The 144,179-nt window shown below is 38.3% G+C and overlaps 1 protein-coding gene across 1 annotated transcript; it reads left to right on the top strand.

The window, feature by feature from the left end:
* Window positions 1-33,564: 33,564 nt before the first annotated feature.
* Window positions 33,565-140,284, top strand: ADAMTS20 (ADAM metallopeptidase with thrombospondin type 1 motif 20). The gene is made up of 39 exons (XM_075148138.1): window positions 33,565-33,655; window positions 34,011-34,357; window positions 49,852-50,014; window positions 53,873-54,132; window positions 70,241-70,324; window positions 71,038-71,162; window positions 72,092-72,132; window positions 72,446-72,551; window positions 73,659-73,805; window positions 74,215-74,356; window positions 75,717-75,821; window positions 86,880-87,025; window positions 88,409-88,590; window positions 88,687-88,823; window positions 89,980-90,097; window positions 92,871-92,966; window positions 94,245-94,411; window positions 94,522-94,651; window positions 95,766-95,892; window positions 96,547-96,757; window positions 97,270-97,434; window positions 98,144-98,308; window positions 100,008-100,130; window positions 101,448-101,555; window positions 102,736-102,900; window positions 103,121-103,411; window positions 103,726-103,887; window positions 105,359-105,535; window positions 128,927-129,094; window positions 130,375-130,548; window positions 133,415-133,585; window positions 134,250-134,450; window positions 134,585-134,714; window positions 134,872-134,966; window positions 135,065-135,159; window positions 135,562-135,695; window positions 136,434-136,525; window positions 139,422-139,526; window positions 140,195-140,284. The coding sequence occupies exons 1-39, from the start codon at window positions 33,565-33,567 to the stop codon at window positions 140,282-140,284; spliced, it is 5,736 nt and encodes a 1,911-aa protein (XP_075004239.1).
* Window positions 140,285-144,179: the final 3,895 nt, after the last annotated feature.

Below are 144,179 nucleotides of genomic sequence, written 5' to 3'. Positions count from 1 at the left end.
TAGCTTTTACTAAAATATAAAAATCTTTAAAATGTTTTTCATGTTGACTGTGCAACCAGTTACTGCTTCTGAGTGAAAAGGTCAAGCAAAACATCAAGTTAGTGGGATAAATAGGACTATTCCTTATAGGAAAGGGTCTTGCACTTTTGCTATAAGACGATACTAAACAGTGGAATCAGAGGTTGTTATAAATGCTGAATTTCAGAGTGATCCTTCAGAACAACTAAGATGCAATGACACAGGTTAAAGATGTAGATTCAACCCTTGATCCACTAGGAATTACAAAGGCTATTGGTTTCATGCTAGAAAACAGTAAATACTGAGGCTAAATAATAACAGGAGTGTGCATTCTTTTAAATTATATTAGATGGAGTTCAGAACAGATTCTGAGTCACTGAATCTGCAAAGGCAGAAACTACTAAGGGGAAGATTTAAAAACCAGCCATCCTCAGAGCACCAACGACTACCTGTAGTACAGGTGAAAGGCAGACGAAGGGTCTCAGCATCACAGATCTAGGGGTAATTTTAATGCTAATATTTGAACTCTGTTAATTGCATCTTCAGAAGATGAAGGTTGGAGGCCCATTAAAAGTGAAAGGTATTGGTGTAAGAATTGATATGGTCATGTATTGCTCCACATACATTATAGATATTTTTCAAAACACAAAATAGAAATTTTTAAAAGAGAAATGAAACCAATTATGTTTTCCAAATGAATTAAATAAAACTTGAAAATCTTTAGCTTTCAAGAGTAAAGTAAAAAAGTTCTAAGTTAGAAAAACGAAGTAAAAAATGCCAAGACCAGGTTTCTTTCTAAATCAGCAAACCCCAAAAATTGTTACTCAAGAGTCTGTATTCTTTGCTTCTCAGAAGTTGTATATGTTTTGCACCACAGTGTGTCTGTATAAACAACTTCGTCCTTAGAAGAGAAGCCATAAGTCTACTAATGGAATGAGTAATTTTACAGGATTTATTACATGAAATGTAGCCCTTCAGTGTAAAAAGAGCTAAGTATTGCAATTTGACTTTATAATAACTGTTAAGAAACATAATACAGGTCACTGTAGAAATACTAATGAAAAGAATAATTCAGTGAGTTTTGGATTTTCACTAAGTCATATTTGTTTGTTATTTAAATGCACTGGCAGGATAAGACACCAAGAAAAAACACTTAGTTTTCAGAAAAAAATTTATTCTATCAATGCACAACTATAAAGGGATCTACAGAGCAAGGATTTCTAGATATCTAGATAGTAAATCTGCTGAGATTTAAATAAATAAATTAAATATCAGAGCTGAAAGGCTCATGCAAAGCATGTGTTGTAAAAACTTCCAATAAATTTAAAGAATTTATCTTAAAAAAGTTTGGTTTGCCTTGATAAAAAGTTAAACATAGAGAACTGCATTATAAAAGTCAGGAAAAAGACAATAAATGATAGAATTTGTTGCTCCGTGAACTGTGCTGTAACAGATAAATAGGTGATGTCATGATGTCAGTGCCTATCTGAGTGTCTATCAAAACCCTTCAAAGACCCCAGAATAAAGACCCAGCCTATACAATTTCCGGAAATTGAAATTCCCTTGTATAATGATCTGACTTGCCATCAGACTCTACAGAAGCTCAGCCAAAACAAAAGTAGATTCTGATGTTTATATTGTATGGTATCTCTTTGACTTCACTATGAATTAGTTCTCATTTTTTACTTTCAGAGCAAGCTCAGCTATGCTCAGACAGTAATGTGAAACATATTGAGGGCAAAACCTGCATGAATTTAACAAGCATAGGAGCTATCTAGGCAGCTTGGAGCCCTGAATTAAAACCAAGTTCTGTACATCATATATCATTTCCTTGATTTATTTGAACTCTATTATCGTTATTGTTAGTATTGCTCCTTTGAAAGGTTAACTGCTTGCCTGCTAATGCAGAAAATGTAAATTGAATATTAGTGAGAGATGTGACACTAATAACGCACTTCCTAATTATTTCCCTATGTGGTGTTGTTTCAGTATTTGAAATATTCACTATTTATATGTCTTTGAAAAGGGCATGCCTTAGCAATACTACAGTTATTGAAGTAACGTTGTGTTTTGCTGGCAGTAACCACCAAAAGTTTCCAAGGATGCTCGCTGGTAATTGCAACATCGCTTATTCTGCCATCTCATTCACCAAGCTGCTGTTTTTAAAATGCTATCTGCTGAATTACAGCAATGTGGAGGCAAAAGCTCCACTAGTCACCCATTTATAGAAACATTAACAGAGAATTAATTGGAAACAGGGATTTTCTGAACCTGAATGGTGGAAGGAAGAGTCTAGAGTCTCATGTGCTGGAGTACAGGAGATTGGGAACAACCTGTGGGAGACAGAAACAGCAGCTGAGGATAAAATGAAGGAGATGGAGGAGAGACAGAAGGACTGGAGAAGGAATTTCTCAGAGCAAAGCCAGAAGGAAGGTGCTCAGGATAGTAGGAAATGACTGGGAAACTCTGCATCGTTCTTCAGTCAGCCCTTCTACAACAAGATGGTCCCAATAAAACCCCTCCTGAAGGTCACCAAGAGGTAGGCCCAGGAGATTTCCAGCCAAACCAAATCTCCCTCAAATTGTTGACCTGGAAGGTGGCTGGTAGGTCACAGGTGTCTTCCACGGTGAAGGATCTTTCTGGTTCATTTTTTGTTAAAATCCAGCCTGGTCCCTTTGAAATCACTGGGACATTTCTGCCTTTGGGCTTTGAGAACAGCAATTGCTTCAGGTTTGTTTCCTTTCCTCAGACACTGTTGGGCACAGAGCTATGCAAAAGGAGATGTTTCTGGTTTGTGGTCTTGTCAGAGCTGCTTCCTCGGGTCCGTCTCACCCTTCCCCACACAGTTAGCCCCGATCGCCCTTCTAGGAAGGGAGAACTCGTGGATTATGGCGACCAAATGCACATAGAGCACAACATATGCAAAGCCACATCATTCCTCAGTGTAGCCTCCCTGACCAAACAGGATCATCTGTGTACCAGTAGACATTTTAGGTCAAATCCTAGTTTTGCTGTAATGACAAAATCCCTGGTGAATTCATGGAGCCAGAATTTTTCATCCTCATGTTCTCTTATGGGAGCATTATATAAGGAGAATTAATTTACTGCCACAGAGATCAGAGTAAGTCTTAGTGTGATACAAGTTAAAATTAATAAATAAAAGAGATAGGAAATCTTCCTCTTTTTTTTCCTTACGTTTTTTAACTGATCTGGCAATTCAATACAACAGCTCATTTTGATTTAAGAAAATAATCTGTCCTAAATAACAGCTCATCTCCTATTTTAGTAATAAATGGGGTAATCTGCTGTCAGAAGACGCTAAAAATACACTGCAAACACTGTCAAATAGAATGACCCAAGCCTCCAGAAGTCTGGAAACTGTTGTTAGCATACAAAGCTGTGTTCATTAAAGTATTTTTTATACTTGCCTGGAGTACTAGTATATATAATACTCATCCATGGAACAATAAAGAATTTAGTTAACAACTTTTGTTAAATTGAAACAATGTGCATATAAAAAATTGCTCACTCAGTCAAAGAAACACAACTATCCACTTCCAGAAACTGGCATTTCAGTCATACTTGGAGTTTAAAGCTTGGAAACTGTTCCAGGCATCTTTATCTGCAATGCTATTCTTTGCTAATAGTTCAGCTCTGGTTTACTTTAGCAGATCTGCTCAGGGTGAAGAACCGATCGCCACGGATTTTCATTACCTACAGTATACGTGAAGAAAAGGAGTACTGAATGTGAACAGCATCAGCAGAATCAGATCAGTATTTGAAAACAGACTACAGTGAAAAGCATGGAAACTTTTGTTACTGCATGCAGCATATTTTGCCATTTCATTGTAGGCAGCTGTATATCATTTTTTTCACTTTTCTTTGAAAAATTTGATAAAAATGCAAATCAAGAATATGGAAAAATCCTTTCTTGTCTATCTCCCATTAAAATAACAAGCCCTTGGAAAAGAATAATTAAAATAAACCTGAGAGTGTAAAAAAGTTAAAAGGGAAGTTTTGTCAGGGTGGATCAAACATGGTTGCATCTTGCTTCATGTAAAAGATCTGTAGGCTGTTCAGTGAGAGCTGCTGTCTTTCAGGTTACAGCCCTGTTATCCTATCCCTCACGCAGGCTTTGGTTCATAACCAAACTCTTAGGACACTGTTTGGCAAACATTAATACTATGTAATCTCTTGCGATTAATAGCATTTGCTAGCTTGCTATCTCATTGATTCTAGCCTATAATGATTCTTACATATATTTCTTCACAATATGTAAATGAATGTCGAATCACTGAAAAGAGCGAACACCTCCAGAAGAGCTGCACGTCCGACTTGCAAGAGACAACCGATCACTTCTGACAAGCCATCGCCTCCCATGCTTTTAACTCCATTCCAGAAGGGTTATTTCTTCTACAAAAATGCAATGGTAACATTGGTAGCTGACAACAAGAAACAGAAATTCTAGTGATATCCTCTCGGCTCGCCTATTCTGTGTCTTCTGAAGGCAATTAACGCTTGCAGGAGAAGCATAAACAGCATATTCAGTGTTCTCTGAATACGCTGTTAGAGCTTAACAATTTCAGACAAGAACAGAAGAGAATTTTAATCTGTCAGAGGGATGAAAGATTGAGCTGGCAAAACTGAATGGCACAAAAGTTGCGAAGTTCAGCAATGCCCATGAAATAAACAGCTCTCAGGAGGTACTAAGTGCTGTTTCCAGAAATTAGTACTGTTAGCCTACACCAACAAAACAGCAATCTAAGCTCTTTTAGGTCAGCAACCTAAACAGAGACCAGACTCTAGAATAAATCAAAATAATGCTAGCAGAACAGAAACTGATGTCAGAAGCAGAGCTGCATGCATTTCTTTGAAACTGCAGAGATCTGTGAGGCCTGGGGATAAGAAAGACAATTTCTTGCAAATGGCAACAATAAAGAGACCTACAACCAAGAGCGGGTAGATTTTGTAACCTATCAGAAACGGGACTCTGCTCTGTCCCCTGAATTTCTTTGCAAACTGCATTACAGTGTAATGGATCAAAGTCTCTGCTGCACTGTAGCTTCACTCACCCAGAAATATGAGGGTCACTTCTATGCCAGTACAAGTCCCAACTACTGCAGAGCCAAGAGCTGCTCTAAAGCCTGACAACCTCCAAAAGCTTTTCAGGAGCAAGGGTGGCTGCAGCAAAGCATGCCTCCTCCTCTGTGGAACAACGTGAGTCCAACTATGTGATCGAGCTCCGTTTGAAATTCAGTAACCTAAATACAGTTTGGAACGGGCATCGGTCTTTCTGAGCAGACTGCTCAAAAAGATGCGTCTCTGCTACGCTAAAACATTCCATCAGTGAATGAGTGATCCAAGAGGAAAAAGGGAAGGAAACAACGCTGCCTTCTGCACACACATGCCTCTCCCATCAAAAAAGACAAACCCATTTTTATTCACTTCTGTAGAGCCTAAGTTTCCGCACTTTTTTCGCTCCGCCTTCAAATATTTATTACCTTTTAAACACTTTCAGCTAAAGAGTTAAAAAAAATGTTTTCATTCTTCTGCTGTAACTTAATTAGCGTATAACTGTTGCCTTGACAACCCTGAAGAATGAAGTCTGCTCATCCCCAGAACAGGTACAACACAGTCAGAAACGCTGCATTTTTTTCCACATTGCCATACCCATAAATCTCAGCTGCTGCTCACAGAGTACTTCTAGGAGTGAAAGGACAGTTTAATCTCCATGTCCATTCAATTTTTGGCCTCTGTAAAGAGACTGCCAAAAAAGTTGCCAATTAGTGCTAATTGTAGAGAAGGTTTTTGTGATGTGCACCCTTGTCCGCTGAAAATTGGATTAGAACCATCAAACTCATTTCCTAGGCTGCTGATATATTTTATTCAGGTCACCAGCACTTCTGCCATTAGCCCTTTTTAAAATAGTGTCTGATTATACACGAAGAGAACAGAGGCTGAAGACTCATCGTGATATTTCACTCTCTTTTCTCTCAATGTGTTAGATTTATTTGGGGAGTTATATTAGTTGAATTTTCTCAACCACAATACACAAAAACAAAATAAGACTTCAAGAGTCTTTCGGTTCTCATGTGGTTATGTAATAATACATTAATATAAAGGATTTCCATTTTTAGACATCAAACCCCTGACAGATGTTTTTGGATCTAGTTGCATTTAGCTAGTCTCCATTATTATGGCACACTTTGATCTGGAGAATTCCTTGTCTGTGATCAAATGTAAAATGAATTCAGATTCATTCCCTTTCATCTCATGCGAGGAAGACGTGTGAACCATTTACTTAGCCCTGTGACTCTGTATGATGAGTATTGTCTTTCTCACTGGTTCCTGGTGGGTTTTTTTCTTTTTCTGGTAGATGAACCAGCTCCTTTATATGATCTTACAAAAGACACCGGCTGAATGTCACTTCACATTTGTCAAGAGCAAGCCCCACAATCTCTTTAACAAGTGATGTTTTGCAGGAGATTTTTGCAAACAGATGTTAATTAGCCCAGAAAAAAAAGATAGCAATTAAGGCATCAAAACTGTCTTCGGAAAATCTGAAAGGTTTTACTCAACCCCGGAGAGGTAGATATTATGAAGGCTAACACTACAAAAGACTCCTTAACTCATCTCCTTATAACTAAGCATTGTAGTAATCAGACAAGAAAGATTACCCTTGTTTAGGAGTCTTTGCTGCCACTATTAAGGCTCAACAGAGTGTGCTGAAAGAGATTTTCAGTAATACTAGTTTCTTTGTTTTCACAGGTTTACACAATATCATTATCACAGCTGTATGCATTTCCAATACCTATATGTTGTTACTACAAGGAATATGGAAAAGGCAAATAGGTAAAACAAAAATACTCTTCCCCTCACACTTTTACCATCAGTAGTTTAAAATAAAGCATTACTATATGTATTGAACATCATATGTCAACCATTTAAATTCTGAACTCTCAATTTGCCCATAATCTTTTCTTTAACCTATGAGAACAACTAATGCTCATAGAAGCTTTGAAGAACAGGTTTTTATGTACTTATTTTGTTCATATGTTTTTCTTTACCCGTTTATTTCCAAACTATTTTATATCTGACTCTTATGTCTTATGCCAACATATTTAAAGGTGAGATACTATCATGGACTACAACCCCACAAGCATATAAGTGTGCATGTAACTTCAGCAATTTAGATAGACCCTTTCACAACAAAAGGGATGTCTGCACAGCACTCGAAGGAAAGACATCTTTAGACAGAACAGGATAGTTTTAAATTTGTGGTCCTAGGTGCTGCTAGCAGTTCAGCTTCAGCCGAGATTCATCTCAATGGCCAAAACTGAGCCTTGCACTGGGCAACATCTCTGTCATTGTGGACTTCCCTGGGGGGGTTTGGTTACGTCCTTTCTGGATTTCATAGAATCATAGAATCATTAAGGTTGGAAAATTCCTCTAAGATCATCGAATCCAACCATCAACCCAACACCACCATGCCCACTACACCATGTCCCTAAGCGCCTCATCTATACATCTTTTAAATACTTCCAGGGATGGTGACTCCACCACTTCCCTGGGCAGCCTGTTCCAAGGCCTGACCACTCTTTCAGTAAAGAAATTTCTCCTAATGTCCAATCTAAACCTCCCCTGGCGCAACTTGAGGCCGTTTCCTCTCGTCCTATCGCTAGTTACTTGGGAGAAGAGACCAACACCCACCTCGCTACAACCTCCCTTCAGGTAGTTGTAGAGCGCAATAAGGTCTCCCCTCAGCCTCCTCTTCTCCAGACTAAACAACTCCAGTTCCCTCAGCCGCTCCTCACAAGACTTGTGCTCCAGGCCCTTCACCAGCTTCGTTGCCCTCCTCTGGACACGCTCCAGCACCTCCATGTCCTTCTTGTAGTGAGGGGCCCAAAACTGAACACAGCATTCGAGGTGCGGCCTCACCAGTGCCGAGTACAGGGGCACGATCACCTCCCTGCTCCTGCTGGCCACACTATTTCTGATACAGGCCAGGATGCCGTTGGCCTTCTTGGCCACCTGGGCACACTGCCGGCTCATGTTCAGCCGGCTGTCAACCAGCACCCCCAGGTCCTTTTCCTCTGGGCAGCTTTCCAGCCACTCTTCCCCAGCCACAAGACCACTTCTTGTCTCACTTACAAGGTTTTCAGCCTCCTCCGGCATGGGGTGTCAGTCCAGTCCCCAATTCCTCAGTGCCTTGAAATGGGTGTGCTCTGCCAAACCTGTCGAGCATCGATGGCATGGGTGAAGGCCCCCACACCTACCCCTCCCCAGGCACCCTAATGCCGCCGGTTCATGCTCACAGGGTGGATGACTCCCCATTTGAGCTGGAACAATTAAACTGAGGTTTAGATGACCCTAAGCTGTTGGATTTTTATTTTGCACTTCTAGGATTGCGATATGGCAATATGGCAAATATCAGTACCAAAATGGAGTCTAATTTCAACTTTAAGATACATTTTTTGTCCAAATTATTAACCTGTAACTTAGAATGATCAAATAAAAATGCTGACCTTCTTGCTTACAGCAGCAGTTATTTACTTGAACTTCTGTGCAATGTTTTAGCTTTAATTTAACTCCCAAACCATGTTTATGATATTGTTGGTTGTTTTTATTGTCAGTTGAGTGCATTTGAACCACTTCTTCAGAGGAAGCTACTTTAATGCCATATTATATTGTAGGTTAGGAAGGAGAAGCAAAGTTTATGAAATTCTGCGGAAATGTCAGTGAAATCAATAATTGCTGAACTGACCCAGTACAAAAAGCCTGTATAAGGCTAACTTCACCTTTTCAGTCTCACTTATGTGTGTGTGGAGGCTGCTTCTGGAAGGATGGAGAAATTTCTGGTCAGTCTTTTAGAGTGAAAAGATTTAAAAAGCAAGTGTAGCAGCTGTCTGGACCGCACAAGCAGAGGCCAGGGCTGGGAAAGGGGGTGCACTGTGAGGGTAAAGAAGCAAATAGGTTACTGAATAGCAAATGGTGTGTTCAGTTTCGCAAGCAGAAACATAAAAATATTATAAGCTATCTACTGCTGCCCTTTTGGTTGCTTGGAAATATGGATGCTTGGAAAGTGTGAATGAATTAAACTTCCAATGTAGGTGAGAAGAGACAATAAGTACAGAAAATTAAGTATGTTTTTGAAAATTTGCTGGTTTTCAAAATAGATGGTTAAAAATACAGTGTCAAAGAGCTGATAAATCACCTTTTTATATCTATGGTCTAAGAAAGCACCCACAGTGCATCACTGTTGCTCAACTGATGTGGAAAGTCATCAAGCAGTGGCAGCCACGTCCCTTGCAAACGCCTGGGCTTCTAGTATATGTCCAAGGCAAAACTGTCTTTTCGCTGTCTTACTACTTTGTAAAACTTTCTTCTGTTTTGGCAAAAATTCCACTCAGTGGATTTTTCTCCCCAAGCTAAGCTTTTGGAAGGGACACTGAACAACACACATTATATTATAGGGTAATGTGCAGATATTACTGATGGCAATATTTAAAGGTAAAGGAATAAAATGATCCATGTGGTATGACCTGAAGCTCTTATTGGCACATGATTGAAATACCTTTCATAATCCCTTTTTTGCTTCAGTCGTGTGAGCTGGAATAAATCCCAAAATCATGCTGGTAAAATTTTAATGTCACACAACCTTTAATCTTATTTCAAACTTATCATTGCCTTTTAGCCATCTACTATTGGAGTGCAAATTCTATATGTGCAACACCTTCCATCATCTCTGCTTTCTGATCGGCTGAAAGTCCTTGGCTGATTTGATTCTTCAAACTTTTTCTGTCTCCAGGGTGGTGTTTACAAGTAATTATTATTAATATTAGTTCTATACTGCCTCCGGATGGCAGTAAAGAGGCTGATGTTAGAGAGATTTTTTCACACGGGATATTTGTATGCCACATTGTGTTGTACACTACGTCAGGCACTTTGAATTCCCAAATGTTACAGTTCTGGGTTAATAGGAAGGCAGGGAATCTCAGTCTCAAACTGAAGTATTCCAGTCTTCAAGAAACATTTGTGACCTCAATTTTCTCTCAATAAATCACAACTTCTCTGGCTTGCACACAATTCTGCAGGTTGGCCAAATAATTTCATGCCATTTGAAATAATTTAAATGACATGCATGCTTTCTACAGCAGCGCATGTACAGAATAAATTGAAACAATCTGAAAATTAGCCCCTGAAAAGGTGCATACGCCTGCTACATCTTATTGCTTAGGTAACCGATGGGCTGTTTCAACAGTCAAATTAATGGTCCAAAAGATACAATCATTTAAATTAAAAATGAATTCTGCATTTTGAATAGCATTACATCCTGGAGAAATGAATACACAAAGACTACTTTGCAGCTGTGGAAAAGATTGCAAATAGTTTTGTTCTGCCAACAACTGCCAGCCAGAAAGGGCACGCAACGTTACGGTTAGCTGTTCTGTACGGCCATAGTTATATTTTCTGTACATAACAGTAAAGCGTTATGCCCTTGTAGACAAATTTCATTCAAAATAGTACTGCCCACAGAGGGCCCATAGTTTCATCACATAAAGGGTGATAACAAGAACTGTGGGTCAGTGGACAAGGGGCCTTTTGGTGCTCATGAGCATATCGGAATTAGTTTGCTATTTTCTTTCAGTTGCAGGATGTTGGGATTTCCCCTTCCTTGCGTTTAGGGGGAAGAAAGAAGTTCAGTGATTGTAGAACGTTACCAGCGCAACCAAAGGGACCCCCAAAGACTGGCAGGGCTGTTGTGTTGAGCCTATAAACAGAGATGTGCGCAGCTTCTTCGGAGATGCCCTCAAGAGAGTGCCAAAAGGCCTCCCCAAGGGCCCTCTCGGGGATCCCCCTAAGCTTGTTGTGCACTTGAAGAGATCGCTGTAGTGGACAAGCATCTTAAAATCGTAGAATGGTTTGGGTTAGAAGGGACCTTAAAGATCATCTAGTTCCAACCCACCTGCCGTGGGCAGGGACACCTTCCACAACACTTGTAGATAACACTTGTAAGATTTTCAGAACAGTTTGAGATTTGTTTAAAGGATATATATCTTCAGATTTAAACCAAACCACTACTGAAGTGGTCAGGAAGAATATCATTGTGGGTAGGTATCTTCCACAATTGTGTACAGTGGGGTTTCTCAAACTTCTAGACAGTGGCTGTTCCCAGGCAATATGCTGCATTCCACAAGCCCATGGTTTAGAATAGTTTGGATTGTCCCTGCCGTTGGCAGGGACATCTTCAAGTAGATCAGGTTGCTCAGAGCCCCCTCTGACCTGACCTTGAATGTTTCCAGGGATGGGGCATCTACCACCTCTCTGGGCAACCTGTTCCAGTGTTTCACCATCCTCATTGTAAAAAGTTTCTTCCTTATATCCAGTCTAACTCGACCCTCTTTTAGTTTAAAACCGTTCCCCCTCATCCTGTCGCAACAGACCTTGCTAAAAAGTTTGTCCCCATCTTTCTTAGAAGTCCCCTTTAGGTACTGAACGGCTGCAACAAGGTCTCCCCGCGGAGCCTTCTCTTCTCCAGGCTGAACAACCCCAACTCTCAGCCTTTCTTCATGGGAGAGGTGTTCCATCCCCCTGATCATTTTTGTGGCCCTCCTCTGGACCCGCTCCAACAATCTTATATGTCTATGTTATAAATCTCTAACAGCAAACCTCTGTTCCCAAAGGGGTGATGCCTCAGTTACTGCCAGTCCAGTGGCATCAGCCATCAACGCATCCACTGCACTGCGCAGTGCAGTGATCCCAAAGGCAGTTTGGGATCTTGCTCAGTGTCGGTGTTGAAGTCACTTCTACCCAGGACCATTTGTCACCTTCCTGGAGAGCTAGAATTCGTCCAAGAGGACATCTAAGAGAAACCGCACATTTGGTACAAATAGTATCCAGAAATAGACTTGTCGTCTTCTTAGAATTACTACTAGATGACTCTTCATTTCTTCCATCTGTTGACTTTGTGAAAGCTTGCCTTTTGGAAGAAACTCAAATCTGCAATGACCAGACTAGGGAGAAATACATGTAAACTAAAGAAATTCTCTGACACTCTGTGTTTCTGTGTAATCCCCAGCAGCCATTCTTCAGAATCTTGGTAAGGAAGTCCTATGGAAGCAGGATATTGTCCCCATCTTCTTTAGGTTTGGACTGGTTTCACCTAAAAACTTTTCTTCTGTGGATGGTAGCGTTATCATAACTGCCTGTTAGTGTGCCATGTCCATCAACAAATTTGGAGTCCTTCCTTTTGAGTTGCAGTGGAATTAAATATTCATCTTTTGACTGTGGCATTCATACACAAAACTGGTTTTCCAGTTGGGATATTTTTAATGGGTTATGGTAAGCACATTTTCTGTAGTCACCTCTGACAATTTGTTCATTAGTTGTCAGTGCCTACCTGTAGGAAAAACTTAGGAAATGTTTTTGTCTGTCTACTCAATGATGTGCAAGGCTATCAATAACAGCTTCTGACACAATTTCCAGAATTCCTTTTTTACATCAAGTTTGAGAGAGGAAAGTTGTTAGACTACCAAGAGGTACCATCTTAAATCATGATAGTTTGTGTAGTCACCGCATATAATGCCATGCAGTGAATCAAACACATGCAAATGTTATCAGTTATTCAACTTTTTGAGTCTATTTGCTGTTACTGTTTCCTGCTGCAAACCTTACCGTGCTAAAAAGGTGGATGTTCTACCAGAGTTCCACTTGTTTGTCTATTTTTCCAATGTTTTAGTCTCCTGCATTTAAGTCATCAGCATTTCAGAATCTTTTAAGGTTTTCCCTTTCCTTATGAAAGCAGTTACTCTGATAACAGAATTCAGACAATGTGCTTCTGGGACTAGAAAATCAAATTTGTTCTGAAAGTCACTAAATAAAACACAACATCTCTGGGTCTGATAACTCAAGAACATTTCTATTACACATGCCTATTTCTAGGCAAACAGAAGTGCACTGGTACTCAGGAAGGAAAAAAAGCAGCACACTATGATTCCTCCTTGTGTCTAGCAAGTGTGACAATTGGGTATTTTTCAACAGAAGAATCTTGGATATCTTAATCTTAAACTTAATCTTGGGTATTTTTCAACAGAAACACTTCAGGATTAAAAGAGCTGTCTTGCTACAGTTTTTATCTTCCACATTTGGAAGGGAAGTGGAAGACATAGCTAACTGTGTACCTGTCATACTGGAGCACAGAATTACAAGCATTAAAATAATGGTTTTGGATCTTGCTGAAACACATTCTTCCTCGTAGCACATGCCTCACATAACCTCTGGCACATTCAAAGAGGGGTGTGAAAGTGGTCTCGCTCAGATTGGAAGTACAAACTAATATAGCTCTCTGAAGAATGTAAAGCCACATACTTCACTCTCTCTGCACTTTAACACCATTTCTGAGATCCATGCATACTGTGGTAAGTGATATAATAACAAGGTGTTGATGATTTAGCTAAAGACATTTGTGGGAAGGGTATGTTCATCTTATGTTCAGACAAAGTCTCCAACTATGTTAGCGGTGTTTTCTTGTGAGCCACATAGCATACAAATGGTAAGACTTTAAACTGAGAGTCTAAATTAAGTTTGGGGTTCTGGACAAAGATCAAATACAAAAGCACAAAAATTGCATTTAAAGTGTAAGTGTCATGGTTTAACCCCAGCCAGCAACTAAGCCCCACCCAGCCGCTCGCTCACTCCCCCCTGGGGGGATGGGGGAGAGAATCAGAAGGGTAAAAGTGAGAAAACTCGTGGGTTGAGATAAAGACAGTTTAATAGGTAAAGCAAAAGCTGTGCACACAAGCAAAGCAAACCAAGGAATTCATTCACTACTTCCCATCGGCAGGCAGGTGTTCAGCCATCTCCAGGGAAGCAGGACTCTATCACGCTTAACGGTCACTTGGGAAGACAAACGCCATCACTCCGAACGTCCCCCCTTCCTTCTTCTTCCCCCAGATTTATGTGCTGAACATGATGTCATATGGTATGGAATATGCCTTTGGTCAGCCAGGGTCAGCTGTCCCAGCTGTGTCCCCTCCCAACTCCTTGTGCACCCCCAGCCTACTCGCTGGTGGGATGGGGTGAGAAGCAGAAAAGGCCTTGACTCTGTGTAAGCACTGCTCAGCAATAACTAAACCATCCCTGTGTTATTAACACTGTTTTCAGCACAAATCCAAACCATAGCCCCATACTAGCTACTATGAAGAAAATTAACTCTATCCCAGCCAAAACCAGCACAGTAAGACTGACAGTTTAAGATGCGAAGTCCTCATATCTGGGCATGTTTCATGGCTCTGCCATGGATTTCTTGAGCGAAGCTAGCAAGTAATTTAAATCATGACATGTTACAGTGTTTTAATCTCTGGAATGAGGATAATGACAACTGTTCATCAGGAAGGTTGTAATGATTAATATTTCATTGAAGCATTTTGAAATCTCTGGATGGAACTTGCTATATAAATATGCAGTATTATTACTGTTGTAACTGGATAATTCGTTTACTCTCTGGGGATGCTACGATTATAGTTTAGATACCGCTTTATATCTTAAGTCTTTGTTTACGGTGGCTTTTCTTGATTATTTTGGGCTGCAAACTTACATATCTACCTTAACGCAGAAGTTTGAAGGAAAGCCATTCAGCTGTTATCAGAATATTTTAAAAAAATATTTCTTTCAGCTGTTAGAGAAATTGAGCAGAAGTATTTGGCGCTTGGCTTCTAGTATGCATGTGCAGTAATCGCCACCATGAACTGCTGCTTTGTTAAAAATAGTTTAAGATCCAAATTCAGTTATCTATTTCATAAAGAAGAAGTATATTCTCCTTACCTAAGGGGATGGAAAATATAACACACACATACACACACATTTGGATAACTAAAAATACATGGGCACCTGCTATGGGAATATATTAAAAACTTAAGGGTAACTGTGAAATAAATAAGGTACAAATAAGACATGCTAAATCTTTTATACAGTGGATTCCAAACTACAGCTGTTGTGAGAGCCAGCCGTTCTAAATCTTGATCCCCTGGCTGCTTTGCCCCAGCCCATCCATAGGGTGTGCTTCCCTTAGGATTTTCCTTAGAGGGTGAGTATCTCTCAGTCTATGGATGTCTTGGCACTATGCTATTTTTGCTTTAACTTTCTGGAAGTGGAAAGGAAGCATGGTTAGAGCAGCGCTGTGATTTGGCATCCTTAAATGATGCCTTTGCAGGCACTGACAACTTTGCCCAACGCACAACAGTTCTGAGTCTTTTCCAGGTTGTATTCGGGACCAAGCGTTCCCCGACTGAGCCTCAGTCCTGTGGAGCTCAAAGAGGAGCATCTAATTATTTTGGCTCTCATCCGCTTGTCTTTTCTACAGAGTAGCTTCGCTGCACCAGAGAGTCTTGTTTCCACAAACCTTTGTCTAGAACTGTAGTAAGGATAACATTCTCTGTGGATCCAGGCCTAAATTATGGAGAACTGGATCTGTATGCCACTGACACAGATGACCCATAGTTTTTGCCCACTTAAGTCAGTAAGATTATACCGGTTTATCGAGCAAGTGAGTTGAGAAGTATTCTTCACCCCTATTGCTGATCTTACGTATTCAATTTCTTTCTAGTAATCAAAGACATCCAGACTAACCTTTGTGTAAATGAAATCAGAATGTGATTATAGATCATAATTTTTGTCTTAAAAAGTTACTACAGAGAAAGTCAGTATGTTTACTGCCCGAGTATTGCTGAATGTGGCTGCTGTAAACCAGATGAGGTTTACATACTGACAGGTGAAATTTGGGCTGCAAATTCTAAAAATGAATTTGGCCAGAAGTCTAATTCCCAGTTGTAGAGACAAGGATAAATGTGCTCCCGCAGCTTGCTGGTTTTAAGGGCTGAATATTTTCAAATAAGGGTATTTTTATCATGAAAACAATATTTTTTTTTTGGCTTGTATTCACAAGTTGTTTCCACATCACATGCTATAACAATGGAAGTTCGCTCACTAGCATGGTCTTTTGTTCAGACATCCTACATCTACTCTGCTGCTTTGGTAAGGTCTTAGCAGAGGACGGTCAATCTCAGCAGTCAGACTGAGTACTGACACTGATGTACGCAGCTTTTCAGTGTCTTGACCTTGACAGATCATGCCAGTCTTTCGGTTTCTGGAGATAAAAAAGGGACAGGTCTGGCTTTTATGTCCTCTAGAAAGAAGTGCAAAAGAACCAGCTAGCACACATCTAAGAAAATAATAGAGACAGCCATATCTTTTTTTTTTTTTCCTAAAGCATCTGCTAGTATAAAGTTCCAAAGTATCAAGTACTTATTTTCCAGTAATGTAAGTAGCTATGGAAGGTAGGACTTCTATGATTGCTTAGAATTGAGATCGTACAAGGCAAACTTTGCAGGATCCTGTTGTCATTGTTCATAACTTTACTAGACTTTGGGTTGATCATATTTGAAAAATTTCAGATATAACATTGTAGCCATCTCTCATAATTAGATTATACAAAAAGTAAGTTGTTTCGTACTTGTTGAAAATATGCTGTTCATCTAAAAGAAAGTTTCTTGGAGCAAAGACATGGTATATATGATAGTGGATTGGCCTTTGCATTCTCCCAAATTTTGGCAAATTATAAGCCTCTGAAAATTCAGACTGCACTAGAGACTTCCACAATTTACGAGCTAGATCCTCTATAAGTTTTCTCCAAATGGAATTTACTTTATTCCCTTGCAGCTTCTGTCCTGATCAGATTGCGTATACACTATCCTCACTTTTCCTAAAAGGATACCAGATGACTCCTTCTTGGTTTATTGCAGTGCAAAATAATAAGTAAGTTGGAAAAAGCTAACTTTTTTTTAAACAGAAAAAAAATCAGATCTGTTAGGAGTTATCAATTTAAACTGGAATGTCTGTAAGGAATTCTCTCCTCACCATGGGGAGATTTTTTCCCAGTCCTGGTTTCTGCTCCCCTCATCTGTGCAGCTGGTGTGGGGTGATGTTGTTTGGGTCTGCTCCTTGGAGCAAGCAGCGGCTGGCTCAGTATTTCTCCAGCAAAGTGGATTCAATCAAGTTAAATAGTTATATCCTCTGTCACAGAGATCAGCAGCCTCTCTCCCTCTAGCATATAGGCCTCTTGCATGAGGACATGGATGGGGAATGCGGGTTGATCCCCGTTTCCACCATCTCTCCCTTATGATTCAAAGGCCTTACAAGTCAACAGCAGTCTTTCACAGCCATTCATAAACCCCAGCATCCCGTGTAGACCTCCTACAGGCTTCCTTGAAGATACGGACAAAGGTGCCTAAGGCCACGCACTGCCAGGGATGACAAAAGCAACCATATACACCCTGCCTGCATTAGGGAGTCTGAAACCAGGCCTCGGAGCATAGGAGACAGCAGCTACGAGGCGGCAGCGGAGCAGTCCCCCGTGGCGGTGTGGTTCCCCGTTCGCCACTGGCAGCGCCTGGTGCGGGAACCCCGCCGCTCTGGAGCTCTTCCGCTGGCTCTCCTCTGAAATCCTTCCTCCTTCCCCTTCCCTCCTTTGCCCTTCCCTGAGACACAAGTGGGCTTTCTCCCCACTTCATTTTGCAGGCAGCAAAATTCAGTTTTTTGCTGAATCGCAATTCACGCAATTCAGCTTCGCAATGTTAAGAAGCTTTGAGCTGTCTTTGACTTCACTCCAGGAGAACCAGGAAAATAAATAAATAAAGCAAGCAGATCAGAATAAAGCACATTCCACTAATTCAATATTTAGCCACACTTAAAAAAGCAGAATACTTGTAATGGATGCTGTTGTGCATTTATCTTAATATATTTTAACACTACTAGATTTCACAAAAACTAGCTTGAGTATATTCGGGGGTCATAAGTAAAAAAAATAGGTTGTATAATTTCATCTTTCCTGTAGCGCTGCAAGTAATTTTGTGTCTTACATAAGCTTTTATTGTCAATCAAAATGACAACAAATAGCTCTTTTTAAAGAAGAGATGTACTTTATTAATCAACTCATAGCAGCTTTGGAAGCACATTTTAAGCAAGTGTAAAGTTATGTTCTGGCATTTCTTCAGGACACTTTATTTCTTCTTGACAGCGTTTCATTTTACAGAAGTGTAAAAGAAGTGACAGGTTATTGTCTATGTAATCATGGCTAATTTTTAACTTCAAAAACTCCTCTGTGATCTTAAAAGCTTTTAATTTGTTCATAGGTACAGGTTTGTACAAGCCCTGTGCAACATCTGTATGCTGTTTTAACAAATAGCTGTAGTGGTAGCTCTCCCTCCCAAAAAGTTTAATTAGATTTGAAAAGTGGCTTAAGCTCTTATATGACTTTGACGTGTATGGAGACCATCACAAATGTTCACACTTTGAACCTGGTACTGCAAGGTACTATGACTTTCATGGAAAAATGTTGCATCCCCTGAGATTGGTGGTTTTCAAGGTGTGCAGCACCACGGAAGACATGGTTAGTGCTTTGCTGAACTGGGAATATCTGGGAACTTGGGATTCTGTGGCAAATCTCTCATGCGCTTTGGTGCACTAGGAATTTTGGGTCACAGTGCTCAAATACTTAGCTGATACTTCAATGATATTAGAGATCAAGAAAATAGAAAAACATAATTGTGTAGGCCCTTGTTCACAAACTCACACTCTCCATTACCCCAGCATGCACTATATCACAGATACTCCTCTTCAGGAGGTATTTTTAACTAAAAAGACCTAAACTCTGTTACTGAGAACATCATACACATCATCGGAGTTGAAATATATTGTAATGTTTATATATTGTCAAGTGTACCAAGTAATTTACATTTCATTCAAGACAGATAACTAAATAAAACTAAAATTAATCATATTCATCAGTAATATTTTTAACTTCGTAGTCAGTTTAATGACATCTATTTCAAAGTAGTTTAAAATTTACTAAAATATATTGTTTTTTAAACACCAGTTTTTTGAAATTGGTATCAATTTCTATTCCTTCAGAAAATCTCCAAGTAATAAAATTTGTCCTCTGTATTTAATATTTAAGCAGTAGAATGTCTTTTGATAGTTCTCATGTACACTTTTTAAGAATACCCAATGTAACAACTTTGTAAGAGCCTGAAACACTTCTATTTTTAAAATTTACAGTAGAAGTAAATGTAAGGTGGTTAGCAAGGACAGAGTTAATTTTTGGACAATGATCGAAATTTACTGCTTCGGTGAAACTATACCTTCTTATGTTAACCGGTAAATTTGATACTATTTGTGTTCAAGCAAAAATTCATTATTACTCTGAAAAACATGTGAATGCTTTTAGGATTCTTTCACACTTAATTCAATCCCTTTGTCACTGATGTTAGTTGCAGAACTGCCGCCAGGAGCAGCGCTGAGCCCATTAAGTTTCTTCTTGTGCGGCTGGATCCATCCCACTACCCGAAGCCCAGAGCAAGGGGTGAGGCTGCCAGTAGCACCTATGTGTAGTTCCTGCTTGCTCTGGGAAGCACAAGCGGAGAGTGAAACGGGATATATCTGTCCAGTTAGGTGATCAGGAACCCTTAGAGGAGACAAAAAGCCAGCACCGCCTGGGCTCTGGAGGGAGGGATGCAGTATTGCCTGGGCCTCTAGCAGGCCACCCAAAAAGAGGTGTGGGCTCCTTGCAGTCCCCCCCCACTGCCCACTCTCATAGGAGTCACTTGCAGTTTCACATTTAATCATTCTTTCTTTTGGATTGTTTAGTGCATGGCAGTTTTTGTTGAAAAGTTTAATTCCTAACATTCATCATTCATCTCCTCTTATTAAAGTGCTTTCTGGCATATCCTACCAGGAGAAGACTTGACCTGCAGGTCAGATTTTGATACAGCCAAGCCACTACCAAAGCTACAGCAATCAGGATAATCTCCCTCCCTGCACTAAAAAGGCTAGATAAAAGCAGATATTAATAAAGCAGCTGTTTAGTGTCAACATTCAGAAAGAATGAGCTGTTTGCGCTGCATTTCTGTTTTATATGATGTAGCTCTCTTCAGTGATTGAGAGTTTACAGTTTAAAAAAACATGCAGTGATATAGGAAAATCTATTTATTCACATCCATAGTGCCGTACCCTCCGCTGAGAGGAATATGCCATACCGCATTCGTTCTGGTTGCTGCTCTCTTTGGTGATACCAGCCTGCAGGTCCCCCAGCATGACTGCTTGCCCTCTCCGCTTCTGGGCCTGCAGAGTATATGAGAGTAGAAGAGAGACCTTGGGTTTGGCGTGACAATTGACAGGGAATCAGCTGCTCCCAGTACAAACAGTTGCACTCCTCTATCTTGATCTCTAAGGACAGCAAACTTTCAAAATGCCAACAGGAGTTTTTCAGGGCAAAAATACTTCTGAATATTTTCTTACATGAGTGCTCCTGGCTCCTTTACTTTGCACAAAGGATTTCACTGGGAGAAGCTTACCTTTCTGCTTATTTGCCAGCAGCAAATCAAGAAGGATCCAAATATAAGAAGAAAGAGCATGCATCGGTTTCAAGTACCTGAGAATTTGGAAATAAATGTTTGCTGCATTTAGCCCACACTACTTTCTAATAAGGGCCAGGGAAGCATCCTGTGGTCCTGCCTGGCCTCCTGCCCTCTTGTCTCTGAGGTGGACGGCCAGTGGCTCTGTGCCTGTTTTTCAGCTCCACCCTGATGTCAATCCACCTTACTGGGCTTCTGTCAGGTCACTGGGGAAACCGCTGCAAGAAGGTGATCTTCCCTCTAAATCTCCTGCCAGGCTACTTTCTTGGCAAGAACCTGCGTTGGATATATGACATTTGGTCTACTTTTACTTTTAAACTTCTTGTAAGAGGACACCATTTTCTAATTCTCTAACTTTAGGACCTTTCTGTTTCATTTAAATTTGAAGCCTTCTGCTGCTGCTTCCATTTTTATGACATCCACTTATATGACAAGTATACAAACAGAAGTCCAGAGTATTTAATACAATAATACTACCTAGCAGATATTCTGGTTTTAAAAAGTTTTTCTTTAAAAAGAAATCCAACATAATTGAATTTTTTCATAGAAATTTTGTGTTTATTTTATATTGTGATGCATTACATGAATCTAAAAACATTATGATACAAAAATGGATATCTGTGGTGAATGTAACTTGCAAGTGTACAGGCAGAAGCATTTTTAGAAACTGGAAGATTTTATAACAGAAAATAGAAAACTAGAGGGAATATGTTGAGCAAAGCTGAAGCAACATGGTCCATAATGCTATACTGATAGGACTGTCTTCTATACATGTGATGAACAGTTCTTATTGTTAATTACTATACCATAAGAGGTCTTCCTAATACATTCAGATTTAGTACGTTACGCAAGGAACATATCTGTTGCCCTGTAGGCTTTTTCCTGTGGTTATAGAGATCAAGTTCTAGCTATTTTATCTCTTATTTGAAGGAATGACCTGAGTAAGGTAGATTTCTGGTTGTCTAATGGTCCGCCACAGTCAGTCTTTGCAACTAAGAGTTTTCATCTTTAAGACACTGTAGTAAAGTAACAGATAATTATATTTAAGTGTCCCTCTGCAAGGAGTTAGGTGTCTGCCTGTAAATGACAACGAACAGATAGCAGACAAAGCTGGCTGAATTCACTAGGCACATATGGTGCATTTCACAGAAAAGTTTGGTCCTGGGTGTTCTCTAATGTGGAAGCCGGTAATTATTTTCCAAAGAAGAATAAGATACAGTAATAACAGTAGTATGTAAGCAACACGGGTTACTTTCTGTTTCCAGATGGATAATATGCTTGTCATATTTCTGAGTGAGTCTTTTACTATGCCTCACGTATTATATAATACATTACTGAGTGCAGACAAGAGCATATTGTTAGGGCATTCACTAATGCAAACTATGTGTGTCCAAGCAGACTGCTAAAATCTGGAGGAAAAGTTGCCATGTATTATCAAAAATTATCTTTTAGCAACTAGAGAACATAATTGTCCCTAGCATGCTTTTGAGGAAATTGGATGCAAAATGTTTCAAAATCAGAAAGAAGATTTTGAAATCTTTCAAAATCTAACGGCCATAATTTATGAGTATAAAAAAACATCTAGTACTAAACATAGTATACAGCCTTGAGTCAGCTATGAGAACAATGTGTGTGTGTATATTTGTTAAAAAAAAAGAGTACATTTATCAGCAAAACCCTTTAGAAACAGAAGTTTAAAGGAACTTCATTACTGAAAACAAAGTTATATTTTTTAGAAAATGCATTATACATAAAGAACTCTTACAGGTATATCTACTGCATTTAAAAAATCTGTTCTTTGTAGGAATATGTCCTGAATATGTGTCTTAGCAAATGAACTGCAAGAGAGGAGAAAAAATCATAAACTCTATAAATGAAAATATTGTTCAGAAAAGGGGAATAACAGAGCACATGACATTACTTAATCAAAGAAATATGATTGCATATTTTAAAGTAACAATTTCTTATTGCAATGCATGGAAAGCAATGCATGCAGGAAGAGGAGACTAACCAGCATGGTCATTCATGGCAATCTGAGAGCAGATGAATTTGTAGGCACAGACAGTGTGCACACACAGATCCACTAAGTCTAATGACAGAAGGATCACAGAGTAACGGACATTTTACATTCACTTTAAAGAGCAAATTATAGATTGAGTATTAAAAAAAAAACCCTAAGGAAAGTAAGCAATCAACACTGATATGTATAGAAACTTAACCTTACGAATTAAGGCTCCTTCACTTATACATTTTTAAGTCACCATAACTAGTTAAATTATTTGTGAAATGACTCACTAAAATGCATGTTAAGGAACAATGGTGGTTTTCTCTGTTTAGTGTTAATTTTTCTGATGAGGCTGATTTGCTTTTTCTGAAAAGCCTGACTGCTGTCACCACCTGCTAACTCGGGATCGTTGTATCAGATAAGGAACTATTTCCTTCTACCACCTGCTGTACGGAATAGAGCTGGAATTCAGCTGATGTTTTTACATACTGGTGACAAGATTGTAACTGATTCTGTAACCTGTATTTTAATCTACAGGTTTTTGCTAATTTTAGCAGGAACATTCTGCTAATTTTAGCTAGTTCAAAATGTTACAATTATGAATTTAAAAAATCAGAATATGATGACTCAGGTTTTAAGAATTGTGCTTTCCTTACTCATAATTTACTTTGGTTCCCTACCAAATCCAAATGCTGAATTTACTTTAGATCTTTTACTTTTTTCATCAGTTTGTTCTTGTTTTGTAGAGGGTTAATTGGCTGTAAGATGCCAAGCCACAGAGGATGGCACAGTATCTGTAATAATAAACTCTCATTTTGTAAAAATTAGGATGAGACTGTCCATGTCTTCTAGAAACAGAAACAGGCAGCCATTCAGAAATTACTGAAACTACTCTTTTCGCCCGAACAGTTTCACAGGAATGCAAGCATGACAGAACCGCGTGTAATTTCTCCCTGTGAGCATTCATTTGATGGGGCCAGTCTTCAAGAATTGCTAATTTCCAGGTGACTCGCTATATACATTTATCTGTAGTTCCATGCTTTGTAGCAGCAGTTTTCAGGAGGAAGTGTGCATGTGAGCAAAGTACATTTCCCTGTAAGCGGACTGCATGCTACTGAAGTTCCTTTCAGGCCTCTAAGTAATTCTGTGAGTAGGGAACGGTCTTATAATTTTATTAAGTATTGAATAAAAGTACTCATTATTGTCTCAAAGTGTAATGAAAGCAGTTATCGTTATGCATGTGTGGGAGTAATGTTAAAATTACAGTGGAACTAAGGGTTTGTCATTCTTTAGTAACCAAATGCATAACTGAGTACAGAAGCTTAATATTTCTCTGGTTTTAGAAATGAAAATATTTGAAAGAAGAGGAAAATAAGAAGAAAAAAGAGGGAATGAAAGTGTCTTATTGGCTCAAATTCAAAGTACTTTTATTCAAAGTACTATTATTCAAATATTGTCCATTTTGTGATTCTCCAAGGTCTTAAATCAAATGACCTGATGATTTTGTTTCAGGGCTTAGCAAACAGTGTCTACAACACAACACCCTTTGCTTGGCAGGAAAGTCTTAGGATTGTCAGTAATAGTTATTTGGATTTTGCTAGTAACATTAACGCTTGTGTCCTAGGTTACAGAAAGCACAAACACTTTCTCTGAATACTGGTTTTAGCCAAATGCTTCGGTTTTGTACCTCTCACTTGCTGGAAGTGACTTTATAAGTCCTATATGAAGTGGAACAGTGGCATGTCAGGAAAATATTGTAAGCTTTTATTAAATCAGTTTTTGAAGCGCTGAGGGAAGTATCCTTGTACTTCTATTCCAAACTCGCACAACTTACAAATTTAGTACACTTGGTGACCTGTCCATTCAGCAGTCTTATCTTCAAAGCTGTTCAGGACCATAAATATTCACGGCATATATTTTGGGTCCTGCTATATAAAGTTATTACCTTTTTGTTCAGTGGCTGAACCAAATTTTTGTTTTAGTTCCTTTGTTCAGACCTAATCTAAATATTTTTTCCCCAAAATTCCTGACCAAAAATGTACAAGGGAAAACTGGAAAAGCTTCCACTTTGATGCCATGTCTTTCAAGCTGCCAAAAATAAAGCAGAGGAGATTACTCCAGCAACAATGAGAGAAGTTCTGCCCAGTAACCCCCCAGCTTAAAGACCTCAACAAGAATGATGCGGGATCCTTGAGTTTATTTTCTGTTGCTGCCTTAACGAGATATGAAACCATGCAACAGAAAGCTGATCTAACTGCTATACTGTAACAGGTTTTCCGCTAGGGAAATGGAAAGTATGTAATATATAGTGGAACATCATCAAGCAAATGGGTAACAAGCATGCCCAACTTACTCTACTGAACAACTAATGGAAACACAAGATCAAATCTCCTTTGGAAGAAATAGGATTCAACATGGGTTTTCTTCTGGATGAATTCTGTAACTGCTGGCTGGGATACAATAACTCTCCTCCTTCATTAGTTTTGTAAATCTAAAACTAAATCCAGCCAAAATCATCTAGCGAATTTGGATTTATTTATCAAAACAAAAATTTCAGTGTAATCTCTCTGAAGATGTAATCGATTAATCCAGTTAGAGCATCGCTACTTTCTACAAAGTCAGCATGTACAATCCAGCTATCAGGAGATAATCTTTGAGATTTAATAAAGACAGAGGTATAACATTTCCAAGCCTTACAGAATAATGGATTCCAAAGCATGTCAAAAATATAAGTGAAATAAATTAATTTTGGTAAGATACTTAGAATTATATAAACTGGATCCAAAAAAGTGTCAAAATAATATATGATTTATCAAAGACAAAAACACTGAAAAAAAGAAGCTCAAGGTTCTTCCATCCATAACTTTGAACGTTGAGCTTATACAGGCCTGGTACAATAAACATAGTTCTTTACATACAGCTTTGTATTGCTTTGCCATGGAAGCCCTCATCCACCCTTTGTCTTGGTGGTCAGTTTGGTATTTTTCTTGTGAGTCTCTCAGCTGGGAAAAGTATTGTATGAAGGAAGATTAAAAAGTCAAGTATTTGAGAAAAACAAAATAAAGGTGGTAGCTTCTGGTGTGCTAATTCAGTGACTATCAGCTGGCAGAGAGCTGACGACTCTTTTCCTAGAAGTTTCTTGCAAGACATGGAGCATATACTCTCTCCAGGAATAGCCTGTTAATGCTAGACACGATTTCACTCTCCTTTTTTCTTCAGCAAACTGCACAGAGTTATGAATTCTAATATATGAATGGTATTCTAATAATGAATGAGAGTATCTTGCCTAGTGAGATACTTCAAAGATCCATGAATTTGTGATGTTCCCGCATTCGTATAATACGACTATAATGTCAGAACAATTAAATTAGTGCAAAACAAACTCACACCTCCTCTGAAACACAACACTGTGATATGAGGATGTCTCATGATGCTAGTGTTGTGCTCTAAGTAATCTTTTTTATCACTCTATATGGCCACACGTAGCACAGTGATTTGGATGCTTCTGGATCCTTCTAGTCTTTGTGCAGCTCACTTGTATGGACATATACTTTAATACAAATTTCTGGTCTTAAGGTGTTTCATTCCTGCTAAAGATAGCATTTCTAAACAGCACAGGATACCAGTGGGTAAACACAGATTTGAGATAGCACAACTGGGAGCCATTTCACTTGCTATTAACAATTTGATGCTCACATTTTATGACTGTTGTTTGTGCCTTGGAATGTTAAATTTATATTCTCCTGTGGAGTAATTTTAGGTAGAACCCAGAGTGGGACTCTAGAAAAGGCTGGTAGCTAGGAGAGTGCTATGTGAGCCAAATTATCCCTGGCATAACTAACAGGGTCGATATGAGAGATGAATTGGGCCCTATGTCTTTTTACTGTAGGGAATACTTTCTCTTGAGCCAAAGTAACAGCTGCAGTATGCTCATGACTTAAAAAAAAGAGCTTGCTTTTTTGGCAGAGTGAGTGCACATGCCTTTGTCTTCACAGTACAGTAATTCTTATTTTTCTGAATGATTTGTATGAGGTCACTTGTACATCTCAGGTTAGAGGGTTTATTTCTTATGCACTCTTCTCTAAGAGTATGTGGTGACCTACACTTGCCTCCTCTTGAAAGCTGAAATTCCCCCGCCTGATACGACAGGTGCACTGTGCTGATGGAGCGCAAAGATGGGGTGAAGTTCAGAGCAGGATTCCTGCCCCAGGGTTAGCAGAAAGCACAGAGCAGTCTGCCAGCTTCTGTCCTGGGACACGGAGCCCCGGTATGTCCATGGTGCTTGCACAACGCTGGATGTAATACCTTGTAGCTGGCATGTGCCTCTTCGCTTTCCTTCCCAGGGGATTTGTAATGATATCAAAGTGCCTGTCTTCACTTATAGCACAAAGAAATCATTTTAGTCAATCGTAAGCTTCTTAAATTAGTAGCTATGACTGCCTAGCATATATTTAATTGTTTGCAAATAATAATTTTTGCCAGTAATTTAGTATTCAATAGACAATACTGCAAAATTATTTATATCGGAAATAATGCAGAATCTCAATAAAAACTAAGGGAAGCAAGTTCCAATTACATGGTATGCTATGCAGTGCCTTTCAGTCTCTATGTAAGCCTATATTTCACAGGATAAAACTTGGCAAAAAACTTCATGCTAAATAATATAAAAGCAATGAATTTTCAGTTACCTTTGGTTAAGGGAAGAGTAAATGTGCAGACATTAACCTTAGAGTGAGTCACCGTTAGTGTAAATGCAGATAGTAGCATAAATGTATACATACTGTAGGAAAAAAAAAAACACGCTTTTTTTTTTCAGAAGAGCTTTTGAATCAGCCTAAGAATGAAAAAGATTATTATATCAAACTGTTGAATCCATTTATAATATGGTTCATAATGCCTATAGGTTTCTACTGGTTTCTATAAAATTTCATTGATTTCACTCCCTTTAAATTCTGTGGGTTCACCTACAGGGTCACTCTGAGTTGCTCCTCTGTGCTCTGGTCTCCTCAGTATCCACACTGTGTGCACACTAACGTGCTCCTGGGCTCCCTCTGGAGTGACCAGGCTGGTTGAAGCCACAGTCTACTCCAGTTCCACCCAGCAAGGGTGGATGAGACCATGCCAGGGTTAACTTCCCGGCTCACCCAAGAGCATCTCCCGCAGCATCCCTGCTGTCCTCACACCTTCACCCTTCTTTATACACTATTCTAATGCTCACAGACCTTCCCATCCTGCTCTCAAGACTAGAGAAGACCTTAGAACTGTGCTATCCAGTGTGGGGTGGGTTTTTTATTTCATACTTGACCAGCGATAATTTTATTTTAAATGCCCTTTATTTGGACCCTATTGTCATGGTCATTTAGCCTTTATTTTACTCATTTCGGTGACAATACATTTGTATTTCATTGCAACATATATGCTGTCCTTGTGTACTGTGGGGATTTCATGGCTAGATCTTCCCCTGCCCGACCAGCCCCTGGGGCTGCAGCTGGGCTGGCGGGTGGGCAGACACTCTGGGAGGGAAGCTGAGGACCGGGCAGGATGGTGTGGGGTAAGGCAAAGGAGGAGAGAGCAGGGTGGAGGATGGGGCAAACAGCATCGGACCTATGCCGGCTTTAAGTTATTTGGAGCATGCCCAGAGTCCTCGCTGAAAGGCAGTCTCCGACAGTGTTTTGATGGATGATGCTGCTGGTCCTGAGTTTCACAAGAAAAGCCAAAGCTGCCTGCAGTGGCAGTGGCTGGGCATGCAGGAACAGCGCTGCCACCACAACCACACGCAAAGTACCGATTCACCTGCACGCAGCCATCCAGCCAGCCACCTCCCTCCAACAGCCCCAGCTTCAGCAGCTGACGGCAGGTGGAGCTGTGCAGGAGGCATGGTGGGGCGCAGATGGGAAGGGCCATGGGATAGACATCGAGCCAGGCTCGCTGCAAGGCTCAGCGTCTGGGCAAGGCCAGCCTGCCCCAGACAACAGTAGCCTTGATCAAAGGGGACTCAAGCCACTCTTGACCTGGTGCCAGGGATCAGGTGGCTGCATGGTGTATGTATATATGGCATAAATACAACCTCTGGGGCTTCTCAGGATAAGCATCAGTAAAGGTGATGAATAAGAGAAGTGACTGCAAACTGGGCAGATTTGTGCAACGGGTTTAGTGTCCTGAAAAGAACAGTAAATAAAGAGCCCGAAGGATTGATTTAAATTGTAATCCACAAGACATAAAAATGCCAACATATAATAATAAGTAAGTAAAATATATACTTCATATAGTCTCCTTTTCCAAATAAAATTCATTCATAAGTCTTACTTTTTATAACAATTTCACTTACTTAAATGTTGCCTTTGCCTTTTCTGAATGACTGACTTTTATACTGCTACTACTTTCCACTTTGTGATTTTCAGTCAAAACCACTTACCAAAGACCACTTTAAAAAAAATGGAAGCAAAAACAAGTTAAAAGATTTAATAGCTAATCTGTGGTAGGTTGTACTGGACCCAAGGAAGAAATTCATTAACTACTCAATGTGCATTTTTACAAATCCTACTCTTTTATCTGGTAAGCCTTATCTACTGCAGAGTGTTAAGTGTACAATACAAATATTTGAATAATCATGACATAATTGCAATTCAGTTTGTCCATGCAATCCTAGTGAAACCCTGAGGAAGGCAAGTGGTTTCAGTGAGCACAGAATATCCTTGTATTTCATTCACTTGCAAAGTAATTGGCACAACATACTTCATTCCAAACATATCCTCTGAAAGAGATAAGTGAAAAGAATAAAGACTGTAAATACATGGATTTATTTCACTAATGTAGGAGGCATTTTAAAGGCAACTGTTCAATAGCAAGCTTTAATGTCAATGCAGATTTAATGAAGTCAGAATACATTACATCGCGGAGGACTGCCTTTGCAGATGTAAACCAGCATAGTTCCACTGCCTTTGCTGGAGCTTTACCAGTCTATAACTTCTAGCCTTGAAAAATCTTATCAAATATTCTCAGTTGCTTCTCCTTTCTTCGTCTTCTGTGTCTTTGTAGCCTAAGACTATTTTCTCCTGATTTTTCCCCCCTACATCTCTGTTATTTTAGTAGGTCTAATGATTCTCTTCTTCCTCTCCACTTTGGTCTCTTCAGCTTTCTCCAGGAACCTTTTTTTCTTTGTTTCATAGAATCATAGAATAATCTGGGCTGGAAGGAACCTCTGGAGGTCATCTAGGCCAACCTCCTGCTGAAAGCAGGGCTAATTTCAAAGTTAGTTCAGGTTGCTCAGGGCTTCCTTGTCCACTTGAGTTTTGAGTATCTACAAGGATGGAGACTGCACAACCTCTCTGTGTCCTTGTTCCTGTGCTCTGCCCCTCATTTGAATTTTTATTTTTAATACTTCATTATGTATCTTTGCAGTTCTGCAGCTTCCATAATTCTCCAACTTTGTTTCATCCTCGTGGTTTTCTCCACCCTTCTACCTCTTAAAGTTGTAGCAAACATACTATTTCTATGCTTTCTGAATTTTCTGATGTATTTATATTACTTCATAACAGAAATACACCCCTTCCTTTGATATACAAGATTATATTTACACCTCACAAGATTCAAACTCATGCCATATGGGTAGAGGTCAGGTTGAATGACCGCAGCTTATTGCCCAAAGCCATTCAGGTAACATGAATACTACTAGAACAGCCTAAAAAAACCCCTCTTATTCTCCTTTGGTCCTGCACAGCTAACCCATCTTGCACTTGAAAATCAGACCTGTGCCTAATACGTGAGGAGCTTCAGTGGTTTCTGAAAGCGTAGTGGCTGCTCAATATAAAAAGGTGTTCGATTTGAATGCCTGACATTGCCAGAATCACCAGATTCACGTTTGGAAGTTTTTGTTTAGGATGACAATGTGAAAAAAAAATTGAAAAAATTGGCTCAGTTGGCACTGGATTTTGAGCGGTAGTCCTATGGCACTGCCAGGAGCTACTAGAACAACACTGGCAATCTAAAGAAATGTTGTCAATTTTAAATTGCTCTAAACAGTCAATCTTTAGACAGAGATGGACATTCAATGTTTACTATCGAAGAGCCGGTGTTCCATTCTAATGGAGAATACAGGGAAAGTTAAGCAGATTAAAATGAGACTTAAGAAAAGTAATCTTACTGTTTTTAAAATATTCGCATTTTGAAATAAACATTGCCTTTTCTAAAATATTGGAAATACGTACATAAATGCATACATAAATTGTTAAAAAATTGAGTCGTCTGCTTATATTTGATTTGAACTGGGCTACAATGAAGCTTTGTGCTTGAAGTGAGAACATTAAACTTTGACTTCCCTGATGCTTAATACTTCTGTTCATTTTTAGAAAAAATAATTTTGCAAATCATAAACAAGTGAAACATCGCATCTTAATCAGTGGGTATTTGGTTACGCTTAATGAAATAATGCCCATTTACTTCATCACCGATGACTGTTTAAGTTGACTAAGGAAGGAGATAACTTGCTATGCTCTGACTACTATTTCAATGAGTGGAAATGTGGCAAATTCTCATTTCCTGAGATGTGCAAAGGCATGTGCAACGATTGCTCCTCTGAACTTAATTTTTTCCCATTATTCACACATTTTACAACAGTCAGTAAAATCGAAGCATTCATCCTTAAACTTTGTTCTACTACTATGTGAGCACCCCAGGTGTTAGCTTTCTGCAATGGAACATCTCAGGATATGAAATAGGACTCGTATCTTCATGCTTCTGTGATGGTGAGGATGGAGCTCTCCACCCACCTCCTATTCTTTCTCAACACCCAGTGCTCAGAACTGGAGTTTTGTTTATATTTCATGATCAGTATTCTCCAGTGTAAGCAGTTTAAAAGAAATAGTTTGGAAGTCTTGCTTTGTTGTTGGATTACTTTGATATTCATGGTATTTGGATACATAGGCTTTCTGTTTGTTCTCACTTTGCAGAAGTCTTCAGATTTCAAGTATTGGTTTCTTGTCATATGACAGTGCTTATCAGTGACCTACATAGGGAAAACAGTTTGATATGTATCTGAGAGCTGCCATCTTCAGATTATTCAAGAAGACAACTCGGTGTTCCAACAAGACTCAATATTCTCAAGATTATGCTGGATACCAATATACTTTGGAACAATCCAGACACACCTTCTACAATCCTGGACTCTTGACAGGGGAAATCTGACTTTAGCACTAAAGGTTCTCCCAGTACTCTTCACCTTCATTCAAAGCCTGATCAGCTCATTCCCTCATTTCAGGAGAAGAAAACATGTCCTCCAAATCCATTTCTACCTCACAAGATTCCTAAAATAACAGGTGAGTCACACCACAAAACAGCCTTAAGACATAAATGGTACTTCAAGCTCAAAGGCCATCCTTGAAGCCATTTTGCCTTTGACAGAGTGGTCGTTGATTCCTCTTGTACCCCAGCAAGAACAGAGGAAGAGGCTGGATGAGCTCAGTTCCACCTGTGCACTGACACCTCCAGCCATACAATAAGCAGGTTATCACTTCTGAAGTTGTTCACACTATCTTGGCCACCAACGTACCGATGAACAAATGCACTGAACATAGTACTTGCCGAGGATATAAACAGCTCTGTTTAAACCCTTTATCTGACTTACTTTTTGTTGAAGCAGACAAGAAAAGATTGTGACAAAGCACTTAATAAAGAGAAGACAAAAGGAATCTTTGAAAACAAGTTGTATGTACATTGCACATTTTCTGGAGAGCATTGGTGGCTGCATAGACAGATCTCACTGCCTGTATTGACTAGACCCCATCCAGCTTAGAAACCTGGCTCACCATAGGCATCTGCATTGTAGATATTTTCATTCAGATGGATGACGCTGAAAATGATTCCCTCATCTTTAACAGTGATTACTCATCAACTAAATGGGTTCTCCAGCTTGGGGAATTTTTAGTTCAAGGCTAGATTCCGGCCTCCTCCCGCCCAAAGATGTAGGTTTAATCACAGACACAAGAACTAGATTTGAGGACTAAACAACTAAAAATTACATTTCACTACAACAATTTCTAGAACCGCCTACTTTTCCTGAAAAGGAACCCTTGTACTTGTACAGCGATTGCCAGAGTACGGCTTCCTAACAACCGGTTTTCAGCGAGGTTGGTAATCCCAGGCTCCATTAAGGGATGCAGGGCTCCCTGAATGCTGGTACAAGCAGTTTCATGAGGACTTTGCCCGGACAGAATAATATAAGCAGGGGACCCGGTGTTAAAAGAAAACAAGTCCAGTCTGTCGACACCGTGGTGTCAGACTCTGCCTTGAGATCTTCTTCCTTTGAAGCTGCGTGCGGAAAGGTCTTCACCCAGGAGCTGACATGAAGGGGGAGGTGATCGGTGGGGTGCGTGTGGGCGACAGTGAACCTGAGGGGACACCCCCGAACTTCACAGCGCTGCCTTTGCCCTTCTCAGGGTGAATTCGACATCGCCAGGGTTCTCAAAAGTCCTTTTTTCTCCTTCAGTGACACGTCCCTCGGGCTCTAATGCCAGCTGCAGCAGGCGACGTGGGGAGAGGGGGTGTCAGGCGGCGGGACGGGGGTGCTGCGGGCCCGGCCCGGGCGGGCGGTGCGTGAGGGGGAGGTGCCGCGCGGCAGCCGCGCGCGGGGGCTGCCCTCCGCCATTGGGCAGCTCCTGCCCCGGGGGCGGGCCGGGCCCCGGGGCCCGCTTTGAAGTGCGGGTCCGGGGATGGCCACCGCCTGAAGGCAGCTGGGCACCTCCTCGCCTCCCCGCCGGCGGCGGGGGCAGGGGCAAGGGAGGCGGAGGAAGGGACGGGACGGGACGGGACGGGACGGGAAGGGCCGCCCTCGCCCACCCTGGCGGTGGAGAGCGAGCTGGGGGAGCGGAGGCGAGGGGCTGGGAGGAGAGGGAGCGCGGGCGCGGGGCGGCTTCCCGCGGGAGCGGGCGTGTGAGGGGAGCGCGGAGGCAGCGGGACAGCCAAGAGGGGCGCGGGGAGCATGGAGGAGCCGCGCGGTGCGGGGTCGGCCCAGGCGGCCGGCGGCTGCTGAGGCAGCGGCCCGGGGGCGCTGCGGGCACGCCCGCCGCGGAGCGAGCCATGCGGGTGGCGAGGTGGCTGGCGGGTCTGCTGTGCCCCCTCTCCCTGCTCGTCACCGGGTCGTGGGGAGTCCGCTTCCACCCGGGACAAGGTAAACAAGCAGCAACAAAGGCGGCGGCTGCCCCGCGGGTCCTGGCCGGGCGGCGGGCGGCGGCGGGGGAGCGTTTCCTCACGGGGGGGCAGCGTGGCGGCCGTCGTGGGGCGCGTCCACTGGGGCGCCCACCGGCTGCCGCGCGGGACGGCGGGCGCGGGGCGCCTGCGGCGGCGGGTGTGGGGCCGGGCGGCCGGAGCGGGGTCTCGCCGGGCAGGAGGCAGGCCCCCCGCCCCGCTCCTGTCACTGGGCCCCTGGCTAGCGCAAGGAGTGCCGTGCCAGGAGCCGTTTGGGCGCGGGTGAAGGTTGCTTCTGTGCTGTTGCATCAGGCTGAGTCTCTTGCTTTCTGTTGCAGAGACCTTAGTGAAGCAGCTCTCCTCCTATGAAATCATCACACCTGTCCGAGTGAATGAATTTGGAGAAGTTTTCCCTCATACGCACCACTTCAGCAGGAGGAAAAGGAGCTTGGAGGCACCACTGGAGCCCACTGCTTTCCGAACACATTACCAGCTCAGTGCATACGGGCAGGTCTTCCAGCTCAACCTGAGTGCTGATGCAGGCTTCGTTGCTGCTCAGTACGCTGTGGTGCACATAGGTGCCCTGCAGAAGCAGTCCTCCCCCGATTTGCGCCACTGTTTCTACCGTGGGCATGTCAATGCACAGGAGATGCACATGGCCGTCTTCAGCATCTGTGGTGGCTTGGTAAGCATGTTGGTTACTTCCTCCTGTCTCCATTCATATTCTTCTCCCTGAAAGAAATGTAGTGGGATGCCTTTGCCACAGAGCTGAGCTGGAAATTCTCGGGCATCATTCCAGGTAGTTGGTCATGAAATGTCTTGGCATCGGCAGTTTGCAGTCATGATGATACTTTTTTGGCGGGATATACAAATGCTGCTTTCAAAGGATCTATTGCTGGCCTGTAATAGAATTGGTTGATGTAACTCCTGACACCAAGAGCATTATAACGGAGGAAAAAACATGCCTCAAACACAGTAAGCTATTGTTTTGATAAAATGATGCTGTTAGTTGGCCTCAGTTATGTGTTTGTAGCTTTATAGATACTGTGTTGTTATGAGTGAGGAACAATGGTGCTTGAGATGATGATAGAAGAACTAGTGTTGACATTTTTTCTTCCTCTGCTTTCAGCAATGCTGTAGAGATGTGTCATGTTCTAATAGGTTTGCAGTAGTGCTCTCTAATCACATTTCTGTTAAAAGTGAATGGAAGCTTCCTACTGACTTCAGTGGGAGCGTGACTATAAAATGCTTCTTAAGAATTGAATTGAGCAAACAAATTCTTTACTTATCTCTTGAAAGCATTCTTTATGTTTTCCAAAGCAATAATGAAGAAATAGTATCACACAGCTGTCTATCAAAACAGTTGTGCTGTGTTTCTAAATTTTCTAGTTTTGTGTCTAGAAACAAGACAACTGGTACCTACTGCTTTACCACATCACAGTTTATTGAAATGCTGAGGACAAATATGAGGGACATGCACACCTTAAATTCACAGTAATAGTTACATCATATTTTTAAGTTGAGGTTGTTCCATGTTTGCTTGTTTGTGTGGTTTTCTTCTTCGTGTTTTTTTTTTTTCTTTTGCAGCCATTCAGGAAGTAAAAGTGCAAGACTTTTATTTCTGGGAATTGAAAAAATCCAGCTTCGTATTCTAGCCTCCTTCTAGTAGCCTATAGAAAACAGAATGGAGTTGGCTGGATGCGTGCAGGAGGGTGTAATGCACATTAAAAGAAGGTGATACAAATGGTGGAAAAGAGGATCAGAAATAATTGGTACTTGAGAGAGACACATCTCTTGTCTAATGCTTGTTCTATATATGCCACTTGTCTTTGAGTTGAGGCCTGTAGGCTTAGGCTAGTCCTTGGAAATTACTGGAGAAGTAGGCATTCCAAAACAGTAATTCTGTATTCATCAAAGTTTTGCCTATATATCTTGCTTTACAAACAGCTGTCATTGGTTCTTGTCTGCATTATTTAAAACCCAATTCAAACCTATACCAAAGCCGCCGATATGTTGCATTCCTAACTTACAGAGAGTAGGAAAGAGAAGGAATCACAAATCCTATTTTTAATGTTGTTTCATGTTCTAGTAGATGCTCATATACCATGGCATTGAGAATAGTGTCATACTGTATACGGAATAAATATGAGAAGTTTTAAAACCTTCTCTCTATGTAACTTTTGTTGCCTGTTTTAATCCTGTCCCTTCAAACTCTCACATTTTATTACTTGAAGGGACCATGTGCACTGAAAATAATTTCTCTGAAAAACGTGTACCTACTGCACTTGAAAGTTGTCTCAACTACCTATTATTTAACAGTTCTCAAACTCTTCAGCACAAGACCCTCTTCTCTGTGATAATTTGAATGTCTCACTTTTCTTGTCTCTCTCTCCCTACTTGGCTGGTACATTATAGTCTGCATTATGTATGCTTCCACTCAGAAATCCTTGAGTGCCTTCAGATTGAGCCTTTGCCTCTTCTAGATGAGTCTTGTGAACTTTCAGTGCAGCTTCCAGCTGGACTTCATGTCCCCTGTCATTGCCTGGCTGACAGAGTGCCTAGTCTGAGCCACCACAAAAAGGCCTTGCTGTCCCGGTGCTCTCAGGACCTTCTCTCGCTGCTCATTTCACCTCTGCCCGGGCAGACACAGCCTTGCGGAGGGTATGTAGCATACCCAGCATTGTGGCTGCTTTCCCCTTGCTAATGGAGCTGGTGAGGTTTTCAGAAGAGGAAGCAGAGCCTTGCATGGGTGCTGGTGCGCTTTTTGTGGGACATGCCTACAGTTCCCCAGGGAGGGATTGTGTGGGGACGAAGAGGCGGTCATAGCCAGCTGGTTGCCTGTATCTGCACAGAGTATCCTCCAGCCTGGCTCAGGGCCTTCAGCCTAATGTTCTTCCTCATACTCATGGATTCAAAGTAAATGTTACATTGTTCATGTGACTGCCAGGGGAGACAACTTTTTTGGAGGCAAGAGAAGAATGGATGTGAAAGGAGGGAGATAGAGGCCAGGTGGAATTTTCCTGTGAGATCTTCTCCTCCCTGAATGCATTCCCCACTCCCAGTTTTTTTTGAGGGGCTACCTTCAAAAGTTAGTAAAAAGATATTTTTTTCTAAAGGTTTTTAAAATTTCATAGCTTTGTGCATTCAACAAATGTACCTGTGAAAATAAGCTAGTCAGTTATTGCTCTTTTATTGAACAGTACCATGCTTCATGAATACATGCAAAGATTTAAGTGGGACTGCTGCTAAGGTGAGATACTATTTATTGTGAGTAAGACAGCAGAAACTAGACTAGTGATTCAGTAGCCCTATACTACATTTATTTTAAGTAAAATCCCTTCTCTCAGTAGGATCCATTTTCTTCAATGATGAACTTGAGCTTGGTGTATGGAAATTAAAATAGAAGAGATTGCTTTGAGCTATTAGGTATAATTTTATCTTCCAGCTTTGCATATGTAAGGCAATTGCTGTAGACCAATGCTGTAAAAGCTAGGGAGGAAAAAAGGACATGGACTTAGATAAAAAGGTACAGGAAATTTAACAATGGAATTTCAAAAATTGCTCTGAAGATGTGCCTGAGTGATCGGAAGTTAAACCAGGTACTTGCGTTCACTTTATCCTGTAGGCATGTATCCCCAAGCTCTGCGCTGCCTTCATTCACAGCTTCACTGCTGCTTCCCGAGTTCTTCTTTTCTTTTTTACATTCTCAGGTTGAGTGTGTTCTCCCCCTCAAGCTCTGCTTTCCTTTTTCACCCTCAGTTAAGCCTTTTTCTGAGTGTGCCAAGAGCATGTACAACCCAGAGTACCCATGGAGCATTGCTTAATGGCTCCTGACACCCTGTACGCAGTTTTGTTGTGTTACATTTCAGAGCATGCCCTGGGTTCAGGGATGCAAATGGCAAAGGGAGGTTAGAAGGTCAGCGGGGAGTCTGTAGTAATTGCAAGGAGGGAGTCTGTAATTAGGGAAGTTTGGGATGCCGTCAAAGGCAGAAGGCCATTTGGAGTGATGGCCTGGGTGCCTAGTTGAACATCTGATCACATACAGGCATATTTCATGTATCTTTAGAGTAATTTTTGAAATATCACACTTTATTTCACTTTATTTTCCTAAATTCTATACCTTTTTTCACTTTTACTGCATTGGTAAATATAGCTTCCTACAAACATGGAAACAAGATCTGCTGAGGATGTCCCTGGATGCATGTAGACTAAAGAGAGCTCTCAAACATTATACAGACAGCAAAATCAAAGAGGTAAAAAAAAAAAATCATTTAACTTTCAAGAACATATGGCTTACAAGTTTATTGACAAATAAGAGCAAATACCAGTGAATAAAGTATCTTAAAATGAGGGAGCTATCACCATTTATAACTAGAACGAACCTTCAATTCCTAGAAGGCCCCTATCTGAAGAAAGGAGCTTTTTTTTTTTTTAATGAATGCTATAAAAACGGTTTTAGTCCTTTGACAGGCCTGGTATTCTTTCGTGGAGGTCAGGAATGTGTTGACTGATCCTAAGGATAGTTAAAATCAGTTTTTGTGAGCTGAGAGAATGCTGAGGTGCCAAAGGTGTTTTATGTGATTCTACTGTGAGAGAGGGAAAGGTGAGGAAGGAGGAAACATACATCTTTTTGGGTGTACAGTTTCTGCTGTATAGAGCAACTTCACATGCTCACTGATGACAAAAGTTAGGAGTAGGAAAGTACATGTGAATCTCTCCTTGCCTGGATTTGCTAGCTGTCAGCTTTCTGCAGTCCAGGAAGGCAGCACTACTTTGTTCTAATGTAGCTTCTGGAGTGTAACAGGTCTGTGTGACAAATTGCTTCCTCGGGAGCTCGAGGAAGCCCCTTGGTAACACTTCTTTACTGCACATCAAGCTTACTTTTGTCTGAAGAATGGCAGGAATATGAACCTAAGTGTGGATCTTCAGACTTTCCTCAGTACAAGAGGTTGTGTTTATTTTTTTATTAATACGGGTCAGTGGATCACCTTTCTGAGAGACTTTGAAAACAATTCTGTCTGCTACTGTGGATGAGTGCAGCGGTTCCTTTTAAGGAAAAATAGGCAGTCCTGGAATTTATCTTAATGACATGTAATTTTTAATTGTTTGGTTAGAAAAAAAAAAACCAACTTGCTAGAAGCTAGTGCTGGCTAGCCAGTGTCTAGTTTCTCATGGAGATCTAGTGCAGATAACAGACTCCAGATATTTGCTCTCCAGTTTTGTGCTGCTTGGTACTAACAACTTCAGTGAGTTAAACTACATTGGTTTTCCAAGGAAAGCTTTTAACACTTGTACTGGAAGATATGCTTACCTTGACATAACTTAATGCTTAACTTAAGGCCTGTCACTTCAAAAAAGTTATCTTCTAAATCTGAAAGGTGGATTAGTTTTCAGCATTCATGTTGCATTTATAAACCTATGAGCATCCATAAGCCACATACTATAGATTTTATAGATTTTTATTTTAATATAGAGATTCCATCATAAGCTAGCAACAAATCATATTAAAATGTCAACTCAAGACAATCAATTCTTGTTTGGACAAACGAACTCTTATTGCTGCTGACTGGCTGGCATGACTTTCACTTAGTAGTTCTGGTTTCACTTGTCATATAGGTATGCAAGGTGAGTTACTAGCCCTGAATCTCTGCAATACGACAGTCAAAAATTTCAGTGCTTCCATTATCACCCTGTGATTTGTTCTATCTCTCACCAGCACAAAAGGGTTTCAAGTACAAGGACTGACTTTGCAAGTAAAAGATAAAATGTTTTGGTTGTTGCTTTTACAGCTAAACAGAACAAAAAAGGATCAGGAAGCAGACCAAACTCTACCTTCTCTACATTGAAAAGATCTAGATAAAGATTTTTGTACTCGATTGCTTCATTTGAATTTTTCATTTGATTTTTCTTTTTGCTGCTTTCTTCTCCGATTATTTATTCTTTTGCTCTTGACTTCATTTCATTTACAATTTTTATCTGCTTTACTTTGGTTTGTTTTCCTATTAGCTTTTCCCTAATATGTATTCTCACAGCAAGACCAATTTTTAAATATTTCCATTTCTGTGACACTTGATCTAGCATTTTTCAACACGAGTCTATTTTAATGGCTGCAGTTGCCTCAAGTCTTCCCAGTCTTGGTAGCCAATATATAGAATCATAGAATCATTAAGGTTGGAAAAGACCTCTAAGATCATCGAGTCCAACCGTCAACCCAACACCACCATGACCACTACACCATGTCCTTAAGTGCCACATCTACACGTCTTTTAAATACTTCCAGGGATGGTGACTCAACCACTTCCCTGGGCAGCCTGTTCCAAGGCCTGACCACTCTTTCAGTAAAGAAATTTTTCCTAATGTCCAGTCTAAACCTCCCTTGGCGCAACTTGAGGCCATTTCCTCTCGTCCTATCGCTTGTTACTTGGGAGAAGAGACCAACACCCACCTCGCTACAACCTCCCTTCAGGTTGTTGTAGAGCGCGATGAAGTCTCCCCTCAGCCTCCTCTTCTCCAGACTAAACAACCCCAGTTCCCTCAGCCGCTCCTCACAAGACTTGTGCTCCAGGCCCTTCACCAGCTTCGTTGCCCTTCTCTGGACACGCTCCAGCACCTCCATGTCCTTCTTGTAGTGAGGGGCCCAAAACTGAACACAGCATTCGAGGTGCGGCCTCACCAGTGCCGAGTACAGGGGCACGATCACCTCCCTGCTCCTGCTGGCCACACTATTTCTAATACAGGCCAGGATGCTGTTGGCCTTCTTGGCCACCTGGGCACACTGCCGGCTCATGTTCAGCTGGCTGTCAATCAGCACCCCCAGGTCCTTTTCCTCTGGGAGCTTTCCAGCCACTCTTCCCCAGGCCTGTAGCGTTGCATGGGGTTGTTGTGGCCGAAGTGCAGGACTCGGCACTTGGCCTTGTTGAACCTCATACAGTTGGCCTCAGCCCATCGATCCAGCCTGTCCAGGTCCCTCTGCAGAGCCTTCCTACCCTCGAGCAGATCAACGCTCCCGCCCAACTTGGTGTCATCTGCAAACTTACTGAGGGAGCACTCGATCCCCTCATCCAGATCATTGATAAAGATATTGAACAGGACTGGCCCCAGTACTGAGCCCTGGGGAACACCGCTCGTGACCGGCCGCCAACTGGATTTAACTCCGTTGACCACAACTCTCTGGGCTCGGCCGTCCAGCCAGTTTTTTACCCAGCGAAGAGTGCACCTGTCTAGGCCGTGAGCCGCCAGCTTCTCTAGGAGAATGCTGTGGGAGACAGTGTCAAAGGCTTTACTGAAGTCCAGGTAGACCACGTCCACAGCCTTTCCCTCATCCACGAGGTGGGTCACTGGTCGTAGGAGGAGATCAGGTTGGTCAAGCAGGACGTGCGTTCCATGAACCCGTGCTGGCTGGGCCTGATCCCCTGGTTGTCCCGGACATGGGAGCGCCCTCAAAACAAACCGCTCCATGATCTTCCCCGGCACCGAGGTCAGGCTGACCGGCCTGTAGTTCCCCAGATCCTTCTTCCGGCCCTTCTTGTAGATGGCTGTCACCTTGGCAAGCCTCCAGTCGTCTGGGATCTCCCCAGTTAACCAGGACTGCTGGTAGATGATGGAGAGTGGCTCGGCAAGCTCCTCCGCCAGCTCCCTCAGTACCCTCGGGTGGATCCCATCCGGCCCCATAGACTTGTGAGCGTCCAGGTGGCGTAGCAGGTCGTTAACTGCTTCCTCTTGGATTATGGGGGGTTTATCCTGCTCACCGTCCCTGTCTTCCAGCTCAGGGGGCTGAGTACCCTGAGGATAACTGCTCTGACTATTAAAGACTGAGGCAAAGAAGGCGTTGAGTACCTCAGCCTTTTCCTTGTCCTTGGTGGCAACGTTCCCCCCCGCATCCAATAAAGGATGGAGATTCTCCTTGGCTCTCCTTTTGTAATTAATATACTTGTAAAAACATTTTTTGTTGTCTTTCATGACAGTGGCCAGGTTGAGTTCTAGCTGGGCTTTTGCCTTTCTAATTTCCTCTCTGCACGACCTAACGAGATCCCTGTACTCTTCTTGAGTTGCCTGCCCCTTCTTCCACAAGTGATAAACTCTCCTTTTTTTCCTGAGTCCCAGCCAGAGTTCCCCATTCAGCCAGGCCGGTCGTCTTCCCCGCCCGTTCCTCTTACGGCACATGGGGACAGCCCGCTCCTGCGCCTTTAAGACTTCCTTCTTGAAGAACGTCCAGCCTTCCTGGACCCCTTTGCCCTTCAGGACTGTCTCCCAAGGGACTCTCTCGACCAGTGTCCTGAGCAGGCCAAAGTCTGCCCTCCGGAAGTCCATGGTAGCGGTTTTGCTCGCCCCCTTCCTTACTTCACCAAGTAATGAGAATTCTATCATTTCATGGTCGCTAAGCCCAAGCCGGCCTCCGACCACCACATCTTCCACCGGTCCTTCTCTGTTTGTGAACAGCAGGTCAAGCGAGGCACCTCCCGTGGTAGGCTTGCTTACCAGCTGTGCCAGGAAGTTATCTTCCATACACTCCAGGAACCTCCTCGACTGTTTCCTCTCTGCCGTGTGGTATTTCCAGCAGACATCCGGAAAGTTGAAGTCCCTATGTTGCTCTGGATGAATGGCACATCTTTTACTATTGCTATCTCATCTCTTTTTAGTTTTGTAGACAGTAGATGTCTTTTTCACATATATCTGAGGGTGGACCATAACACTTGAATTTACTTGAATATGATCCTTTATCCCAGGGTCAATTTCTGTCTGCCTGCCTTGGCAAAATCTCTATTCATCACACAATTTGTTATAAATAGTAAGACAGCTAAGGTCCCCCAGGACCTTTTTTTTTACAAAAAACCTGAAACATCCCCAATACATTTTCCCCAAGCTCCTTACATCTCTGCTTTTCCTGAAAATATTTCCACAGATGCTATTCTTTTACACATGGACCAGCACAGATCAGCAAATCCAGGTGGTAATTGCAGTTGTAAACTGAGAAAATACATGGGGTTGCGAATTGTGCAGCTGAAGGTCTGTCACAGAAAATGTCTGTTGGAAGCAGTAGGGTCTGAGTATGTGTCTACCTTTTCACCAGCAATTCTGCATGAATTGTGCTTTACATAGGCATGTCCCAGTCTGCTTAACGTTTTATGTCAGGGGAGCTCAGCCATCGCTGACCTGCCTTTTGCCCACGTTCTGTGTCTGGTAGCCTTCTCCTGGCGGCTGCTTAAGCACATTCTATTTGCCAGATAAACTGTTCTGATGGCTGCAGCCTGTTCTTAACTGCTGCCTTTATAGGAGATCCACAATCTCTTCTTCATCATTTTGGGTTTATGTGACACAGGTGAATTTGCTGGAAAGCTGTGGGCAGCCACAGGAGGTTGGATTTACTTTATATATATGCACATGTTCATTAAACTTCCAGGAAGTGCACAGAAGGTACTGTGCATGAACATAAGTGATAGAGGTGTCAGGGGAGGGGAGATGACACAACATATGGCCCTTTGCTGTCAGTAGGTGAGCTAAATTACTGAAATGGTGTGCAAAATGGCATTTTTTTTTTGGTCTTAAATTAATGCTTCTGCCCAAGTGGCAGTCAACAGTTAACTGTCATGGATCTCAGGAAACTTTGTACTCTTGGGGAATAGAGAGGCTTCCCACGTGAGATAAATAGTCTCAGTTGTCATTTGTTTCAGACGTACCCTCATGTAGAAAATGGCAAGATTATGGTAACAAAGTCAGACACTGTGAGAACAGGTAATACCTTCTGTGTATACACATATTGACAAAAGTACTCAAGGTAATTTAATGTGTGGCTGACTAAAACAGGTGAAAATCTAGCCATACCTTGCATGTACTTGAGTGATAACTGCCTGATGGCGCATATGAGGTTGAAAGGACCTTATGGAACTATTCATCTCCCAGTGAGAGAAAAAGGTGGTTCTGCATGTACTTAAAAACATCAAAGCTAGGAAGTTCTCTTTAAACAGAGATAAGTTGCAAATGTAAATTTGCTTGACATTTACTGAGACAGACGAGATTATATGATGGAGTTTCTTCCAAGATTAAGCGTATGGATCCCCTAGGTCTGTGTTCTATGGGAATACTTGGTGATAGTTTATTTATGTGTTAAAAATAAATGCCCTCAAAACCAAAAATCAAAGCCAACCCCCCCCCCAAAAAAAAAACCCCAACCAGACCTTTATGTAATACATTTTGTTTCACCAGATTCAACAGGTATTGCAGAACAGCTGCTTTTCCATAATGAAATCTCCATGTGTACATCTATGAAAAAATCTGTTATGCACAATTTTTAATTGACTTGTCTAGCTTGTTCACTGTGAATTGTATATAAAGATAAAAATAAATAAATTGCCCCTCTCTCTTCCTTCTACTCCAATGACTCTTGTTAATTGCCAAGAACCCTGCTCTTTCCAGCTGCCTTTGAGATTGTTATTGTAACATTCTCTCAAGTTCTCTGCTATTTAGCCAGTCTGTTTTTGTTACAAATTGTATTTGGAAACTCCTGGAATACCATTTTTGCCAGGCTTCAGCCAGACTTTCTTGCCTAGAATAGCTTTAAAAAGCAAAGTTGAGGGTACCTAGTGCCAGGTTTTACACTTCCTGCAGGAATACTTTTTTCCCCTATGCATTATGCAAAAGGGAAATACCTTTTTTTGTGTATGTGTTCCTGAGTGAGAGTAACTTGGCAGTAAGGACACTGGATCCAGTGCTACGGTTATCACCTGTTTAGATCAGGTGTGATCTAAACATACAAATAGGTAAGATCCCTTTAGGAGTTTACATGGAATTTAAATTCCAATCTGGAATTATGTAATTTTATTTAACCAGTGATTAGGTGCCTTTCCAGACCAGGACACTTCCGAGCGTAGGTATCAGTTCTGTTCAAGGTGTGATGAAATGTGCTAAAGGTGTGATTACTATCTGCTCATGAAATCTTAAGGTCACAGAATTTGTAAGGAGATGTAGTTAGATCATAGTTAAACTTACGATGAAAGATTTTCTCTATAATAAGCTTTTAGCTTTTTACTCTATTTCTCTCCAAGAACTTCAAATATAGTATTGCTTTCAATCACTTCTAAAAAGGTATTCCACCAGAACACACTTATTCATTGCTAGATATTTCTTCACTGCTGCTTAGCTGGTGTATTATTTATTATTTTATTGCTATTTTCTTATTTCTATTATATTAGCTCCGGTTTTAATTAATACATGAACTTGCAACCACTACCTCTTGTTGTGTTTCTAGGTGAATTATCTTCTAGTAGAAAAATTTTTTCCAGATGCTGGCAGTGTACCATGATCAGATAACCTCCAATACTTTTTTCTTCAGTGAAATAATTAAACTATGCTTCTTAAGTCTTTCATTAGAAAACATTGTAACAGTGGAGCAGGAAGAAAAAGGTGAAGGGCTTCTCACATGATTCAGAAGAGCTTTGAATTAACACGGGGGGCTAAGGGGAGAAGAGAAGAATATAGAAGGAATGGATTTTGTAATTTACTTTGACCATGAAAGTACTCTTGCTGTAAACTACTTGCAGGTTTTTGAGTTCGAGTTAAGAAGCCATACCATGAGGGCATGAAAAATACTTGAGCACAGGAGTGGAGCTTACCTGGGAGCGAGTCTGCCAGTTTAGAGTCATGTTTTCCAGAACTTCAGTTGTTCTTTTAGCATTTTTCTGAAACCTTTCCAATTTTGCTGTTGGACATATTGAAATTAATTCCACATTTCTGAAACCTGCTATATATCCCTTATGTTTTCCATGTGTTCTACGAAGTTGCCATTATACATAAGGATGTAATTTGTATATGGGCATGGTACGTACTTTAACCATAACTTCTGCAATATTTATTTCTACTACCCTTGGAATAGAGCAAATACATTGATTAAGACTCTACAGTTTTAAGCCACTTTAAACCACTGAGACATACTGTATATAGTGAATAGCTGTGTTGATCCATTGAACCTTGATTTAATATAAAGTGTCTAACTCATCCAGAGTATTTTAAATCCAAGAAATAAATTATCTTTCTCATGTGGGTTTTCTCATAAATTTCCTCAAATCTATGCATATGCATAGTCCTGGGTAGCACTCCCTCTTTGGACCACTTATTTATGATGTGCAAGAGACTGTTTTCAATTTGGTACTCCACTTCTACTGAAGAGATCTTTTAAATGTACTTTTACCTCTTTATCTGAGAACAGAAATAGAATGTTTCAGGCAGATTTCTTGTTATATGATTTGAGAGGCATCTGTAGATGATAAGTAAATCCAGTTCATTTCTGATTTCATTTCCTGCAAATGCTTGGGCTCCTGTTTTAGCAACCTGCCTCTGTACATCTAAGTGACTGGTTTATTTGGTTTTACGAAAAGTATTTTTCATTTGGATCTCACAGCCCTTTTCCTTGTGTGCCTAACTCACAGTAATAGCTCCATTTGTATCAGCAGACTTTGTTACCAGATTAAGTATCACTTTCATGACTATAAAACAGACAGTGTAGCTGGTGACTGAATTTTTGTAGACCTTTGAGTTAAGAAAATGAGGAGATAACCGTGTGCGGCTAATCAAAATCCATCTTTAGTCTTCGTAGATAATTTAAAGGATTGGAATTGGTGGCTTCAAGCTCAATGTCTGCTTGGGTTTTAAATGACAAATATCTTATACTCTTAAGGTAGAGCACTGTTTACATGTCTTATCCTTTGCTTTTTCTCACATACAATATAATGAGTTCTTCTCAGTTTGGATAGAGGATGTGCAAAAAATTTATTGTAAACTACTGGTGGGAGGTGTTCCTAATTAGTCAGTGGTAGTAATTATTTGTTTATCTATACATTGTTGAAGAGGAGAGAATTCATTGAGGAACGAATGGAAGTTTGTTGCATTATAGGTTTTTGATCAGCTGTTTCCTCCATATCTAAACAGATAGTTGATCCTGGGATACTGTGCAAGAATCAGTGGGCCAGAGAGTAAGCAAGCGAGAGGAAGCCTAGCTCCATTTTTCTAAAATAGTTAGCCCAAGTATCTGCAAAGGTGGAATCTCCAGTCTTAAGAACACTATTGTGCCTTCTTGTGTTAATCTTTTGGTTTAAAACAAAAAGCTAAGAATGAGTCTGAGGTTATGAAACATAATACAGGATTCTTCCCTTCCAGCTGTCTGTCCTAACTTTTTGGGCTGTAAGTTTATGGTGTGTTTTGTATTTTCTTGGGTATAATGAAGGAGATTTACTTCTTTGCTTTCTAGGCAATTTGTCTAATCATTTACTGTGAAGGTGACCACAGTTACTGCTACTATCTTTTGAAAGAGGGAGAATTGCCCGCTTTTTTTTTCCCTCTCTAGATGACTTCAGTTGTCTTTTTTCAGCACAGGATTCTGGATTTCAGTTAAGATACATGTATCAGTTCTGATTGAGGTACTTAGACTATAGAGTAATGAAAGTTGACCCACAGATGTTGCCAGGCATTTTGTATTGTGTATTCATTGTTAGGCTCAGCTTGATGTGCAGGTTTTGGAGCACCATTCAGAGTTGTTTGATGGGCTGGTTTTACAGTAAGCTCTTGCTGATATGAAGTTGCTTTTTTGCCAGGAAAAATGGTTCTCTGTTCCAGATGACCCTTACTATTTCAGTTGAAAAATATCTTTAGTAGGAGGCACAGATTTTTAACTGCATAGAGGAGTTGGTACACAGTGTAGATGACTTCCATTGCTAGTGCTTAAACAAAGAAGTGTGGGAGTGCACATCTAGAGGAGGGGCAAGGCAAGAATACCTCTTTTGGAGTATCAGCAGTCCTAGATTGACTTAGATCAGTCGTGATGCCTCATGTTGACTCTTTCCTATCCACTGGATAGGATAATGCGTGCATAAATATGGTTTTGACTTCCTAGATAGGATTTTTCCTCTGGTAGCACTTGGTTGCCTGAGTATGGGGTCAGGATTCTGAGTGGAATTTTCAAAGGGATCAGACTCACTCAAAAACATATGTCTTAGTGATTTTTTTTTTTTTTGAGTGTGAAATGGTAGAAAAATATAGCCTTGTTCTTGCAGTTCATCTTTTCCAGTGGAAGTCTGATATTCTGGAAGATGTGTTTAGTTTAAAATGCAGCACAAATTCTTTCCTTATTAGTTCTGTGCTATTATTCTCATAATTGGTATGTTTGTTGTAGCTGAAACCATTTCTTTGTAAAATCTGAAAGCCTGTTAGTTGGAAAAGCCATTGGAGAAACAAATACAGAATATCTGCTCTAGCTATTAGAAGGAGTAGTAGGTAAGTAAAATGTGTGTGTGGAATAAAGCAGTAGCAATGAATTTTTTGCTTAAATCTAAAATCACATATTTTAAATGCCTCTTATCTAGAAATAGGGTTTATGGTACGTCAGGAGAAAAGAATTAATTTGCATGTTAGTGTTCACAAATAGTATGGCATCAAATTTATCATGTTTTGGTAATTGGGACTTCAATAATTTATATAATAAACATCAACATGAACCTTAGCATCAGTTCTTGCTGCTTTGTCCCTGCTTGTCTGTCCCTGTCATTTTGCCCAGAAGGTTGCACCTACTCAGGACTAACTGACAAGCTGTGGCGTATCTGTTTTCATGAGGCCCTTTCCAGGGAGGCACATAGTGTTCTCAGTACGCTCGATCTGCTGTCCTCTACAAATCACATGCCCTGGAGACACTGGATGTGAGAAGGCTGAACTGAACATATAAAGGATCCAACATGAAGATTACTTGCAAAGAATTTAAATGAAACTGAGGGGGAAAAAGTGTTTCTGCGAGTTAGATTTAAACAGTCTTGAAAGGAAAATACTATTTAGCTGGGTCTTTTTTTATTCTACAACAAAGGTGATGCAGAGGATCCAGCCACAGAGGGTTTACAATAACTGTAACTTTGGATGATACGTACATAATATATCAGGCAAGATTACAGATAGTCTGACATAGCCCGAAGCCTAACAGACTTTTAAACATAGAAAACTGGTTAACTGCTAGAAGGATCCCAAATTCAAGGAGATATTATAATTCCAGTACAATACCCTGGACACTAAGGTAGTCTTGCAGCAGACTTTAAAAGACTATTATTTGTAGGTTGCTTGAAAAAAAAAACTATTCTCACTTCTCTTCTCATGTATCTTGCTCTGCCACTCTCTCTAGAACCCTGAGTTTCAAGGTTGCCATGAACACTTAATCTCTTAAACCATATTATGTAGATTATCACTATTCTTTTATTGGTCAACATGCCTCACTGATATGGCAAAACAGCTAACAGGATGCAATGCACCTGCTCACTCTAGGTGCTTAATTGTCTGAAGTGAGGAAGTTGCCAAAAAGCCTGAAAATAATTTGATGAAATTCTTACGTGGTTTTTCCTCCTCATGGTCTCCTGAAATAAGGTACTTAAGCCATAAGAAACTATGAATTTGGTTAGAAGTGCAGTGAGAAAGAAGAGATTCTGTTTTGGGATTTCATAATTGAATGGATTATGGGGCAGGGAGTGGGGGAAAGGAGCTTAATTTTTTTTCTTTTTCTTTGTATATGTGCCAGTGCTTTTGTTAGTAATCAAGTTCCTTTGGTTCCCGTTACATAGTTACCCATGTGTGCCTGCTGTAGAGGAGGGGAGGGGAATCAAGAAGAAAAACACATTAATGAAACTGTCAACTTTGAATTCCTGGAACTCGTTTCAAAGTCTTTAAAAAGAATATCAGGTTAACACTGTTTCTAATCTATGAGCAAAATGCAATTTTAGAAGAAAAATATTATATAAATTACGTAAAGGACAGAGGGCAACAAATCAGTCTAGAATTTGGACAACGCTCAAATCCTGAATTTCTTGATGGCCTCTGCTCCCCTCTGCACAGTTCCCAGCTGGTCCTGCTTGGTTATACCTCGATTCTCCTTTGTTTCATTAACTCTGTATAGTGATTACCTATGATACATTGTTAATACACAAGGTAGTCTGTTATGAGATATTCTGGTGGGACAAGTCTCTGAAAGCAAACTTCTCTTTTCCTTACCTTCAAGCTTCCATCTCCAGGTTCCACAGAAGTTTCCTCTGTCTCACGTGCAAATTTACTTCCATTAATTTCAAAATATTATCATAAATAGTTTATTATTTCAATGAAAATTATTTTTATATCAGTTTTTGTAGTGGAAAATAAATCAGTTACTTCTCTTACTTTCAGATGGGCACCTTTAAGGCACATGATGGTGAATATTTTTTAGAACCTCTGATGAAAGCGGATGGAGGTGAACATGAAGATGAGCATAACAAACCACATCTTATATACAGGCATGAAGAACTTAAAAAAAAGTATCAGAAATCCCATAAACCTTGTGAAGTTTCAGGTATAGTCATACTTTAAATTTCAATGTGACTTTTTCAAATGTCAGATGTCTTTAAAAAAAAAAAAAAAGGCAAGATTTAATTTTTGTAAATAATATTTATCTCCAGATTGTTCCATTAGAACCTACACATTTATTTCAAGGAGGCTTGGCAGCCATTTCTCTTTTTTTTTGCCAGTGGCTAATTCAAATGTAGGAAAAAACGTGCATGCAAAAAAAAAAAAAAATTCATGATATTGCAAGAACTTCTCTGTGGGTTTACTTTTACACCTACGTTGTCCCATATGTAAACATTTAAAGAGTAGATCCACAGGAGTTGTTGTTGCTTATATTCACAAAAGATAATTAACTTATTGAAGGTCTGACAGATAATACAGGACATCTGTCTTCCTTAATAATGGACGTATCTAATGTTATGCATTAATGTAGATTTTTGTCCTTATGAGTATTTTAATAATTTATTCATACTACATATTCATAATATTTAGCTTTATTTTAACATAAAGGGAAGTGGAGTAATTTACAAGCATATTATTAGGATATGTGACAAGTGAATGCTTGTCCTTTCATAGCTTCACAGTATATAGGTTAATCATTAAGCAAAGTAACTTAAGAGCAAGAATGTATGCAGTGAAAGCGATGATGAAAGACAAAAAAGCTTTATTAATACCATGAAGCAGTGAGTAGAAAGCACTGTGCTTTAAACTAATATGTTTTTAGTGGGGCAGAAAACTTTCAGTAGTTGTTTTTCATAGTTATGCATGCATCTTCGTAGTCGGAAAATAGTATGATGTGAGAAGGGCACCTACAGCTACCATCAAAGTACAAAAACTAGACAAAAAAGCAGGATTAGAAAGGATTTATTTGAAATTGTAGGTGTCCATAGGCTCATTCTAAACACTGAGATACCATCTGCTTTGGGTTATAATGATGTAGAAGCCTTTGAAGATTCTGCCTGAGCAATGCACTTCTTAACCTTTACTATTATACTAGTGCCACTTTAAAAATATTTTTCATTGTGTTGGAAACATAATTTTTTTTTTTTTAAAGCCTAGTGACATAAATGCTTTTCTTTGGCTTTTGATAGAAGCATATGGGCTTCGTTTATTGGGCTTCAAAGAAAACACAAATGGGTGGAGATTCACAATAGGACAAAGCAGCTTATATTTGGTTCAGCTTGGCATTTAGAAACATCCTGTCTAATTAAAATTCTACACCTTTCATGAGATTGAAATCTGCATTTATGCATTTTGAATGTACTTGCACTTCAGGAATGTTGAAGCAAGGCTGAGTGCATAAATATGACTATCTGAAGAAAAGGAAAATAATAAAATTTCAACTTCATTTTCTTAAGAATATCTGTCCAGATGTTTGAAAATATAAATTGCAAAAATAATGGTGTAGCTTGGGTGGCTAGTGTTTTTAATTCTGAAAAATTCTTAAACCATATTTTATACTCAGTATGTTGAGAATTCTGCTTTTCCATAGATACTAAGGCCAGAAAGCAACCATTATGATCATCTTGCACTCAACAAATTATAGTGAAAGGTATTTCTTTTCTTTAGCTCTATTTCAGGAAGCTGATGCTATCGATTCATTGATTGTCATTGCAGAACAAGGAGTTAGTACTTTGTTTGAAAATCAAGCAAGTGTTGTTATTCCTGATTCTGTTTTTAATGATGAGTAATATGTACTGAACCAAAGTAGAGGTCTTTCGGTTTGTGTGGTTTGTTTTTCTTCTATGTTACGTATAAGAATTATATTAATAGAAGCTTCCTAGTGTGAGAAAAAGGCTCTAAGCATTAAGAATATGGTAATTTTCCCCCTTTTCATTTATTGGAACAACTACAAAAGATTGTGAGCCAGGGATAACTGTCATTTTTGGGGGAGCGAAGTTGCAGAAATGTTCATGGAGAAAAACCTTGTTTTGTTATATTTCTGTCCTTCTAAAGAAGAGATTTGCCTCCTTTAATGCTAGTCTTGCTTTCAAGGAGGAACAGAATATATCTAGCAATACTTGTGATCATGAGAGTTTCTCTTTCTCTAGTAAGTGAAACTTGACAAAGGATATGGAGACACGCATAGCATTCAGTGCATCTTTTTAGTTTGAAATTGGACCATGACAATTACTTCTAAAATTGTCTAACTAATCTTTTCTTACTTTGTACTGGTTTCATCTGAACTAACTTGCTAATGAAAAATTAATTGGAAACTCTGGTACAAGCCTTACTCAACTCAGGATAGGACATCTGTTGCATTTCCTCTATCCATAAATCCTGTTTCCTTAATACAGGGAAGCTCATCTGAGTTCACCATAATATGTTTTTGATAAATACGATAGCTATTACTTATCTACTTGTTGATTTCTGGTGTTTATAAACAAAATTAATTTGATTTGTTCTGGTATTGAATTTGTCTTGGCTGGTCCATAAATTTAGGGCTTCTTTAAACTCCCACTTTAAATATAGATGCTGTTTCCCATTTTGCCAGTACTCTGAAATCTCAGGTGCCTTCTGTGACCTAGTAAAGATAATTTGCATATGAAATTGCTTCTGGCAGTTCTCTTCAGTGCATCAAAGTCAGTCAGTCTGAACACATCTAATATACATAGGTAGTCATGAACAAGTTCCTTTTCAAAGCCAGTCCCAAATTCTCCCCTCGTTATTGTTAGTGCTAATAGTTTTTGCAACTGTTATAGCTATATTTTGTGACTGACTTTTAGACAATTAGTCAGCAAATTTTAAGATGCTTGCTGTGTCCCTCTACTGTTGTTTTCTGGCTGTATTGTGCCCCAACTTTAAAGAGGACAGACTATTGACCTGTCAAAAGTAGCTTAAAGTTTACGGATAAGGGCTCTTCCCTTAAAATATGGAATGCATAGATTTAAATCCTCTCAAGCTGAGGGTGACAGAGTTCTTGAGTCAGTGCTGTAGTCAGTAAGTCATTAGAATAAAAGGAGTAGGAGACGTATCCTTTGGCAGCTACTTTTTAAGAGGAAACCTAGCTTCCAGAAAGACATTGGAGGTTTGTTCTGAGGGGGCTGAAGTGTCTAGTTAGGTGCTTAAGTTCTGGAGAGCAGTGAGAATTCAGATATGCTTCTCAGTTAAGTATTTTTATGTGGGCTATTGCTAAGGTGACTCCCTGATCAATGCTTGGATTTTATGTATCAGGCATCAGAAGCCTCTGGTGGCTGGACTATACAGCATAATTGGAAGTATTACAGTACTTAGTTTAGAGAAATCTGAGTAGGTTCTACTTTTCCTTTAGAACCTGATCCTTCATAATAAATATTAACAATGCTGTCAAGGAAGTCACCAAAGGCTTTTGATGTGTACTTGCTTATGAAGTAAACTCATACTTATATAAATATAATGTTATATAAATGAAAAAGTCAATAGGGACTTGAATTCAGGATTCAGGCCTAGTCTTTGTTATAGTTTGTTTGGTATAGTACAGATTGGTTCTGTTGGTGTCAAAGGTCTGTGTGTAAAAATATGTATTTTGTTAAATTCACTTGCTTCCTTTGTTGTACTGCTTAAGCTGTAGTGCTTATCTCCTTCCAGCCTGCCTGTTTGGATTATACTGCATCCTAGGAACTGTATAATACTGCTATCTCTTAACTAATTTTTAACAATGAATCCACATATGGTAGAACTATATGATAATGTACTAGACGTCTAATTTGATGTTCCTATTACAGCCTTCCATGTTTAATATCTTTTTTTTAATTCTTGCACTGGTTCTCTTGGAAATAAGATCATAAATATAAGTTTGCTCTGTCTATTTTGGGCAGCCTTTTGCCCCTTTCTCTTTTTAAATTGAGAAACTGCATTCAACAGTAAATCTTTTTTTACTTTACAGAGAAAGAGTGGAAGAAGAGCACTTTACTACATCCAACCTTCAGTAGTTTAAATGAAGAGAGCAACGTTTTACAAAAGTCTCTCAGTTTAGAGTATGCTTTAAATAACCTATCTATAGAGGATGGTGGCAATCCACATTCCAGGAAAAAACGTTTTCTTTCCTATCCAAGATATGTAGAAGTGATGGTTACAGCTGACACCAAAATGGTTCGTCACCATGGGCAGAATTTACAGCACTACATACTAACACTGATGTCAATAGTAAGTAAACTTAAGTTCATAAGTATTAGCAATTTCAGTTATTTCTGTTCTGTTGTTTTCTCTTCTGCAACTTCCCTGTCTTCTGGTTTGGCTGAATTCTGTATTAAAAGAAAGAGATTCTATAAACATAACAAAAAAAATAGGGCCAAAACTTCAGATTATGGATCTTTTCAGTTTAATGCAGTAAGGTGTGTAGGTGAAATGGTGTGACCTATTTCCTGATTTGCCATTACATTAGAAGAATTAAGCTTCAGTGAGTTAAACATATGGATTAATTACAGCAGTCAGGGGTTGAAAGGCATTGTGAAAAAATGTTTGGTTATAGTAATCCTAGTTTTTCAAGTAATTTCAAATTAATATGGGTCAGATTTTGAGATGGCATCTTTTAATGGAGCTCTTTCTGTGGTGAATTCTTTCTTGAACCAAAAGTCACTTCTTGTATTGATTCAGGATCTAGAACAATAAGCTCTGTAAGATCAACAGGTTTACCATGACATCTATTGAACCATTTTTTAGGAAAAGGCGTGCTAAAATATTCTGCATAGTAAGTATTTCTAGATTTCTGTCCTTCCATCTATTCAAGAAGCTTAATTTACATGAAACTACATCTAACTTTGGGCTTGCAAATTAAGACACCTACATATAGGTATCTATGGAGATATCTGCTTTAAATAATAGAGAGCAGATAACTTGACCAGTTATAGACATCTACTTTTGGATGAACAGAATAGCTCTCTGGTTTCCACTGGGATCAATTAATTTGCTTCATAGAAGTGTCCAGTGCCATTTAAGATGCCATATGACATCTGACTTGGCCTCAGCTGCTGCTTCACAAAGGTGTGCAAGTCTCCTGTAGATCATGTGTTGTATGCCAGCTCTGTATATGTGTCTGATAACCTATAACATCTGAAGTGACACTAGATAATATGTAGTTAGGCAACTGAATTGAGTTCTGCTCACTCTAATGTCTAGATCTCCAGCTGATGGCAGTATAGGTGCTGTCACCTATTACACAGATGTAGGCACCTAAATTCAGAAGATGGAATTTTCTTTAATTGGTTTATAAGAAAAATAATGAAATTTTAAGGGAGATTAACATACTTTAATTTGATAAAGTCTTATGAATTTTTCTACTGGTAGTGGTGTGAAGGTCTGAAAGTTCATGTATTACAAAAAAAAAAATCAGTGTTGAAAGGTAGATTTTTTTTCTTTAACTTATAGTACAGACTCAGTTTGGAATTCTTTTAGAAAAAACTGATCCCCAAAATGCCATTTTTTATGAAGTAACTTTTTTAATACAGAGATGTACTAAGAACCAAAATAAAGAGGTCAAAACATTATTTTAAAATGGAAGCTGTTTTGTAAAAAGCTTTATAATAAGATGAAATGGAACATTTATTGTATAATTTTTGTGAGGAGCTGATGTGATTATAGCTAATGTAACTCCTGATGTTCTTTAAGAACACACATTGTTCCTGCATCTGTAGATGTTGTACATTCAACCACTATTCCTTACAGTGCAAGGTTTCTTGTGTCTTTATTTACATAATTGGACTTCTACTAAGTAAATAGGATATGCATTGTACAATTGCTGCTAAAGAGAGTCTATATGAACTGTTTCTAAGATCTAGCATTTAACATATACATGTATGAGTGAAAGAATACCAGTTCTTTGCTAAAAAACTTGTGATTTCATTCTTGCGCTTACCTATCTATTCTGTAAAACTAGAGCTTAGGGCAGTTATTGCTGGCTTTGAGGTAATGGCATACAATAAAACACTACATCTTTAATGTGAATTTAGTGTCTTTGAATACCATAGTAGATTGTAAGATGTATGGCTGGCATCTTCTGGCAGCTCTTATTCCACATGTACATCTACTACTTCTGAAGGTTATCTTGAAACAAAAGTTTGTTAAGACGTTATTTCTAGAAATGCTTAGCTTTTCTTTTTTTTAAAAAGTTTGGATTTATAAAATCAGATCTTACTTCTGAAAGGTTTTTCTTCACAGTCCAGTTAATTTCCTCCCCACCCCCTAAGAGTACATACCCCAACTGATATCCCTTCTCCTTGAAGCATTTTGGCAATGTCATAGAATCACAGGATAATTTAAGTTGTAAGGGACCTTTGGAAGTCATCTGGTCCAACCTTCTACTTGCATATATATTGCTTTGTCAAACAAATCAAATAATGCATATGAAGATACAGTCTTCAGTCTCTTTTCTCTTCCTTCTCCTTCCCCATAATAGGTATTTTTCAGTAAGCTAGTAATAAATGTGAAGAATAAGAAAAGAAATTACTACCACTCTTTGCTATGTAATCTGTATTAGAATTCATCAGTATGCAGGTGGGTCATTTCTTAACCCACAGTCCATTAGTGTTTGAAATAGAACCATTATTAGTCTTATTTCATTACCCATAAAGGGAAGAAATGAAACTATTAAATTTTATCCTTTCTGCCATTGTACAGATAGCTTTGATTATTAAGCTTAACTGGTACTTGTGTCTGCTCAAGCAACTTTTCCTGTTATGGGAAATTATCAGGTTGCTGGCATTTTAAATGAATCAAGCATTATACTCTACTCTTTTATAAGCACTCTGAAACTTTTAAGGATATTCAGTTTTGGCTTGGATTTTAAAGAAACCTAAAAAGTTTAAGCATATAAATCCCATTAAATTTTAATGAAACTTAGACATCTAGCTCCCAGAAAAAACTTTGAAATCCTGGCCCATTTTTCTTTTCTTACTCTTTTTTTTTTTTCTTTTAGCATCAACAAAGCCACCAAAGTAAACTTACTGCAGTAGGATACTGTTTTATGAGTGGAAAATAAGAACTGAAATATACTGCTAAACATTTTTAGGGTTTTAAGTGTCTTGTCATTCATCCAATTCAACCTGAACAGGCTTAACTCTCAGCATGCAAGTAATCCCATTGAACTGGAACTGGAATGCATTTTCTCATTTCTTTAAAATTGCATAAATCTTGGAAAGATGAGTATTCACAGTATTTACACTATGTCTTGGAAGTACTTACTAGTTCTGATTGAAATATGTATTTAAAAGTGCAAGGAATACCTTTGCCATAGGACTTTATCAAAACTTTTGTATTGAAATACAATAAAGAGTGGCATTATTTAATATGAAGTGATAAATAAAATGATAAAGAAATATGTGATTGCTTAACTCACAATATTCTTTCTTGTTCCTCCAAGCATTGCATCAGCAGAGCAGGCAGGTACTGCCTTAATAGATGTAGTAGCTGGAGGACTCTATCTTAGAGTTGTGACAGTTTGAAGTCCCTAACATGAAGGCTTGATCTTAGCAACTGAAATAATTCATTAAGACATGGGAATTTACTGCAAAAGCACCAAAACCTCATCATACCTGGTTCCATGATACATTTTGAGGTACTGTCCTCATTTTCTGAATCAGGTACCTGATTATTGACATCTTTTTAAGAAATGTACTGCTTACATAGATTGGTAGTAAAAAACTTCATCTGTTCTTAGTCTGCTTGCAGCAAGAACTTTGTAATCTTGCCTTTCTGAAAAGAAAACTTGACATGTAAAACCACCTGTGGTAGGGCTATGCTGGCCAGCTCAGATCGTCAGCTTGGCTGACTGCCTAGTATGTGAGTGCTAGAGTTGGACCATGGGAGGGGGGCAGCCTTGCATTGACGCGGCATCAATTTTGATCACTTGCAGTGAGACTGTGGAATCATAAAATAGCATTATATAACGGTAAAATAGTACCATTGTAAAATTGTATTAAAAGCTGGTATTTTTAATTTTCATCAAGTCAGGTTCCTAACTTGGACTGCACATAAATGGCTTTGACTCTCCATTGTTTTGTTCTTTGTGTAGTCTTTCAGACCTGTGCAAATCAAACTGCCATTGAAGTACCTTGAAATAGTTACTGTCGTTTTAGTAATATTTTGTGGCTACCGTAATTTACCGAAATGTAAAATGTAAGGCAGTAAGTAACAGGACTTAACAGCAAACATTTTTTCCACTTGTAGTCTTGTTTATACTACTTTTTTTTTTTTTTTGCTATTCTGACAGCTGATCATCAGCACTGATTGTGAAATATTTTCTATGTGGAAAGATCCCATGTACCAGTGTGCTGCCCCTATCATTAAAAAACAGCCAAATGATTTTGTCCTAATATCTATGGGATGAATTTAAAGCATGTTTTTTATACTTTCTTTGTAGTTCATACCATACAACTGTTAACAGTTCATCTTTCCATAACACTCTAGGAAATCATAGATGCATACTAGCATTTAAGAATATTTGACATTACTGATTCTGCCCTATAGTCATCATTTAAGATAGGCAGTAGACTTGAATAATTTGTAGGTTAATCATTTAATTTGTATGACTAGCATCTGAAAGGCAATAAATATTTTTAAATTCAAAATTTAGTGATGAGTATATTGCTCCTTGCATCTACTACTTAGACTACTAAGCTTCTATTTTACCCCCTTTTCACTCAGATCAGTGTATTACTACTAATGCTGCAGGAATGTTCAGTGCTTTTTATCTCTTATTCAGTGAAATCTTAGGGAGGCAGCACAAAGGCATTTGTTTCTTAAGCTCTATACCTTATCATGTTTCTTCTTCTGTATATATAAAACCACATGATCTTGTGCACTTTGACGTGGTTAAAATGAAAATGGGTATTCGATTATACACCAATGAATACACATAGCTGGAAACAATTATTTTCAAAATATCATTCATACAAAATTCTCTGAGCTAGACTTGTTGCTTATCTTGACATATGGATATCTATATGTGTATAAAAAACAGCCTACTTTTTTTTTTTAAATTTTAAATGTCCTTCTATTCCAGCTTCAGGGTGCCTGTATATTAAATGTCATAATGCCTCATACCTCACTACATCTTGAGATCCACCAGCTAATCATCAGAGGTATTAGAGCCAGCAGTGTGCCCAGATGGCCAACGTGGCCAATAGCATCCTGGCTTGTATCAGAAATAGTGTGGCCAGCAGGACTAGGGAAGTGATTGGCCCCCTGTACTCAGTGCTGGTGAGGCCGCACCTCAAATACTGTGTTCAGTTTTGGGCCCCTCACTACAAGAAGGACATGGAGGTGCTGGAGCGTGTCCAAAGAAGGGCAACAAAGCTGGTGAAGGGTCTAGAGCACAAGTCTTATGAGGAGCAACTGAGGGAACTGGGGTTGTGTAGCCTGGAGGAAGGAAGGCTGAGGGGAGACCTTATCACGCTCTACAACTACCTGAAAGGAGGTTGTAGTGAGGTGGGTTGGTCTCTTCTCCCAAGTAACAAGCGATAGGACGAGAGGAAATGGCCTCAAGTTGCGCCAAGGGAGGTTTAGATTGGATATTAGGAAAAATTTCTTCTCCGAAAGGGTTGTCAAGCATTGGAACAGGCTGCCCAGGGAAGCGGCTGAGTCACCATCCCTGGAGGTATTTAAAAGACGTGTAGATGTGGTGCTTAGGGACATGGTTTAGTGGTGGACTTGGCAGTGTGAGGTTTACGGTTGGACTCGATGATCTTAGAGGTCTTTTCCAACCTAAATGATTCTATGATTCTATGAAATTTTGCAGTATGTAGGCAGGCACATACTTGCCCATCTTTACACTTCACTGCAGTTCGTCCTATTTACTACTATTTTACCTAGGTGGTGGTGGTTGTTGTTGTTAATTAGATATTTAATGATTAGACTAGTACTTGTCTCTATGACTTTCTCCTCAGTAGTACAGGTTTCAAGGTCTGTCCCTATGGTGAAGTCTCGGTACTGTTTAATTATGATAAAGGCCTTGGGACTTGTCTCGTGTGTAAGAAGGAGACATTTTGCCAAGCAACACTCATATATCTTTCTCTGAGTAGCTTCTAATGGCTAGAGAAACCTGGCTATGTTTGTGCCTTGTGAAATGATCTTTTCAGGTAGTTTCTTTCAGATACTGAAAGGAAGGATGCTTTGGCATCTGAGCTGTACATGATGGCATTTATCCGATTATAGCCTTGGTGCATATTTTCATCAAAAGGCTGTAGATGATGATGACTAAGTCACCATTTACTGAGTTATTGCAATATTAAAGGGATATCTTTGCAACCATCTCAGTCCCGAGTTAGAGATGAGACAGAGCACAGGCGTTCCTGGCAGGATGACTCAGCCTTTAAAAGGGACGTATTCTTTCTTTTTGCCTCTGCTACAGCGCAATAGGGAGTCATCTGGAACCTCTACTTGGTTAACTCAGGGAATGGTAGATTGAAGAGGACTTGGATGAGGGGACAGGAGATAACCTAAAACTCATAGGGGAAAAAAATGGTAACTCTGAGGTGTATAGGTATACTTCTGCAAGTTTGCATGAGAAGTCTCTGTTGGCATTAGGTTCCACTGGTGAAAGCACAGATTTGTGCAGAAATATGGATGGAACAGAATAGGAGTAACACCAGCAGAAATAACACAGCTCTTTCTCATTCTCTTAGTGAAGCAATAAATGCTGTGATGACTTTTTTATCTCATGACTTCAGACAATTCTGGGGTCTTACAAAATATATGACAGAATCAGGATATGACAATAGAAGAGGTGAAGGAGAAATCTCCCAGATCCTGGATATCTTACATCCTTTCAACACTACAGTGATAAATAAGAGATTGTTGGAGCCTGCAAAAGACATGTGAGCTAAGAAGTGATATCGTGTTTCTTTCAAGGGATATGAATGTTTGTATTCTCCTGGTACCATGGTTGTGTGTAACAGACAAGAGGAAAGACAAAGAGGTCTTGTCATACAACATTTAGGAAAAAAGAGCTGAAGAAGTCCAATTCGATTTGGATATATCATTTACTTCTCTTCTAGCCTCCAGATTTACTTGCTTGTTTACTAGCCCTTTTCTGAATAGGGTATTTTGCCACAATTCATAGTCCCAATTTAATGGACAGTTACAACAAGGATATCAAGAGAAACTAAACTTTGTTGTGACCAAGTTGGTTCGAGTCACCTGGCAGCGACAGCTGTGGTGATGACAAGGTCTGACTTAATCTTTGAGAATTTCATGAAAATGAAAGCTGTGATCCTTCCACTGAAGGGTAACTAGCTTCATTTATATATTTTTTTTTTTCCTTTCTTTGTTGCTGAACTGTTCTGTGCTGTGGATGCTGGTTTTAAGAGTCTGAAAAATCTCCTGAAACTAATTTCCCTTTGTCTTGGCTATTACCTCCTACTTCTGTGAAGCCTGGATTTAGATCACTGTAAAGCAAGTAGATCTGGAAATTGTAAAGAAATGGTGTATTCTATCAAATTCCTATCCCATTTCATCATCCTTTTTCATGAATGCTTCCAATAAGAGAGCATTGGGAGAGGTATCCTTAGAATATGGGAGCAGGGAGTACTTATCCCTTTATTTTTTTCACTAAAAATAAGAATCTCATATTCCAGATCTTTGATGCTTCCCTGCATTGATCTGTCATTTCAAGTTGCAGTTGATGATTTTAGCCTGTACAGTTCCCTAGGTGAATCTTCAAGTTTGGTTTGTGGTTTTCAACTCTCAGGACTTTTATCTTCACACATGTGTTCAGATGCCTGCAGAATATACCTTACTTCACTGGTAAGGGCATCTCATTATCAGCACAGAGTCTTGCTCTTTGATCTTTTGAAAGCGGTGGTAATAACTAAATGTTTGGAGGTTATGAAAGTGCCCATGAGACAAAGGATCCATACTTTGATTCAAACATAGGGTTAATGAGAGTAGTGTTACTTTTACGTTTAGCAGGAGCTTACCTGTCTCCAGTATGAGAGAAAGTATCCTTCAGATTCTGGCAAGAACTGCTGGCCTCAGGCATCTAAGTGACATGATTTCAGGCCTCAGCTGTTCTCCAGACAGAGATAGCTAGTAGATAATTCAGATGGTGCATGGATATGGTGTTGAATGTCCTGCCAGATTCTCTTCAGGTGTGCAATTCTTCTCTCTCCTCATACACTTACTCGATCTAATGCATCTCCTCTGAGGTATGAGTAACTTCTATTGGGTTTTGAAGAAATACTTTTGCTAAAATATTTTAAATGGACATTGTGTCAACAACCAGGAAGGAGGACACCTGACTCTGGGTTTTGTGTTGGTTTCTTTGCCTTCTCTATGTTTTCAGATTTTGTTAGCAGATAACCTCAACAGACAGCACTTGCACAACAGTAACAGATTTTTTTCAAGGGACTATTAATGTACACGAGGGAAGATCCATCCACTGCAGTAGTAGCATTTCTTGTTCTTGTTTATGGTTAAGTTTTAATCCCAAGAAGACTTCAGCTTGGACTCCTTGCCCAGATCATTCTGATCACCCAGAAATTAGTATTCCTCTCACATACAGGAGGTAGAGGAGGTCTTTAAGAAACCGAGGGGTAATGTTGCACTGAAGGTTGATAGTTGCAGTTTAGGCACTCATGGTATTATTTGGTGTTAGCTGAACCTCGTTAACCTCGTTAACCTCCCCATCCAATTCTCAATCCTTTTGCCTATTCTACCTGATATATACTGCCGTAGAACTGGACAAATCCTGTACTGGTTTTTGTCCACTGTGTCAAGTGTCACTACCTCAGGTGACCTGCATGCCCTTTACTTGACAGCCAGTGAAATGCAGCTGTTCCCTGAATTTCAGAGCTTTCTGTTCCAAAACAAGATATTAACTAGACTGATTTACAAGTTAATAGAAAGATGTTTCTGATTAATCTAGTGGCCTTCTATGACGGAGTGACTGCATCAGTGGATAAGGGAAGAGCTACGGATGTCATCTACCTGAACTTCTGTAAGGCCTTTGATACGGTCCCCCACAACAGTTAAATTGGAGAGATACAGGTTTGATGGGTGGACTGTTAGATGGATAAGGAATTGGCTGGATGGCCATGTCCAACAAGTTATAGTCAATGGCTCAATGTCCAAGTAGAAACCAGTAACGAGTGGTGTCCCTCAAGGGTCCGTGTTGGGACCAATACTATTTAATATCTTCATCAATGACATAGTGGGATTGAAGGCACCCTCAGCAAGTTTCCAGATGACACCAAGCTGAGTGCTTCAGTTGATTTGCTTGAGGGAAGGGATGCCACTCAGCGCAACCTTGACAGGCTTGAGGAGTGGGCCCGTGTGAACCTCACGAAGATCAACAGGGCCAAGTGCAAGGTCTTGCAGCTGGGTCGGGGCAATCCCCAATACTGATACAGACTGAGAGATGAATGGATTGAGAGCAGCCCTGTGGAAAAGGACTTGGGGATACTGGTGGATGAAAAATTGGACATGGTATCCTGGCTGCATAAAAAGAAGCATAGCTAGCTGGTTGAGGGAGGTGATTCTCCCCTTCTACTCCACTCTCATGAGACCCCACCTGGAGTACTACGTCCAGCTCTGGGGCCCCCACTACAAGAAAGACATGGACCTGTTGGAGCGGGTCCAGAGGAGGGCCACAAAAATGATCAGAGGGATGGAATACCTCTCCTATGAGGACAGGCTGAGAGAGTTGGGATTGTTCAGCCTGGAGAAGAGAAGGTTCCAGGGAGTCCTTATTGCAGCCTTTCAATATATAAAGAGGACTCATAAGATTGAGAGAAACTTTCTACTACAACTGTAGTTGACAGGACAAGGGGTAACAGTTTTAAACTGGAAGAGGGTAAGATTAGATTGGATATAAGAAAGAATTTTTTTATGATGAGGGTGGTGATACACTGGAACAGGTTGTCCAGAGAAGTTGTGGATATGCCCCATCCTTGGAAGAGTTGAAGGTCACGTTGCACGGGGCTTTGAGCAACCTGATCTAGTGAAAGATGTCTGTCCTGGTTTCGGCTGGGATAGGGTTAAATTTCTTCCTAGTGCTGTGTTTTGGATTTAGTATGAGGAGAATGTTGATAACACACTGATGTTTTCAGTTGTTGCTAAGTGGCCTCCTAGTCCAAGGACAGCTCCCGTGCCTACTGACTGAGCTAGGTACACAAGATGGGAGGGAACATAATCAGGACAGCCAGCCCAGCTGGCTAATGGGGTATTCCATACCATGTGACGTCATGCTCAGTATATGAAGGGTAGGCGTGATCCAGGAAGTACGGATCGCTACTTGGTTATCGGTCAGCGCGGGTGGTGAGCAATTGCATTGTGCATCACTCATTTTGTATATTTTATCATTATCATTTTCATTATTATTTTCCCTTCTTTTTCCCTGTTCTATTAAACTGTCTTTATCTCAACCCACGAGTTTTTCTCACTCTTACCCTTCCGATTCTCTCCCCGTCCCGCTGGGGGTGGGGGGAGTGAGTGAGCGGCTGCGTGGTATTTGGCTGCCTGCCAGGTTAAACCACGACAGTCCTTTTTGGCGCCCAACGTGGGGCTCGAAGGGTTGAGATAACGACACATCTGACCCGAACGGGTTAAAACAAATTTGTTATAAGCATTCATTATATCAGTTTAGTACTCGATGTTCACAATGTTGATTTATTTGCTCTCAGAGTTTTTGGATCTGTTCTTGCAGTTGTGGTATGTAGCACCTTACTGGCTGTCTATACTGCTGATTATCAGTTTGTATGTGGGGTTGGTCATCTCTGGGAAATGGATTAAGGTCATTGCTTTGCTATACTGTGTGACCTGGCTTTATGTTATGATAAAATTATTGGTCACGAGCCTGTACTCAGCACTGCCATCATTCCTGTTCTTTGGGAGCTATCTTTTGGAAACTATTAATAATTACACTTCTTACGTCTTCACCTCAGAGGATGAATTTAGGGGGGAGACAAGATGGGACACTTTCTCCCACTTGTTCACCTTCCCCTCCATATCTTCAGAAACTCCTTTTTCTTCTATCCTCTTCATGAAGACGTCCACAATATTCCCTGAGAATTTTGAATATCCTTGGGATGTTCAAACAAGCATGATCATATTGCTATGTCTTCTGAATGTGGTTCAGGCCTTGTTTAGAGTTAAACGACTCTTCAGGAATACTGTCCAGAGATCAACCCCAGCAACAGATACAGTGACTACTCAAACCCCCACGACAGGCACTGTAGCTCCTTCAACCCGCACGACAACCACTGTGGCTACTCAAACCCCTGCGACAGGCACCGTGGCTGCTTCAACCCCCACAACAACCACTATGGCTACTCAGACCCCAGCAACAGTCACTACAGTTACTCCAACCCCCGCAACAGGCACTGCAGCCACTCAAACCCCGGCAACAGTCACTACCAATACTCCAACCCCCGCGACAGGCACTGCAGCTACCCAAACCCTCGCGACGGGTACTACAGCTGAACCAGAGGACCAACCATCGCTGGTATCCGTCGCCCCTGTACAGAAGAAGAAATCTTTGAAGCGGAAGTCAGGTCGTGTAGAAAAGGATGATGGAAAACCAGGGCCATCACGAGGAGAGGAGGAGGTGATACGTGCTGAAGAAGCCCCACTGTATAATAAACTACCAGAAAACGAGAAGCAATATGCTCTGTTCACTGATGGGTCCTGTCGCCTTGTGGGAAAACATCGGAGGTGGAAAGCTGCTGTATGGAGTCCTATACGCCAAGTTGCAGAAACTGCTGAAGGAGAAGGTGAATCGAGCCAGTTTGCAGAGGTGAAAGCCATCCAGCTGGCCTTGGACATTGCTGAACGAGAAAAATGGCCAGTACTTTATCTCTATACTGACTCATGGATGGTGGCAAATGCCCTGTGGGGGTGGTTGCAGCAGTGGAAGCAGAACAACTGGCAGCGCAGAGGTAAACCCATCTGGGCTGCCGCATTGTGGCAAGATATTGCTGCCCGGGTAGAGAACCTGACTGTAAAAGTACGTCATGTAGATGCTCACGTACCCAAGAGTCGGGCTACTGAGGAACATCAAAATAACGAGCAGGTGGACCAGGCTGCTAAGATTGAAGTGGCTCAGGTGGATTTGGACTGGCAACATAAGGGTGAACTATTTATAGCTCGGTGGGCCCATGATGCCTCAGGCCATCAAGGAAGAGATGCAACATATAGATGGGCTCGTGATCGAGGGGTGGACTTAACCATGGACGCTATTGCACAGGTTATCCATGAATGTGAAACGTGCGCTGCAATCAAACAAGCCAAGCGAGTAAAGCCTCTTTGGTATGGGGGACGATGGTTGAAATATAAATATGGGGAGGCCTGGCAGATTGATTATATCACACTCCCACAAACCCGACACGGTAAGCGCTATGTGCTCACCATGGTGGAAGCAACCACCGGCTGGCTAGAAACATACCCTGTGCCCCATGCCACTGCCCGGAACACCATCCTGAGCCTTGAAAAGCAAGTCCTGTGGCGACATGGCACCCCAGAAAGAATTGAGTCAGACAACGGGACTCACTTCCGAAACGCCCTCATAGACACCTGGGCCAAAGAGCATGGCATTGAGTGGGTCTATCACATCCCCTACCATGCACCAGCCTCCGGGAAAATCGAACAATACAATGGACTGCTAAAAACTACGCTGAGAGCAATGGGTGGTGGGACATTCAAACATTGGGACACACATTTAGCAAAGGCCACCTGGTTAGTCAATACCAGGGGATCTGCCAATCGAGCTGGCCCTGCCCAATCAAGACTCTTACGTACTGTAGATGGAGATAAAGTCCCTGTCGTGCATATGAGAAATATGCTGGGGAAGACAGTCTGGGTTACTCCTGCCTCTGGCAAGGGAAAACCCATCCGTGGGATTACTTTTGCTCAAGGACCTGGGTACACTTGGTGGGTGATGCGAAAGGATGGGGAGGTCCGGTGTGTACCTCAAGGGGATTTGATTTTGGGTGAAAATAGCCAATGAACTGAATTTTGATGTCAACTGTTACATGATATTGTATGTCATTATTTCTATGATATAGCAGTGGTATAGCAGTGAAAATCACCCAGATTAGTGAAGAATGAACTAACTCCAATGAAACTGAGCAAAGTGCAACGATGATAGAACTGGACGAACGCAGCAGTACCGAAATGAGAACCGGCTTCAGGATGCAACGGCCCAACACCGCACACCATCTCTTCGGCCCTGAAAGACTGTTATAACAGATGGAGCCCAAAGTCATGGACTAAATGAACTCAGTGGACATTTTAGAGGGATAGTCCATAGACCGAGGGAATGATATCTGTGCGTGCATATATATATATGTGTGTATATATAAAGAAAGATAGTGGTGGTTAATTGAAATGTATTAAAAAAGATGTGAGACCTAAGCACGACGTAAATGGTATGGAATAAGGGGTGGATACTGTCCTGGTTTCGGCTGGGATAGGGTTAAATTTCTTCCTAGTGCTGTGTTTTGGATTTAGTATGAGGAGAATGTTGATAACACACTGATGTTTTCAGTTGTTGCTAAGTGGCCTCCTAGTCCAAGGACAGCTCCCGTGCCTACTGACTGAGCTAGGTACACAAGATGGGAGGGAACATAATCAGGACAGCCAGCCCAGCTGGCTAATGGGGTATTCCATACCATGTGACGTCATGCTCAGTATATGAAGGGTAGGCGTGATCCAGGAAGTACGGATCGCTACTTGGTTATCGGTCAGCGCGGGTGGTGAGCAATTGCATTGTGCATCACTCATTTTGTATATTTTATCATTATCATTTTCATTATTATTTTCCCTTCTTTTTCCCTGTTCTATTAAACTGTCTTTATCTCAACCCACGAGTTTTTCTCACTCTTACCCTTCCGATTCTCTCCCCGTCCCGCTGGGGGTGGGGGGAGTGAGTGAGCGGCTGCGTGGTATTTGGCTGCCTGCCAGGTTAAACCACGACACTGTCCCTGCCCGTGGCTGCGGGGGTTGGACTAGATGATCTTTAAGGGTCCCTTCCAAGCAAAATCATTCTAGGATTCTGTTTACTTCATTTCTATAGCAGCACCTGTTTCAACATTATAATCTAGACATGAAACAGTCTGACTTTGTGACCTGTTTGATAAAAGATCTTTCTGTTAATGCTATATGCATGTAATCTTCTCGTATAGGTTTATGCTGTAACAAATTCTCTGTTGTAAGTGGCTTTTATATCAGCTGAAGTGGTAGGAGAGTCAATCCTCGGGACAAGTATCTCCACATTATAAGCCAAAGATCCTCGCAGATCTCATTTTGGATTCCTCTCTGACATGATGTTGGAATGCCATATGAACCCGTCTTCTCTTTCTTCTTTGCTAAAGAGAAATAAAACTTGAAATAGTTGGGCTGAAATTAATCTCCCCTAGCCTCATACATCTGAAAATTAGACATCTTGTCTCCCTCCCTAGTAAAGGAATGAAGAAATGAAATAACTTATCTTACTGTCTTGTATGAAAATACATATATCTAAATACGTGTCTTCAGATAGGCATGTCTACACAACAGTTCATCCTTTCTCCTTCTCCATTGACTGTTGAAGGAATTTAGACAGGTCGCTTACTGTTAGTTACATGAGCTGAGATGAATGTGGTAATTGTGTTATATTATTCTAAGATGACAATTCATTCAGGAACATACCTTGCCTGTCTGATATTTCATGGGGAGGATAAATATCCAGAAATATGCTTTCTAGGTTTATCAAAGTGAATCTCAAATATAAGAACACATTATGAGCTTGATAGTTTTTGGTAGTTTAAAAGTAGTTTTGACAGTTAGCAAAATGGTAGTTTATTCCATTCAAATTCAGATAACCCCTTCTGCCTAAATAGTGCTTGAGCCTTTACATGCACCTTTTCTTTGATAAAGGTATTCTGAATGTGTCTATGCCTAGTTGAACTCTTCAGTGAGTGCTTGAGAGATGCCCCTTATTCCCACCTCAGAATAATTGGACACTTGCTGGTTAGTAACTAAGAATGGAGTCCATATGGAAGGAAGCAGACAATAGCTGTGCTGCTCTGAAATGTGTTCTCCACATGGATTCCAAAGCTCAGGCTCCTTCCCTGCCCTTATCGAATCCTCTGTTTCCAGTTTGTGTATCAACAAAAGAATGAAGGACAACGCTGCGCATTGTGCTCTTTCCATTTTAGAGAAAGGGAAGGTATGAGTCAGTGGGAGTCAGTGCTCTGTCAGTTCCAACTTTTAGCAGAATTACTTGGTCTTAGGTACATGGGATTCATACAAAGCAAGGCTGTGGTTTCACAAGCAATTTGAGCCAGTTCAAGTGTAGGCTACTTTTGAAAGAAGTCTGTTCTTCTGCACCTTTCCCTCTGTCAGCACCTGTGTCGAAGGGGCTGCACCAGGAATGAGATCATGTTGATCAACATAACATGATATAAAAAAAGAAAAAAAAATTGTTTTGCAGCTGGATCGGTTCGTTGATCCTGTTACTTTTGTAGCTTTGCAGCCTTAGCACAAGCCAGAAGGGAGGAAAGCCAGTACTTCTGTGTTTTGGTGGTAACTCTTGTTTAGGTAAGGCTGTCATTCAACAACTGCTTTAAGCCAAATTGTAGAATCCATATTGATGGGATGTCTGAAGCTATTATTGAGAATGAATAAACTTTTTTTACTGCTTTTATGAAGACTAACTTTCAAAGTGGTTCACTTTGGTGTATGGAATTGACTCATGATTTTTACTATCTGGCTGCAAGATTATGTATAAAAATGGCTGTTGGGTATGTAAATACGAATTTTATGAATGAGGAAAGAAACCTTTGTGTGTGCAATGTATATTTTCAATACAGGTTTACAACTCGGTCCAGCTTCCATTAAAAGCAAGGGCAAAAACTTATTGGGTCAAAGTTGCTTTCTAAAACTCTCTAATATTTTAGGTATAGATTCTACAAATCATCCGCATAAACCAGCTTGTGTCTATGATAGTCGCAGTGACATTACTTTTGTTCTTTTTTTGATATTTTATCAATAAACTACAGGTTTTACAGTGTATAATAAGTATACTTTTTACACTAGCATTTCAACATGGTGTCTAAGTGTTTGGAAATGAATATAAATTTATAGCTATTTGGATATTAAAAACTAGGCAACTGGACAAACCGGGTTCATCACTACATCCTTGAGTAGAAAGGTACAGATGGATGCATAAGATGTCTGTTGTGTAGCAATTTGTTTTTCTTTGTTAACTTGTTTGCATGACAAAAAGAGATATGGTTTATCAGATGAGTTTAATATTCTAATCTGCTGACTTTTTTCTCTTTAGGTTGCAGCAATCTATAAAGATTCAAGTATTGGAAATCTTATAAATATAGTTATTGTAAAATTAATTGTAATTCACAATGAACAGGTAGGAAAAATAAATATTAAAAAGATTTCTTTCTAATAAAAGAAACAAAATACATGAATTTGCATTGTAATTCCAAAGATTAAAATTTTTTTGTTTTAAATACAAAATATTTTCTTTAACTATAAAATTCTGTTTTAAAATAGGAGACTAAATGTCAAATATGAGGTTAACTGCAGAGCCTTCGTTTAATGCTTCTATTTCCCCATCTCTCTAGTAGCACCTCCTGTTGACCTAAATGGACATAAATCAGATACTATATGAAAACTTATGGCATAACTACCTAAAATGTGGTTACATGCATGGGAACATGACAGGGAAATGACAGCTTTTATAGATGGTTTTGATGGAGGGTTTTCAGCCCTAACAACTATAATATTTTAAGATTATAAGAAGTATACACTTTTCAAATACATGTTTTTATATTTATTTATCTTAAATGTCTTGTCACTCTGTTTTTTTTAATATTTAATACATGGTGCATGCTCACATACATTGATTAAAATAATGGGTTCTCATGACTGATGACTTGTAGCTAAATTAAGACCTGATCCTACAAACAAATCTGTGTGCGTGAACTTATGTGGAGTCATGCTGACTTCCTTTCCATGCACAGTCATTGTTTTGTGGATTAGGGGCACAAATGACAAAGTAATAAGTGTAAGTGCATGAATATTAAAACCCTTATTTGGTTTTTCTGGCCATTTCTTGCTTAGGAAGGACCAGCTATCACTTTTAATGCAGCTACCACTCTTCGTAATTTTTGCTTATGGCAGCAAGCACAAAACACTTTGGATGATGCTCACCCTTCTCATCACGATACTGCTGTTCTTATCACAAGGTACAGTATGTGAAATAGCCATAATTACTCAGCTAGGTGAGACAAATGCTTCAGTTTCTTTTTTACAACATCATTTTTTGACCATTCCACTGATACTGTTCATAGATAATTGAAGTGAATAAAGATTGTCTTGCACTTCCCAAACCACTGATTATCAATACATGAGCAATTACTCTGACAGTGCTATGTTGGTAGCTAACCATCTGATGAACCTTTCGTTAAAGATGATGGAAATTACTTAGACCTCAGATTGTTACAAGGAGAATTAGTCTTTAACCATTGTACATATATGTGATAGGGACAGGGTGTTGTCCATAATGGAATCAGCTGAAGGATACAGTGACGGTCAGCTCCTGATAGCCCAGGCGTAATTAGAACTACCAAAAACTTACAAATGGAAAACATTTAAATATTAGTACATATTATTCCTGTATACCAGTCGCCTCAGTGAAGGTTCTGGTGTTCATTTGCTGAAATGTATTGTCTCTTTTGCTGTTCTTTTTCATTATCTTTTTTCCCCCAGTGTTCAAGTTGGACACACTCCAGCACTTCAAACTGTTTGATATTTGTCCTGAATTTTACGTTGTTATTTTGACAGATGGTCCGCTATATAAGGTGGTTTCAAGTATACTGTAATCTGCACATTTTTCAGCAGCATTTCATGCTTGATCTACCTTCTGCATTGTAGAGAAATAACATAGTTTTTTACTTTTTATTCTTTGCAAGCTAGATAGAAAGCAATACTGTGAGCTTAGTCTGGTGAATTTAAATTACTTCTTTCACTAGAATGCAAATTGTTTGAATGGACTCTAAGATTAAAAATTGAGAATCAGAATTGCAATTTCTGTAATTAATATAGCAACAGTGAAATACTTTAAAAATGTTATTTTATTTGCTGTTATAATTTTAAAGAAATCTTTTCTTTCAAGGGAAGATATCTGCAGAGCTAGAGAGAAGTGTGATACTCTTGGTGAGTTACTCTTTTTTAATCAGTATGATTTTATAACGGAGAATGTATAAGAGAATTCCACTTTAGGGAGAAAAATCAATTAGGAATAAATCAGAAAGTAGATGCAAAATTTAAGTCACACAGACAAAAAAATCAACTTCTCAATGCTGTTCTGCCCTGGCATGTACTTTGGTGCCAGGTAAATTTATGTAAATTTGCTGCATAGTTGATGCATGACTTTAAACTCGGGTGCCATAGTATTAATTTACAGAGTCACTCCTTCTACATGAAAATACATTCTGTTAAGCTTTTATATAAGGATTCAATTTTGCAGGTTTAGCAGAGTTAGGTACAATGTGTGACCCGCTACGCAGCTGCTCTATAAGTGAAGAAAATGGATTGAGTGCTGCTTTTACTATAGCACATGAGCTTGGACATGTGTAAGTACCTATTTCCCAGCAGGTAAATTTTTTTTATTTCCTTTTGAATATGACCAATTTCCAGTGATGGGTTCTATGCTTCTAAGAGGGTGCAGTCTGCTACGTCCTTTCAGAAGAGTATTTTTGCCCCTTGCAGTGAGCCAGCTCTGCCCACCACCTAGAGGTAGAGAAATTGTGAATTTTATAACCTGGTTGGTATCCTGAATTATGGGAAATACTGGCCATACAGCTGTATTCTGTCCTTTTGTCATATGAACTGTTTGGGACACTGGGACAGATATCTTAGATGTGCAACATAGTCCTTTTAACTCCAACTGCATTCTAGCCCTGATAGGAATTTATCTTTAAGAAAAGACAGTTGTTAATATAACGCAGAAATATTCTTCCTTGTGTTTGATCCTTTCAGAACACAATAGAGTAACACAAAGAGAAATACTTTACACAGAAAAATAAGAGGAGATGACAGCATTTTATTTTATGAAGTATACCTCATCAGTGATGGCAGAAAGGTGCTATACTCTAGCTCCATGAGGCATGCCACAGTGTAGGTAACGACAATGTTACAGAGCTCAGTAGCTAGCTTGTTGATTTTCATGTGCCTGGAAGTTCATTTAGATACATGCCCTTTGACATGGTACTTAAACTGAGGTATAAAATAAGATGATGTGTTAGTTGCATAAATATGATGTTGATGTGCTCTGTAGTTTGTTACTGAATAGTAAGAGTTACTATGTGAATATTGGGGTAATATGTTACGGACAGTCTAGTGAAGGCCTGTATATTCAGTTGAAGAGATGGGTTGTTTAAATAAAGTGGCATACTCCCAAAATACTGGAATTTTTCTGGTGGGCTGAAGAAGTATGTAACTGTAAAATTCTTACTGTGCCCAGCATTATATAATTAGAAGCATTTTAGAAAAGGAGAGAATTTTGTAAGGCATTTTTAAGATATCTATTGCCATAATGTCAGATAGTCATATTAAGTGAGTCCCATTAAATTTTAAGGCATTTTCAAACTCAAAACGCAAGCATTTTGCTGCTACAACAAAAAGAGTTTCAATTAATTATTGCTGAATTTGTTTTGGAGTTTGTCTCTTTTGCTTCTTAGATTTAATGTGCCTCATGATGACAGCTTTAAATGTAAAGAAGCTGGAATTAAACATCAGTACCATGTGATGGCTCCAACTTTAAATTATCATACAAGTCCATGGACCTGGTCAAAATGCAGTCAAAAATATATCACTGAATTTCTTGAGTAAGTATCAATATAATGCTATGTTGGTTTTTTTTTTTTCTTCAATTTCATGTCTTTCTGAGAAGTATTTTAAAAGTACTGCTTAAACACCAGTTTTGTGTTGTTGTTAGGTTTAGCCACTAATTTGTAGGGCCTCAGTCCTCCAGAAAAATCATCTTTGGATGATTCATGACTTTGTTAAAGTTGCACTCAACACGTAAAGCCAAGAAGTTGGGTTTTTTTAGTTTTGTTTTGTTTTTTCACTATGGTGGCTATTGATAACCTCTAGTATAATTTTAGTAGGTCAGAACAGACAAACTTTATTTTAGGAAGTTTTTGTTTAAAAAATAAGTGGTAGGTATGATTTAGTAAGCTCCCAATTAATTAATTAGGAGCGATTTATTCACATTTTTTCCTGTTTTTACAACAGTACTGGTTATGGTGAATGTCTCCTAGACAAACCAAGTGGAAGAATATACCATCTTTCCTCTCAGCTGCCTGGGTCAATGTATGATGTCAACAAGCAGTGTGAACTTATGTTTGGTCTTGGGTCACAAGTGTGCCCATATCTGGTGAGTGTACAACACACAGAGTCATGCTTAATCTGTACTAAAAAATTACTGAAAGGTAGGTTTAGAAATGAAGTCTCAGGACTTCTGGTTTTGGAAGAATTTTGTCCTAAAATATGTCAAAGTTCAGGTTCTATTTTGTTGAAGGGGGAAGGGTTCAGTGGAAAGCATTGCAGTTCCATATGCTATAAATACACAGAATTAAAAAATAGGATTAATCCATTTTGATTTGCACATCTGTGAATGTGATTATAATTCCTTTAAAAGATCTAAAGCTGCATAAATTAAGACTTCCTGCAACTACTGAAAGGGAATTATTTTAACACTTTTTACAAATGTTTTCACATTGTAGCCTCTATCTTACATTAACTGGTCTTTCTTATCTGCTTCTTTTAGTGCTTTTTACAAATTTATAACTTTAAAATTAATATATTAATTCAAATATTTGTTCCAAATGTTTGGTCCAAAGTGTAGATTCCCTCTACTTTGTCAAAGCATCAGAAAATATTTTCAAGGCTGTTAGAGTGTACATTTTCTATACTTAACCAAAAATTTCTTTAAAGCAAAACTGGGATCTGGAAAGAAAACTGGAGTAGGTTAATGAACTTAAGTTGTATTTTGAAAACTTGCCAGTGCAACATAAAATAAATAGAAATATAACATGACTTTGTTCATTATTGTTGAGATGTCGCACAGTTAGATTTTGGACCAACTTGTCAAATACCTACTACTATTGCATGGCTTGTTGGAGCTGTTTAGAGGAGAGAATTTAAGATCAGATTCCAGCTGGATTAAGAGGAGCTGTTGGTGAGGTAAAGTGTTGTTTAGGAGGAGTCAGGCTTTATGGGAATATTATAGGAAAGTAAAGGGAGATTCAAAGACCTGAAGGTGGTGTTACTGAAGACTACTTTGTAAATTTTGTAATCCATAAAGCTTATTCGTCCATTAAGAGTCTTTTATAACAATTTGAAAAGGAGGCTTTCTTCTTAATTTTCTAGTCAATGTATTTTAAAAAATAATTCCAGTTAGCATCTTTATCTGGGGATTATACTCAAACTGTGCTGCATAGTATCAGCTGTAATCTCTTCCACGCTTTTTTATTAAATTATCTACTGAATTAGAAAATGAAATTATCTATTACTTTTAATGAGATCAGTTGCAAATACTCCACGTTCCTGCCTGGCTTTATGCAAAATCCATTTTTTAAATACTTTTTTTTTTTGGTCAGGTTTTATCTGTGAAAAATTGTAGCACTAACAGCAAACACTAAACTCACATAGTATGAGAAAACAATATATATATACCAATTAATGTCTAAAATGGTGTTACAGGTACAGCAAAAGTAATCTTGTTTTCTTTTTAGAAACAATGCAAACGCTTATGGTGCACAAGCACGGAAGGTGTTCACAAGGGTTGTCGGACTCAGCACATGCCTTTGGCTGATGGAACAGTTTGTGGTGTGGGAATGGTAAGCCTTCACATATTTCTCGGTACTTACCTATGGCAAAATCATTGATGTAGATAAGAAAGATCAGTGCTTGCTGTGTGGCAATACTGCACCTGTAGCATACTGATTGTGTAAGCAGTATCTACCTGATTTTACTTGCGGTTTCTCTTAGTCCTGTAATGTTGTGACATAAATAACATAGGTTGTCTGTTCAGAATAATGATAAAAGTTTACAGATGCAACACTGGTTAAAAATAGGTGGAAAACCTCAGGGGAAAGTTGCCGTCTTCGCTTCTGTTTGAAAACTTCAGATCATTTATAACAAGTTGGGTTTTTTCCTCATCGGTAGTGCTCCAAAGATGAATTTCCTGGAAACAAGACATCCCAAAAGTGTGTTTCCCCCAGTTTGTCTTGCTGAGGCTGTTTCACTGAACCGAAACAAATTAAGTACAAGTGACTTAGATACAGGAGTACACCTTGTTGGAAAGAGGGAGTCTTTGGATCAGTATCCTTGTTCCAGTCGAAATTTGTGCGTTGTATCTGTTTCGGACAAAGTATGAACAGTATGAAACTACGTCAGGGGAAGTTCAGGTTGGCATTAGGAAAAAGTTCTTCACTGAGAGGCTGGTTGGTCGCTGGAACAGGCTTCTCAGGGAAGTCACGGCACCAACCCTGTCAGAGTTCAAGGAGCACCTGGACAACACTCTTAATCATATGGTTTAGTTTTAGGTAGTCCTGCAAGGAGCAGGGAGTTGGACTCAATGATCCTTATGGGTCCCTTCCAACTTCCTGCTTGAGATATTCTATGATTCTTTGAAAGCATCTATCAATACCTCTTCATCTGCTCCAGTAAGTGCCTTAGCTACACATAATTCATACTGATATTCTGTCTTGCCTATTTTAACATAATTCAGGATACTTGGATCTGTTCAGTGCTAAAAACTAGGAGCTCCCTTCTCACTTATACCCTAATGCATAGGACTCTACCTGGCTGTATGAGGTATGAATTGAATGCTTTGAAACATAAAAAAGAAGAAATGGAAGCTGGATTTCCTACACCCTGCTCATTGGCTTATTTGGTAAAGAGTGTTTGGCTGATGAGAGTTCAGCTCGCTAATTCCTCATCCAGTAGGTTGTTTTTGAGTGCAGATCTTGATCTATATCCTCTGACAATTTAACCTTTCTTGGATTGTCGATAAGGGTCATGAATATCTAATTAGTACATGTAGTCAAGGCACTTACAGAACCTTGATAGAAACAAAAGTAGTGGTGGAGGCTAATTGAATCCCAAGTTATCAGTAAAGATTTGAGGATTTTAGTTTTGGATTTGTACGTAGTTTGGGAAGTGAACAGAAATTAGGTGTTTGAGTTCTTTGCTGATCTAGTCTTTGGCTTCTCCGTGTCTCAGTTCACCACCAGCAAATAGAATTATTTTCTTACCTGTCAGGGGATTGTGAGAATAAATATTTTGGAGATTTTTGACATGTTCAGATATGACAGTGTTTGTCTTAAGTATATATGGTTTATTATGTTGAGCTGCTTTTAATAATAGTGTGCTTTGGCAGCTTCAGGGGCTGTGGGAACAATGTTAATTTTTTCTTTTGATAATTTTATAGGTTCAAAGATGACTAAAAAATATCTGGTCTAATTTCTGTGTATAAGAGGCTGCTACATTTCACTCAGTTATTACTAAATTTCCCCCAATAACATTTAATCTTTACAGATTGGGTTGGGTTTTTTTTTCTGTGTTTGGTAAGATAGTAGTAGTGAGGAATTTGAAAATACTGTCTTAATGGATAACAATTTAGTGGGTAAACTGTCTCAAATGGTTTCTTTCTCTCTTGCAAGATTAGGAAAAGTTATTTGAAGGTTGCAGTGGAAGCTTTGCTTGATTAAATCCTATGCATGCAGCTGGTGTTATAACGTTTCAGTCAGTCACTGATCAGAAAGGAAGTTAATCTTTTATATAAACTTCATGTGTAATCTTTAGTTCAGTTGACTCTAATTTGCCAACATCAGAGGACTTCTTTTATATAAGAATACAAAAACCTATTTTATGCAATTACTGCAGTGAAACCAGTTTTCTCTAGGAAGTGAAGAGCTAATTACAGTCATTACTCTGAAAGATGTAAGAAAGAACAGCAATTAATCTGACAAATTGTCATCTGTTCTTGTCTAAGGGACAGCTCCTTTCAAGCTCAGTCAGCAAGTTTCTGTTGATGTTAATGGGAATAAGACATGGCGACTAGTTATTGTAATTAATATTTGCCAGCAAGCTAAGTAAATTTATATTTGGCATTTGCAGTATTATTGCCGTGGTGAATACAGAAAAGGTCCATTTAAGGCATTTGTAATTTTAGCATCAACTTTTCAAGCTTAGGTTTTTCACAGTAATCTAGTTTTTCTTCAGGTTGTGTGTCTGATTGGTGGATCTTGCTCTATGGAGTGCTTTAACAGTCCTTGTGTCTTTCCTTCCCCAAAATACAAGAAGACAGAAATCTAATAATATCAGAGACTTTCAAGTGAATGAGCAAACAGCTTTTCCTGAGTGCCCGCACTTCCTAATGGAATATCTTCTTGCCATATGCGATCTATCAGCATGCACCTATTTTGAAAGAGAATTGTGTTTTGTATGTCTCATGGTGCACACACCTGTAAAGCTCAGTGACTTCTTAATATCTATAATATTAGTAGTAGGCATGGGTAGCATTTTCTTAAAACATTAAAGGGAAAATACAGCCTGACATTTCAGTCTCTTATACAGAATAAAGAAAATATTTTCTTGAGAATTTGAACATTTCCTGTATTAATTCTGTAGAGTTAATATTATTAATTTCTAGAATTAATATTACTAAAATAGAAAACTTTTTCTTTTACTTCAATTTGCTGTCTAGTCAAATTTCTCTAAGCCGGTCAAACTGTACTTTGTTCATCCTAGAGTTACCTGCAAAAATGAATTATATTTGCTTGTTGGGCTTCTGCTGAAGTAACTGAAAATTTCTCTTCACCTCCTCTTTTTATACATTCTGAGTGCTTAAGTCTGACAGTAGCCTATAGGTAGCGATTCTGCTGTGTCCAAGAGCAGTTTCTCACTCCATTGATATTCAGGTGGTGTCTCATCACTTCAGTTGCTTTTTGTTTGCCTGTTTGGCCTCACAAAGATACATAGGAAATCTAAGCTTCTGCCAGCTCTTCTAACATCACACAGATCTTCCCTGAAGCAGGGGATGCAGCCTTTAAATTCTTTGGCCTAATTGGTATTTCAGAGACAAAATGATAGTAAATATACCTCGACATGCCATATGTAAACATTTACTAGTTTTGCAGTGGTGAATTTCTACACACCATAGGACTATATTAGTTATTGCTTTAAAGAGTTCCTGATGATTTTTTGTGAGAGATATTATTAAATACAAAGGTATACATTCCTGGATTGTCTTCCTAAATACAATTATATAATATGACCAGATATAAAGTTTTTATTAAAATGTTATTTTTATTGTGTAATGAGGCAAATGGCATGAAAAATATTAAATGGTTAGTGCTTTTTCATGTCCTGTCTCTGTAATCAAAGTTACCATGGGATTATCTTCAGAATTAAGAACAATGCTGTATGATTAGGCAGAGGTAGCCTGCTCAGTGGATGCCACAATGAATTTCGTATATACAGTTGTAATTTTTGTTGCTGCGGTATAAACTATATGTACAAATTAAAAACATAATGAATCACAATAAGGAAAGTATTTATGTGCTGCATTGAGGACCAAGATACCAGAGGAGGCCCCTATGTATTACAAGATGTAGGAGAGAGTTATTTTCCATTAGGACAGAAACTGGAATGCTTTAATTGGCCTGGTTTCCTTCTCTTAACTGTCATAATTCTTGTTGCCATCACATTCCAGGTAGAAGCTAATTTGATGGATGTTTAGGAAATGTGAATGACTTTGAGTAGATCTTTTTGCCCTACTTCCTCTTAGGTTTTCTTGTTGCATTCTAGTCGGAAATTTCTTTGTGCTTTGAAATTTCTGCAGACCAGCAGGCTCTCGGTATTATCTGTTTGAATTATGTTTTTAATTGCTTTGTTTTCTTTTACTATCCATTTCTTTTATTTTTTGGGAGACTACTCTGTTCAAGGGTTTCTGTAGTGAGGAATTTACTTGCATTTGTACTCTGGGATAGCACAAAAGATTTCTCCTCACCTTGAGCATAGGAATTTTTAGGGGTTTTTTTTCCCTTCTTTTTGAAATTCCAAAAAAGAACTGAGTTTGGAGAGTGATTCAGGTTTTGGCATGTTGAATATCTTTGTTCAGATTTAAAAAAAAAAACAACCCACAACAAAAAAACCCACACAAACAAACAACAAAAAAAAACCTCAAACCACAAAATAATCTTAGTAGGTAGAATCCTTAGATTCACTGGATTTGTTCATAGTCCTAAATCTACAGGGTACCAGTTTTCACAGTGTGGTTGATGTCATTCACAGAAAATACTTAATCCCATTTTATGGTGGACCTAATCAAGAGGAGTAGTAAGCTAGTAGTATTACGGAAAAGAAATATCTACAGTATTATGTGTAACCAAATTGGTTACAAGCCAACTAATATACAAACTCTCCTTACACATATCCATGTACAACTTACACCTGGCTCAGAATCATGGCTTCTGTATAATAAAGTGATGCAGTTTTTAGCAGTGTAGTTCACATGATATGCCAGTAATGGTGACTCATCTGTTGGAGTTGGTGATGCACATCTGAGCCAAAAAACCCACCTCCAAAGAAGAATCAAAGAAAATGGTGAAACCGTCTGTCTTCTAGGAGTGGCATTCTCAGAACAATTCTTTTTTGCTATGAAAGTAACATCAAAAATACCCAATAAAGTGTCTTTTTTTACTATTTTTTGAGAAACTCAGAAGGGTTGCACTCTGATCCTTCCTGGATTCCTGAGCAGTATACAAATATGCCCTTATTCCATTGATTCTTTGGACATTAGAAGGGAGAGGTAGGAGGCAGCTGTGTGATTCTGACCCAAACTTTGCATGTCCCAGAGCTCTCCCAGTATTCTACATAATGGCAGTTTGCTACTTAAGCACCACTGAAAAAACAAATATCAGAGAAGTCTGGAAAAAGCTGTTTAACAGCAAGAAGGAATCCATATGATAAAAATAACAGTTTGATTGGAAAACATGTGCCTTGTTTGTGTGTGAGAGAAATGTTTATTACTTCTATTCACTGTAGACATATATTGTATTTTGATGTAGTGTCTCTAAAAAAAAATCTAGAATAGCGATCGAGTGAATTAAGATTTCATCCTAGTCCCTTTAAGGCCACATAAGGAGAGGGATACATGGACAATTGAGAATGTGGATGCAGACCAACATCTGATTGCTTTGATCGGTAAAAGAAATAGCAGTCTCTGATTCTGAGGCATGTTTGCTGCTCTTCAGTTGTAGGTTACTACCCATGTATTGATTTCTTTTAAAAATCATTGCATTGCTTGAATACCTCATGAATGTAATACATGAAGATAGTTAATCTGAAAGAATAATTAATTATATTTATATATATGTAAAGTAAGTATAAAAAATTCGGATGGATTTTAACAGAGTTGAGTGATAGAGGGATATGTTAACCATGTGGGAAGCAGCAGCAGATCTGATCTTTTGAACTGTAAAAACAGAGTAAAGTGTATTTAAGGGCTCAAACCAAGGATTTTTGCTATAAACTGGGATTTTTGTAAATTACTTTTCTGATGAGTTGTGATTTCAGAAAAATTAGAAGTTTTCTGTGGGAACATAAACACATATTTCTGTGGGAGAAATAAAGCATATAGATTTTTTGCAAGAAAAAATTGAAAATGTTGAAAAAAATTATTAAAATATTGTGGGGTTTGTAGATAATTAATGTAATCTGAGTAATAAATGTAGGCTTGTGTGAAAATCCATGCTACAGATATAGACACCTGAGATGCCATAGTTAACAACTTCAGTTAGACATTTCTCCAAGCTTCATTTCTTCTGTCTTGTAGACTCATTCTACTAACAGCTCTGTATGTTATTATATGCTCTAGGCCCCACTTCTCTTCTTGATTCTTTGAGCAATGTGCTTTCTTGACTATACGTATTATAGGAAGAAGATGGAGAGCATATGCCTAATGTGCAGCAAAATGTTTCCTTGCATCCACCTGCAGCAGACGAGACAGAGAGAGGTCTGTAGCAATACATTCTTTTGAGGGAATGAATAGGAACACACCATTGACATAAATACAGCCAGAAACAACAGTTCTGAGATCTGTGGACTTTGGCATTCATCTGCGTGGGTGTTCTTATCTTCACTCTCTGCTCTTGGGGTTATGTGCTGAATCTATGTAACTTCTAAGATTCATACCCCTTTCCCAGCTCTATGTGATTGGAATCCACCTTGCTCAGACCTCAGCTATGGGCCAGATGCTTTATAGTGAACTGGTCTTGTGCTGCAGCCCTGTGTTTAGTGTTTATCTGTTTTGTGGCACCAGCTATGCCCATTTTCCTTTCCCGCATTCAGTCCACTACAGCTTTCTCTTCCTGTGCTATTCACTGGCTCATAGTCATTCTCAGGGCCCTGTCTGGATATCAGGAGTAAAGCAATTGTATTGTATAAGGTAAAAAGAAGTTAGAACAATAAAATTGGATATTTGGAAGGCAAAATACAGACCATCGTGTCCACTTTTGCAATGCTTTGTCCTTTTCATTTTCTCCTCATATTTGTCTTCAGTTTTCAATCACCTTCTCTCCTTTTAGAAGCACGAGCAGCTACCAGCAACATCCATGGAAACATGTTGGTGTCTGGAAATAGATGAATAGTTTTTCCTAAGCCTCCTTTTCTGCAAGGCTTCACGGGGCTCCAGTGCATGAAACTATCCCCGCATACACTAAGCATCAGTGTTTCAATCTTTGCCCCAAGATCTTCAAAAACCATTTGTATCTCTGGGAGTAGCCTGGAAAATATAGGCAGTAAGAGTGAACTTGGAGTCCTTTTCCTGCTGTGAGTCATACCAGGCTGTGTGTGAAGTACTTGATTTCAGAAGAGCTCTAGTCCTGTTCTGTGTGCATCTATCACTCTTCTTGATTCAGTCAAAATTGATCATAGCCTGGCAATTAATGCTTTAATAATTTCTTTCAAAATTACTTTCCTGGAAATTTAGCAAGTTGAGTAAGCTATGAGATAAGTTGGAAGTACCTGAAATCAGTTTATCAAATCATAGTTTAATCCATAGGCAAGAGTCAAACTTCTTATTGTAAGCAGGTGATCATCAAATACAAATCTGGGCACCTGTAGGCTCATTGATCTCAAATTTGAACCATTAATCCTCCCTATTCTCTGAAGATATGAAAATTACATGTGGATTTGGGTCAGAAATTCTGTTTTTTTTGACAGAAAACCAACTGTTGACCTTGGCTACAGCAGAGTTGCCACTTGCTGCAATCAGTATGTTTGGAATTATGAGTGATACCGACTTTACATGATGCATACATTATATTTGCCATAGCAAATGTAGCAAAAAAAAATTGTTAGCAATTATATTTAAGTTTATGGAAGTTCTGTATATCATAGTATTCTCAGTGAAGCAATGATTCAAGCAAGCACAGAGGAACATCTGGAATGCGTCTGGTGCCGGAGTTTTCTACTGTGACTTCATCATGTTGCTTCTGTAGGAATGCAGCAGAATAATAGCTGAGACAAGTTTGTTGAATAAGCTATTAAAATCCCAGATGTGAACATGTGCTTTGCATTTTTATGGATCAAAATAATGCTGTTGTGGGTATAAAATTTCATTTTACAACTCTGTCTTTTCCTGAAATCTCCCTTCAAGTTATTGTAAATGTTTTTGTGGATGGAAGAAGAACCTAAACTCTAGGTCACTGTCCCATATTTGGATGCAGTATTCATTTTGTGAAGGGAGATTTAGAATCTTTATCCTATAATAGTAAAAAATTATTTCCTAAGAGGCTAATGACAGATCTTGGAAAGGTAAGGTCTTGGTGTTTCCTCATATTTACCTTATGGCTGCACTATGTAAAAGTCTATCTTTTATTGCTAGGTGCTTGATCCTAGTTATTAGAAGGTTTGGGTATAAAGGTACCTGTTGTGGTTTAACCTGGCAGGCAGCCAAATACCACGCAGCCGCTCACTCACTCCCCCCGCCCCCCCAGTGGGACGGGGAGAGAATCGGAAGGGTAAGAGTGAGAAAAACTCGTGGGTTGAGATAAAGACAGTTTAATAGAACAGAAAAGGGAAAATAATGATAATAAATAATGATAGAATATACAAAATGAGTGATGCACAATGCAATTGCTCACCACCCGCGCTGACCGATAACCAAGTAGCGATCGGTACTTCCTGGATCACGCCTACCCTTCATATACTGAGCATGACGTCACATGGTATGGAATACCCCATTAGCCAGCTGGGCTGGCTGTCCTGATTATGTTCCCTCCCATCTTGTGTACCTAGCTCAGTCAGTAGGCACGGGAGCTGTCCTTGGACTAGGAGGCCACTTAGCAACAACTGAAAACATCAGTGTGTTATCAACATTCTCCTCATACTAAACCCAAAACACAGCACTAGGAAGAAATTTAACCCTATCCCAGCCGAAACCGGGACAGTACCCTAGGGGCGTCTTGAAAAAAGTAGTAAAAACTAACAGTAAGCACCACAGTGAGAAATATGCAGATATGCAGTGAAATAAAGGTGTCTTTTTGGTGTTAAGTTAAAGCATTAGCATCAAGTGAGTGATGATTTGGCCAATTTGCTGGATCATTTAAATGGTTGTATGACAAGATAGATGCAGCTTTTGTTCTGTATTTGCTTTGGGCTTGAAAATCACCTTGAATGGTCATATTCTTAGAAGAAGGCATTCAGAGCTTAAAAGATATGGCCCATATGCAAGAGTCAGTGTGACGAAAAATTATACAGGCAGGCAATTTTATCAGCAAGTTGGATTAGGAACTCAGGCAGAACTCAGAAAGGAGAATCTGACAAATTCCTGTTTTGAGAGCAAAATGGTTGTTAGCATATGAGCATAAGTATCAATATAATAAAATCATATATTAATTAGGAAAAAAATGCTTCTAGGAATTATTTTATGCAGTGATAAAGCCACTGAACAACATCTGAGTTTTGTGTCCTTCAGGTATATTCAGAAAGATTGCACACATTTCTGTGTGCTCAGCAAAATTTATGTTAATTGATAGTTCCTACAATAAATCTGTAACATCACAATAACTGTTAAGAAATTCTATGTAACATTTAAATTAGTTTTAAAAAGGAGTGGAATCCTTGAATTATTTTATCTCCTGTGAATCAGAGGTTCTTAAATTGTTTTATGTGCCAGAGACTTTAGTTACCAAAACCCTTCTAGACTTTAAGGTATTTCAAAGCTGTTTTGTGTCACAGAGAACAGAGAGGCAAAGCCTAGGCTTCAGAAATAACAAGCAGTTGAGTTGATATAATCTGTTCTGATGATTCTGGTGACTGATCCATGTATGCATTGCAGGGAAAGATAGAATAAGCCACTCCCTGTCAATACAACTAGGAGAATCCCTCCTGACAACAAACCTAATGATCAGTCTAATCCTGAATCTGCAAACAGTCATCTAAAATAAAGAATTCTCTCTATTGTGTATGAGCACTGACCCCATGTAGTCCATCCTGCCCAGTGTCTTGTCTCCAGATGTGGGCAGTCTTTGATGCTTCAGAGGGTGTTTGGAGTCAAGGACAAAGTTGAGGACACATTATCGACATAGAAGTCAGCAGGAGACATAGTGCTGACATTATAGTATCTTGTAAATATTCTATTTTAGTATGTAAACTATTCCACTATGTTGTGATCAAATATACCACTTGGGATTTTCTAAAGCATACAAGTGAATTAGAATTCCAACTGCCATAAGTCATCTAATAGGATTAGTGCTGGTAATTCCTGCAGGTTCTTTGGAAAAAGTCACACATGCACCAATCATAAGATTCTCATTTAGTCTTTTTAGTCACGTACTTTTTGAGTAATCACTGAAGTGGATAAATATTTGCAGAGTCAGGGACTTAGATAGTAAATACTTAGAAGGAAGAGATTGATCACTTGATTTTTCTGGAAAAAAAAATAGCTAGTAATTACAACTTTCTATAAATAATAACAGTTTACAGATACAGGGTGATGAAGCCTCATAACTGACATGACCACAACAGAATAGTCTTGCAATCTTTGTCGTCTTAATAATGTAAATACCAGCAGATGAAATGAAAATTGCACCTTTATGTAAGTTTTTAGTTGAAAATAGGTAGTTCTTTAGCAGGAATAAAATCTGAAGTAACACAATAGACATTGCAATGTAGTATCTTGCTCTAAGAATTATTATTTCTTTAATTATTAATTCAGTTTTAATGGTAATAGTAAACTTGTTAAATTAGTAATAAATATAAAATTATTGTAAAATATAAATAAATAAAAATAAAAAAGATGTTTTACTGCTATTGTTATAGGTATGAAAGTCTGAGTTTAAGCTTGAATCTATAGCATCATCTTGCTTTAGCATAAACAAGGTCTTAAATGCTTGAAAATTTGTGTGTTTTTCCCAAACAATCCCACTAGCTTTTTTACCTTTCAGGATGCTTAAAACACCCTAAATTTCTTGGTGTTTGTTATCATACCTTTTCACTGTTTGTATCAACGTGAACTTCCAAATTAAACTGAATCTCTTACATGCAAGACGACTGTAAATCTATTTTTGAAGTTTGTGCATGAAAACATATCAGGAATTCAGGATCAGGATTTTGAGATTCTTATATAGGCATTTGAATAAAGTGACAAGACCTAAAGATATATGCAGCATCCAGTAGCTTTCACAGAGAGCAAAAAACTTGAGACAGCATTTTTGAAAATATGACTACTGGGTAAGATATCTTAAAGGAAGTTGAAGATTTTAGAAAATGTCCAGACCCAGATTAAGAGCAGTGAGCTCTTAAATTTTGTTATTTCTGTGCCTAAAATGTACAGTAACCTTTTGCTTGACTTACAAATTTTATTTTGTTTGTCAACTGTGCAGCACTGCCGCCATGGAATTTGTGTGAGCAGAGAAATGGAGACACGTCCTGTAGATGGAGAATGGGGACCATGGGGACCTTATAGCTCATGTTCAAGAACTTGTGGAGGTGGAATCAAGAGCACCACCAGGCTGTGTAATAGACCAGAGTATGTTTTTTTTATTGTGGTTTACATTAGTGCGTAATGAAGATATTACGACATAATGGATTGGTTCAAAACAAAACGAAGGTATTGTGGGTTGCGTGAATTAGTTCGAAGCACCAATATAAAAAAAATGCTTGTTTCAGCCATGTTTGAAAAGACAGATAAGTCTACAGACTCTAATACGCAGAGAACTTTCAGATTACTCGTCTCCACTATATCATTCATATTTATAGATATTTCTAAAGACTTATTTTGGTAGGGTCTTTTTTTCTAGTTTTACTCTAAATGCTGATGGTTTCTTTAAACATTGAGATCCTTTCTTTGGAGTAAAAGCTGCGAAAAGAAATAGATATATTCCCTGGTCATCTTTTTAGTGAAACACTTGATTTGCTTTGATTTAAGGCTTTTTCACAACATCACCACCAATAACACCCACAAGGTTCACTGGCTACAGCAGAGTCATTTACAACTTACCTTTGTAATGGAAACTTCCATTGAGTGAATAATTCAATGTGGATTTCATTCTCTGTAATAAAGGTCAATGAGAACTTCACCCTTAACTTCTCCAGAAGCAGAACCATAGCTGCAGCTTGGGTAGTTTCAGTGTTTTTCGAGGAAGTCATGTAATCTTGATATTATCAGTGGGATAAACGAACCTCAATCAAAACAACCCCAGGTTATTTTGAGTAGGAGGTGGTAGACTAGATTCCCATTAGATATGCCTCTGTCAGTCTGTAGTAACTGATAGTATCAATATGCCATTGATTTATTCTTTTTTTTCCTTCCCAAGAACCTGCTAATACTGAAGTATTGTGTAGCAGGGTTTATAACAGTTAAGAAATGTATTTTAGACTTTACAGTAAATGGACTGTTTTCCACAATTTTCCCTTTTTAGTTCTTTTGATCCCCGAACTAAAACCGATATTAGGACTACAGAAAAGAATGTGTCAGCTCCTAACTCTGTCTCCTTTCTTTGTCACACTGTAAAATAATAATTTCAAATTACTGAGGGAGGTGCTGCTTCTTTAAAAACAGGGCTGTAACCCTACCTAAGTTGATGAAAGCATTAAAGTTAATAATGCTTTTTCCCAGGTAAAATAAGTGAGTGTAAGAGAAATAAGAACGTAATACACATTAATAATCATCAGTAGCTTGATTACCACCTTCCTCAGCAGTAGTATTTTACATGGACTTCCTATTTTCTTCACATGGGTATAAATGTATGCACAGTGCAATAGAAGACAAGAGTGTGTGTGGGAAAGTCAATAAAAGATAGCAGAATGCTGTGTGAGGTTTTCACCTTTAGATCAGTGGCTCAAGCAACTTTTCATGGAAAACAACAGTTTTAGAAACTGAGTGTGTTTTACATTTACCTATTTTTGTTAGACCAAGAAATGGAGGAAAGTACTGTGTTGGCCGCAGGATGAAATTTCGATCATGTAATACTGATTCATGTCCAAAAGGCAAAAAAGATTTCCGGGAGCAACAGTGCTCTGAATTTGATGGCAAACACTTTAACATCAACGGTCTTACGTCTGCTGTTCGCTGGCTTCCAAAATATAGTGGTAGTAAGTAATTTTAAATTTTTTCAATTAATAAAATAAAAATGTTACTTGAATTAAAGTTTTAAAACAGACAAGAAACCTGTTGGATTTTCTTTCCAGTTTCTATGAAAGATCGCTGTAAACTTTTTTGCCGAGTTTCTGGAACAACTTCCTACTATCAGCTGAAGGACAGAGTTGCTGATGGTACTCCCTGTGGAGCAGAAACCAATGACCTTTGTGTTCAAGGCTTATGCAGGGTATTTAAATCTAAACTTATTAATTATTAAAATCAATTTTAACAGATGATAAAGTAGATATTAAATATTCATCCAAATAACCATTGCTGAAAATATGTAAAGCAAGATGTTTTGAATTTACTTAACTTAATTTTAATCCCTACCAAATTAAAGATCTGGAAATGGAGGCAATTAAGTGAAATACAGTTGAATCTGAAGACCTGCAGTCTTTCCTCATTAATCCTGATATGTGAGACAGTTAATATTGTCCAAGTGAGCAGAGAGAAACTGATCCAAAATTGGCATAAAGGGAGGAAAGCAGCATGCTGTGTGTTTATTGCTGTCATATTTCTGCTATCAGAGAAGTAAAAAAGTAGAAAATCCAAGGGTAGCTATATTACATATTTATTATTTCATTGCAAAATCAGGAGGAACTGACCCTTGAAAGGATCATTTCAGCATTCTTTGCTTAATAGCAATTATGGAAGTGCCACAAGATTTTGTTGGGAGAAGCAAGCTGATATATTATAAAAACTCAAGGCTTTTTTGTCAAGCCCAGGTTGTTTTGCAAATTGCAGTGAAACTGAGTAAATTCAGGATGAGGAGAAAATGTAGCCTTTTTTATAATGTTGAATCAAGAGGAGAGAGGAAATGCCAGAGAATTGTCCCGTTTATCACATTTTTTTTTTAAAAAAAAGGAAGTTTAAGTAAAGATACATAAACAAAAATTGTGCTTATGCTAGTTTAACCAGCATAGTCTACGTGTATTCTTTTGCTTATTTTGCAGTAATGACAGACTTTGAAAGACATTGATGACCATGTATACATACATACTGCTTTTTAGGATTCCAAGACTTTTTAATGTAAATATAATTTAAAATTTATATGCTATGTTGATATTTTTATACAAAATCTTTACATATTGTTATGTATTCTTATATAGTTCTTGACATATTAAGTGTAATTGCATTGTACATTCTTAGTACAACAGCACTATTGTGTTTTGCCCTTACACCACAGCACCCAAAAACATAAAAGGCTTTTCATGAATTGCCAAGGAAGACCAGATAAATACAGTGAATAAGAATATTTTTGGGGAGTGGGAAGCTTACATTGTTTATTTTCATTGTTTTCCATTGGGCTGAGTGACACAGGGCTATTGTATTTTTTTTTGTAGCAAGCAGGCTGTGATCACGTTTTGAATTCCAAGGCAAGGAGAGACAAATGTGGAATCTGTGGTGGTGATAATTCTTCATGTAAGACTCTTGCAGGTACTTTCAACAGTGCTCGTTATGGTATGTTTGGTTTTTGTTTTGTTTTGTTTACATCTTAATGCACATTTAGGTATGGCTTAGAAATTGTTTTACATTTGAGGAAGTGGGATTTCAGTGTATGTTCTTTAGAGCCTCTGCCAACAAAAAATATCTCTGATTTTCAATCACGTGTGCCCCCTCAAGGATGCAGAGGCAAACACTGTGACACACTGACCCGTTCAAGGGGGGGAAAAAAAGATCAATCTGCTCTAACACCAAAACAAGAGGCACGAGTAAAAGATATGATGAGGGTAAAAGTACTTTAAAAGAAAGAATGCTTCCTGCTTTATACTTTGCATTCTCTTGTCTGAAACTATGCAGCTGAAGGACTTATTCCAACATCTCCTTTTGGTTGTGTAAAGAGATAGCGAGAAGTCTGTGGTGTGAGCAGTCGATGAGTTTCCTTTTTTCCTATAGTGAAAAAGATAGCCTGTGAAATGTGAGCCTTCTCTTTCCAGAGAACATGGGCAGCAACTTTTATGTTCTTTCCTCTTCATTGGCGTATAGTGAAAGAGAAACTCTTCTGAATAACTTTGGCAATTTCTATTTCTTTGATTTAGTTTCTCTGATAGAGTTACTGATAGTTCTTCTATATGTAGTCCTTTCTGGGAAGTATGGAGAGACTATTGTATGCGTGTGGCAGTGCAGTTCAGTAGTTAGAGCGTAGAACATAAGGACAGAAGTCCCTAGGTTAATATCAAATTCCCAAAGGCTCCTTCATGCTGCTTCACTGGTTGAAAGATACCACAGGCGAAATGGAAGTTATACTTGGAGAGCTGCCAAACAGGGTCTTCATAGAACAAAGGGATTGCTGGTCAAAGAGGAAAGTATGCCCAGTATCCTGTTGGATTTTTTTTTTTGCTAGCAGAGGGCTTGTGCCAAGCAAAAAATACCGAATAACTTAAAGGTGAGATACAGCTGCCCCTCCCATACAAATTGCACATGACTTTTCTTCTATGTGTCTGTCCTGAGATGTTGGAAGAAGACACAATCAACTATTCTTATTAGAGATTGGATTTCTGAACATCTGGTCAAAACACTGAAGGAAAAGAATGTGTTATTTCGATAATTCTGAGTAAAGGACTGTCAGCGTTCTTGTTTTCCACCACTATGAAAGCTCTTTTTGCTTATAGGTAGCACATGAATTATATCACAAATACATATGATACAATTGACCATTACACTGAAAGTGCCATTTATACAAATATGGGTGAGACTGTCACTCTGCTGTTTATCAGCTCTGTATTGTCATAGGCTTATTTGCTCCTAATTGAAGTTGGAGAAAAAAAAAACTCTTTGGGATGAGGAAAATCTTAATTTATTATTTTGGTTTTAGACTTAGTTGCATGATTTAAATTATGTTCAAATTCTTGGAATTATAACATGTAGAAGATGATACTGAATTATACTACTGTACAGTATGCTAAACATTTAGGATTATCACTCAGTTGTGCTCAGGTTGGAGTGCAGCAATGCAAACAAGAGGCTGTAGCTAGCTGATCACTAAATCTTCTGTGGGAGCCCTATGACATCCACAGGGTAAAGGCTGAAAACACTGTCTCAGGAAATGTTCTTTTCCAAAGAGTTATGAGTTATGCATCGCAAGATAAGTATGCCAAAGTCTGTGCGCTTGGTGGTTGTCTTTTAATTTCACCTGGTCCCCTTCCATACTGACATGAGCCACGTTACTAAGGCAGAATTTGGAATTTTGCAATAGCAGCCTGTGGTGCGTATTCATACAGTTATAATGTTGTCATTAAGTGTTTAAACAGTAGTGAAACAATCATCAGAAATTCATTACAATGGAATAAGAACTTCCTTAGCTCCCAATTTAGGAAATGGTAGTCTAATTATGTACTCATAACTATTATGTTGGCTATTATTATTGCATCAAACTAGAGTATCTGAGGATTTCCTGGAAAGTGGTCACTCTCAGTGCCTTAGCATGTGATCTAGTCTCCCGTGTTCCTTGACAACATGCTATGCAGTTTTGTTTACAGTTTCCTCCTGTATTTTGTCTTCTTTCATTCTATTACCACAAGGGCTTCAGCCTGTGAGATGAGGGGCTTTTTTGAGTGTGTTTTGGTTTTCTTCCCAATATGTTGGAAGATTGACTAAACGCTGTGTATTTATCCAGAGCATGCAGCGTATCAATTTGCAATTGCAGTGCTGCCCCCAGCTGGTAAATGTGATGGACCTGTGATTAGAGTAAATGTTCATTTAAATGCATGGCATAGTTTTAATAGATTAAAAGCACTGGGAAGTTAGTGAATTATGAATTAAATTTTTACCTACAGAGGTGAGTCAACTAACTAAAGTTAATCCCAGCAAGACTGTTAAACACAGCCAAATAAGTGGAAAAGTTAGCGAAGATTATATTAATGCTTCAGATTGCACATTTGTGTTTATTTGTTTCCAGTGTTTGCCATATTGAGTTTTTCTTAGATATAAGAATCCTTCTGAATTTGTGATTAGCATCTGTGAGAAACAGCTTTTTAAAACAGAATTTTAATGAATTATGAAAATAAAAGTTCAGTTCAACTGATTAAAAAACAAAGCAAAACAAAAACCATCAACAAAGAAATGTCATATGCATGAAGATACTCATATTTCCTTCCTAAACCATGAGGGCATTCAGCAGTGTTTGTCAGTGGTGCACTGTAGGGTTTTGTGAATAAAACTAGTTAAATGTATGTTCACATTTACTAGTATTTGACTTTTTTTGTATATAATAAATTTGTGAATTACATTGCAGGTTACAATGTTGTAGTAAATATTCCCAAAGGAGCAACAAACATTGATATTCGGCAGCACAGCTACTCAGGGAAACCAGAAGATGACAACTACCTTGGTAAAAGTCTCCTGTGTTTAACATTGATGGATAGTTTTTGTGCTCTTGCCAGAGGTTTGCTCTAGACGTATATTGTCAGAAGTTTGATAAAGTCTTTAGAGCAAACATCTAATTACATTTTATCATCATTTGCCTGCGTCTCTCTGTAGATAATAGTTTTTAGAAAAATGAGTGAGATACTGAGGTTTCTAATTCTTAAAGGGGTGTGGTCATTTGTCAGAGAATAAGAATTATAGCACATTGCATCATTTTGTCAATTTTTTACTTTGTTGTGGCAATGTTAATTAAAACTCCACAAGTGAACTCAGGAATAATGCAGGGATTCGTGGTTTTAAATCTTGGAAGCATACACTTTGTTTATAAACGAAGCAGTCTGACCTTCAGCAAACTTATCAGTTGTCTCACGTTTCCCTTTTTTTATCATGTCTGAGAATAAAGATCACGTGGTGATAGATTACCAAGTATCTGAGAAGGACAAAGAATTCACAAGTACATTGTACCAAAAATCTTGGTTGTGCTATTTCACAGTACTTATGTTACATCTGAAGTGCCTGAGAGAATATTGGTGCATATTCTCCTTCTGTCTCTTCTTCTATTACCATCCTACTCAACAAACTTAAGAGTATTCAAAATGTTTTCCTTGCCACCTGTTGCCCTGTTGTTGCATGTGCATCTCGCAGGACGCAGAACCCTCATCCCCTGACGCTAGCTACCGTTTCAAATATAGTAATGTCTGAATAGCATGCTTTTACTAAACATTTTACTTTATTTTTAAATTTAATTTTTAACTTGTTATTCATCTTTATTATTATAATAAATTGGTTTTTATATTAAATTATTATTATAAATGCTTAATAATTTACTTTATTTTTACTTTAAAATTTACTTCTAAAAGCCACTTCTCTAGAAGTGGCTCTAGCAAATACAAGAATGTGGGCTGTAGAATAGGCCAGAAATATAGATAATAATTGTTTCCTTCTACAGTAGCAGAACCTAACCAAATTTAAAAGTGATGACTGCAGTCAACCTTTCAGCAGAACAAATATTAAAATTGTGTTGTTAATGCAGAGAAAATCCATGACAACTGCTCAGTTGAAAGTTACTGATGGCTAGGATTGTATTCATGCATTAAAAACTGTTTGATACATCTTTAAAGTATTACACACGGACTAAAATAAAGATAGGTGTTGATAAGAAGATATATTATTAAGAATTTTTATGGATAGAATCTTTTAATTAAATAGATGCTTTATTTCCAATATTTTATTTTACTTATAGCTTTATCTGATGTTCATGGAAATTTTATCTTGAACGGAAATTTTGTTGTAAGCATGTCAAAAAGAGAAATCAATATACAAGGAGCCATTTTTGAGTACAGTGGTTCAAACCATACGATAGAACGAATTAACAGCACTGATAGAATCGAAGAAGAGCTAACCTTACAGGTGCATGTTTACTTTTTTTTATAAGTTTGAAAATTTGCTACATGATCATTATGTTCATAATTTTATGTTCAAATTCACTGAAAAACAGCTATCATTTTATCTCAATTAAGGTTTTGTGTGTAGGGAATTTATACAACCCTGATGTGCGTTATTCATTCAATATCCCAATAGAAGACAGAAGTGATCTTTTTACGTGGGATCCTTATGGACCCTGGCAAGACTGCAGCAGGATGTGCCAAGGTACTGTAAATTCTTTTGCCACCAGAATCAAAGATCTGATGGCATTTAGGAAGGGACTACTGTTAAGTACCCAGATTTTTCACTCCTACTTGTAAGGAAGAAACCCAGCACTCTCAGTAAACTTTAGGTGCACAGAGCCTTTAAGGGCAGAAGGGCTTCTGATTTTGTTTTGCTCTTTTCAGTATTTATGCAATGCAATTCTATATTCAAAACTACATATGTGTTCCTTTCTTTTTAGCCATAGGAGTGTTTTATAAAAAAAAAAGTTGAATTAAGTCTAATGCATCCTTAGAAAGCAGTATTGTATATCTACTAATATGTATTAGGCTTCCATTATCATATTTCCAGATGGTCACTGACTGATTTGTCTCGTATCTTTTATATATATTTCTTTGTCTTTTTTGGTTATCTGCTACTTGGGGTGAAGCTATTTGAAGATATTTTTTACAATTTTTTACAGTTTTGTTATTCTATAGGCCATTTCAGTGTAAAAATAAAACCACAATATGTATGAAGTGTATATATAAAGTGTATGTACACAGAATTTTGATAGATGCTCCTATTAGCAGGTGCTAGAAATGCTTGTACTTGAGGTAGGAGACTCTGAGTTGCTTCTGGTTTTGAGTCAGGCTATAGACATGCTCACGTGCTAGAAAAGCAAAGCATCTGTCAACTGTGATGCTTCTCCCTGCACTCCAGATCTTTTAGGTACCTTGTGATCAAATTTTCTGCTTCCTTAAAGAAAAGGATCACAACTTCTAAGTTAACACAGTGGTTTGGTAATTTAGTAATTAGCAAAGGACACACGTGATGAGTAAATGGACTGTTGCACTTTTGCAGTTTTCTGGAGGTTGGTATTCTCATGAGACCACTGTAGTACAGCTGGGAGATGGCAGGGGTGACTGGAACAAGGTTGTTCTCCGCCTGGAATGTAGTCAGCTGCACAAAGCAGCATGTTTGTACAGAATCTGCTGTATACAAAGATTAGTGTTAATGGGGTATATCTCAGTTAAATTCCTAAATGATGAATGGAATCATTTACACTCATCATGATGAGTGTAAAAAGGCACTCTTATTTTAGCCCTCATTCGCTTTGTTTTGGTTCCTTTTCAAGGTATTCGAAGAAGAAGAATGACGTGCGTACGTAAAAGTGATCATGTAGTAGTGTCTGATCAAAGATGTGAACTTATACCCACTGTACCAGATGTCTTTGAGGAGTGTAATACAGAGTGTGAATTAAGGTAAAAAGAGGTTCCTAACTGATGGAGCTGTTGTGGTCTTACATACTGTTGTTGATGGAGATTGAAACAAAATAATTCAGATTGCTTTATACTCTGTCCCTCCACCCTTCCCTACCTCCCTCATCCCTCCCGTCTGTCTCTCCTTTCCTCAAATCTATTGGTATAATGCGTTTATACATTAGGTTTACACCTCTGAATCTAAGTAGAACTAGTGTACTTATCTAATTTTTATTGGTAAAGTACAAAGACTTTTTTTAGGATTGTGAATCTGTTCTATATATCGTGGCGCAAAAACTTTTATTGCCGGGCAGAATACATATTTCACCAGAATTGTACCCACAACTGGAACCAATTTGAAACAGACTTGTGTTTTTGCACTGCAAGAAAGCCCACGCTGAAGTGTTCAGAAGATGAACAGTTAGAATTATAGCTTACATTTCTCAAAGTCACCTAGGAGACTAAGACAAAAGATCCTTTAAATTTAAAAAGATGTTTTTAAGCCTATGTGTCAAATTCTTTTATATTGCTTTGAAAATTCCAGTCATGAGATAGAATTTACAGTTTTATCTGTTCCCTAAAATGCATATCTGTATCTACATGGCAATTCCTGGTACATCTCTGGGTGCTTTATTCACCTACACTTTATCCTTGTAGGTGGCACAATGTTGGCAAAAGCGACTGCACATCAAAGTGTGGCCCGGGGTATCGGTCTATAGAGATCCACTGCATGAAGTACTCTATTTCAAAAGGACTCAGTGCCCCAGTGGATGACAAGTACTGTGCTGATCAGCAGAAACCGCCAACCAGAGAGCCCTGCCGTGGTGACTGTACGTTAACAAGTTGGCACTACACAGAATGGTCAGAGGTACAAATTCAAAACCTTACAATTGTTCTTGTTAGCATTCATATCAAATTTATTTTTTTAGTTTAACTAACTAAAAGAAAATTATGTTTGACAAATGCAGAGTTGTAGGAGGAGCTAATACCAATCTTTATATTTCAGCAACTTCCTCATATTTTTGTAAGAAACTGTAGCTAAATTGTTTGCAGCTTGGTTTTGGAAGTCAGCAGAGAAAATCTGGTGGTTAAAGGTGTATGTTTTACTTACAGTCTTAATAATTTAGTTCTGAGAGTATTTTGGAGAAAAGGAGTAAGTGCAATTTCAGCTTTAATATTCATTAAAGTGTTTTATCTTGGAAGTACTAAACAAAGTGCCAAATTTATCTCACATGAACATATTAGCAGTCTGTGGATTAAATGTAGGATACATTTGTCCAACAATCATTAATGTCTTTCACCTTTAAGACTGATAATGTATTTTGACCTGGTTTTATCATGTTGTGTTTCCTGTTTCATAATATTGTCTATACACTGCAGTGTTCCAGGAGCTGTGAAAGAGGTGTCAGAACCAGAGAAGCTTTTTGTATGAACAATTTGGGTCGTCATCTTCCTGACAGAGAATGCCAGGAACTTTCAAGAGTTGTAACACAGAGTTGCAATGAATTCTTATGTCCAAGCTGGTCTGTTAGTGAGTGGAGCGAGGTAATGAACCATGTAAAACTTAAGACGCCTTTGGTCCTGGTCATCGATATTAAAATAAGCTGCTTTAAGTGTTTGGTTATTTTGTTCTGGCTATTTTAGGGCACATTAAAATAAAAATTCTGAAGTCCTAGGATTTGGCTGATATACATCCCAGATGTACAAATGACATGAGAACTTCTGAAAAACACACCTAGGATTTATTTTTCTCTGAAATTTTGTTACATTAACATGAAGTAGTGAAGCTACTTAAAGTAAATCTATCTACAGTCATATGCATACCTTCCTTTTTTATGAAGCAATGAGAACCATCCAGCCAACTGAAGAACAGAATTATATCTGTTTTATTATAGATTATATGGGTATGAAAGAATCATGGATAGTTTAAACATTTTTCCTGTGAAAGCTGATATGTGCACTCATATTTTAATCAAGTATTTTTTTGTTCTAATGGAAATAAATGATCTGTACATTGTTCTCATATTTTTGTAGTTTTAGAAACTTAATAGTGATTCCTTTGTATTAGCATTTGGGTTGATGTTTACAGGAAATGGAGAGTTCATAAAAGAACTAGTTTTGTTGGACTACTTACATTCATGGAATATTTTTGTTATTTATGTGATCTTTAAAATCCAACAGATTGCTGAAAGAAAGTGAAGCCATTAGTGCAGATTCATGTCTTTACAAACTGATGACTTTAATAATTTTACAGTGTCCTGTGACATGTGGCAAAGGAATGAAGCATCGTCAAGTGTGGTGCCAACTTAATGATGAACAACTGAGAGATGATTTCTGTAATCCAAATGATAGACCAGAATCAATAACACTGTGTGAACTTCATGAATGTGCATCTTGGCAAGTAGGGCCTTGGGGATCAGTGAGTACATAAGGATTCCTGCCTTGTTTTCTACTTCAGCCTATGAGTGATCACAAAACAATACCTTTTAAATGTTTTAATTGGATCTTAAGCAGTTACTTTAGTTGAATTGATTCACATGTTTGTTTGCTCCTATTGGCTATCTAACCTGTAATTTAGGAACACCCACATATAAGTTAAATGCCTAAAATAGTCATTGAGCCTGAGCCTTAATATCAAAGATGCTTTTACACGTGAATGTATTACATCTCCAGAATAATGAAAATGTAGATAGCAAACCATTCAGATGAATGAGACAGGTAAAAGGCCAAATATTTATAGGTGTGTGGGCATATTTAAGTGGTAGCTTTAATTAAGATCATAGAAGTGTATATGCTAATAATAGCAGGCAAAAAGACTTAGTATTTTGTTGTTATGTTTTGTTTTGACCTTCAGTGATAAAAGATCTGCTATCTCTTTATGTGAAAGTGCTGTTGAAAAATATGTTCCTGTGTATAATGATGCTCATCTAATGTATACCAGAGTGGCTTCAAATTCTGGAAAAAAGTGAATTAATTTGCGAAGGAAACTTTTGTCACCAAATAGATGAGAATTAATTAAAAAATAATAAGGTACTCAATTTCATGGAGCTTTCATAAAACCAGGTTACTCAAGCCAACAGAAGTGTTGGATTATTCAGCGTTTCTTGGATATTAGTGAGAATTCTTAACTGAATAGCAGCTGATTTTTTTTTTTTTTAATATATAACCTGTTAATAAAATACAGAATAAATATACCTTTGGAAATTAAGTATATTTTTAACTCAAACATTTCTTTTGTATAGAACTTTTCTCATGTAACATTTTTTCACGTTAGAGATAACCACACTATTGTCTAACATAATGCTGAATTCCTTTTGAGTAATCTTTTGATCACAAAGTGCTGGCTTTCCATTCCTACAAGCTAAATGCAGAAATTAAATAAAAAATTAATGCAGTCCCATGATATAATTCTTCTGAATAAAAAAATCACTGTGTATGGCCTTGCTGGAATAGCTTGTACAAGCAATTTACCAATCCACGACAGTGGAGCAGAGTTTTCCATTGCAGTTTTTCCACCGTACCATCTAGTAATAGCTATTCACGACCTGGGTTTTTACCAGTATTTGTGCTTGAACCACAACACTTATAGGATGGGATTTATGTCATAATATTTTCAGCCATCTAACATTTTAGGTGCCTGCTTTAAGTGTGCTTTTGTCAAACTCTATAGTGAAGGAAAAGACATTTAAAAGCTGCAGCTAGTGATTCATTTGGAAGCCCCTTACTCCCTTCCCCCCCACTTCTTCTACCCCAGTTTTTATTGCTGAGCGTGACATTATATAGCATGGATTGTCCCTTTGATCAGTTTGGGTCGGCTGTCCTGGCTGCGTTCCCTCCCAAACTCCCGCCCACCTGCAGCCTACTCACTGCAGCGGGTAGAAGGGGGAAAAAGAGAAAGCCTTTATCGTGCACAAGCACTGTTCAGCAATAGCCAAAATATTGGTGTGTTATGGACACTGTTTAAGCACCATATCGTCTGCCATGAGGAAAGTTAACACCTTCCCAGTAGTCATTCCTATTCATTCTAGAAAGCGTTTTAAAATATAAAATGTAATTTAAAATTAAATTTGATTATAAATAGTGCTGTTTCAAGTCTGTGAAATTATTGACTTTAACAGTGTGCTGTAACGTGTGGACGCGGATACCAGATGCGTGCAGTCAAATGTGTTACTGGGACTTACAGAATTATTTTGGACGATGACGGGGAATGTAATGCTGCTACTCGTCCTAGAGATAACCAAGTAAGTTAAAAAATACCTTTCAGTTGATTGTACGTTTTAGTTAAAAGCATTTAAATACAAGCGTTGTCTACTGACTTCTTGAAGGAACTTGCAGAAACGAGTTCTAAAACAAGAAAAAAATACTTAAACTATCTGCTTTTTTTCCTGAACTTCAAATTTGGCCTAGGGAATTAAGTAAAAGAAGAGTGGAGATTGGAGATTTGAAAATTTGGTATATGATTGAAGGATTCCAGATGCCTTTGATTATTTGGGGGGTGAGGGGGAAGCTCCAACATGTAGAATATTATAAGGAGACTGCTTGCCGTGATGCTTATTAATAGCACCTAACTGGCTTGGTATTCTCTGAAATTCTGCTTGTATATAGTTCTTAAAAGAACAACATGGTTACTTGAAGAAAGCTTCAGTTGTTGGAATAATACTAATTCAAAACTGTTTAGACATGAATTATGATTCAATATGGTATCAATATGGTTCTTCACCTTTTCTTCTTGTCTCAGTTTACTTACTTTATCACTTCCCTTAATTTAAATCTATCATTTTTCAGAAGAAATGTTTACCTTTAACTGAAAGCAATTGGTGTCTTAGGTGCTATGTATTAATATGTTGATCTGGCCACCAGATTGATACATCTCATTTGTATCCAACCAAGCTGGTAACCACATACCTCCTTGAGGGCATACTCTCAAGGAGAAGAGGGAAAAAAAAGGATTCTATGTTCCAGAGTAAACCAGTCACAAGTTACCACCCTTCTGATAGCTTCTTGAATAAGATTTCAAAATATAAAAGCCAAGTAATTAGTATAAATTTATTTCCACTTACATGTGAAAACACTGGGTTTGGGTATGCTTTGTATTTTGAATTGTGGTATCTGTTCGGCTGTTGACTGAAACTGGGCGATTTTGTGTTCTCAGTAGCTGAAGGTAGAAAGGACAGGACAGCACAGCCACTATCTTCACTCAGTTCTGCTATACTGCACGTGGCTATGAAACAGGACACAGTAATGTCTATACCCCTTGTCTCCAGCAAGTTGCCCAACACAGTTCCTTCTCAAAGTGTAAATATTATTAGTTATTACTAATCCAGTTTTAACATGAAATAAATATTCTTTGCCTCTCGATTTGAAACAAAACAAAACAATTTATTCAATGAAAAGCCTTTGAATAACGCTAGGGAAAAGTTAGAAGATAGTATTTACTTGTTAATTAATGCTGGCTTATTGTAATGGTAGGATCTATCTCTGTGGGAGCCATTTACTTTACATTTGGCTCTTCCTAAATGTATATTTTGAAAGCTTTTTTTTTTTGCTCATGCCCACAGGAATGTGAATTGCCCTCTTGTCCAGAAAATACAAAACTGTGGACTACGTCGCTTCCTCTAGTTCATGTGGGGAAGGTGACCCAATGGAGATACGGATCATGGACCCCAGTATGTAATGTAATAATGGTCACATCTTTCAGAGCAGTCCTCCATTCCTTCACCCGTTTTTCCATAAAGCTCTCATTAATATATTTTTCAGACTGAAATCTGCTTGGGATAAATTTTAAAGGAATTCTAACTTTATTTTTAAGAACCTGTTTCTTAAGCAGGAGATAGACGCTCCCAGAAAATTCTGTGTGCTTCAAATCTAGCCAGGGAAAATAAGGGGGGAAAAAAAACAGGATTCTAGGAGCTGGGGTTCTGAGCAAAATAGCTCTTACATGATTAGGAGTGTGCAAGAAAGTTTTTGGGTTTTGTTTTTGTTTTTTAAATAATTGATCAGTTTCTGAGTATGGAGAACATCTTTCATTATGTGAATAGCAATATCAAACAGTTTGGGTGTTTAAAGGTCTAATTTTAAATAATTTGTAAAATAAGCATTATGAAAAATGGTTTCTACACCAACTTTGTTTAATGGAAGAGTTTTTGATTTTGATAGTGCTGAAAATTAGTTTTACTTGATAGCAATGTGAAAATTTAAAATTATCTATAAAAATGTGGGTGTGTCTGTTAATCCCTTGAGTTTTTTAACAAAGCATATAACGCAATTATATCTTTGCACAACTATTTTAACTAAATAACAATAAAGAGTGCATAGACTGAGGCTACTGAGAAACTCTTCACTAAATCCACCTTGAAATTCCCAGCTATAAAGGCATCAGAAGGGGTTCAATGGAGTATGCTAATATAAACTAGAATGGCAAATGGATTATGAATATCAGTTTTTATTATATCAGTTGATGTAAATATTGCATCACTGTGTAATAACTAAAATGTTCTGGAAGTTACTCTCTAATGTTTCTATTGTTAATAAATAAAAAAATTACCTTTGCAACTGTATAATGATTCCGTGTTATAGTTGAAATGTTACCTGTTCAGATTAGCTGAATTGCTTCACAAGAATTAAGGCCATGCAATTCAGTTCCAAGCCAATGCAATTCTTAAGGCCTAAACCATCCAGCAGTATTTCTTCCTGAATGCATGGCTCTATCAGTGTGAGATGGAAATCTGGTTCTCAGTGTTTAATTCTAAAGTCAAGCTGATACTAAGCTATGTTAGTATTTTAGATGCTTGCATGATCTTGTTTTGGTCTCCTAAAGTGCAATGAGCTTGGATTGTTCTCTGACAGTGCTCTGCATCCTGTGGGAAGGGTGATCGTGCTCGCTATGTGAGTTGTAGAGATGCTCATGGAGGAATAGCAGATGAATCTTTCTGTGCTCATTTACCACGACCAGCTGAAATTTCAAGCTGCTTTAGCCCATGTGGAGAGTGGCAAGTTGGAAATTGGTCGCCTGTAAGTATTAATTGTAATTTTTTTTTTAATGTCTCTATCTAGATTATTGGCCAAAGTCTCTGGTTAGAAATTGGGACTTCATATTCTGTGCAAGTGAGAGTGGAATTGCATCCCTTGAAAAAACAAAGTCTATGTTTCTTATTGTCAAAAGTAAATATAAATGTATTTGGTTACTAATTATCAATGTTCTGTCACAAATGTTGGGTTAATTTTTGGTCAGTGCACAGTTACATGTGATAGTGGAATAGTAACAAGGCAAGTTATCTGTGTCAACTATCATCAACAAATCAACGAGAATTACTGTGATCCTGAAGGCCGACCTTCCAAAGAACAAGAATGTAACATGCCACCATGTCCACCAGTTTATCATCATATTCCGAAAATACATGATCATCCCAGCCATTTTCCAGAAATAGGTTACCTTCCAATACACCATCCACAAGACAATATAAACCAGTGGAATCATCCCTCTGTGGGAGGATATCAATGGAGAACTGGACCCTGGGGAGCAGTAAGAAATTTTTTTTTAATATATTAATTTGTTTTCTCACATATGTGTTAACATTTCTGGAAATGTTACTGCAGTACAGATTTGGTCAAAAGAGAAGCACATTTATTTAAAAAATATTATTATTATGAAGAATATGGAAAACAGTTTTTCTGTGATTTCAACTTTAAAATACTTCCACATAGTAGTAATTTTTATTTGAAAATTTCAGTTTTGAAAGTTAACATTTAAAAAATAATAATTTTAAGTTTTAACCAACATATTTTACTTTTTTCTGATTATGCAATAATGATACATATGTTTACATGTTTTGGTAGTGCTCTAGTACTTGTGCAGGTGGATTTCACCGTCGAGTTGTAGTATGCCAAGATGAGGAAGGAAGAAGTGCTAGTTATTGTGATGAGGCAACAAAACCTCCAGAGTCAAGACACTGTGATTCTGGACCCTGCCCACGATGGAACTATGGGAACTGGGGAGAAGTAAGGTCATTTCACTTTCAAAGGGAAACATTATTTACCACATAAGCTTAGAAATAGTAACATAATTATTTGACTGTGAATGGAACTGAACACCATTTTTTTACTTATTTAGAAAGAATGAGTTTCAACTTGTTTATCTAAACTTTGTTCTTTGATCAAATCCAGAACTGTAGTGTAAATATGAGTAGTGTAAATATACATCCAAAAGAAAGAAGTATCGTGTGAGGCTAAGGATGTACAACATAAAACTGAGTGTTGCAGTAGCGTCTTGAATCTTGAGACATACAAAATTATTTTCTCTTACAAAAAGATGAATTGTATGCAGAAAAACCTCAGTGTAATAGCTAGTGTAAGAAAAAATGAGCACAAGAAGCTATAAAGAAACTTTATTACATGAAATTTCATAGGTACTGACTAGAATAACTGCAAGTAGTAGTATCTACTGTGTTTGTAGTTACAAATTAGAAGTATGAAGATAGGATCATGCATCTAAAACGTGCTTGGATTAGAATGTTTTGATGAAACATTATACAGTATTGGACAAAGAATGGTTTCTCCATGCCATGTAATATATCTTGACCACGTATTCTTGCTCAAACGTTACGGAAAGAGTTAAAGCTGGTTAGTTTGGCATTCATTCTAATCTAACCTCTTGTGATTCCTGCCCTCTTTTCTTATTCTTGATACATCAATATCTAGAGTTGGGAAAGAAGAAAAAATGAGTGAATTTTTTATTTTTCTTGGGTTTTTTTCTCATTTTGGCCAGATCTAGCCGTTTAGTTCTCAAGGCTAGTCTGAGTGTCATGTTTTTTCTGTCCGTAGCTGCAGGCTTGGGATCCAGTTAATGCAGATGCTGCAGTTTTTGTCTAATTTAGAATCCTCTGAAATATGGTAAAAAGCTATAAACTATTGGAACATGCTCACTTTTAATCAGATCGTTTTTAATAGCTCATTAGAAAGGAGAATTAGTATTTTTGTCTGGTATTGCAGAATTACAGGAAAACTGAAACCCAGAAAACACATCCTATGAGTATTTTACACTTAGTCCGTATAAGTTAGACTATGAGAAAGTGTGCCTAGTGTCTGAGTTTTCTCTTTTCTGGCAGGGAAAACTAGTTTTAGGACTAATTTCCATCTTTTCCTCCTATCAAAGAGAGATATATATGCACATTTATTCTCACAAATGGTTACTTCTCCTTAATAGAGTAGATTCTCTGTAACTGAGACTTTTTGTAGAAAATCACTTGATAAACTGTAAAAATGTAGTTTGGTAGATGTTGTGGTGAGAGAATTGGTTTTTTATTATATGAGATTAGACTGTAAGTCCTTATTCTTGAATTGAGTGTCCAGGGAGTATGAAAATAGACATAGTAAATAATAACATGTACTGATTATTGTTATATCTTTTTGGTTTAATGGTATGTGATGACTCTCTTAACAAAAATATTGCTTATAAAATTCTGTATTTCAGTGTACTCAAACTTGTGGAGATGGAATAAAGACAAGACTGGTGATTTGTCAGCTTCCTACTGGCCAAATGTTGGGTGATCAAAACTGTGAAATTCTAGACAAGCCACCTAATATGGCACAATGTAATGTGCATTCTTGCCCTGGTGATGTTTCATGGCATCGGGGACCATGGAAATCGGTACGATAGCATTCACTAATATTTTTCGCTTTCTTGTTCTTTCTGTCACTCTATTTCCCCTTGCCTTTTAAAAATTATATTATTTTATTTGATAACAGTGAAATAATAATGCATGTGGAATATAGTCTATATAGTTTTTTTAAGCAATTGTTCCTGCAGTCATTGAATTAAATGGGAAACAGCCATTTACTTCAGTGGGAACAGTATCATGCTCTGTAAAATATCATAGGGAATATTTTGAAAATTACCAGAAATCATCATAGCTGATAGCAATATCTAATAAGTTGTTCTATTTTGAAGGATTATGATTTGATCTGTGTTTAAATTTAAAAGTATATGCTGTAATTTATACTGTAGTATTATCTACATATTTATATTTGTAAAAAAAAAGCTTTTTAGTGCATAACTTTTTTTCTAATAGTATATTTAAGTATAAAATAACTCACACATGTATATTACACTCTGTCATCAAACATTTTGCTCTGCATTACATGTACATTTGTGTATAAAAGTTTATATTTGTGGTTATAAAACAGTGACTAATTAAAGCTGTCTATGTATAATTATGTATGTAACTATAATATGTTATTGTCTACATGTCACTGTCTATTAATGTGTAAAAATGCCTACAATAATCACCATTAATCTTTAAAATTGCCACTAGCAGATTATTAACATACTGAAGTAATCATAGCAAGCTCTACAATATAGAGCACATTATATTTCCCAAGCTGTGAATTTGACACTAATATTTATTATTGTGCTCAATTCTAAGGAGAATAATGGCAATCAAAGGAGGTTGGATCCAGTTCTGGTTCCATCGAAATCAGTTAAAAACCTGTCATTAACATCCCTGGGAGATGGGCTACGACAACAGTTCTTTTTTTTTTTTTTAATTAATAAAATTATGTATTTGGTTCTTTGAATTAACATAGAAACATTTTTAAAAATACTGTCCAATTACAACTTTAAATAATTTATTAGTGTTTATATAATCTATTCTAATTTATTGCAAATAAACTTTAAAAAGAAAGTTTGAATTAATAATTTATGACAGTTTTCTTTTTCTTCCACTGTGCAAAACAGAGTTTTGGGTTTGTGTTTAACAGACACCAGAGTATCTTATTTAGCCATTAGCAAAATAATTAGTGGTGACTTGCTAATGCTTAATTAATGTATGTACTTCGGGTGCTGAGAAGACAAACAGGGCATTCAGCACAACTTTGCCTTTGAACTCAATGTTTGTTTTCCTTTTAGATAGAAAGTTATTCACAGCCTGTTCATTCACTGAGTGATGCAGTTTGTCCTGCATTAACAGGTTACCTGTAAGCTATTGTAATGTATTGTAAATGTTACATATGGCTTAGTTTTGCCAAGATTTTCATGTTGGTTTATATCTCAGTTGACATAAAAAGCCATTTTAATCCTTCAAAAACTAAGCTTAGAATGGAATCTAGTTATCAGAGAGAGTTTGTGGCCTCTGTTTTATATATGATTGCAAGCTCTATGGTTATTCAAGAATAGTTTTAATTTCATCACACTGTCGCATGGTGTTGTGCAAAACAAACGTAGCAGATTCAGGAAATAAAAGCAGGCTCACATATTAAACATGCTGTCACTTTTTAGTAATTTATCTAGTTTGAATGCTGCCAACACACAAACTTCAGTTAATTCGTGTTGCTGTTTAAACAGAGCAAAATTTATTCATTGAGGACGACTTATGAAAGAGCAGTAAAAGCTTTAGTCACTTTTGTAAGTGACTGTTGTAGCCTAGCACAAATGGCTTGTTTAGCCTTCTCCTATGGGTGGAGTGATGCAATAGGCAGAGCCACGATCTCTTGCCAAATTATCTTATGCCTTTCTGGCATACAATATGCTCTAATATAGGGGATTGTTAATGACTGGACACTCTCTGGAGGCTGGTGTTAACAAGCATGTCAATCTACACTTATTCCCTTCCCTATTAAGACAGCAAGAACCAAATAAAACACTATTTATATTTTTGATAAAAATATTAAGTGATACTTATGTGTCTGGACAGCAGTGCATTACACTTTTATATCTACTAGTGAGATTCCTATGTCAAAACTTAAGTAGAAACTGAAATGCAAGACTTCCCAGAGGCAGTGTAATTTGCCATAATAGATTCTGCTGTCTTTTACTTCTGGCATGCATGGCACACAAATGTAATACATGGAGAGGGTGAGTAGAAGGAAGGGGATTTCCGAGCAATTGCTTTACCTGGAACAACTCCTTGACCTCCTTGAACATTGGCCCTGTCTCTGGCCCAGCCAGTTCAGAAATGGGTATCAAAATTGCTTAAAAAACCTTTTCCTCATTCTGATGTAGCTTTGTCTAAGCCATATCTGAACTAAAAGCTTCGCTCACGGATTATTGCAACTTTTACATAGCCAGATAGTTTCCTCTTGGATTTTAGATTCCAGCAGAAATATATTCAGAAAAAGCCAAATTAGCTAAGACTAATTCAGAATCCTGAGTCAAGAACCTGATCCACCATGTAGAAGGGTGGTTCTAGTTTATCAGTTGTCAGTGTCTTTTATGCTCTCTTCCATATTGGGGCCTTCTAACTTCTTCCACCTGCTATCACTATATATTTGAGGATAGAAGACTTTTAGCAATATGCCTTCTAAGTACACTTCTTTCAGTTTTTGTTTCATTTTACACAATGTAATTAAAATAAAACATACCTTGTAAATGCACAATAAGGCAGTTGCAAGGAAGGCTCAGTTTATGATTTGAAGCCAGAATTCTGGTTGACGCTTTCTGCAGTTTAGCAGCTATGGGCTGTTACACCTTATAGTTTCTGTCTATGGCTACCAGAGTTGACCGTTAGAAAGCTTAAAGGCTATGTACTCCTCTGTTGCCAGTTTCTGCAGTTGTCCAAAGGGATGTGAGGCAAGTAAATCTCAAATTCTAAAGTCTCGTACCACTCCAGGACACTTTCTCAGAAATATTATGCATATTCAGAAACTTTGATTCTTTGAATCTTTGATATTTTAATACAGTTCGGAATTTTCGTATCGTGATATCCAAGCCAGAAAGACACTCTGAAGTTTTACAGACAGGGTGGCTAGGAAACACATCCTTTTGCCTGTAACTTGAGATTGTTTGATCTGGAGGTCATTGAGAGACTCTAATCTTTTTAGAATGTAGCTTATGTCTTCTGCCCTCTTAGTTTTGTGCAAGTTTCTAAGGGAATTTTGTTTAGTAAGAACTGAATCATGCTCTTCCCGCCTCCCCCCCACCTTTGTATCAAAACCCAAAGGAAATGGAGTGGGTTTAGACCCAGTCCGTGCATCTTGAGGGACTCTGCCTTGTTTTAAAAGAATATTGGTGTCAATTCTTAATGTAAATGAAGTTGATAAATATTATACAAACATTCCTAAATTGAAGTGTTTCAAAATTTGAAACATTTGATTTCAAGATTTCATTGCCTATTTGGCACGTATCTAAGTACACTACCTCTTTTTGATATAAAAAAATTACAATACAGATGTATATATTTTGATATATACGTATTTATAATGTATTTATAAGTTAAATAATACTTGAGGTATTGAGCTGCTTATTTTCATGGAGTTGCACCACCAGTAAATTTGACCCATATATCTTGGATATTTTTCTTTTAGACTACTCTAGTTTCATTGGTGAAGGGATTGAGGCAATGATCCAAAACTTCGTGAAAGAATGAATAAATTACAAGCTAAAAAGTATGGAAACCATATGTCACATTATATAATGTCAAGAAAAATTCCATAGCATTCTGACAGCTGGCTAAAAGTACTTTGTTCTAGTGTAGATTTTTATTGTATCCCTTCTTTCCACAGTGTATTATTGGTTTTTTGTGTTTAGTCCATGCAGTAAGATTTCTGGTTTATTGTATTAATTTTCGTCAGAGTGGTTCAGGTTTTCTGACCCTAATGACAAGAAGTTGTTTTTTACTTAAAGCATGAAAACAGAGAGTATTACAAATTTGCAAAGATACCGTAAGGTTTTAAAACTGAACCGTAATGACTAGATTTAACACTTTTGTGCTAGAAGAATTGTAGAATAATCTATCTTAATTGAGTTCAGGAATGCTGCTTTGTTACTTTCAATACTAAACTTTTTTCCTTTGAACAGTGTTTGCCATACCCACGTGCTTTCGTATTCTTAGGCAAACAATCGCCTGTTACCTGACAAAAAGTTATCTTGGAATATAATCAAATCAACTGTTAGTTGGATCAATGGTTATGTTTAGATACAACAAATCTTCAGATACATAATGCAGATATATATACAATCTTGCAAAGCTTTCATGTATAGCACCAATGTAAAGTAGCTATACTAGAGAATAAAATATTATTTTTAGCGGTACTTGGCTGGGAAATAATTTGACACACAGTGGCAAGTTAGGAGATTTCCAGTGCCAAAGCCCTGGCCTGGTACCTGGGCAAAACGTGTAATGTGAACACACGTTTTGTTTTACTCTTCCTTCTGCTGTTCAACAAGCGATAACTCTTTTACTCATCTAGTATGCTTTTCTTAATAGACGTTTTTTATGGTGCCTTCACTTCAAGGATGTATTTGACTACTAACTGAAGCTTTCCTTTTTCATCTCAGTTTCTTTTAAGATTTTGATATTTATCTCTTGATTAAATGGTCATATCTTCTTTTCTAGTCTCTTTTTCTATGCCTCCTAGTTGTTGCTGCACAGTAGAAAACAAGTGTAAGTTTCCCAAAATTCCTGATACATATACGCTTTTGCTGGCTGTGTACCTTTCATTTTATATATTTTCTTAAAGGTTTTATGGAGTGTGAGGAGGAATTACACTGAAGGAGTAAAATAGGCTATTCATATCTGGGAAGACAATACCTTCCAGCTTCACATAGTGAGGCAAGTTTATTCTCATTTTTTGGATGACAAGAATTTTGATATATTTAGGAATTTGATTTTATTTTTGGTCCCCCATAGTTTTTCAGTGCTTACCAAAACCCTTGGAGAGCCAGGTAGCCAAACAGCAAGCTTTTCTGCTTAGGCAGTTGGTGATAGCAGTTGATGTTGCTTTGGAAGCTTTGTATTTCATTAGGGCTTTCATTCTTGTGTGAGTGTGGATAGCAACCTGCATTTTATCAGAGATATTTTAACCAGGTATGTCACAACTTGAAATATATGTTTGCTTCTCACCCTTTCTCGTTCCTCTAGAAAGAATACATAGCTGGATTACTGAATCCAGGTTGTAACTGAGTGTTACCTAAAGGTCGTTGTGGTAGTCTATTATCAGTAAATCTTCACGGCATATTTGAAACCAGATAGCTTACTGTGTGCATGTTTTATCTGAGCAGATGCAGCATAGGAAGCTGCTGTAACTTGAAGGTAACACGTACTGCCTCAAAAACAAACAGTTATGCCTTTGCTCTGTACCAACCTCAGTTTTACCTCAAACGATCAGTCTTTTTGAGGTGTTCTAGGTTCCTCATCTGAACAGTTCCACATATAGTCATTGTACAACTTTGTTGCTAAGCTCTACCAGTTGCGGTTCAGAGCATGGCAAAGTTAAGGTCCATCTTGAGGTCTTTATTTTCTGTTAGATTTTCTTGAAAACATCTACATTTGGAACTTTATTTGAATACTAATGGAAGAGGATTTATACACTCTAGTGTGAGTTAATTATAGTGCAGTCATTAGCACTTTGTTTTCTTACATTTTTTTTCTCAGCATGTTGGGCTTCATGCTCTCTTACTTCACATTTATATTGTGCAGTGAGATATCATACATCCATTTCTTTTCAAAGTTAAGACTTATGAAGGGTTTTTCCTAAAATTTTATCATGTACCAGTTGTGAAGTCAGATAATAACTGTAGAATTCTTTTCTTAATTACTTTAAAGTTTTTAAAGGTATTTTCTGTAATTAAAGGGACCTTAGATTAAGTGAACAGACACAACTTTCCCAAGAATAGTACTTGTGCAGAGTGCTTTTTCGCTGTTCTAACACCATTAACAGAACAAAACACTGACAACAAACTAGTCATGTCAATTGTATTTTATTGTTAGTCAAGAAATTGAGTATCACAGACAAGTGTTCCACTAACTGTTATATTAAATAAGTCCCACAAAACTACAATTTAAGAATGTTAGTTTTTCTGAATTCTTTGGGAACAGTCTAAATCTGATTGTGCTGAGGTGTCTTTGTGGTCAGCAATATAGGCAAGATTTGACCCTTACAGAAGATAATTATATTTTGTTTGTCTGAAATGTTGATAAAATAAAGATTTCCTTTTTTTTTCTTTTCCTCACTCTTAGGATTTTTATGTAATTGCATAAGTATTACTTGTGATTTCAGAGAAAATAGGCATAAAAAGAATGGATCAGCTCATCTTCTAAGTTACATTTAAGTGTCAGAAATATCTTACTGCTATTACTGCCCTTCAGACACATAATGTAATATTCTTTAAAGTGGCTGTTTTTCTAGTTCTGCAGTTTTCTTTTTAGTTGCTCCAGAATCATTTCAGTGTAATTCTGTCTTTGCACTTGTGGAAGAAATCTATTATTACTTTTAATGAATATAAATTTATTTTTTAAGAATTGACATCCCCTTCCAGTGTTGTTACTGCCAGGCATCCCATTGACTTCTGCAGGAGCAGAAGTAGCCCAAACTTGCATACGTAAAATATTTATTTGTTTTCATTTTAATGCAAAAAATCTTGCTATGTATGATAAGTGCCTTCATTCACTTTTTCTAATGTATAAAAAGTATTTATATCTTTAAAGATAATCTTTTATATTAAAAGGGAATTCAGAATCAGTGAACTTGGTTTTCAAAACCAACTTCAGTCTTTTACCTCTACTGCTGCTGCTGCCTAATGTCGAACTTCAGAATACCTCATTACCAATACAGCACATTTATTTAATATCCCACTGGCTGAAATCTTAATGTTAGCATATGCTATTCATTTTTTAAAACTTTGGAAATGGGGGGTGCCTTTTCGGAGATAACTGATAACATGTGTCACTACCCAAATAATGTCATAAAACAGACTTGGGATAGTGGATTTCATTTAGGGTAATTCTGATAAAAATGAAAGAAAATACTTGTTTTCAAAATTCAAAAACAAATATTTGTGTACTGTTCATCAAGTTTAGAGGAAATTTCTCCATTTTGGTGCTATGTTGCCTGTATAGCTTGAAATAATAAATAAGTTATAATGTATGTGTGATAATTTAATTTAATGACTGTGACTTGTGTCTGTGAAATACAGTTGCATTTTAACCCTTCTTTTTTATGCATGTTTTGTGGCTTTGTGTTTATATTTAATGTGTCCTTTATTAAGGAATGCTAATGTTTAAAGTCCTTAAAGAAATTTAAAAAAAAGGGGGGGGGGGGGATGGGAACTAACCACTTTTGCTGAAAGTGAGTTTTTTTACCACTGAGTAATCTTTGTGTTGCAATGAACTTCATATGATATTTTAGTGACATTGTTTTCATAGAGGAAGTTCTTATACTTGAACAGAAAAAAAGTATATAAACATTGTTACATCTGTTATTGTACAATTGGACTGGAATAGGTAGTTGGCTCTTTGATGATAAAGCTTCAAGGTACTAGCTGTTGAACGTTTTGCTGGAGCTGTAATTTTATGGCCCAGTCCTGCTCCGACTTAGTCAGTGACAAAAGACATAGAAAACTGAGGATTATAACATAATGCTCAACTCTTAATCGCAAAGATATAACAAAATGTTTTACATTCCTAAAACACTTTTGCGTGAGGAGGTTTGCAGAACTTTCGGACCCTCTGTTTTAAAGAGGACAAGTAAGAGAGGGGCATAGTCAAAGTAAAAAGAAACCAAACAGAATATTATGGAAGGGGGAAAAAAAACAGGTGGTCCTTAATACCATTCCTAAATACAGACAGCCATTTAATGAGAATGAAAGGAATGTAAAGCTACTGATGTATTTATTTATTTTTTGCAGAGTTAGAACTTTCAGAAAAGCTGAAGGGTTCTGGGTGGTCAGATTTCACGTGAATATCATTCTGAGCTGCCTGTATATATGTGGCAGTTTTGAAAACCCCAGTAACAACTCAATTGGTTCAAAGTGGTTTTGAGACCCAAATTTAAAAGTTATTAAACGTATATTAAAGTATTAGCATTTCCTAATATTTATGAAGGTTAATACACAAATGTTTTGGTTACCTGGCATGGGTTACGAAATGAACAAAATGATGCATAGTTCTCTGTTATGGGAATTCCTAGTCCTTTCTTTGAAAACTGGTAATTGTGGGAGACTGGCACCTCCACTAAGACAGACCGCTGTATTGATCAGTATATGTTCTAGCATGCATCTGTCTATGGCCCTTCCACTTCAGTGAGAAGCAGGATCGGGCACTTAGATTTCCTGCTGAATCAGTCCTTCAGAAGCTTGCATGCGTGCTCACATTTACGCACATGACTATAATGTTGGAAAGATTGATCTGTAAGTAAATTGAAAAGGCACAGAAGAGTGGCTTAGGTCAAAAACAAACTGGAATTCAACATGTGAAGGTAGGTAAAATATTGTATTTCTTATTATCTAACATACACTCATAAACATATTTTCGTGCCCAATTAATATTTAAAATAATTTGTGTTATTTTTCTTAATTCTTCAGCTCATATTTAGTTAGGTGCCATAGAGAGTTATATTTTTGTACGCTTCTAAAAAGTTTGAAAAAATTCTGACAATACTGTACTGTTCCAGTATATATTGCTTGGTATTTCCAGTTTTCTTGAAAGTTCAAATCAAAATCTTAGTTTTTAATCAAATGAAAAGTGAAATGATACTTTTTATAGAGCAGACAGACACATAGAGCTCATGTATTTGTTACTCCTTTAATTTCTGAGCAACCATTTTGCTGCTGCTAACATGATTAAAAATGATAAATCGGAGATTGCAGTTGCTGGGATCCACTGTTTCTTCTCATGCAAACTCAGCTAAAACTAATTGGTCTACCATTGTAAGACTGTGTTATCTCTAGTTACTTTTGTAATTGGTTAATTGAAAGGACCCTATCACTGAAGATAAAAAAAGAAGAATCCATAAAATGAAGTTTTAAATTGTGAAATGTATATAAACAAGTGCTTCTTCTGTGCAACCCCTTTGATTGTACAAATGTAGCTTCCACACTAGAGATCCTCCATCATGTTAAAAATATGGTCCAACTTTTATTGTGAAGATCTATGAATAAAATGTCACTCTCAAGGGGTGAACATTACTTTTCAGTGAGAATGCAGATGATGTCATTCCCATGCATTTGTTCAGTTTTCCTGAGCTTCGCAAGAGGCAGGAGGCTATCCTCCCTGTGATGCAGTCTGTCAAATTGTGTCCGGTTGTTGGAAGCAACAATGGATTCACTTTGGGTTGCTGTTTGGTTTTCGTGGAGGTTTGTGAACACAACTGCTGGATGGACACAGATACATCTGTTGTTCTCCATTTGGAAAATGTGTCTGAAAATTTATCTATTTATTAGAAACAGAAAAAAACCCTGCATTTCTTTTGCTCACACTGGATTTCCCTGAGGTCTCCTATCTCCATTTCTGCCACCCTTCTTTCTTGATGCTTGCACTTTACTTACTATTTCTCTCCAGTGCTGCTGCCTTCATGTAATTGCTTAAAGGTGTTACTAGTGTTACATGGCTGTGGAATAAAGATGAGACTTGCTGAAGTCTGGCAAGTCAGCAATGGTGTAATGGTAAAAGTGCCTGTTCCAAATACTTTCTAGGAGGTATCGGAGGCAAAGAGCAGGATTGCTGTTCAGTCTTGTAAATTTGACACAAAAGTATACTTGTAGGTTAAGATTTTCAGAAAGGCCTAGCGAGGGTCTAGCTCTGTTCCTGTTTGCCACTGATTTCAGAAGGAGAGGTAAGGCAGAATTGTCTGTTGGGTTGTTTGTTTTTTTTTTTAATTTAGCACTGTTCCGCTATTTTTAATTGTGATTTCCCTCAGCCATCTGTCTGTTGTATATATCATTCAGCTGAAAGGTAATAAAAGTTAAGTACACGTACCAGATATATTGTTGCAGGAATGCTGGCTGAACAATGTAGTTCTGTTCCCTCCCTCCCAGCAATTAATAAGCTGATCATACTTCTCATTGTTTTAATATATACTGTCATTAATTACAGTGATAATGTTGCTTGAATGAGGGCTGATGGTGAAGTTCTTAGCAGAGGTACATGCAGACCCCTGAGTGACACTTAAGACCTGCACATGAGGTAGCAGAGCCTGCCAAACGGCTGCTGAAAGGAGGCAGAAATACCTATTGTTTTTCTGATTCTCAGGTGGTAACCAGATGCAACGGACTCAAATCAAGAGCAAGTTATTCTTCCTGCCTTATTATGCAATTCAATTTTTACTGTAATTGAGAGATTAAATGGAACCTATAAAGGAAGTGTTAAATGAGATACCAAATGTGATTTGTCATTATTGTTGAAGGAGAACATATTAATCATCAACTCATGAAATTGTGGTTATTATTTTTAAATTTTCAAAAATATCAAGCAGACATTAACAGAAACACAAAATATCTTCAATTAGCACAAGGCTTGTTTTTGCATCTCACTGATGCTGTCATGTAGCAGTGTTAGGATGCCTGCCACTGGTAGATGGTTCTCTCTTACAACAGGTTACTGTTGTATCTAACAGTGAGTTCTTCTTCCAGGGAAGCTGAAACCTGAAAGAAAGTAGTATCTGGGGGACAGGTCATGGCAACTGAGTCTGATTTTGGACTTTGTCTCAACTATTCATGTTCGAGTCCAATAGAGTATGATACTCATTTTCTGTGAAAAAATTCCCTCTTTTTCTAGCCTTTCTTGTATTTTTGCCACTGTTCTGTTCATCTTGTTTTGTTTTCCTGCTCTTCCACTGTGCCACACAACCTTCCATCAACACCCACACTAATATCTCCATAATCTGTGTGAAATGGCTTTGCCACAACATGGAATGCAATAATTGTTCTCTGATGCCTTGGATTATACTCTTAGGGAAAATGGGAAGATAGTAGTCTCCTCCCTGTATGACATGTTGACTTATTCTTCTCCAAAATTTGAGTCAAATTTGGTTCTTTGTTATGAAACTTAAACTTGAATATTGCTTGAGCCCAGATTTTCCTTTCTGAATTAAGTGATTAGTATTTTTTAGGCTATACAGTGAACTTTTTTGAAAGGCTTTTGTTTTATTTATCAGTTCTCAGTCCCCCTAAAGCTTGAGATTTTTACCTGGCATCAGGAGTTTTCACTCTTTATAGGAGCAGAGTACTGGCGTCACCTCCAAACAAGTCAGACAACACTTTTCTTTTGAAAGAAAAAGGATAGAACTTTGTCTAGAAACAAAATCTTGTCTCTTGTAAGTTGTAAATTAATTTATTTCTTAAAATGAAGAGTAATAAGACTTTTAAATTTTTAGGAAAAAAAAGAAAATGCAGGAAGAGTAGTTATATAATATGTAAAGTCTGATCAGTCATTTACAGAAAAAGTTTCTGAAAGTTTCTTTTTCTTTAATGAGGACACCTGAAGTAGCACCTGTGAAATACAGTTCTTTGGGCACTGAATTATTATCTGAGCATGCCCTTGAAAAGAACTTGGATATAACTGAATATCCACCAGGATCTAAAGATATAGGTAGTGTAAAGCCAAATCCTACAATTGGTAAAGTAATGTTGCAGCTGTTCTGGCCGTTCTGTTCTTGTGTTATTGTAATAGCTAAAAGCTTGTTTGAAGATCTAATTGTGCTATGTGCTATGTAGGTGAAACAAAGAGAAGATTGCTGACTGGAAAAGCTTAGTCTCATTTTGTATATAGACAGGTTGGGAATACACGGCACAGTGAAGCCTGGCTGAGTATCACAGTAGGTGGGGAGCTGAGCATGGAAACAACCTGTTTTTCAAATGCTTTGTAGTTGGCATCAGAAAGCATGCCAGGCTTTAGGCAGTGATGAGCAGAACGGTGGTGTCGGTCGTGAGGGGGAAGGCATGACAGGGCTTTCAAGGGAGGACTTGGTCATCTGTTTTAGTTGTGCTAAGCTTGAGGTAATGGAGAGTACTTTGAGACGTCAGAGAGAGAGGCCAAATTAAGACTTATGCACAAATCTAACTAGAATGAATAAATGAAATTCTGTGGATGATCATTAAGTGGAATTTCAAGAGTTCTGGTTTTGATTTTTCCAACAGCTGCAAAGAGTATGGTTGTTCATCTACCATCCAGGCAGGTTGCTGTTTTGCTGAAAGGTCTCCCTCATTAAGGCTACTGCCAGCTGCACAGGACAAAAAAATTCAGACCATGTGGTGGCAACTTTAAATATTGTCTAAGATTCCTCTGTAGCATCATCAGTAGAGTTTGACTTCTGCAGATGTGAAATCATCTTACCTTCAAGATCTGTCCTGATGGTTCTGACTTTAATATAATGGAAGGGTTTGTTTGGGTTGGGTTTGTTTTAATCAGGATGTCTTTATTTTTAAGAGGAATACATTAACACTTTCCTAGCCATATGTATCCTCTCATAGCAGTTGTACCTTCCTGTTATCCACATCAATCCTAAAATCTGTCTTTAATCCTCTTTATTCCTTCTTCTTTCCTACTTTTTCTATGTATGTATGTATATGTATGTAGTTTCTCATTTATGTCCACCTATTAAATAGATAGGCTTCAGCATGCTTGGAAAATAATTATTCAGGGGTTTTCTGTTGTCCTTCAGATGAAAGTTGAAACAAAATTATTATCTTAAAAAGAATCCAACAAAGGCTGCCTTTTTATGGAGTGTAGAGTACTCAATCCTGCCAGAAGAGTCATGGCTATGGACAGTGGACAGGTTAGATGACCTCAAAAGAGTCGCTGCTGTCTCTCACTGTTCTCAGCTGCCACGTGCAGACTAGCTGTCAGGTCGTACTGCAGTGCACTCCAGAGTCTCCTACAGCCACACTGGGATGGGTTTGGAGAGCACTGGTGTTCACATCCACGATACGTACCTGGAAGCCCTGGAAATCAACACAGGAGTGGTGGAAACTTGGTGTGTGCTTGGTTCACAGCCTGTTATGCAGCCAGAGTACGTAGCCAGACCAAAAATGTGGAAGCGCTTCTTGGGCTGACCTTAGAGAAAATGATTACTGCCTCCTTTTGTTGTTGAGAGGAGTGAAGTTAAGAAATTCCAATATTAGATGATGATACTGGCTGCAGATGATACTTGGAGCAGATTGTTCTCTGGTTTCCATTCCACAGAGAGCAGTAGGTAATGGCAGTTACTTTGCGTGAAGGTTGTCCTTCCTGAGCTGCTGTGTTGAGAGAATGGCTTCTGAAAGGCAAATTTACTGTCATGAAAAATAATGAGGGAGCTGACCTTTAACAGTAGTTTTCTTTATAAAAATCTATCATATATTCTACTTCAAATTTACCATTTTTTTTGTTAATTATAAGTAATTGAGGTGAGATTGTTGGGGAGGAAAAATGGTCTTCAAATTGAAGATTTTGAAGTAATGCTGTGCATAAGTTTAACTCAGAACAGTACTTTTACATGAAAGCTATCAGAATACAGAAGAGTGTTCTCCTAAGTACTGTAATGTTGATGAAAACTGCTTTATGTATAAAAATAGTATCAAATGATACTTTCTGGCTGAAGTTTAGCTCAACGTTAACTAGAAGAACATGATTGTTATCTGCAGAATCTAGCTATAATAACTCAGGTGTTAGGTATTGCAATTGAAATACTAGGGTATTTTTGGAGGATCCAGTCACAGAGGAAGGAGGATGACTTTCTTCATGTGTTAGAATAAAGAGGCTCTGAGACTCTCGAGCCTACCTACATGTCTACTCATAATAATATCCTTGCTGCTTATATTGGATGGAGAAGGATTTGGGGATAAAACTTCATTTCAGAGGCTGTAATAGATTTTCTCAATAATTTAGGTGAGGGAAGGTGGTTGCGGAATCGTGGGCTATCCAGGCTTAGCAAGGAATCAGAAAGGACTTCAGGCAGCTCTAACAAGTTCATGGAGGATTCAGTCTTGAATAGCTAATCCAAATTTGTATTTTTGTAGGTGGTAGTAGTTGCAACAGCTAAAAGTTGTGGCTTTTTTCGTGGCTTAGAACTGGCAACTTGTACTGTGAAGTCTTACTATAGAGCTTGAACAGAAGAATATCCATATTTTTGACCTCTCTCTGCCTGAAGCCTGGGAAAGAACAACAGTGAAACATCACAATTACCTGTTTGGCTTAGAGAGGTGTGATTGGAGCGTGCATTGCTGGGTTGTCTATACCTAGTTTGGTTTTCAGATGTGCTACAGTACGCTTTGCAAATGGTTTTGACAGGTCCAGCAGTAGGAATTTGGAGATTTACCCCGTGTCACTGACCTCGAGGGACCATCTGTCAGTGTCATGGGAGCCAAAGCTGTGCTGTGGACTGAACTTTTTGCAAAGTGTTTTCAGGATGATGCTTGTGTTGCATCTTACTGAAACATGGGGAGTGCTAGTTTCTCCCCTCTCACATTTTGATACACAAGAGATTAAACAGATTCAAGGGGTGCTATATTTCCTCATGCATCAGACAGGGAGGAATTAACTGTGGAGGCTATTTGGAGTATTCTACAAGTAGACATCACTCAGCTTGAGAGAAGGGGTCCTGTTGGAACTCACTGGGCTCAGCTGTCTGTGCGTTTGGTCATTAGAAATACAGTCTTGCTTGATTTAAAAAAAAAAAAAAGTTACTGGGCTTAGAGATCCAATCAAATTGTGTAGTAGGAATGTCATCTAGGTAGTGTTTGGATCAGGGGTAGCATTGCAGCATTGCAGGAATACGGCTCACACTTACCGGAGGGAAGTGTGTTTATTATTAATTTACGTCAAAGATCCTGTGAGGTTTGCAGTATGATTGCAAACAGTACTGCAGAAAGTAGTTTTCACTGTAGATCTTATCTTCCAAATGTCATCTAGAACTTTGCAAAATGGGAAGGCCACAAAAAACTTGAACAAAGAAGAATAATACTGGATGTATGCCTGTTGGGTATATACTTTTTGTCATGGCATGTTTTAACTCTAGTGCTTCAGTTGATACACAGCATGTAGTCTTGGATACCTTCTTGTGAAAAACATGCAGACAGTTTGGAGTGTTCAGAGGACAGCAACATGAATGGTAAGAGACTTGGACAAAGTGACAAATGAGGAAAGGCTGGGGTAGCTGTGTTTTTCAAGACCGAGTCTATAGCAGAATGGACTGAATGAGGTATTTATAGTGGTTATAAAGAGGTGAGTGTTTCTGAGTCTGCTAAGGGTAGAATGAGAAGGAACCATCTTATTTAACAGTAAGAGAGACTGTCATTAAATCCAGGGATACTTTTTCTAACTATAAGGATGGTTATACAGTGGAAGAATAAATGCAAGGGAGGCTGTAGCATCCCTGTCATTGAAGACTAGGCTGACACAACTGCTGTCAGGAATGGTGCAGGTACAGCTGATCCAAACTCTGAGCAGCATGACGGATTGGATGAAGTCTTTGAGTCCTCCTTAGCCTAGCCTTCCTCCCTTCCATCGCCATAGCTGCAAAAGCACATTTAGAAATGTGGCAAAGCAGACTTACAGACTGCAGCTGCAAGAAGGACTCCATCGAATCAAGATATTTTCTGAACATGAGAGGACTGATATGACACTGAACTTTTGAAATGAAGCTATACTGGATGAAGCTGCTTAAAAATATCTTCAGTGGAACTTCTGTAGTTAACATAGGTATACCTTAGATGTCACAGTAAATCATACGCATACCTCCTGGAGTTCAATCCACTCTTTCTCAGGAGTGATGGAATGTTTGATCTTTTGTAACCGTGGTCCTTTCTGAGTGCTTGAGCTAATGGCACAAGTGTTTGTACTTGTTTTAGTGAAGAATTACCTATTCTGAATCAAAGAATTCAGTAGGACCTAATTACAGAGTCTGTGTTGCTTCTTGACAGTCATCTATGTACTTAAAGGAAAGAACAACTTTTTGAATACTTTTAGCTGAAAAGTGCCTGTTTCATGCTCAAGCATCACAAGGACCCCTGGGGAGATGCAGCTAACAGGGAGGAGGCAGGCATAAGAAGAGCTAGTTCTAATACAGCAAATGAAAAGTTGAAGTAACTCTCAACTAAATAATGCTCAAAGTAATTTTTACGAGTGTCTTGTGCAGTAGTGGTCCCAGTCTACTTCTAGCATAGTTTTAAAAGAGCACAAACCGACTTTTGGGCCAACCAGAGACCATCAAAATGCAGTTTGTCAGACAACTCAAGCAACTACTGTGTTTAACCCTGTAGGTTTGTAATTATTCTGATCCATTATATAAATCTGTCATTTCTGTTAAACTGATCTTCCTGTCCAGTCACATAAGTGCCTGACAAATAAAGAGACAGAGATGAAGAAAATACCTTTTAACATTCATAATATGTTTTATCCTTTTCCAGTGCTACTGTTGTGGCTTAACCCCAGCCAGCAACTAAGCCCCACCCAGCCGCTCGCTCACTCCCCCCGGGTGGGATGGGGGAGAGAATCAGAAGGATAAAAGTGAGAAAACTCGTGGGTTGAGATAAAGACAGTTCAATAGGTAAAGCAAGAGCCATACGCGCAAACAAAGCAAAACAAGGAATTCATTCAGTACTTCCCATCGGCAGGCAGCTGTTCAGCCATCTCCAGGAAAGCAGGGCTCTGTCATGCGTAATGGTTACTTGGGAAGACAAACGGCATCACTCCGAACATCGCCCTTCCTCCTTCCCCACAGCTTGTATTGCTGAACACAATGTCATATGGTATGGAATATCCCTTTGGCCAGTTGGGGTCAGCTGTCCCGGCTGCATTGCCTCCAAGCCTCTTGTGCACCCCCAGCCGACTCGCTGGCGGTGTGAGGAGCAGAAAAGGCCTTGATGCTATATAAGCGCTGTTCAAAAATAAATAAAATATCCACTTGTTATCAATACTGTTTTAGTTACAAATCCAAAACCTTGCTCCATACTAGCTACTATGAAGAAAATTAAGTCTACCCCAGCCAAAACAGTACAGTTGCAGTACGACTTTTAGTCACAGTGATTTATATTTTAAGTCCCTTTATATCTAATATGAATACAAAGAGAAACTTCTATGTGCTTTGCATTTACTGGTCTGTTTTTCAGTCTCCAGAAGCCCACTGAGCTACCAGCCGAGCTACACAAAACATTCCCTTGAAAGAAAAGCTTAAGGAAATTTAGAACAAAATCCACCAAATAATCCAAGGTCTTCAACTTTTCAATGAAATAATAACAATAGCAAAAGAATCAAAAAGTTTTTAGTGAAACTCTGCGTGTCAGCTGCAAGAAAGAGCCTTAATTTGGTAGGAACCGATGATGGCATGCCTGTCTGAGAGTCCGTCTGTGCCACAGGAAGCACCGGGAGTTCTGTCGGGCCGATCCTCACAGAGCTTTATTGCTATGAAAAAAAACCAAACAGATGAATCCTAGTTACCAGTGTTATGGAATGACTTTGAACAATAGTAATCAAGTCCAGCTTTTTACTGTAGTTTTATGTTTTTAAAAGAAGCTGACATATGGGAAATATTACTTTAGCCAATGTTGAGACAAGTGCTAGAATTTCTGTGTGAAATGGTTACAGGATGGTTTTTTCAACTTGCATTTTTTTTTAAAGAAATGTTCACATTTCTTTTGAGATTTAAAGTTCTTATGGATTGTGGTTTTTTTCCTACACATGCAACCTGCAGAAAATGTATGGAAAATGTACTCTCCATAAGCCTCCAATTGCGTGGAATGTCATACAGGTAAAGCCACATTATAGACATATTGAGCCACAGACAAGGACCATGTTGTTCTTGACCATGTTCAAGTTTGAATGGAAGGAGGTCAAGCAGCAAGAGGGTTAAGTGCAGTTGTACTTTCCCCAATCAGGAGAGTTAAGCCTTGGGAAGATCGCTAGCAGCACAGAGTGGGCAACAGGCAGCGAGAGGACCATGTTCCACAGATAGCGTGTAATAGTGCGTTAGGAGCTCCAAGAAGGAACACAGGCTTATGAAGGGCAAAACTCAGCCTTGTAAGAAATGCGCTATAGGCTAGATGCCCTGAAAGGACACGAGTGGCTTCCAGAGCACAGAACAAAGCCTCATTCCTGGACGAGTGAGAATTTGACGCTTCTTGCTGATAATGCAAAGTTGAAAGGAAGCTGGTCAGGCAGGAGTCTTAGCTCAGGGTGTGCAATATGCAGCTCTCTGAGGAAAACACTGGTGGTGGCGATGGAGCTCAAAGCAAGATGTCTGCCTGTAAGCTGTATTTAGATGCCTTTAGCCACTTGGGAGTCCCACTTGGGGATCTTCTATGGAACCTATATTTTTCATTCAAAGAACTGAGCAGCAGCTATGCTCTGCCCTTACAGAAAAGTTAAGAGGCATCCCCACTTCATATTGATTAAAGCTTTTGATTCAGCGTTTGAGAGACCTGGTTTCGTTTCTTTGGTATTCATTCTTTGTGCTGGAGGATGGGCAACCCTTCTCTACTTGTCAGGAGTCTCCAATGAAAAGCTGTATTGGACAGGAATAGTCTTCATTTCTCTCACTGAAGGTGGATCACTATCCAGTAAAGAACACTGAGCCTGCCTGCATCTGATGCCAAGGCATTCTGGGAGGAAACGGTCCCTTTAAGAACTGTTTTTATATATTATCTAAGGAATGAAGCCAGAATAAGTTCAGTTGCAGGAGAATACTGTACCTACAGAATAATATGCCCTCTTGAACCATTGATGATCCTGAATCATGTACATCCAGGGTGAGTGCATTAGCTTTTTCGTGTGTTAAAGAGAAAAAAATTAGGAACATTTCTCTTTCTTTGGTTGCACTATAAATATCATCTATCACTGTGTTTTGTAATGTGCCTCCTTTGCCTGCTGTGTACTCTTAGAGCAATTGCTTTCTTTTTATAAGTTATTAGTGGAAATAGAGGAAAATCCGTTTTCAGGATGCTGACCATCCTTATGGGCATCTAAAGCACTGAGCTGGTCAGTCTGTTAAAAAGTTTGCGCATGCTTGTAGAATTAGACTGTTTAGCACCAAAGGAACTTTTTAAGGTCCTTGACTGTGGCTCGGGGCAGCCTAGGTGCTTCTGTAACTGGTACGTATGCAAGGCTTTAAGAATAACAATCCTGGAATTAGTTGCCTAAATTTTATCAAGATCCTATTGAAATTGTAAAGAGTCTGAGCCTTAGAGAGATTTAGGTTTCTCTTCCTCACGCTGATGTTGGTGGGAGATGCTCACTGCAGCAGAAATAAGAATCTGGCCCTGTGGGACCGCGCTGAAGCGGGCAGGAGCTGCTCCACACGATTCCAGGAGACGCAGTACCCCAAGCACCTGATGCAAGCAAAGCTGCTTGGAGGTGCTTCTTAGTTCGACAATTTACTTGTTTTTAAGTTTGGGCAATTGTATTTAAGCAGAGGTTTACAGCTGCTTAATGTCTGGGGGTGTTATCTTTGAAAAATATCAGGATCTTTCATTCCTTCAGTGAAACAACAAGCACACATTCACCTAATGAATTAAACGTCAGTGTTCTTTCATGACTTAAGTAAAAACCAAAACAAAACGAAACAAAAAACAACCCAAACAAAACAACAACAACAAAAAAACCTAACAACTTCAAAAGCTCGTAAGCTAAAACCTGTAATATTAGGATACTAGTGAATTACCTCTTGCACAGTGAAGTTTCTTTTTTCGGTGTAGGATCTATTCCACAGGAGGTTTGGATACATGGAAACATAGGATCAGATCTGTAACTTGAGGAATATGTGAAAGAATAAGATAGCAAATCTATATGCAGAAATGCTGCCTCTGTATTTCTGGAAAACTTTTACACTTTGTAAGGCTTTAATGCATTTAAGATTTTTCAACATAATGCCAACCTGTTGAACATGTCTTTTTAAGTTGTTAAAGATAACATTAAATTAACAAGGAGTGAAAAAAATCCCTGGAAAAAGTTATTTAAATGTGGATTTTTTTTGGTATGAGTTGGCAACATTCTGTAACTTACTGTATCTTATGGCAAGGAGAAAAAAAAAAAAAATCAGATGACTTATCCAAAGCTACATTACTGGAAAGTTAAATTATATTCCTTATAATTAAATGATTTTTTAAAATACAAGAATATTTTTAAAATAATTAAAAATAATTTCTACCTACAGATTTTAAGTATCTTTCATTTGTGTTTCTGCATTTAACATCAAGATAACATAGGTTTCAGCTAGCTTGAGTCATCAAAGCTAAATAGTATTTGAGTGAAAGAAAGTTTAAGTAGTTTTGGAATAACTGTTCATAAAGCCTCCATTATTTTTAACATCTGAACTGGTATTTTCCTTTCTGAACTCCCTCTTCAGCTTCCCATCTAATATGATTGAAAACAAATGTGGATTCTCTTAATTCCTGTATAATTGTACTCTAATTACAAAATTCAGTAGAATGTCTTTATGAAAGAGAACTGCAAATAATCTCTTTATACAGGCATTGCTCTATAACTACTAAAAATATCTTATAATGTGCTAACTTAACACACAAATCTTCAATGTCTTTCTTTAGAAGAAAGAATAGCACAAATTATAAAGATTAAATTAGGCCATTTAAATATAAAAGATATGTAACTTAGTTGAGTTTGGACCAACGAAGAGGGAAAAAACCAAAACCCACCAACAAAAAAAACCCAGACCCAATTCTAACCTGTGTAGAAGTAAACATGTAATGTTTTATCTACTGGATAAAGATATTATTGGAAGATCTTTAGAAGACTAAGATGCAGGGTAAGAGATTTCTTTGCATATTCTATTGCTATTAGCAGCCATTAGCCCTGTACAATAAATCTCATTTTTGTTGAATAAAAGATATCTGCACAAGCTGTATAAACAAATATGAATATATGCTGAAAAGTGTTGCCTTAATACTTAATGTTGAGGGCAATGAGCAATTGAAGAGGGAGATTATTCTATGCTGCGGTAGCCTCACCTCCTGAAGTGGGGACTTCTTAGGACGCCTTCTTTGGTTGCAGTTCTCAGTCTGGAATGCCATCCCCACAAGGACTAGAGGGGCTCTGTCTGACAGCCCTCTGGAGCCTAATTTATGCTTCACAGGGGAAAGCCCTCGAGGAAGGAGGGGCATGTGGTGTTTTCCTAACACGTCGTAGGAGGAGGTTAAGTAATTCTCTGCTGCACTTCACTTACATACTACTGAAGAATAAAAAGGAAGCATCTTCAGAGTTTAGGGGTCATTTATGTCTACATTTTGTGATTGAAATTCCTGAAAAAAAGCTTTAAGGGAGAGTAGAATGAATTATCAAGATAATATTAGCATTTTAGTTTTTATGCATACCTGTTGTCTTGCCTGCTTAGATAATTAAATCCTCTGAATTCAGAGCTGAGTTTTCTGAAAGGCTTTTATAATTATATTGTTTGCAGAGTTTTAAGTTTTCTGACCTACGTTATTCATAGATAAAAGTTTTGGGTAATATTCGTTATCTTCCTATCTTAAAGTAGTTTCTAAATTAATGAAACATAAAATGTAAAACTACATGAACAGTATTTTAAAATGATAAATTGAAAAGTTTTGCTGAGAGAAAAATGATTTAATTTAGAAACAAACATTCTTATTTACCAGAATTGTATAGCAGACATGCAAAAGGCAAGTTGTGGCCAAATCAGTACTCCTCCTTTTGCGATTATAGCTGCATAAGAGAAACATACTATCCATTGTATTGTGTGATAAATTAGATTTATTGCTTTATTCTGTAAAGATTTAATTTTAAACACATTGACAGTTTCAATTAAACCTTTAGGATTACACATATAAATGTTTAAGGACACATAGGAGTCCTTGTGGTATCGAGGACAAGTAAGTCAGCTGAGATTCTGTTTAACAAAATGTAGTTATTGCTATTGTGAAAAATGTTTCTTACCTAGCAGGTTAATTTATTATAGTTGCTTTTTCTATATTTTAAAAACTTTTCTCCAGCTGTTGTTCTCAGGCAAATATTTGCCATGTTTTGTACTGAAAGCTGTATGATCTGAACTGTCCTGAAAATAGAAGATACACATATTTAAAAGTGCTTGGTTAAGTTAGCGTGTAATGCTAATGATGCAGATGATGATGTAACATAAAAGGAAGAGAAATATCTTCGATGCTTTTGAAGAAAGTCTATATTTAAATCCTTTTTTTTCACATCCACTTAGAAATTAAATTTTGATTTGAATATTAATTCTCTACCGGATTGTGTAGGAAATGTTTATCCAAGTCTAAAATAAAGTACGGAGGAAATCCTAGAACAAATTAAGCCCCTTCTCTTTCCAGACAGAAAAGGAATTGTCTCCATTGATCAAAACTTTTTGATAGGATGACGTAAAATAGGAAGATTAATTACAAGATTTTTAAAAAAAAAAAAGTGCTTACATTCACAATGCTCATGGTCCAAGATAAGTCAGCTGAGTAGCCACCTAATTTGGAAGTGCTTCAGATGTTCCTTGTTTGACTGAAAGTTCCCTAGGACCTGCAGCTCTGCTCTGCGGGTGAATAGGGCAGCCCTGATTTGGAGAATTAAATTCAAACCTCACTAAAGTCTCAGAGCAGTCCAGCAATGCAGCAGAGGAATGGCCCGTTCTCCAGAAGAGCCCGGTCTGTCAGACACGCTCTAGTCAGGGCTAGTGCGTACTGCTGGGGGAGGGGGGGTCACAAAAATGTATCTGCAGCCCCATTGGTTTTACATTGGAGGGAGGGAGGGAGGTCCTAGAGCTGGTCATGTATATCATAACGACTTTCTGGAGGGAACAGAATACCGGGGCGGCGGGGCAAGGCCGCGCCTCCGAGGACTGCACCATAACCTATAGTGCCTACTTTATACCTCTTCTCTTGCCTCTTTGTCACATATAGCAAGATACCCAAAGCTCATGGAAGGGAGGTGCCAGAGCAAACACGCCTTCGTAGCCTAACAGCTGGAAACATGCATACCCACGATTTTGCATTTTCCTTTCTTTAATGCTTATGACAAGCATCACGCTTACGTGAAAACAGCAATATGCGTACTGGAAACAGAAGGCTGCTAGAGCATGTTCTTGTGAGATCGTAATACCACGCTGTCTCCTGCGTGGATACGGCTGGCTGAGCTCAGGTATTTGTCAACGACGACATCAATGAATGAACAAGACGTGAGAGATGTTTGGCATCAGATCAGTAACTCTCAGTACGAGAGAGCTTACACAGAAATTTCAGACACGTACAGTAGATGCGTCACAATACAGAAACTTATTCCTATAATCATAGAGTCCATTTTGGGCGAGGCCACAGCTTCTTCTGGTTTTCTTATTACTTTGAGATTTTTAGTAAAGTAATGAAATACACTTCTCTTTTCAGTGTTCTGTTTCCTGTGGAAAAGGTTTGAAGTTTCGTGATGTGCATTGTTTTAATAGCTTGCAAGCTAAAATAGAAGAAGGAAACTGCAGACATTTGAAAAAACCACGGACGTACAAAATATGTAGAGCTGGAAGATGTCCTGCTTGGAAGGCCAGCAGATGGAGAGAGGTATGTAAAATCTGCTATAATTATGTTCTCTACAAGAGTACAAGACAAGATCATATTCATGACATGCTGCTTCAACAGAAATAATTGTCAGGAAGTTTTTTTATATGCACATCGCAATGAAATCTACAAATTAGCAAGTAGTTCATTATATTTTCTTTTCCTTTCTTTTAAGAGTAATTAAAAGTAAATATCTATGAAAACTGAAAGTATTTGGTAATCTGAACCTTGGACTGGGTAGGTACTTAGGACTTTCCTCAACTTACCTTGTAAATTCAAAATAACAGTAAATTATTGAAGTTTATTTACCTTCAGTGATGAATTCAGTAGTATCACTGTAATTGCTATCATAGTCTGAATACTGAAGTGAAGCCAGGTTTGTGGGGGAAGGACAGGAAAAAGGGCTTGTGGGCACAAATACTGCCCTTTTCCCTGGTTTGGTCTTGTAAAAGATCTCTTACGTTGTTGTGAAATTGTGTGTAACTGAGCTCATGGCAATATTTTGCATTTCACTCACTTTTTCAAAATATAATTCCCCACATTTGATAAAGACACGATACCACTCTCCACAATTTGACCACACTTGATAGAGCAATATCTACTTTATGATTAGGCTTGAGTCTTTAGGTAGGCTTTGGGACCAAATCGTGCTTCTGACAGGTGTAGAAGGGGGCTATCTATCTCAGCAAGCCTTAGTGTTGTAGTGAAATAACTTTGGCCAAGAAGGAGGAAAAGAGGCATGTGGCAGAAAGGATTTGAACCTTTTTAAACTCCTCAGGATTCAACATCCTTAGTACTGTCTGCAAAAGAAAAAGAAGTATCCTCAAAATACTGCACCATTTGCAAGATTTTGCTAACCTGAAAGACTGAGATTTTTTTCTTTCATTTTAATATTTGCATTTTAAAACAACAGATGAGACTGTCAGTCTCTAATAAAGGAATGATGTAAACTCAGAACTTCAACTGTTTGATCTTGCAAAAATGTAAACTTTTCCTTTGCATATGCCTATAGTCATCGTTCCTACTGTGAATTAAGATAAGCAGAAAGATCAGTCTAGGTAACTCAGATGCATTTATTTTCCGTATTTCTTACAAATTTTGATTTTAATTGTAGTTTTACATGTTCAACATAAATTTCTTCAGATACAATGAAACACTAGTATGGTAGGAGCTGTGAAGTATATTTTAAATAATATCCTAAGAACTTGTAATAATGGCAACTGTACCACCTTCTGGGGACTGTCTCATTTCACACTGACATAGCTAATTTTGATCAATTTTAGTGTTCTGTATCCTGTGGAGTGGGGATTCAGCAAAGGGATGTCTACTGCCAGCTGAAGGGCCTGGGTCAAGTCAGTGAAGCAATGTGTAACCGTGATACCCGGCCCGCTAGCAAGAGGCATTGCTGGCTGCCCGCCTGCGTGCAGTACCGGTGGTTGGCAGATGGATGGGAAGATGTAAGTAAGGCTGTCAACTTGTATTGAAGTAACTGAGTGATGTCATAAGTTTTCTCCCCCCCCCCCGATTTGGATACATTTCTAATAGCTGTTGTGTTGCAGAGTAACAAGTGGCCGTGCTGGATATTTTGAAGGTCAAGCTTGGAAAACTAAAGAGTGTGACAAAAAATGTCAAAGGCTTTGTTTACTCTCTTATACAGGATTTGGTTGTCTACTGTTGTAGACAAAAGCTCTGGTGGAGTTCTGAGCAGATCCCTCTTGACAGAACTGGGTAATTTGAATACAAAGTTCTTTACATAGTGCATAAAATGTTTAATAAAACCTCATTATGAAATATCATTTTTAAAAAATCATTTTTTAAGAATAGAAATACAAATGAAATGTCAGTTGGAAGTAAAAACCTCAGCAAGGAAACCTTTGGACAACAGTGTTTTCAAGAAGATCTGTATGGAAGACTTACCAGAAAAGATAAGAAGCAAAATAAAACTCAGCATTCTCCTACCAAATATGCATTTTCATATTTAAGAAAATCTAAAGATACCTTCAGGAGAGAGCTGTCATTTTTAAAGATGGGACGACTATTTTATATATGTTAAAAATTTAATAACTTTTGTATCCCTGTATGCAAACATACAAAAATATATAAAGAGAGAGGGGGAGAGAAAACCAAACATTATGTATAATACCTGAAATGGTGTACAGAAGAGCCCGTCTTTTACTGTAACATTAAAAAAAAACCCAGTTTGTGCAGCTGAGGCATCTCAATAATCTGCACTGTTAGATTTTCAAGGGCAAACCCCCTGAAACTTTGGATATGAAGACTCAAAAGTCTCAGGGACACTATGCTGTAGAAGTGACTACTGTTAATATATAAATCATTTGTTGGCGCTCTGCAAAACTGGATTATATTCAGGCAGTTCAGACATATATATTCCTCTGTTAAGCTATGTTGAGGGAAAGCTGACAATACATGTTTCTTCCAAGTGTTCTCTCCTCATATGAAGCTGTTAAAATCACGAATTAGTGGAAGTGGCTCAGAATGTCCTTTTAGCACAAATACACACTTTCAGAGAACGAGGGTGAATTTTCCTTTCCTGTCACACATTTGTATATTCCAGCTGGGTATTCGGAGCTCTCCACTACAAATGCATTGTGTTTCACCACATCTTCTGGCTAGTTCATAACTTCTTCCACATAGATATTGCTGTTTGCTTGAAATTCCTGTGTTCAGTTCCCTTCTCTCACCAGATTCATGTATAGCCCTGTACATCTAGTATTAATAGTAGTTCAAGTGTTTATCCATCTGTATTCCGCTCCTGGTGCAGCACGTTCTCCACCGACCTCGCCACGTTTTGCCCAGCTGCCTCAGCTCTGAGCGCTCCTGTGTCATTTCCTCGCCTCACCAGTCACAGCACAGAAAAATGTCCAGATCTAGCATTCTCCAGCTTGCAGCTGGGAGGCTGGCTGATAGCAGCAGCCAGCATTCTCCTACCAAGTACACATTTTCATACTAAAGAATGTCTACAAGGCTAATGTATAAAGCATAATGAAAAGAATTCTTCTGCCTGTCCCCATTACCTCATGAGTGGCTTATTCCTTATGTGCCTAATATTCTGAGCTGCTCCATGCCATTAAAAGATCAGGTGTTTCTGTAAGTTACCCCAGCCAAATGTAGCCATGCTCCATCCCCCAATTCAAGCCCACAGCAAGGAAGTTACCAAGAGGTCGGAGCCAGGCTCTCCACAGCGTCGCATGGTGGGAAGGCAAGAGGCAGCATGAGTAAGATGAAGGCCAGAGAGGTTCAAACTGGATATCATGAAAAACTTTTTCTCCATGAGGACAATTCAGGCAGATGAATGGGCTGCCCAGGAAATTTGTGCAGTCTCCGTCCTTCTGAGGTTATCAAACCTGACTTGATAAACCTAGAGGTTTCCTCTAGCAGAGCTGTTTTACGATACAGCATCTGTTTTTTACACTTCAAGTTGCCTCTTTGAGTCAATAATAATAAAATTTGAACAATAGGCTTGATCTGTGTATCAGACCTTGATGAATCTTCTAACTGACTGTTATTGGGTCCAAATTAGTATTAAGTTAGATTCAGGTCTGACTGTAGTAGGTGGTGTTATTGATTATTGCCTCTGCTGAGACAGGAGTTTGTGTATTTGAGCCTTCGTTCTTTAACACAGCAAGATCAAACAGGTTAGTTTAAGCACCTGTAGCTGGGGACATGCTATTGACACGTATTACTTAGCCTGTGCCTCCACTTTTCTGGATTCTGACAGCAGCAAGTGTCTTGTCCTGTCCCGGCAGAACTGCGATGACTTTCCATCCCACCATCCTGCCACAAAGTCTGAGGATACTGAGGGCAAAGGCACAGGCTCGAGAGATACTGCTGCCCAAAGCTGCTACTGGCTTCACTAATATACAGTCTTGTTTTCTTTTGTTTTATCAGTGTAATGTCGCGTACATACTTCCAGGGATTCTTTTTGTTTTGTTTTGAAGACCAACTTACTTCTTTCATGTCTCACCTAAATCCTTTTTTGGCTTATTCCTTTTCATACAGAAGAGCTTTTTCACTCAACCTATCATCTTGACCTGACATTTTCATTTTCTCCTCAGTCTCACACAATAGTTAGGGTGTCATGTCATTATACACTATTGGCTTTTTAGCTGATTGGAAGTACCTGAACTTGAAAACAAAGTAGAGGATTTTGATTCAGTAAATAATTCAGTCCGACACTGATGACAGATGTCATAAAAGTTGTTGCTGTCTGGGTTTTACTGGTATGTGGCAATTAGCAAATAACTCTGTTCTGTAAATGGCTAGTTTAAGTACAAAAACTGTGACTGTTTTTCTCACACTCAGTGCTCGGCATCATATAGGAGAAAGGAAATATACCGGAAGGTTAAGTGTGTGGATGAAAACCAGCTCCAAGTGGATGAAAGCTTCTGTGATCCTGCCACAAAGCCTCCATCAACCAAAAACTGCAGGACAGCTCCCTCTAAATACGTTGTGCTTACAGGAGAACTGTCACAGGTAAACTAATGATACTGCTCGCACATCTTTTATATAACTTTGCATTTAAGAATGTTATATTGCTGTAAAACATACATTATGTGTGCAGAGAAAAAAAAAATTGCATTTTCATCTGAACATGGGTGCCTAAGCTTTCTCCACATTGAACCTTCCAATCAGCCATGATTTATTGTAGTGACTGTTATCAGTCTCCTGGTAGCCCCCCTGGGACCTATGAACACCAGCTAGAGGACAGCTGCCCCTACCACAGGATTCCTTTGCTGGTTCCCAGGAAACTGTCTTGCAAGCTGGTCTCACTGAAGTAAACAAAAACCTTTTCCTTGATTTCAGTGGAGTGGTGGATCAGTGCCTTGTTTGCCTTGCACGCCTGCACTGCCTACCTGTGCGTGTCTGTGTGTGTGCTGCAGCTGAGAGGGAACTGCTCGGGAACGTCTGTGAGCTCTCAGAAAAGGGCAGCATGGGACTTTCCATCTCCTTGCATGCGTAACTATTGTAGACCTTCACTTCTGCACACTGACGTGCCAGCCCCGAGGTGGCACACACGGGATTACAGGTTTTTGCCAAAGCCAGACCTGTGATCAGAGCTGACTTACCTGTGATTGCAATGCTGCAGAAAGGTTCCGTTTCATAGAAATAATTCCCGCGCTTGGGGATTTTATTTCAGTGCTCAGGCCGCTGTGGGTTTGGTTACCGGCAGAAGATCACATACTGTGTTGGAATCCACTCTGTTCAAAATCAGCATGCCCATGGCCTTCGAGCTGTAGCGTACCGAGAATGCCCGGTGGAGCCATCCCCATACATTGATAAATGTAATATCAAAGGATGTTCACAAGCAGCTACCTGGAGAGCAGGAAAGTGGAGCAAGGTGAATACAGATGTGCAAGCTCATTTTTGATAGCTGCCTCAAACACAAATGAATGCCAGGACGAATTTGCAGACATAATTATGTTAATTATTTACTACCTTCTAAACTAACTCTTGATGGCTATCCATGTCTAGTGCTCAGTGTCTTGCGGAATGGGGGTAAAGGAGAGAACCGTAGAATGTACAACTGAAAATGGCTTATCCAGTGACTTGTGCCTGCCACGTTTAAAACCAGATGCCAGAAAGATCTGCCGGGAGGAAGAATGTAAGTGACAGCTGCAATTTTCAGCTGAACCTAATGTTTTCCCAGGTTAGTCATATAAAAGCTATAAATTTATTTGGAGCACAATTATGCAAAAGTAAGTCCTAAAACTAATCTCTATTTGTGAAATACTAATATGTTTTAATCATTCATTCTGAAGGTGAAATTTTTACCACCTGCAAAGATATCCAGGTCAAAAAAGGGATTAGAAAGGATGGTGAATACCTACTTAACATTAAGGGAAGGACGATAAAGGTACTCTTAATATTTATGAGTTTTTATGAGCACATATTTTTGTGAAATAATACTTTTCTAATAAAGATTTTGCTAAATGGTTGTATTTTCTTTTGCAGATTTATTGCTCAGGCATGCACTTAGAGAATCCCAAAGAATATTTGACATTGGTAAAAGGTGAAGCAGACAACTTTTCTGAAGTATATGGATTCAGGTACAAAAGTGGTTTTGTAACTTTATGAAGTGCATTTATTTCCTCCAAAATAAAATCATAAAATAATACTTTTGTGAAAACAGATGAGTAGAAATTTTTTTCCTTGATTTTCTGTTTTGAATATCCAGGTATATGAACACAGAAATGCAGAAATGTGGATACTTCCAGGCTGAAATTGTGTTAATTGCACTAAATGATTATAAAAATTTTCTATCTTGACTTTAGTAGAAATGGTGTAGAAATTAGCGTTTCAGTTGAGCCAAGATTAATAGCTGAGCTTCGTGTTTAGTAACTGTTCTTTAATATTTTTTATGCAGCATAGTGCAATGCAATTATTTTTCACTACGATGCTAAGTTATGGAAAAATGCCAAAAGGAAAACTAAATCTCTGCTATTCTCTAGGTTGCAGAATCCATATGAATGTCCTTTCAATGGAAGCAGAAGGCAAGACTGTGCCTGTCGAAATGATTACCTTGCAGCTGGCTTCACGGTTTTTAGCAAAATAAGATTTGATGTAGCCTCCATGCAAGTTAAAAGTAAGCATTTTTGGCAGTTTTAGCCAATGTGAGCATTCTATTGAAATTGCACTTGTCATGATTACGAAATTATCATTTGACCTAATTATAGATCCAGTTATGCCAATTTTGGACAAACAAAATTCTTATTTCCTTTAGGAATTCAATGGGAATTTCAAAGAAAAAAAAATGGAGAAACCACCGCTGCTTCCCTTGTTAGTTTGTCCCAAGTGGTCAAGTGGCATGAGTCTTGCAGATTCATACATGTGAACTAGCTCCAGTTTCTAAGGTTTTGTTCCCATTATTCCATTTCCTTTCAGTCCCTGGCATATTTTTCTAGAGAAAATCTACCTATGCTGTAGTTAGTCCCGTCTCAGACCTTGATAGACATACTAAATGGATGGGGGAATCTTGCAGCACTTTCAAGCCTCTGCCTGAAGGTGGCATGGTGGCCCACAACCAGCCCACTTGGAGCTGCACCCAAGGGCACATCAGTCCTCCTCCTCACCCCCTCCTATCTCAGAAAGGAAACTGCCCTTATGGGTTGGTTTGATGTCGCATTAGCCAAAATGGACTATTTAAAACATAGTTTGTAAAAACCCAAACCAATCCACACACAAAAAAACCCCAAACAAACAACAAACAAAAAAACCCCACCCAAAACAAAGCAAAAACTCCCATGTTAATGCCTTTTCACACTGTTTTCACCTGACCTTCTAATGCAGCCGTTTCAGTGTTGAGTAATTTTCTGTTTTCTAGCCACAGATTTTCTTTTTGCTCAGACTATACTTGGGAGAGCAGTTCCGTTTGCTACAGCTGGAGATTGCTACAGCGCTGCCAGATGTCCACAGGTATTCATGATTTCTTATTCCCTTGAAATGAGCATGTAAAAGGCATAAAAAAAATAAAATCTGTGTGACTGGTTTAGAACTGTAAGGTTCTAAAACAAGCTCCTATTTTGTCTAGTCTATTAAATTAGTAAGAAGTTTTATTCTTACTCCTTTCTCTCCTCTCTGCCATTTTTCTTTTCCTGTTTCTCCCTCAAATTGTTTATTCCACACTTTCCTTCTAGGTTGCATGCATGTATAATCAGCTTTCTATGTATTTCATGCATTGCTGTCCCTCCCACTAGACGTGATGTATCCTTTTTTTCCCCTAATCCCTTCTCAATCTTTGTGCTCCTCCAGTGACTTTCCTTTTCGATGATCCTGCAGAATTTTTATCTTTTCTGTTTCTCTCTTGACTTTTTATATCTTTGAAGACTACCAGAGGAAATCAATCCTGTTCAGCAGTATAATTTAAAATTTATACGTCCATTGGTGTGTCTACACCAGTGTTTTAGCTTGGATTGGATGGTACTTTTTAAGTGAATCTCTGTATCGTCCCAGTTTACTGTTTGTTGGCTCACATCACAGAGCAGTCTTGGAAGACATGAACAGGATGCCTTCTGGATAAAACTAAACCAAACAATGAGCTCCAGAAGGGCCTTAATGCACTCCAACTGCTAACGAGGATTCAGTCTATGGGACTAGATGAGAGTTAGTCCAAAGTAAAACCCTGATCTGTGTACTGTATACAGATGTTGGGCTCTCTGGCCCAACATTTTCGGTCTACAGATCTGCTCATGCTGCAGCGTCCTTCTTGCTAATGCAGACATAGCCCTAGCCTGAACCAGTCAACCTTGGCTGCCTTTGGAGTCCATTGGCAGAAATGAGATCCCCTAGAAAACAGCTAATCTTACCCTATTAGACACCTTAGGATGAGGTCAACCGTCCTCTGGAAGTGCATATTTCTTTTCACTGATTACGAAGGGAGTTAAGATCGACCACCTCAGACTTGCATGGAGGTAAATCCCCGTTGTCCACCTATCCTAGGTGCTTAAACTTAAGACAGGCTATGTGGGTGGATGCATTCAAGGGCAGGTAGAGACAATTTATGTACAATTTAGGTACAAATGAAGTACCTGAGTACCTGACTTAACTCGACAAGAAAACAGTTGGAGTTCATTACAGTATTGGATATCTTCAACCTGGAAACCCTTTGGGCTTAGTACAATACACATCTATTTGCCATCTGCAACTGCTGTTGGGAAGTCATTCTGCTTACGTGGTTTTACACTGATGCATTTCCACCTATAAGGTCTGCACTGAAACTAACACTTTCAATGCAGTAAAAAAGCCTCAGTTCCTGCACTCCCAGTCCTTGAAATCTGTTCCTGGCCTTCAATATGCTGCATGCCATGACAGACAGCTGTTAAGCTGTCATTATAATTGTACACAGCACTTTTCATTTATCTTTACAAAATGATATCACTGTGAATGAAGCTACTTTGGGCCTGTTAATTTTGGAAAGTGTTCCACGCCGTTTGTATGAATTTCCTCCAGATGCTTTATTCATTAAATGGAAATCTTCCGCTTTTGGGGCACTTGAAGAACAAGCTACCCTATCCATATGAGCTTATGTTAGCTCAACCTGAGTATATGAGTGCTATAAACACAGCAACTTTACATAGAAGTACTCTTAAAATAAATATGCCATACTGAACAATAGAAGACCGAATTTTGATGAAGGAATTTCAGTGAATCACAAGAATAAAGGCTGAATGCTGTATTTTTATGCACGCATACATACATATACCCACACAAATATTTTTTTATATATATATATATATAAAATATATCTGACTATGATGATATTAAGCAATAAAATACAGAAGCTACCATATGTAATAGAAATGTTATCTTTGCTAAAGCTTTGATCTCAGGATTTAGGCAATTTTAACTAGGTCTGAATACAGAAATTCAGGCCTTCCGTGAATTGTATGGAGGTGTGCAGGAGTTTTCTGATTGTAGTTCTCCCTAAACTGACCATTAGGCTCTTTGTGGAGGTAGTACTTCTTTCCAACATATTGTACTTCTGTGTGAATGTAATTTAATCGTTTTAGGTACCCCAGTTTTTTTACCAAGGCAGTGCAGTTTGTTGCTTTAAATATATTTCTTATTCTCATATGAACTGACTCTGTTTTAGAGCTAGTTTTCAGAGTATGTATTTGTGTAGGCAAATATTTTGGAATCAATAAACTGTTTTGAATGGTTTGTATTGCAAAACATTCCATTTAGCCATAAATTTATTTATTTCAACCTCCACTTATGTTCATGTTCAATTATGTTATTTGGTATACTGAAAAAGAAATGGAAGATAAGATGATGATGCTTGAACAGTGTGCTTGCAAAAATTTGAGAATTAGATGGCTAAGAAGTGACTAGTCTGTAATTTCCAGATAGCAGTAGGTCCTGACCATGTTATTTCCAAAGAGTTCAGGCACTTAAAAAAAAAAAAAAAGGTCTTTCAAGAAAGCTAGCCTCATTCTTGCATGTTGCAAGTCCGTACTTTTTGTAAATTAAAATTTAATATGTAGGAAGGAGGCTAAAATAATTTGAATTGTCTGATGTTAGTTCTGTATTCAGACTCTGCAGACAGATGCTACAGATCAGCTGATGTACAGGTGCTGCTTACTGCAGAATAACTTGTTCATGTGTCTAAGTCCTGAGTGTCCAAAAAAAGGGTATAATGCAGTGTAACTAACCCAGGTTAAGTACACCTTTGAGTACTTAATGTCTAGATATATCCTAAGTGATATGTGCAGACATGCCAATGTAAAGCGTTTTAGTGTTTTTAACTCTGTTTATTATCAGCTCTGTATTTTAACTTTTGCTTTTTTTTTTACTCTTTTTTTTTTTTTGTTAGGGACAGTTCAGCATTAATTTGGCTGGTACAGGTCTGAGAATATCCAGTACAGTTAGGTGGCTTGCTCAGGGCAACTATGCAACTGCTGACATACACAAATCCCACGTAAGTTGATGTTGTTTTCTTTTACCTGCTCTTATGGCTTGCAGTATTATGCCTCCAGAGATGCAAGTGATGACTCCCTAGTCATCACTAGGGAAAGCTGGCTGTGAATCAAAAATAGTGTTCAAGGTCTCTGACCCATCTAAGTCGTCTTCCAGATGTAATGCGAAAACTATGTTTAATCACACCGCCCAGAATCTAATCCAGATCAACACTGCCTGCCTATTCTTCTCTTACTGATTTTAAGAGCCTATTGTTGTATTAATTAAGTTTATTAAAAGTTTTGAAGATATCTAATAATACTTTAAAAAAAAATAAACACAACACCCCAAAAACCATTTTATTAAAGATACCCTACTACAGAGGATCCTTACAGATTGCTTGCCTCCAACTTGATTCATGTGGGCAACCGAAAGGCCAGCTGAACAAGAACAGTAAGCATGCACAGTTTAAGACAACATTGGATGGTAAGCCGGGAAAGAAGGTATACAGCGATACGATACTGATAAAGGGTCTCTGTGCCCATTTTGCTAATTTGATGTTGTCTCTTGATACAGTACTTGTAGGTACAATTTGTCAAAAGGTCTATTGTGTGCAAACCTCAAGGAGCTTTTCGTACAACTGTTCCAGTTGCTTTTCTTGATTGACTGTTCCCTTTGTCTAATTCCCAGGACGGTACTAAGATATATGGAAGATGTGGAGGATTCTGCGGAAAATGTATTCCTAACACAATTATTGGTCTCCAACTTCAAATGCAGTGAGAACTCTGATGTGGTAAGAGCATCAAAGCAGGGATGTCTGCCATTTAGGTGCAAATTGTAGGTGCTGTGTATATATATATTTTAATTCTTTCATCTCTGTAATGCTTATTACTGTAATGCTCACTAAGAATTCCTGTTTTCTTCAGTGTTTATTCAGGGATGTATTATCTGTTTGTGGGCTAGCAAGTGCATAAATCACAATCAAAAACCTTCAGGTTTTAATGAAGAGGCATTAATTCAATGTACAGTATATATTAGCAAGTAAATTGCACTGAGGTTACTACCATGGGTAACACTCTAAATTGTACCATAATTGTAATACTTTACCTGCATCTACTCAGTGCAATTCTCTATGTAGTATTCGGTAAAATTTATACTCTACTGGTTTTCTTGATCAACTGTACTGAAATATAGAAAGGAAAGAGTTATTGCTATATAGAGAAGACAGGTAATAATTTCAAATACTTCCGATTTTGTGAAACCTTTTAGGAATTATCTGTCAACAACTTAGAGCAGAAAAGTGTATAACCAACATACTTGAGACAGTTTCTATAGGTCTGTGTGTTTCTCTGTCAGTAAAGGCATTTTTTCCCCATCCCTTTCATTATATTCTTTGTGGTGCTCAAACAATAGCAGTAATCCTGAGAAGCATGGTTTAACCTCTGTAGTCTCTATAACACATGTTAAACATATAGGCTTAGTTTTGTTGTGGTTACAGGAAAAGAAAATAAGGAAACAAATTGCTTGGAAATCTGATTTTAAATCCCTACCTTTCATCCAAGTATACTGTAAAAGCAGTGTATTCTATTTACTGTAGCATCGTGTATGTGATTGTATGAATATGTGTTAAACACTTTCCATATACACCTTACTCCTTTATACTGGCCAATGGCATATTAGTAAAGGCTGTAGTGTGTGTCCCTCTTATATTCAAATTCAACATATTTTTCAATAACTTTAGTGAAAACCCTGGGCAGAGGCAGCATCAAGCCCCACAGTGTTTTTGGTGTCCATCTTTGGCTCAGTTTAATTTTTCAATGTTTGTAAATACGGTTCTAACATCTGCTAGTTGAAATTATTTCTTCCAGAAAAGCAAGTGTATGAAAGAATTACAAGGTTTAAAAAAATGATCTAGCTCTTTGATTTGTTGTTTTGTATTACTTTACAGTCCAGAACTGTAGAAATATATGCATGTAAAGATAATGCATTTCAGGGCCAACTCTCAGGTATTCAGAATAAAATTTTCTACATCCATAATAACATACATTATGTACCAGATAACTATACATGCTTTTTCTGACAATATGCATTCTGTAAAGCAAATATTTGTTTTGCATGCCAGTACAATTGGTAGATCAAGTGGCAGCTATATTAGCCATGAGTTAGCAATATGTATTAATTAAAAACAATACTGTACCACAGAAGTGTAAGCAGCTACTTTTTAGATAACACATGTAGGTCATTATTTTGTGATCTCTGCATCAGAAATGTATTTTTGCACTATGTGCCTTATATTAGTTGTAAACATTAATAAGAATATAAAACATTATTTTCCTAGAAATGTTTACATTTATAATTAAAATCTTGTAATTTATGAAATATTTATATAATAAATATGCTTGTGTGAATAGTACCAGAGTACTTTTTCTTTTTTTTTTTTTTATGGAATCCTTAGTACAAAATGTTGCAAAAACATTTCAACTTGTTTATGCACAGAATATCTACATTCTTAACACCTCTTCACAGTAACATAAACAGACTTATGCTGGAATAACTGCCACACAAATAGGTTATAGTCATAGGAATATTTTCCATGGAAGCAAATCCTTCTTCAGAGGTACAAACTCCATGTCTGTGTGCTCTTTCCAGTCGTCCACCCATGTTCACCTGTATCTTTCTTGCGGGGTTGCCCTGTAAATCGTTCACTGAAATAATGTAGAAATCTGAAATAATCTTCCTCCTCCTTGTGCTAAACTTGGACCAATTCATTTATAGCATGGTCCCTAAACAACTGCTTTGGCAGAAGGGGAACTGCAGTCCTCCTCCATCCCCAGGAGGACCATTTTCTTTTCAGCACTGAAATTCCAGTTAAGGGCTAGGAAGCGCTCAGCTCTGCTGCCACAGAATCACTCTGCAAATCCACTACCAAAGAAAGTGATTTTTAACCCAATATTCAACGCAGCATGTTTTTATTGGGTAATAGTAGTAATTTTTGAGTAAAAATGTATTTTCTATAATTAGAGCAAACCCTGTGGCCCAGTCAACTTCTGCATAAAACAACACCATATTGTATTGTAGGTTTTTGCATCTTTTCTTTCTTTTATGCTTGGTTTGGAGTTTCAGCCATGGTGTAGGGAGAAAGTACTTGTGTGTTCTGGCGTTTTGTGAATTCTTTGTGTTAGGATTTTGATTTTGTTGAGAAAAAGGGCTTAATCAATCACCCCATTTCAACTTACTAACTTTCCATCCTGAAGGCAATTTAAGGAAAACATGAGCCTGATGATCAGTTCTGATGAATTTGGAGATGTGATGATGCTGACATGTTAGAAGGTCCGTGCAATAAAATGGGAATCATGGGTTGTACTTGCAGTATTATGTCTCCATCTCCTTTAACTGTCATTGCTGTGGATTTCCATCGCACCGGGCAGCCGAGATGTATGCCAGAGTAGCGGGGTGCTCCGTCAGAGCGCTGCGAGCTCCACCTCGTGGGTCTGGGCTTGCCAAGCTGCCCACAACTGGTCACAGTCAGACAGCTTCCAGCTTTGGCTGGTGGTTAGGAAATGAAGTGCTCAACTATCCCGTCACTATTCCATATTAAAAAAAAATAAAAATTAAGGAATGGTAGTAGTTAAAGACGATTGTAATAATGCTTTCTGTTAGATGTCTAGGACGCTTTCAATCCCATCAACGATAGCATCAAATATTAGGTGACACAACTGCGCTTACTTGCTTGTGTGTATGCACAAACACATATAGTCCTTATCTGAATATTGAATGCCGAACATGGACTAGATGTAAAAAAATCTTGTTGCTCACCTTTATCTAACAAAATGTCACTCAGAGTGTCATGAAATGGTGTAGTGCTATGTGGCAGTACCCGTGACATCTCTTGAGGAAGACATCATCTAGATGTCTTTTACCTGTATTTCCCTGAATGTGATATTGGGGAGGTGACAGAGGAGCTGGAAACCCTGGCTGTGGGTCCACTAACAGGTCTCCATCCTAGCTGGATTCATCCTGGCGTGGTCTGTTGTGCCACTCTCCGGGGAGGGAGGAGCAGAATACGCCCAGGCGTTTGATCCGGGACACGCGTGCGTGTGGTGTACAGTCACCAATCCCACGCTCATGGGAAGAGTTGTGACGCTCTGACTTCAGCACGTGTATGTGTCTATGCAGGTTTCTGAAGGATGATCGTGTGTTTTTCCTATCTAACTGAAAGGCTATAATACCCAAGACATACTCAAGAAGATGAGGGAAAGCTTTGGGGTTTTTCTTCCACTCCGGTAACCTGGAATATGTTTAGCATAACTTCTCAGTTTTGTTGACTATTTGAAATAAAAGTTACACGTAACAAGGAGGGGGTTTATGTCTTTGCAGTTTTATTGTAGTAACACATGAGATCCCTGAGAAATTCAGAATCTGAATAAAATATTACTAGCTTGCAAGTGCTTTCTGTATCTTGCAGGGCTTTAAGTAAGATTAGTGAGGAGTGTGAGGGGTTGGTTTTTATTGTTTCCATAAAGAAACAAATAGATTCCTGGAAGTTGATGTTCTGTGGCTATCAAAACTGAACTTGAATTAGAAGTGGAACAGAAACATGCTGTAATATTTTAACCTTAACTTAAAAAATAGAGAACAGGAAAACGATGTACAAAAATAGTTTTGAAGCAAGATA

The sequence above is a fragment of the Calonectris borealis genome, chromosome 1 (genome assembly GCF_964195595.1).
Source record: "Calonectris borealis chromosome 1, bCalBor7.hap1.2, whole genome shotgun sequence".
NCBI lineage: Eukaryota > Metazoa > Chordata > Aves > Procellariiformes > Procellariidae > Calonectris > Calonectris borealis.
This window is presented reverse-complemented; position numbering and strand designations above follow the sequence as displayed.

Coding starts and splice junctions, on each gene's coding strand:
- ADAMTS20 (XM_075148138.1), top strand. CDS start 33,565: ATGCGGGTGGCGAGGTGGCTGGCGGGTCTGCTGTGCCCCCTCTCCCTG. Junction 75,822..86,879: donor CAGTTTGTGGTGTGGGAATG/GTAAGCCTTCAC, acceptor TCAACTGTGCAG/CACTGCCGCCATGGAATTTG. Junction 94,412..94,521: donor AAGAAGAGCTAACCTTACAG/GTGCATGTTTAC, acceptor ATCTCAATTAAG/GTTTTGTGTGTAGGGAATTT.